Below are 121,932 nucleotides of genomic sequence, written 5' to 3'. Positions count from 1 at the left end.
AGTTCTGCTCTGTTCTGTGAGTTGGAATTGACTTGAAGGCAACAAGGCTTTTTTTATTCCTTGTCATTTTACCCTTTGTCAGAAGAATGCTCAGGTTTTTTTTTCTCTTTTCTTTCCTTCCTCCCTCCCTCCCTTTTTTCTTTGGCCTCAAACTACAGTTCTCAACCTGCTCTGCTTTTCGTTCTAACCTCAGTCACGATCCTGAGAAATGCCCAGGAGAAAGTTTAGTTTGCATTTGCTCACATCCACCAAACCAAACCAAATTCGTTGCCATCAAGTCCATCCTGGCTCATAGCAACCCTATAGGACAGGGTAGAACTGCCCCATAGAGTTCCCAAGGAGCACCTAGTGGATTTGATCTGCTGACCCTTTGGTTAGCAGAGTAGCTCTTAACCACTACACCACTAGGCACTTATTTATTGAAACACAGACTTACAAACAACTGGACTTATTTTCTGGTTATACCTAACATAGCTTGTGCTCAATAGACAATTTTTGCACTTGTAGGCTTTTTGGTTACAGTTATTTTCAAGAACCACTGAATTTCCTCTGATATATTTTGAGAGAGCGACCTGCTGGAGGCGAGTGAGTTGCACTTCTAGTTTGGAAAAAAGGAGGCAGCGTGTTGGGTTTAAAAACGGAGGAAGAGAAGAAAAATATTTGCTCTGCTGACAGAGAGTTTATGTGTCTTTCGAGTGTTAACACATGTGCCTAAAATATAGCCATTGGCTTTTCCTAATTCAAGTTCAAGGTGCCTGGACTTGTGGACTTTACTGAGAATATGAGAACCACGAGGGGAGATGCAGCATTTTGGAGTCTGCTTCTGAAAAGGGTGTTGTCCTAAGCAGAAAACACCAGGCATTAAGTTCACCTAGAACAGGAAGTAATACTTTAAACTATTTTCCCATCTGTTACCCCCTGAATCTCATTCTCCATATCAGATCCTGTGCCCCTCCTTCAGGCCTCCTATACCCACCTATGCCCTTCTCTGTGCCCTTACTTATGCTGTTTCTTCCACCTGGAAGGCCCTTAATCCAGTCCTCCTGAGAACATTCTACTCATTCCTCAAGGCTCATTCCAAATGCCACTTTTTCCCTGAAGTCTTCCCTGATACCATGTGTCAGTAAAAACTTAATCTCCTCTTCCTCTCTCCACGGGCAGCATTGCATATGCAGCTGTCCCAAGATGACACAATGTTGTGTGTGTCTATATCCCAAACAAGATTGTAAGTTTCTTGAAGACAAATGTCCCTTCAGCACCTCTTGCAGCTCATGGTACTCAGTGCTCAATAAACATGGGTCAAATTGTCTTGGTTTTGTACAGAAATTTGGAAAAGGGAAAATAATGTAACAATTCATTCCTGTAGAAGAGAAGTGAGGCCAGAAGAAAACTGATGGTTAAGGAGTGGGGGTGGAGCTCTAACCTAACCACTTCCGATAAAGATGTGCCTTATTTGAACTTTAAGCAGAAGGGCAGAAAACCGAGCAGCAGTGAACACCTAGCAAAGACAAGGGTCAAGAGACAGGAAAAGGCACCTGGCCAAGTCTGGCCCCAAGTTCCGGCACAGGGGTGTGGGAGTTCCTAGGAGGGGGAGACTGGTGGCTGGGCAGATTCCCAAGGTGTCCCCGAAACACAGCGGCTTCTCATCGGATGGAATCTACTTAAAGTGCCAAACACATAAGGCAGAAGATGCCCCTACAACTTAGAGGAGCCTTGGATAGGTGGAGGAGCTTGAATGCCTGACCTAGGTGGTTTCTACCACTGCTGGAATGGCAACTTGAGGTAGATCACAGAGAGACAAAGACAGTTACGTTTCTTGTAAAACAAAAGGCAAACGAACAAAAACCAGTGAAATGGCCTTGGCAGAGGGTAGCCACAAAATCTAAACATCTACAGATGCAGCAATGATTTTTATTTCTTCTTGTTAAATCTCAGGGGAATCTGTTTGTGAGACAAATTCCTAAGTGTAACACCGTCGGAAACACAAATACCTTCTCAATCTATTGCTCTGGCAAGCAGCAGCTGGAGGGAATAAGTGGTCTTTATAAGAGAGGGAGGATGTAACACCTTTAAACAAGTCGCAACACATTGCATTAAATGAGATGTAATGTGTTCATGGAGTCCTTGGGTGGCATAATGGTTTAACATGCTCAGCTGCTAACTCAGAGATTGGTGGTTCAAGTCCACTCAGAGCTGCTTCGGAAGAAAGCCCTGGAGATCTACTTCCAAAATACCACCCGTTGAAGACCCTGTGGAAGACAGGGGCTGCCATGAGTTGGAATCGGCTCAATGGCGACTGGTGGTTATTTTTTTTAAATGTGTGGATTTGAAGGGAAAAACAGAATAGTGGTGATTTTATGATTTTTGCTAGGATCCACAGGACGAAATCTGTTCTTATGATTAAGGTAGCTATCTAACACAGACAAGTGGACCCCCCCAAGCTGATGAGGCATGCTGGGAGAGCTACGGAAGGAGAGAAGCAAGACTATGAAACTACTTTCCAACTTTGCAATTCTTACATGTTAGAAAGCACGGTGGAGACAAAAGGCTAAAGGAGACAGATGAAGACATTTTATTCTGACATGTTACGGTTACAATGAGAACTTCCAAGTTCCAAAAGCTCAAATAAAAATAGATTTTTACAAATTAAAAAAAATACAATTTATATACACAGTGGAATTAGCTAACATTACTGTATAAACAAACAGTGCAAACAAAAGAGAAAGCTGCTGCTGTGAAATGGCCAAAGTCCACAGGAACTGGGGCAACACTGCCCGTCAATACCGCACAGGCCCTCAAGGAGGCGCTCTCCTCCGTCCACCGGGGCCGGGTCGCTGTGCGATTTTGCCTCAGGAATGTGATACGGTTGCCTGGGCCTAGCGAGCAACTTTCTGCTCCAGCTGGGAACCGTTAGTTATACAACGTCAGGATCAAATCATCCCTAGAGTGTGAAGGGCAGGACCAGACTCTTGTGCCCCTTCCGTCATCTCAACCACAGCACACCAAGCTGGAGATGCAGAAAGCACCTCCAGGCAGCCTCAGGCCCTGCCCCTGTGGGGGTCTGTTTTACTGAGGTGCCTTGTCACTGGGAGGTGATGGAAGTTCAGCTCTCTGGGGCTGGGGAATTGGGAAGATGTTAGAAGTGTTGGTCTGGTTTCTAACACAGAACTCAAAGGACGAGGCTTACAATTATTTTGTCGTAAGTGGAAAAATTGCTGTCTTTGGGCTTTTCTGAAAGGCAGACGCAGATGGGAGGTAAGGAAACAGTGCGCCTCTGCAGAGGACCTGGGCCCTGGATCCTCCTTGGCAGTCATCCAGTTGTTTCAGGAGGGGAGGGTGCCATTTGCATTCTCCTGTCTATCTCCAGGAACAAAATATCCGGTGACTCAAATATAATGTGATGTGCACGAGGGAAAAATTCCAGGAACGATCACCCCAGGGTGGCCTCAAGGCCGGGGGCAGGGGACCCGCCCTGCGGGGGGGGGGGGAACGACTCAGTGTCCGTGACAAGCTGTCACACCACTCTTCTGACTTGGTAATTCAGTTTCTTCTTAATAAAGGAAGGACATGGCCAAGCTCTGGACACCTCTGTAAAACAGAGCAGCAGCTAGTGGGGCATGGTCGTATTTGGACTGTTTACCTTTTTGATCTTGTGATTTCCTGAACTATTGATTGGGGGTCCAGATGCACGGAGGGAAGCTGAGAACTTCAGAAATGGATTTTGGTCAAGGAGATAATGGGGTTGAATGGAGGGGGCCACAGTCAATTGGAAAAGATCTAGAAGCAGCAACTCACTTACGTGGGATACTTCCCAGGAGTGCTGAGCTCAAGAGCTTAACTGGCCAAGCCAGGGCTGCCCCCACCCGCAGCCTGAGAGGCAGGCTTGGCAAACGCAGTTGGTGTGGCGATGTGGGTGAGACAACAGGCTGCCGTCCCGAGTCCCTCAGCACACCCGCCCCAGGGTTGCCTGTTGGGATGAAGGTGCTGATAAACGCCCAGGGTTGCCTGTTGGGATGAAGGTGCTGATAAACGCCCAGGGTTGCCTGTTGGGATGAAGGTGCTGATAAACGCGTAGGGAAGCGAGCAGAAGTAGGAGGAAACTAAGTGCCTGCCTGAGACCCAAAGGCTCGGTTTTGGTGCCTATTCAGGAAGGGGGGCTGATTTTAACCTGCCTGGAGAGAAACTAAGTTACTGAAAGAAACGAGGGGTTCCTGTGTTTCATGCTGACAGGGAACACCTCCCACTATAGCGTCGCAGGCCCTCTGGAAGTTTACATTTCTGAACTCCAATAAGTTGGGGATGCCTACCGGCCGAGGAGTGGGAGAAGTTTAAAAGGTGGATACCCTCTTCCTCGAATAAACCATCTGCTTTCACGTTAACACTCTGGCTTTTCAAGCTGCTTCTCTTACCTTTTAGTGGTCACTGGCTCAGGACTCTCCTTCCTTCCAACTTATAAAAAACTGTGCCACTCCTCCAAGTGAAGTTAGCAGTTTCACTGAGGGGTGCCCTGCTTTCAGTTAACTTTGGGGGTGGTGCCAAGATCCTGGCTGTGGTCACTTCACCAGGAAGACGTAACGAAAAGGTAAGGAAGGTTTAGGAATCTGTGGAGATGAAAAGGCCCAGGGCCAGATCAGAGAAGAAATGTGTTCCTAGGAGACCTTGAGGAATTTGCAAAATGCGGAGAAAGCTAAAGTGTTAAAAACGAGGGTGGGTGTACTTCTGTCCCTATTTGAAGATTTTCCATTCAAAGACTATTACTGGGGTTGTAATGCTTTGTGCTTCTGGAAGGTGTTGGCTGCAAAGAGTCAAACCACAGGGCAAGCCTAGAGGACCTGCTCACACCCCAGAAGCAGAACATTTCCCTCCAAATGAACTAGAGACGGTATCGAGAGTCCCAACAAATGAAGGCCTCCCTGCAGCCTAGATCATTTTCTCAGGGCCCAATTCCTAAATTGGTATTAACTGAATTTTTCAACTGGCATCCCCCTAGTGTTTGCCTTGGCCAAAGTCCCTCCCAGGTTTAAGGCAACAGCTGGGTTCTGTAGGAAAGCAGCACAGAGGGGCGGAACAACGGCTTTGTGGTCCCCTGGTGGCTGGGGCCTGACTTCCACCTCTGGTCTGGCTCCAGGGGGGCCTGGGGCCCGCCTGTGCCAACACTGGATGGTAGGAACATGGGGAGCAGGAAATGGGAAGATACTTGCTGAGAAAGTTCACAAGTCCCAACTCTGATGGTTCAAATACCCTCCCTAGGGGTCTCCGACCAGCCAAGTGTTCGACAGTTCCAGGCTTTCCAAACGAGTGGGGACTGGGAATCTTTCGTGCCCTGGAATGGCCCCAGCCAGCTGGACAGGCTGGAATGGGAGCGAGCCGGCTCCCTGGGCAGCTCCGGGGAGGCGGGGGGGACAGGCAGTGGCACAGGCAGGGTGAAGCCGAGCAGGCCGTCAGATGCTCTGGTAGTGCTGCCGCAGCCGGGCCTGCAGAAACTCATACGTCAGGTTGTGCCGTGTGATGATCCCGACGATCTAGGCAGGGAAAGAAAGACCCAGGTGACTGGCTGGAGAACCCTCGTTGGCAAGAACACGAGTGAAAAGTGCTCGCCCGGCTGCCGTGGTGAGCGAGGGAGCCAGATCAGGGGTCAGAACAGATGGCACACGAAGATGCTCACTGAATGCTTTCTAATGCTGACAAATGACCCAAAACCACAACTCAAACTCGCTGCTGTCAAGCTGATTCCAATGCATGGCGACCCCATGTGTTACAGAGGAGAACTGCTCCGTAGGGCTTTCTTGGCTACAGTCTTTCTGGAAGTAGTTTGTCAGATCTTGCTTCTGCAGAGCTGCTGTGTGGGATTGAACTGCCAACCTTTAGGTCAGCAGCTGATCGCAAACCACCTGAGCCACCCAGGGGTCGTGATAAATGATCAGGGATGCTCATTTCAAAGGTTTTCTAACGTCGAGGTGAGAAAAACATGTATAGCCAAGTAGGGGGTCATAACTGGAGACCCATGGGACAAATTAAACTCCACAAAGGTTTTAGCTGGGCCAGGTGAGATGCGAATTTGATGTCTGTTTGAACAGGACACACACTCTCTGTCTTTCTCAGTGCCACCACATCCAGCCTGCTGCATACATGCAAACAGCTGGTGGTGGTGGTCTGTACCATCAAGGCAATTCTGACTCGGAGCAATAGAGTCAACCTGCCCCACAGGGTTTCCTAGGCTGTAATCTTTATGGGAGCAGATCACCAGGTCTTTTCTTCCACAGAGCCACTGGTAGGTTCGAACCACTGATCTTTCAGTTTGCAGCCAAGTGCTTAACCACCACCCCGTCAGCGCTCCTTTGCAACAGGTGTGGCCCCTGCTAAAGCTCATCATTCCCACCTTTCAGAAAGACCCAGAAGAGTCTTTTTTCACAGTTCATCATAGTGGTTCAGTTTCTCACTGGCGCCAGGCACACCAAAGCCACGTGACAAACCATTAGAGCTGGTCTGTGTCAGCAGTCATGTCTTAAAGAACACAACTGGGTCTACTGAGACATTACCTGTGTGAGAACAAGCTGTGCTGTGCCAGGGTTCTGCTGTATGAGACTATTTGATTTTGAAGCGGTATGATCTCCTGAGTGGCAATTTGGCAGTATGCATCAAAAGCCTCAAAGATGTCTAATAATAGATGACTACTGAATACATGACTGTCCAGCTGTACAAGGGAATGCTGCAGAACCGCTAAAATATTAACGGCGAATGTCTTCTGCCGTGGGAAATCATTTCCTGCATAGCAAGTAAAAAATCAGGCTGGCTATTTAGACAGTATAAATAACGGTTCCATCTCCATTAAGCCTTGATAAAATAAAACCTCTGTTTCTAAATGTACAGAAAAAAGATTGAAACGATGTATTCTGAAAAGTTAACATGACCACCTCTGGATGGTAGAAGTAAGGGTCTGGTTCTTCTTAGTTTTGTTTATCTGTATTTTTTTATTTTTCTACAATGAAAAAACAGTTGTTTGTGTAATAAAAAAGCAATAAAGTTCTAAAAAAAAAATTAGAAAGTATGCAGCAATAACCACTAAACCCAAACCAAACCCAGTGCCGTCGAGTGGATTCTGACTCATAGCGACCCTACAGGACAGAGTAGAACTGCCCCATAGAGTTTCCAAGGAGCGCCTGGCGGATTCCAACTGCCGACCCTTTGGTTGGCAGCCGTAGCACTCAACCACCACGCTACCAGGGTTTCCCAATAACCACTAGATACTGCATATTTTCAAAGGAGTCCTGGTGGCGCCAACGGCTAAGTGCTCAGCTGCTAACCGAAAGGTTGGCAGTTCAAATGCAACCACCGGCTCTGTGGAAGTACAACCTGGCAATCTGCCCCCATAAAGATTAAAGCCTAGAAACCCTACGGGGCCGTTCTACTCTGTCACACGGAGTTGCTGAGCTGGAACCAACTCAAAGGCACCCAAAAACATTGCATATTTTAAAACAAAGTATTTTGCTTGGAATTCTCTCATCCAGTGTTACAAATTCCCGTTAGAGGCAGGTAACTGGGAAACACAAAGAACAGGTCTGCTCAGGGAGGAGCCAAGTCAAGGGTAAAGAGAAACATTTTAAAATAAAGGAGACTGTCCTGTTTCTGGTAAGCAGAAAGGCCAGTGTCACACGGGTGACATCTGCTGGCCAAACAGGAGACAGAGCATCATAAACCCAGGAGGGGCACAGCTGAACCCCAGGGAAAGGTTCTAGAAACTACAGGCATTCCCTGGACTACGAAGGAGACCTGTTTCGAAGTTTGTCTTTAAGCTGAACTTGTAGATAAGTCAGAACAGGTACACATGGTTCTTATTTAGTGTCAGTCAAATGTACTAAGTATTAGTATATAGTTTATATACATACTATATACTAATACTTAGTATATAGTATGTATCTTCACCTTTCTGTGCGTATAAAACATTTAAGAAACACATCCAAACCATGCAGGGCTATCATGAGCATTACGAAGTGGTGCTTGTGCTCCTTATTACGAACCATTGTAGTTATTTAACTCAAATGTTTAACATAATAGGCTTTATGGCAGTCTGTTCCTTAAATAAGAGTTGTCCGTTTAAGTCAGACTTTGGTGACCCAGGGACTGCCTGTACAGCCGTCAGTCAGCCACCCCCTCGCCCTGCCTGCCCACACTCTCCCACTCTTGGTGGGGAGCTGCCCAGGGGTTTCAGACTGAGACACTTCCCTCTGAGATCCCAATGCTTCCTCCTGGTTGAGCACCCCTGTTGTTGGAAGGTGGGTGGATGGAGGGCACACAGCCACCAACACACAGGCCTTCTCCAGCCAGAAGACCACTCACCTCTCCCACAGCGTTCACCACCGGCAAGTGCCGCAGGCCCATCGTTCTGAACAGATTGAAGACTTGGGAGACGTGGGTATTTGGTGAAACAGTAAAGGGTGAGGGGTTCATGTATGGGGTGACGTCCTGCAGAGAGGATGCAAGCACAGGTCACCTGTGACTGCCGCTTCTACCCCAGGATCAGACGCAAATGGTACAGACAGGCAGAGCTCAGCAGGAGCTGCAGCAGCGCCCCCTCCAGGTCAGTCCCAGGGCCAGTGACCTCCTTCCCAAAGGGACAGCCCTCCTCACCACGATCATCCGTGGGTTCAGCAGCGTCAGGTCCAGGTCGTGGATGTCAGGGTACCGTGGGTAATCCTCGGCCATCTCCGCATAAGAAAGGCGCGGCTGGCTGGCACTCTACAACCCAACCAAGACACTGTCCTTGCACCGAGCGGCAGTGACTGAGGAGGTCATGCTTCGGGCCTCCTCCCCCTTTAGGTGCGTATGCCCCAGCCGAGAGGGAGACACTGCAGGGCAGGGGCTTTGCAGTCTGACATTTAGACCCAAAGCCAGTTCTGGGCCGATTCCTAGCTGTGTGATCCTGGGCGTGTTTCCTAACCTCTCTGAACATCCCTTTCCTCGTCTAAAAAAATGAAAATGGGTTATTCTGAAATAATGCCCCACTTATCGCTACAAAAACAAAATGAAAGAGAAAAAAGAAAACTACAGTGAAGTTAACAGGAAAAACAGTATTTCTTTTGCTAACACATGTAAAAAAGTTCATTCAGACCAGAAATTAAAATACGTATGGAAAGGGTATTACAAGCCCCAATCCTGTCAGACTTCAGGAGGTCAGTACGGGGCGCTGAGAACACCCGGCCCAGAGACAACGTGAAGAGCTCTGGCTGGAAACACACCCTCCCCCTGCTTCTCGGCCCCTGGAGGAGACGAGACACTGACTTTGCTGACCTCGCAGAGGGAGCCGGAGGGCTACGCTCGCTGCTCAACAGCACCCTACTCACACAACTCCCAAAGAGCCGCCTCTCCTCTCCCTGAGGGACGTGGAATGTGTTCCTACCACCCCTGAGCCTTCCAGAATCCCAGTGCTAACAAGAAGCGAGACTTACTGACTGATTTTCAGAATAACAAACTCCTCGGACGAGCAGGGTGACCAGTTGCGACCGAAGGATCAGGCCATGGAAGGTCAGTGGGCGGAAGCGTTCCTCCATGGTCCAGTCTTCACTCGGGGACTGGTCAGGGTATAGGTTGGGGTAGGGAGTGTATCTGTTAGACAAAAATCAGACACAGCCTAGTACACCTTCAGCAGGATCACTTCTCATCCACATCCCCCAACCCACTCCCCAGTTCCCAGAGAGCCCAGGAACTGGGCAATGACTCCGGGTCCCCTGCGGGCCCCCATGTGACCTCTCTCACCTCCTGTCAAGCATCTGCTGCAGCAGGTCCTCCTTCTCTGCCGGCTCCTCGGAGGCGATGTGCTCGTCACACATGTTCCGCAGCTCGCTTGATGGGTAGGACTTCATGGACTGGCTCCGCTTGCGCTGCTCGCCGGCCCGCGTGAGGATGCTGGATTTCTGCGGACGGCAGGGTGAGGGCGGCTGAGGCTGTGGGCTGCTGCGCACCAGCACACCAGCTGGTTTAAGGATTTGGACGACAGTGAAGGTCAAGAGCATATAGTGATACAGGAATGGAAAGAAACGCTCACAGTGACTCAAGGTCTTGTCATTCAAATGAGCCTCTCAGAGTCCCAGCACTTGGCTGAAACCCTGTGATCTTTAGTGACCCAGTATTGCCACTCCTTTGATCTGGGACTGCCCTTCAATTGGAGAACAACCCTCATCCTATGTCATGTCTTGGTGGAAATGCCCCCCGGCCCCAGCCAGCAATGTCAAGGGGGAGGCATGTGACCCAAGTGAGGCAACTGGACTCTCTCCTCCTGGGTTTTGAATCTGGAGTGACCCAAAGACAGAGATTGGCCAGTGTCAATTCTTCCTGGTCCCTAAAGAGAGCCCCTGGCACCCTGGCACCTTTGTCCCCAGAGCATCTGATTCTGGTTCTTCAGCTTTCTGTCAGTCCCAGAGCTTCCAGAAATAGACAGGCCAGACTGCGTTTCTGTTGCTAGTGAGTCTAAAACCCTCCCAGATACAGTGCGCACACAGTATGTAAAGAACGAAGGCTGCTGATTAAAAATTCACGGCTTCTTAGGGCAAGAAGGAACGCCTGTGCAGATGACCTAAGAAAGTCCATGCTTGCTGCTGATGCTATCTATACTTGCTGTCGTGTGTAATGGAAATCGTATACCAACTTTTCATAAGGGCCGTCGTGTCCTCCCTTCCAGAGGTGTGGCGAGCACTAGGTCGGTGCGTCTCCTCTCGCCCACCTTTCCTCTCAGGCTGCTTTGGTTACCTTGAATTTGATGTTGTTACTGATGAGCTGGTTGCCCTTCATAAACTCCTTCTCGTTGCCCCGGTTCTCCGTGACCACCGGGAAGGCGTGGTGGACCGTGGTGCGCAGGATGCTGACCAGGGACTGGATGCGGGTGTGCGGGTAGACGTAGGTCAGGTTGGGCTCCATGACGTCGCTGGCTCTCAGTCTGTGGGAGAGGGGTGCAGAGGGAAGCATCCAGCCTCACCGTGGAGCACACAGCTCCAGGAGCTGACACGGCTGCCCTGGTCCTCCTGCACTAGCTGGACTACTGGAGCCTTCTTCTGGACCACCTCTAGATGGCTCCTCGAGCCCACTGAATTCCTTGTACCTCCGACCCCTCTATACATGCTATTCCCCAAGCCTCCAACCCTCTTCTCCTCTTTGTCAAATTGGTGCCCTTTTACTCATCCCTTAGAGCTTGATACGAATATCCCCTCACCATGAACCCCATCAGCTTGCCCAAGGGTTGGTCATCCTCTCCTGGTACTCCTATGGCACGTCCCACATACTGCTGCAGAGTTTCTAATTATGCTACTGGAACTGAAAAATACATATGTTTGGGTCTTCCTGTAGTTTAGGGGAAGGCGAACTACAGCCCACAGGCCAAACCTGGCCATGCTCATTCATTTACGTTGCAGCTTTTGGGCTGTAACAGCACAGTAGTTGGGACAAAGACCAAATAGCCACCAAAGCTGAAAATATTCACCGTCTAGCCCCTGACAGAAAAAGCATGCCGACCCCAGCATTAGACTGTAAAGGCCTTGCCTGATATCCAGACACAGGAGGCCCAAAGTGTGGACTGATGACTATTACGTGGTCGTGCCCAGAACCATCACTGGCAGAACGGCATTTCGCTAGGCACGTGGGGGGCAGGCAGTCCTCACTCCCAGGGCTTTGCACGCCCTTAGTTTAAAAATGGAATCACAGCCCTAACTTTACCCACAGACCTCTTCTGGGAGAGCAGCCACAGGAGCCAAACCAATCCAGTAGGCATGGTCCAGCCAACCTCGGATCCCATTGGGTCCCTCTCCCACCGGGGCCCTCTGTCCCTTGTGCCCCCAGCCACACTGTGCTGCCCAATGCGCCCCAACACACTCAGGGACAGACGGCTTGCTTTTTGAAGGGCCTTCCTGTGGTTATTTGCTGTTTCACCTTTTTCCAACCCAAGAACCATCTGTGACTGTTTCAAACGTTCCTGTTTCCCACCAGAATACAAACCTTCCTGAGGCCCTAGAGCTTATTTTACAGCCTGAAACTAGGACGTGAAAAGGAGTCATGGCCTCACTTGTCCATTTCCACCTCCGTCTCCCATTCCAGAAGTGGCACTCCTCGCAGGCCCACGTGGATATCGTAAATGCCCTTATTGAAAAAGTCCCCTGTCCATTTGGCTACCTGAAACACAAAGTGAAGGCCTGAAATAGGCCCTGTGGGGCGAACTTAGCCCTGGACCAGAAAGAGGCCGAGAAGGGATATACTCACCATCAATGTGATCATAATGGGGAGCCCGTAAGTGATCTCGTTGGTGGACTCAATCAGGATGACTGTGAGGCTGATGGTCATGCGGACAACCCCACCCAGGAAAGCTGCAGCACCGATCAGGGCAAAGGTGCCTGAATAGATGTGGCCCAATCCAATGTAGCTGGTGAAGGAAACCGAGAGCACGGCTTAGAATCATACTGGTAGGTGGGGGGGCCATAGCTGGCACACTAGCGCACATGTACACAAAGGCATGTGCACACGCCTGTGCGTGCATACACACATACACACACACCACACACACAGAGTACCTTTTTAGCACATTGGCAACTAAACGTCCAAAAGCAGCTCCACACAGCAGAGAAGGCACAAAAAGGCCACTTGGAACAGAAATGCCGTAAGTCCAACAGGCAAGCAAGAAATAGAGGACGAAGAATAAGGCCAAAGTGATGGGGCTGAAAGTACCTGCAAGGCAAGACCCGCCCTGAGTCCTACTGCAGATGCCAGCCCAGGCCCCAGGCCAGCGCAGCCCGCAGCAGGCCCTTCTAAGCCCCAGCCAGGTCCCCTGCCAACACCAGAGGCAGAGACCCTAATCTATGGTCTGGGTAGGTATCACAAAGGAAAAGTCCTGTTCTTGTTCAGCATTAAGGGAGAGCCCGGTTCTGTTTACAGGGCAATGGAAGGGGCAGAGGGGTAACAAACGTGTTCCCTGTAGAAGAAACCAGCCACCCAGTAATGGGTTGAAGCATTGAGACTCACCATCCTGGTGGAAGAGCTGAAGGATGGCTGACTCCTGGGGATTGAAGAAGAGGGTGGCCATGTCATTGTAGGTCTCATTGGGACAAAAAAAGGTCTTGATACTTGAATTCACATCTTCTGACATGACCTAAGAAGTACGAATCAACAAGTTAGCACGAGGGTGCCTAATCGGGACACTCCTGAGTCTTTTTGTAGAAAGGAGGTTTCCAGCAAGGTAGAGCAAGCCTGGCTTGAGAGCTTTACCAGTAAATTAAACAGGCAATAAAAAAAACATCTGTGGGGTAAGAAATTTAACTTTACCCAAAGTAATTTGATCTTCGCCCTTGTTTCCTGAAAGGTAACTCTAAACCCTTGGAATTTCCTGAGTAACTGAAATGCTTTTGTTATCTAAGGAGCCCTGGTGGTGCAGTGGTTAAGAGCTCAGCTGCTAACCAAAAGGTCGGCAGTTCGGATCTACCAGCCACTCCTTGGAAATCATATGGGGCAGTTCTACTCTGTCCCGTAAGGTCACTATGAGTTGGAATCCACTCTACGGCAACAGGTTTGGGTTTTCGGTTTTTGTTATCTAAGGCCTCCAGACTATACCTGAGCGTTTGTGCTAATGAGTGGCCTGATATCAGCAGACCTCAGGGAGGAGGGGCATGATTCAATCAAGCATGTCTATGCAATGAGGCCCAATAAAGGATCTGGACAGGGAACTTCCAAGGGCTTCCTGGTTGGTGAAAGACATCCACACACATGAACGGGTATTACTTTCCTTATGGGGATATGGGAGTTCCACACTTGGAAACCTCCCAAATCTCACCCTACACCTCCCTTTATTTATATCCCTTTTTTCCTACAGTAAAACTGTATTAGTAAACGTAACACTTTCTGTGAGTTCTGTCATTCCAGTGAATTATCAACCCTGACGGAGTAGTGGGAGCCAGCAGGTCAGAACTGAGAAGGGCTGGGAACCTCTGCACTTACAGTTGGTATCTTGAGGGGGTAATGGGAACCCTCGAATTTGTAACCAACAGGTCAGCAATGAGTGAAGCCCTGGGGGGTCCCGAGCTTGTGGCTGGCGTCTGAAGTCTTGGGCCAACTTGGCAGTCTGGAGGACTGTGTCCTTTAACCTGTGAGCTCTGCCCAAGCGCCAGGTGGCCAGGGGCACAGGAAGAAGTGCTGCCTGTGCAGCTGGTGTCAGAACTGAGCAGAGAAGTGAAAAGTGGGAAATCTGATTTATGTTGATTAATGTCCTTGTAGTTGGTATCAGAAAAAGGAGACGCTGAGATTTATTACCACAACATCCGACAGTAGTCAACTGTGATATTGTATTCTTTGCATTTTGAGAATCAAAGAGTCAGGATGGGGGCCATTGTTCTATACTTGTAATGAAAAAGTAAACTATGGCTCACCATGGATTCAGCTATGTTTCCCGTCCTAATAAGCAACATTGCTGGAAGCCCGGCCTGATAGCCCCCAGGACAATGGGAAGATGAGGCAGGTAGGAGTTGATAGGGGTCTGGAGAGGAGAGCCCAGGGCACTGCTTGACCTAAAGCCCCAACTTTGGCTTCAAATGGAAAAACCCTCCATGGTGAATTTGCTGCAAAAGAAAACCAGCCTCAGCACGAGGCCTGGATGACAACTCCAATCTCTGCCCCTGATGCTCTCTGGCTGAAGAGAACCAACACCGGGAAAAAAGGACATTATACATAAAGCAGATCTCCTGTTCTCTCCACCACTTGGTGTGGGAAGATGAGATGCTGCTATGGCCTGGCTTATCACAGGGTAAGGGTGTTTGGAGTACGACATCTGTTTCTGTTTTCTAATTGATGCTGTGCAATAGTAGAGGGGCTGTTCTTTACACCTATCACTGTGCATGCAAATAGGGAGTGTTGCTAAAAAGATTAATTATGGATATGGATTTTCTTCTGGATTCAATCCTATTGATGACACTGTAGGGATGCCCTTATCTGGACATCAGAGGCGATGGGTTTGTAAATCCTATCAGATGAACCTGGCTGGGCAATGGAGCTGCCTGAAGGCTGCCACAGGAAACAGGACAGCACCCCTTATTGTCAGAACCTGCAGGTAGCAGCTGGCAAAGCAGAAATGTGTAGAGAGTCTGGATCCAGCATCACAAAGTGGAGCAGGGAGGGAGGGTTTGGACCTGAGAGGATAGCTTAACAACCAACACATGCAGTGTCTCCCAAACTATGTCTGGAGGACCAGAAGGCAGTCTGGAAAGAACCCTACTGCCAAATGCACTGAGCAGTGTGGAGTTCTTCTTGGAAACCAGTGTATCTGCTAAAAGCAGAGCCCAGGCTCTACCATCAGACAGATTTCTGACTCTGCCCCTCACTAGTGACCTTGGGTAAGGTATTCTGTGAAGCTTTTTTCTTCATCTACAGAATACCTACCTTATGCTAAAAAAATTCATATCATGTTATATGTAGATCAAAAAGTACAGCATAGTGGTTAAAAGTCTGGACTTAGAACCATACTGCCTCACTCAAAACCCGGCTATGTCACCAGCTAAGTGAGCTTGGTCAAGACCATACTTTGCCACCCTGTCAGGAGCAAGAGAGAATGAAGACAACTAAAGACACAAGGGAAAGATGAGTCCAAAGGACTAACAGACCACAACTACCACAGCCTCTGCCAGACTCAGTCCAGCACAACTAGATAGTGCCTGGCTACCACCACTGACTGTTCTGACAGGGATCATAACAGAGGGTCCAGGACAGAGCTGGAGAAAAATGCAGAACAAAATTCTAACTCACAAAAAAAGGCCAGGCTTACTGGCCTGACAGAGACTGCAGAAACCCCGAGAGTATGGCCCCTGGACACCCTTTCAGCTCAGTAATGAAGTCACTCCTGAGGTTCACCCTTCAGCCACAGACACATCCATAAAACGAAACTAGACTAAAAGGGCACACTAGCCTAGAGGCAAGAACTAGAAGGCAGAAGGGGACAGAAAAGCTGACATTAGGGAACCTAGGGTTGAGACAGGAGAGTGCCGACATGTAGTAGGGTTGTAACCACTGTCACAAAATAATATGTGTACTGTTTAATAAGAAGCTAGCTTGTTCTATAAACCTTCATCTAAAGTTCAATAATTAAAAAAAAAAAGACTACTTTGTCGCAGTTTTCTCATCTCTAAAATGGGGATATTGCTACTAGCCAACGCGGTTGTAGTAAGACTTAAATGAAATCACATACATAACATGCTCAGTGGAATATCTGGCACATAACAAACATTCCACGTTGTCTAGTGGGACTATAATTATTATTCACCATTATTAATAAACTATTAAAGGTCCTAAGAAATCCTGTACTAAAGAAACTTAAGGCGCAAATAGTTAAGTGCTCGGCTGCTAAGCAAAAGGTTGGCGATTTGAACTTACCTGGCAGCTCCGCAGAAGAAAGGCCTGGGGATCTGCTTCCGTAAAGATTCCCAAATCCAAATCCGCTGCCGTTGAGTCGATTCTGACTCACAGCAATCCTATATGACGGAGTAAAATTGCCCTGTAGGGTTTCCAGGGAGTGGCTGGCTGGTGGATTGGAACTGCCGACCTTTTGGTTAAGAGCCAAGCTCTTAAGCACGACACCACCAGGGCTAAGATTACAGCCTAGAAAACCCTGTAGGGCAGTTCTACTCTGTTACATGGGGTTGCTGTGAGTCAAAACCAACTTGACAGCACCTAACAACAATCCATTTGAACAAAGGAAACTTTTGTGTTTATGAATCATAGATCACATTTTGGAAAATACTGGTCTGGTAATTATGGTCTTGGGGAATAACTAGTAATGATAAAGAAGGGTTGGCACACTTTCTGTAAAGAGTCAGATAGTAAATACTTCATATGTGTGGGTCACATAAGGTCTCTATCATATGTATTATTCTTTGCTTTTTTAAAAAAAATGCTTTAAGAATGTAAAAACAGTTTTTAGCTTGGGGGTCACAGAAAAACAAGCAACTGCTAAGGGCCAGATATGGCCCGTAGGTTGTAGTTTGCTGACCCCTGGTCTAGTACACTCTAGCTATTGTTGAACCGTTCCTGGGACACTGAAGAGGCCCATGGGGACTGAGAGACCCACAACGAAGGTCCCAAAGGGGCTCAGAAGATTCAAGTGGGTACTTGGAAGCAATGAAAAGGACTATAACAGCAAACTCAAGAGAAAACAGAAGCATTAAGAGAATAGTCACCAGGCTCCACCCTAGCAGGCCAGAGCCACAAATCTGTCTGACCACAGTCTAGCTCTTAGACTCACTGGGTTGAACCAAAAAACCTAGGGTACAGTAAGCTCCACCAGCTACCTCACTGACCCTGCTCTTTCAGGGAAAGGTTCTGGGAAATACCACATAACCCTAAGAAGAGAAAAGGAAAAACACAAGACAAATGCATGCTTAAAAGAAAAAAAATATACATATGTATACACACACACACACACACACACTGATAACTGTTGAACCTGGGTGATTAAAAAGAAAGATGCATAACTTAGTAAAGGCGATGACCCAGTAAGAGCTCTAAGATGCTTAAGAGTTAGGGTGGTCATTCACCCTGTGGCAGACATCCCCTTTCTCCCCGTCTTAGGGGTGACTCTGACAATTATAAAGCACCTTTCAGGCCTGGTGAGGTGGGAGGGTTAAAATAGGCCTCGGGAAAGAAGCGGACAGTCAGCGGTGGCCAGTGCTGTTTACAAATGTGGAGGAGACAGAGGCAATCTGGTGCACATACTGTTTTGGGCAAGAAGGTATTACATATTCCTGTATCTCTTAGGAATCAATGGGCATGAAACAATGGCCCCAATGGATCTACTAGCTCTAAACAGAGGCAAGCCATACATTCCTGAATTCTTCTTCTTTGCGGGTGTATGATAAAGGAAGCAGCTGTAGTGGGGTTTACCTGGGGCTGAAATGAGTCATTACCAATTTGACTCGAAGAAGACATCTGTCGGCATTCTCCTAGCACCATCGAGGCCATAAATACCACCACAGTGGTTACCAGAGACACCAATAGGCTCTCTAAGACCCTAGGAAACAGAGCACAGCTGTTATTACATGGAAACAAAGACACCCTGGTCTCAGGAACACATGACCCCCAACCCTCATGACCCCCAAGTGCACTCACGAGCAGCTCCTATTCACTCAACACATGTGAAGAATTTATCAGCAACTAGCTGTGTTCCCACAATTTGTACATAAAAACGCAGTCAGTAAAGTGGGCTGCTGTATCCACATCATCTCCCTCCGAGGAACGGAGTGGCGTTAAAGGTAAGCCTCGGGGCAACAGAGTCTTTGGACACGAGAGAGTGCCTGTAGCAGGGCCACACTGACCCTTTGGACTTTGTCACGTGTCTTAGCACAAGTCAAGGGAAGCTGGGATTCAACCAGGAACTGAGGTATAAATTAACCTCAGACTCAGCTTTTTGGCCTGACAGAGCAGATTTATAACCCTGTTTATATTCTCGGTCTTAGACGTGAAATCAGAGAGCAGGGTCTGCTCACACAATTGTCTTGGAGATGGCCCTGCTCACGCGAAGCTCAGGGAGCCCCAGCAAGCTGGCGGAGGCGACTGCACAGGTACCTGACAAGCTTAGGTTTCGGATGCACGTTTCGCATACGGTACTTTGCAAGCCTCTTGTTCAGACAGTTGAATGTGGCTCCCAGGAGGCCCCCAATGACCCCCATGACGACGAAGAAACCCAAATCCATAGCTGTCCAGAGATGACATTTTTTATCAGAGTCAGAGCACTGAGAGAAGGGGAAAGGGAGGAAGAAAGAAACCACAGAGCCCATGAGAACAGGGAAGGGCAGGAGAGGAGACAGAAACGAGAGCAGCACTACCTTCTCTCTCTGAGTCAGGGAGGGAACCTGCCCACACCGACCACCAGGAACGCACAGCAAAGAGACTACAGGGGCAGAGATAGCCCCATGTGAAGCGGAACCCGCCCTTCTGATCAATTCTCTTTGGGGCTTTACTGAAGAGGGTCCTGGGGGAAAGGACAAAGCATACCTTAAACTCGCCAAAGTTCAGCAATCCAGGGAGCTGGAAGGAACCCCAACTTCCAAACTGAATTCCAGAGCGAAAGAAGTTGAGGGTGAAGGTGGCAGACATGGAACAAAAGAGCTGGAGGACAGGGGACAAAAACAAGGAAACTCAATAGTGACAAGTCCTACTTCTCCCCTGACACTTGCTCTTAAAACCTAAAATTTTACACAGAAACCTGAAGACTCTAGGTTTGGATACAGGGATCTGGTAACTGCTACAGTAAATACTCCAAGTTGAGCAACTTAAATCAGGCTATGAAGAGTTTTCATTCAAATAGCCAATAAACACTTATTGAGAGCCTACTCTAGATCAGACCCTGCGCCAGAAAAGGACAGTAAACACAAAGGGCAGATCGCTCTACTCTGAGGCAGGAGACTCAAGTTCAAGGCCTGGCTCTACCACCTCCTGCCTCAGGACTGAGCCAGTTTCAGGTTTAATGCCAGATTGTTTGCCAACGAGAACAGCAGTTTGATTTGGGATTATTGTTTGGGTGATGGGAGTGTATTAATATGAAAAGTATTTTTCAAAAGTTTTTAAAATGTGCCACTAATCCTCACGTCAAGGAGTCCTGGTGGCACAATGGTTAAGCACTCAGCTGCTAACCAAAAAGTTCGTGGTTCGAGCCCACCCATTGGCTCTGCAGGGAAAGACCTGGCAATCTACTCCTGTAAAGGTTACAGTCTTGGAAACCCTACGGGCACAGCAGTTTTACTGTCATACAGGGTCACTATGAGCCAGAATAGACTTGACGGTACACAACAACAATCCTCACGTCTATAGTTCAGGGGTTACGTGTACCTATTATTGTTATTAGGCACTGTTACATCAATTCTGACTCACAGTGACCCTATAAGACAGAGTAGTACTGCCCCATAGGGTTTTCTAGGCTATAATTTTTATGGAAGCAAACTACCAGGTCTTTCTCCCACAGAATCGCTGGGTGGGTTTGAACCGCCAACGTTTTGGTTACTAGCCAAGCGCTTAACAGTTGTGCTGTCAGGGCTCCTTATGGGTATCTAGAACATAGGAGTTTCTGACAGAGCCAATCCTCCTAGTCTCATCAAAGATATTGTTAAATGTGTTGAGTGAGAGATGTCCAGTTTAATTTTGGGGTTTAATGAAGTTTCAAACAAGGTGCCCACTGAACGCCTCCTCACCACTTTCCATGTGAGCCCTTGGTTCCAAAAGGATGAGCCTTCCTCCAGACTGAACAAGGTGCCCCCAATTGGGGCTCCAAAAGCTGCAGCAACTCCGGCAGCCGCTCCAGCTGATACGAAGTCTCGCTTGTCTCTAAGGAGAGAAGGAAGGGACAGCATTTATCAGAGAAAGAGCCTTCTGGCCACGAAAGTCAGTTTTCTACTTGCTTACCCAAGCATATTATCTCATGACCTATGAGCACTTGGGTTTGAGAAGAGGCAGCTCTCTGTAAGGCGGCCTCGGCAGCAAATATAATTCCCCTATCAGCCAAACACCCTCCCCAGGCAGGTTCCTCCAGGTGGGGGCTCCTCTGCCTGGGGGACATCTCAAGCATCATCCTCCTCTGCGAACACGGAATCCAGATCACGTCTCAGCCGCTATTTCAGGAGGCAGGCCAGAGATTTCTATAGTCACTACTGACCCACATTCCTTCCAGAAAACCATAGCATCAGTGAAAATGTCCACGTGCTGGTTACACCCAGAGGGGCAGCTGTGCAATGACATGCTGAATAAAGACGAGAAGGTGGACTCTTACCTCTGAACCTGAGCGCCTGACTCCAACGGCCTTGCCAGGTGTGCAGGTTGAATAACACACACAAAGCCCACAGGGCTAGAAAAGTCTACTGAGAATAGCCAATTCCAACCTAGCAAGGCAGCTGAACCAATTAAATCGTTCTGGAATACAAAACACATTCCTAATAATATGCCCATGGACGTTCTTTGTTGTGTTTTCGATCTTGGCATCACTGTCTGAGATACTTCTAGGCCTCATGTCATGATAAAATACAAATCGTGATGCCAGCTTGGTCCTCTGACTTCTCATTTTCAGAAAAGTAACTCAAAGCCTCTTCTTTTCTAATGGTTGGGCTTCATACGGCCTGCCTATACCGGCCAGGCTGGAGAAAGTATCAAGTCTGACCCGCAGTAAATTAACACTTTGCTTTTTAATAAAACCCAATTCCTAACCCTTCCATACCTGTCACTTCGGAAATAGGGGAAGTTAAACTGGATCTTCTGGAAGGAGATGCTCTGGAACTAGAACAAGAGGAAATGAAGTCAGAGAGGGGCCTACAAGGCCCAGAGATGCAGGAGACCACAGCACCTGGAGTCCCCTCTGCTTGAGCACACCTGGGCAGGTGTCCTGCCAGGAGGAGGTCAGGATGGCAACCTGGAGAAAACAAGTTACCCCCTTGGGAGCAAATTCTTTGTCCTAACCGCAGATTTCTAGGATCTCCAGAAGCTGTTTCTTTTTTTTTTCAGAAGCTGCATTTTGCATGTAGTCAACAGGTCAGAAACAAAAGGGGATAATCGCAGAGCGGGAGGAACTAGGAGCTACTGTAGGAGATAAAGGTGGTCCTTCTAGAAGATGCTGGATAAGCGAGGAGGCCAAACAGTCATTTTTCAATCTGTTTAGCAAATTCTCATGCTGACACCGATTTGTGCTTGGCCTCCTTCCACCTCTCAGCTCACTTCTGGAAGACCTGGTAGTTGACGTAAAGGAGCTGAGGCAGCAGCAAGAGAGATGACCAAAACGTGGGCTCTGGAAGAAAGGATCTTTTCTGTTTTGCCTCAAGGAATCACAACCACAGCAACTCCTCCCTCCCTCAGAGCACGGGAGGTATGAGTGAACTGGGACTTGCAGGCATGCAGCCCAGGAATAATGGGAGCTTTGGAGTCCTGAGTCCTGAGAGAGTTCCTTAGCTTCTCTAAGCCTCAGATTCCGCATCTGAGAATGGGGTTGATGGTTAACAACAAAACACTTAGGGTGGCTATAAAAAAGGAGCTATGTGTCGCGTCTAACACAGAGTCTGGCACATAGCATTTCACAAGCAGTAGCTATTACCACCACTGTCCTACTTTACACAGAATCCACACAGAACCGTGCCTAAAACCAGCTTAGTCCACGCTCCCAGCCTCTTGAGATCTGGCGGCACTGAGCTGCTGTTACCAGGCCACCCTAACCGGAGGCACGTGCCAATGGCTGTGAGGATGCCACGTTGACTTTCATTTGAACTGACTTCCTCTATATCCCATTTTGGTGCTCCTAGTATTTGGCAGGGCATTGTTAAGACTCTGCAAACAAGTTGCCTGCTCGCCTGGGACACCGACCACATATTTTTCATACCAGTCCACACTGACATCAGGATTCTGTGGCTGTGGACAAGGGAGTGAGAACTTCAGCCCTTACCTGAGGTAGGCCAGCTCCCACCACTGCTCCACTGTGGATCATGGGACCTTCCTTCCCCACAAAGAGCCCTGGAACAGGGGAGAAGACCACCAGTCAGCCCAGGAAGGCCTCTGGGTCAGGAGACCTTTGCCATGTAAACCTTATTCTTTATTTTTTAATGTGCTTTTTTAGGTAAAAGTTTACAAATCAAGTCAGTCTCTCATACAAAAACTTGTATACAGCTTGCTATGTACTCCTAGCTGCGCTCCCCTTAATGAGACAGCACATTCCTCCTCTCCACCCCATGTCCATTCAACCAGCTCCTGTTTCCCTCTGCCTTCTCATCTCCCCTCCAGACAGGAGCTGCCCACATATGTCTCATGTGTCTCCTTGAGCCAAGAAACTCACTCCTCACCAGTATCATTGTCTATCTTATAGTCCAGGCTTATACCTGTCTGGTGAGTTGGCTTTGGGAATGGTTCCAATTTTGGACTAACAAAGGGTTCAGGGACCATGACTGTCAGGGTCCCTCAAGTCTCAGTAAGACCATTAAGCCCGGTCTTTTTACGAGAATTTGAGGTCTGCATCCCACTGTTCTCCTGCTCCATCAGGGATTCTCTGTTGTAAACCTTTCTCTTCAGAATACAAAATAGAATGTACAACTTTATAAGACAGTGACCCAAATTCCCACCAAACAAGCTCGTTTATATCTTGCTATAAGAGAAAACACTCTTTAAACCCTAAATCAGGGTCCGTACACTATAGCTCACAGGCCAAGTCTATTTCCATACAGCCCATGAGCTAGGAACAGTTTTTACATTCTTAAATGGATATGTTTTTAAATGGTATATACCATTGCCATCGAGTCAATTCCGACTCACTGCGATCCTATAGGACAGGGTAGAACTGCGCCATAATGTTCCCAAGGAGTGGCTAGTGGATTCAAACTGTCGACCTTTTGTTTAGCAGCTGACCTCTTAACCACCCAGCCACCAGAGCTCCTAAATAACATCTTTGATTTTGCCTCTTGGCTATTTACAGAAAAAGCTTGCTGACCCCTTCTCTAAATACACAAAAGTTGTTTTTCTAAAAAGCAAACTCCAATAAACCAACTAGACAGTCTACTTCAAAACAGAATGTGCTTGTCAAGAGATCTGTGAATAACATGTTCACAGAGTCTGTATTTGCAAAAAAAACTCATCAACAAAAATGTGTGGGGCCTTGCATCCAAATCTAATTAATTTATACATGTAATGCTTCTTGTCCTCTTATCCCTTGAATACCTAAAGGATAAAAATCAGAAAGCCCCTCCTTACCTCCAGCCACACTGAAGAACACTCCAAAGACTTTGCAGATCAAGGTCCGGAGACGGACAATTCCCGGCACCTTCACGCCATTCAGGTAGCATTTGATCTCAGGTATCCCCGAACCTGCTGCCACTGGCTGACGGGGAGAGCAGGCACACCCATAAGCGCAAAATCCATCAACTCTTCAGCTCACCCTCAACCATCTCAACAGCCAGAGGGGGAGCATTGATTTTCATGTTCTAGCAAAGTTTAGCAGTAACGGCATCTCCTCCTTGGGGGCTTGTTCAAACACTGACTACTCTCTAGACTTTCTGGAGCCGCGGAGGGTAGACAAACCCCTGAAACTATGGCCCCGAGAAAATCTTTAAACCTTAAACCAAAAAATCCCCTCTGAAGTCATCTTAAAACCAAACAATAGTTTAGCTTAACCAGTAAAAAAGGCCTGCCTTCAGCATCATGCTCTGTTAAGATCTATCTATATGGGATCAAATTGACAACAGCAACTCAAAAGATTAGACAGGAATCTTAGGGGCCACTGAGTTTACGTTAGTGAGCGAGGAACAACTCAGAAAAGGAGGGCGAGACTGGTTGCACAACTGGGAAAGTGTAATCAATGTCACTAAATTGTACATGTAGAAACTGTTGAATTGGTGTATGCTTTGCTGTGTATATTCTCAACAACAAACTAAATAAAATTTAGGAAAAAAAAAATCAAAACACTGACTACTGGGCCCCACCCTTAGAGTTTCTGATTTAGTAGGTTTGGAGGTGGAACCTAAAGATTTGCATTTCTAATCGGTTCCAGCATCACCTGGAAGCTTTCCAGCCATTAGTGCTGGCACCCGACTCCCAGAGATTCTAACTGGTCAGTATTTTTAATATTGATTTAAGGTTGAGAACCACCATCCTAACCGAGATTTTCCTTCCTCACTAATCTCACCAAAGGCTGAAAATTTTACTTTCAAAAACTTCTCTTAAGTCAACAGCAGGCCGCTTTGTACAGGAATCTATATTCTAAATCTCATTTGGCTTCCTGGCCTTCTGGAAATGGAGATGGAGACAAGAGTACAGCAATCTGAAGCCTCATAAGCAAACGAAGAAGCCTCACCTCAATTAGGACAAGAAGGCTCCCCAAGAAGACAAACATCAGGTTAAAACCCAAGAGTTCAAGGAGGGACAGGGCGAGGCAGCCCTTCTTGCTGCATTCTTCCACCGCTGCAGAGGCCAGGTTAAGGAAAACCTGTTCACCACCCAAAGGCGTTCGCCTGAAATGGTGCAGCTTCTCTTCTTCTACAGCGTGTTGGCTACTTCCTACACACCCGCCTGTCCTTCCTATATACGTATTTTAAAAACCGTCTGAGATGTCTTCTACTTTTTTGTAACTTTGAAACGTTACAAAAAGAAATATCCATGCCTCTACAACTAGACCTTTAACAAACCTCCACATCCTGCCATCTGTGTGTCAATTAAAAAAATAAAACATTAGATATTATAAAAAAACAAACAAAAAAAACTCCTTTGTTTCCCTTCCTCCCTTTCCTGAGAGAAACTACTAGCCTGAAATTACTGTGTCCTTCCCTGCATGTTTTCAGATGTATCCATATAGTTTCATGTTTTTATAATTAAAACAAATGGTATTGTACCTTACATACATTCTGTAACTTCGTTTTTTCTCTCTTTCAACATCAAGTTTTTCAGAATCAGTCATGTTGATACATCAGGTTTGGTTCATTCACTTAAACTTCCGTACAGAACTAGACTATGTGAACATACTATAATTTTTCCAATCTCCCCTTTAGTTTGATTCCAACTTTCTGCCACCACAAAGTAGCAGTGAACGCCTTCGTACACTTCTAGGGTACGTATGCAGAAGAGAAATTCGTGAGTCACAGGAACCCACACCTACCTATTTGTTTTCACTTGCTCTTCAGGATTAGCAGTGAGGTGGGCACTTCTCCAGGGAGTTACCGGACATTCAGTTTTCTTCTTCTGAGAATCGCCTGTTCACACCCTCGGCTCATTTTTCTATTGGGCTGTTTGGTTTTTTCCCTTACTGAGTTGCAGTTCTTTCTGTACTCTGGCTACTAATTACTGGCCTCTCATATGCACAGCAAATAATAAATCCAGGTTAGGGACTTATTTTTCACTTTGTTTAGGGTGTTTTATTGTTGTTGCTGTTGTTTAGGATTTTGTTTTGTTTTTATAATCAATATTCACTTTGATGTGGTCAGGTTTATCAACTGTTTTCTTTATAGTTTTACCTTGTGGAGCTTTAAGAAATGATTCCACAGTCTTGTCATCGTATCCCAAAACCCACCGCTGTCCAGTCGATTCCAACTCCTAGTGACCCTGAGGACAGAGTAAAACTGCCTCACAGGGTTTCCAAGGCTGCAATCTTTACAGAAGCAGACTGCCACATCTTCCTCCCCAAAAGTGGCTGGCGGGTTCGAACTACCAGCCTTTTGTTCAGCAGCCGAGCACTTTAACCACTGTGCCACCAAGGCTCCTTTGTCATCATACAGTCTCTTTAAAATTTCTTTTGTCCATTTACATCTTCAGTCCATCTGGAATTTATCTTTATTTACAGTACGAAGTAGGAATCTACTTTTCTATTTTTCCATACGGGTAAACAAATGTCCAGGCATCTTGTACTGACTAACCCGTCCCTTCCTCGCGGATTGATAACACTAGCTCTGTCATTCACCACATGTCTATGTCTGTCTGGGCCAGCCTCTGCTCCTCTGTTTCTCCACTGGGATAACTGGGTACTCCTGTTTCAGGTACTAGATCTTAAATTTTCTTAAGTCCTGACATCCAGTAGGGTAAGTCCACCTGCTTTTTGTTCCAAATTGTACTTTTGGCCCTTTACTCTTCCATACAAATTGGAAAGAGAATTTTCAAGCCCTATGATAAATCTATTGGGATTTTTATTATTATTATTATTGGAACTACATTGAATTTATAGGTTGACTGGGGAGAACAGGCTTCTTTATGGTATTTGTGCCTTGCTGACCATGAACATGAGCATATCTCTCTATATTAAGATCTTCCTTTTGTGTCTCCCAACGATAATTAGAAACCATAAAGCTGAATGGCTAATAAGAATAACCCTTCAAAGATCACGTTTACTGTGAAAACCATTTCTGGATAACAGAGCAATCTCGGCTGCCACTGATATTCGGGAACACCAGGCACCGTGAAAAGGATACATGTTTGTACCACTCCAAACTTGAGCTGGGTGAAGAGTCGCACAAAAAAATCCACAAAGAGACCCACCTGTGAAGAATAAGAGGTCCGTCAAACACGCTCAATCCTGGGGGCATGACAGGCACTTCTCCTGAAAGGATCTATGTCCCCACTGCAGTTACCATGGCTGGGAAGGGCACTGTGTTACCAGCCAGCAATGCATGAGTGAACTGCTAGTCACTCTGGCTTTCAAGGCACTCCCTGTTCCAGCCTGGTCCCTCCACCCTCCAAAGAACAAGGGAAGGGAGAGAGAGTAAAGTAAAACAAAGAGGGAAAAGGATGTAGAAAAAGATGTGAGATCAAGGAAGACTGCCCCAGGATCAAATAGGACTAATGCTGTGTTGTATGAGTAACTGCTAAACTCTTCCTGAAGGCAGTTTCGGAAAGAAAATTCCGTAATTGTTGTCAGTGATACTCAGTTGGATCGGCGTACAAAACAAAAACCAAACCCCCTGCTGTTGGGTCAATTTTGACTCACAGCAACCCTATAGGACAGACTAGAACTTCCCCAGAGGGTTTCCAAGGCTGTAAATCTTTAAGGAAACAGACTGCCACATCTTTCTCCCACAGAGTGGCCCATGGGTTCGAACCACTGACCTTTCAGGTGGCAGTCGAGTGCTTACTCACTGCACCACCAGGGCTCCTGAATATGCATATAGATCAGAAAATTACTTTGAAAGACAACATTTATTTAGGGGTACATGGTTTTCGCATGTTTGCTATTGCTATTTCATACATCCTACTTTGACTTACGCTGGCTAAGAAAAAACAACCAGAGTCCCACTATTCTACTCTCCTAAGTCCATCTCAGGGTTTCAAGAAGAACTAGAAAGACTTCTGACTTTGTGAACCCAGGATCAAAGGCTTCATGTCTTTAACTCTGACCTCTCAAGCCAATGCCCAGAGGTTCTTTAATACGGAAGCAACAAGTCATGACACATCAGAGGATAAAAGAGTCAGTAGCAAGAGGAACAGGTTGCTACATTATGAAGGTGGGTCTGCCTTGGTATCACATGAGAGTGTAAAGTTGCTAGTACTGATACATGGCAGCTCAAAGGAGTTTGATATGAAAGGAGCAGAATGACTAACAACCAGATGGCTAAAGACTATGCTTATTATAGGGAAAGCTACAACCAGAAACATATATAGCAAAACAAATACCCTGAGATTTCAATAAAACAAATCAACTCAAGTTCCTCCACAATGGTATCCATCAGAATGTTACTGAAGAAGCCTTCCAAATGCCATTAGTCTTATCTAGTAAGATGTCCCTCTACCTCTGGATCTACTACAGTAAAAACCTGACAAGTGCTATGAAAATAAAAACTGTGGTTGGCCCTTGTGGCTGTATTTTTTAAAATACATGTTCACATTTTACAGGTATATTGTCATGGATTATGTCCCCCCCCCCCCCCGCCAAAATGTGTGTATTATTAACTCAGTTAGGCCATGATTCCCAGTAGTCTGTGTTGTCCTCCATTTTGTGATTAAAATTTTATGTTAAGAGAATTAGGGTGGGATTATAACACCACCCTTACTCAGGTCACTTCCCTGATCCAATGTAAAGGGAGTTTCTCTGGGGTGTGGCCTGTACCACCTTTTCTCTCTGAAGAGATAAAAGGAAAGGGAAGTGAGCAGAGAGTTGGGGACCTCATACCACCACGAAGGCAGCACCAGGAGCAGACCACGTCCAGTGTCCATGTGCCTGAGAAGCTCCTGAACCAGGGGAAGATTGAGGACAAGGACCTTCCTCCAGAGCGGTCAGAGAGAGAAAACCTTCCCCTGGAGCCGACACCCTGAATTTGGACTTGTAACATACCAGACTGTGAGAACATAAATTTCTCTTGGTTAAAGCAATCCACTTGTGGTATTTGTGTTATTGAGACAGATAGGGTTAACTGTGCTGGCAGAACAAGACAGCTGTTAAACGATTACCATCTAGTTGGCATCTCCTGCCTGGAGGGGAGATGAGAGGGTAGAGCAGGTTAGAAGCTGGTGCAATGGACACGAAAAGAGAGAGTGGAGGGAGGGAACGGGCTGTCTCATTAGGGGGAGAGCAACTGGGAGTATGAAGCAAGGTGTATGTAAGTTTTTGTGTGAGAGACTGACTTGATTTGTAAACTTTCACTTAAAGCATAAAAAAAATTAAAAAAGAAAAAAAAAAGATTACCATCTAGAAGTTGGGTAAACAGGAACCACATCCTATTAACATGAGATAAAGCTGAAACAACACATGAATTACTCTCTTTCTTAGTGTTTTTCTAGTCCCTTCCCCCTTTACAGGCTCCTGCATACGCAGAAGAATAAAGTGTGACCACTCTTTAACTCTCCTTAGCCCTCTGAAGATGGTGATGTAGTGCCAAAGATCAGTGGCTTGTGCTACATCCCATAAGTGATGCCAAGGGCTGCCAAGAGGACTCCATCTTGAATGACAGCGGGTTCCATCTTGGATTCCAGATGCGAGCACAACCTAATTAACATGTACCACCATTCTGAGAAGTACCCGCCCCTTGAAAGAAGCCCACTAAATATTCATTATTCTATTGTCTCCGTAGAACCCATATAAGCCCTAGCCTTGCTTCCCTTTTTGAGTCAGTCTTTTGGAGACGCTTAGATCCCCACTGACTCCTTTTGCTTGACTCAAGCAAAATAAAACTTGCTGAAGATAAAGTTTGTCTTTTGTGTGTATTCTTACTCGGGAAAAGACAAGGACCCTTTGTGTCAGATCGGCAATTGGTACATTATGGCAGCAGTAGGTGCCCAAGATATATATCATGTACAGCGAGCGGAATATGGGATTTTTGGTCAAGTCTAGAGAAAGGTGATGTATAGGAATATTCAAGAATTTACATAACCCTCTATTCTAACAACGGAGCCCCTGGGTGATATAAATACTTCATGCACTCAGCTGCCGACTGAAAGGCTGGCAGTTTGAGTCTACCCAAAGGTACCTCGGTAGAGAGTCCTGGTGATCTACTTCTGAAAAATCGGCTATTGAAAATCCTGCAGAGCACAGCTCTACTCTGACACACAGGGGGCTGCCACGAGTCAGAGTTAGCCTGGCAGCAGTTGGCTGATTATTGTATTAATGGAAAATCAGATTTGACATTCCTCACTGTGACTGCCTGCTAAGTGTTCCAGCTTCTCTTCCTCAAAATTACCAATATTAAATCAGCAATAATGGTTCCAGAACTTTTTTAACATAATCTCTGGCAATGTTTCACTTTTTTTCCATCTGTGATTCATCTGTGAACTTGCTGCATCCAGGGGCGCCACCGTTCACTCTGCCTTCTAGACGAAATTAGCAGCGTGCAGGGAGGAAGCCCAGGACAGCACAATGAGTTCACTGAGACCCATGGCGTCCTGTCCTGCTTACTGGTACATTATGATACAGGAAAGTACGTGCTATTGAAAACTTTGTTCCCACTACTTTGCTTCTTCCCAGTAGAGTGACCTCAACATCCACTATGTACTCTGTTACCTATTCAGCAGGAATATAGTCACATCATAGGAGGTAAGTCTGGACCAAGCCTTTGAGGACTTAAAGAGCCCCATAGCTGCATGACTCACTTTCAATTCACAGTGCAAAGGCAACAGAAGTACGAAAAAACTGTCAGGATTACTAATATAGGGGGTCGGGAGAATAAAAGACAGTCTCTGTTATAATGACAAATGGCTTATTTGCCAGGCCGGGGCTTGCCCTTTTGACCCCACTCCCACCACTCTGGCCCCCACCTCACCACGGCCCATCTGCTCACCAGCCCAGTGCAGACTCCAATGGCAAACACCACCATCCACTTCACCGCCTCATACCTTCGACCTTTCTGTTCACAGAGGAAAAGAATGATTCAGTTTAGCAGGGTTCTGATGGCAGAGGAGGAGAAACACATCTTGACCAACTAGTTTTAGACTAAATTCCACATGGTTAGCAAGCATGGCGAAGATAAAGTATGGGTCATGGGTTCTTTACAAGGGGCCAGATCAGGTTCACTGACAGTTGGTACTCTGGTTGGCAGGATGAAGGTCTAGGGAATGAATGCTGATATCTCATGAAAGGTGTTAAAGGGCCAAGGGTAAAGATCTGTACCAGAGTTTTTGGAACAGAAAAAGAAGTTGATCTAAGATCTGTTCAGTCCTGACAGATCAAGAACTGTAGGACTCACCTTATTATCCATGCTCTCCAAAACTTCCAGGTAAGGGTCATTGATACAGCGATCATAATCCAAGCTCTGAAGGAGGGACATGCAAAAAATAAATAAATAAATAAAAGAAAAGAAAAATCACTGCAGGTAGGAGGACCTACCTGAGAAGGGACAAAACACTAAGTTCCTGCTACGTGAAGTGTGGATGGGCACCAGCCAGGAGGAGCTAACTGGAAATGCAGAATCCCAGGCCCCCTGGTCCTACAGCATTAGAACCTACACTTTAACAAGATCCCCAAATGACTCACGAGTACATGGAAGTCTGAGAAGCACTGTGTTAATACTTCATGCTTCAGAAGAAAGTTCTAAATTAGCAAATTTTTAACTTCCTGTATCTGCAAAACATTTAAAGACCTTCAGCTATCACCAGCCTTACCCAAGTTACTCCGCTAGATATGAACAAAAGCTTCAATTAATCAGGACTAAATTCATTTTAAGAGTAAATCAATTATAACTGCCTTGAGTAGTTAGCCTCTATGAACAAGAGGTTAGTCACAGGACAAAGTGATATGGAGGCTACTTTACAAAGCAACTTCCAGTTTATTCAGTAAGAAGCACAGACTCAGCCCAGTTCCTGTAACTTCTACATCTAAAGCCGTGTTCCTCCAGCCACGCGTCACAGAAGCATGTTCTGCGAACAATTTGCACGTGTGCCACATTTAGAGGAACAATTCAAATGAAACACCTTTATTTCTATGTCTTGTGCGAGAAGCAGCAGTCTGGCAGCAAAGGAAAATGGTCTACCATGCTGCTCTTTCCCATAACCTGCTCTTATCTACATGTCAGCTAATGAACAAGCTGGATACTGGCCTGGTGAACATGCTCTCAGGCAAGGGCTTGAGGTCAGGCCAGGTGTGACGTGTGATAACTGGATCCATTGCTATGACTATCCTAAGTCAAGTTCCCTTTTAAAAAAGGGTACTGGAGTTACCAACGGGGAACTGACTAAATCAATTATGACACATCCAAAAATGGAATACCATGTAGCAATGAAGTAATTACGGTAGATCTATGGACAGATGGAAACCCTGGTGGCGTAGTGGTTAACAGCTATGGCTGCTAACCAAAAGGCTGGCAGTTCAAATCCACCAGGCACTCCTTGGAAACCCTATGGTGCAGTTCTACTTCGTTCTATAGGGTTGATATGAGTTGGGATCGACATGATGGCAACGGGTTTGGTTTGTTGGTTTTATGGACAGATGTGGAAAATGTCCAAGTACAATAAAGTAAAATAGCAAGATGCAGAATAAAACACATATGATCCCACTGTGATTAAAGAAAACTAGTATCACATAGAGGCACTGGTGGTGCAGTGGTTAAGAGCTCAGCTGCTAACCAAAAGATTGGCAGTTCGAATCTACCAGCCGCTCTTTGGAAACCATATGGAGCAGCTCTACTGTGTCCTATAGGGTCACTAAGAGTCAGAATCGACTCGACAGCAGTAGGTTTTAGTATCACGTAAAAAAGATGTCAGCACACATATGGCACAAACATCTGGGAAGACTATTGACAGTTATCATCTCTGAGGTGGTTATTTTTCAGGAGGTGTGCACATCTGTGTATTGTTTGAACTTTTCACAGCAGACATGGTATACATTTATATTCTAAAAAATTATCTTTATTTTTTTCTGATTACAAAACAAAAAACTACAGTAAGAAATACTTTTGCTGGGAAGCTAGGCTGATCTATGAGTAATTAAACCAACATACAAGTTTCTAAATCAACAAAGTCACAACATATTCTAGAAACAGAGAAAGAGTATAATGCTGAAACACATGAATATCCTTCATACTAAATATATTTAGAAATGACTGGTCAATTAGTTATTTGCTTGGTGAGTTTTGTCCAATAATGTGATGTCTTCGTAAATACTTAAAAGGTATTTAAATGTCCAGGAGAGACAAACATATGGAGATAGAAAGTAGATTAGTGCTTGCCTATGGCTTGGGGGAGGGGGAGGCGGAGGGGGATGGGGAGTGACTGCTAATGGGTATGGGGATTCTTCTGGAGTGAAGAAAATGTTCCAATACTGACTGTGGTGATGGTCGCACAACCTTGTGAATATACTAAAAACCATTAAGTTGTATACTTTAAATAGATGAAGAGTAAGTTGTTATTAGGTGCCATGGAGTTGATTTTTAATTCATAGTGACCCCAAGTGACAGAGCAGTACTGCCCCATAGGGTTTTCTAGGCTGTAACCTATACAAGAGCAGATCGTGGGGTCTTTCTTCCGTAGAGCTGCTAGGTGGGTTCGAATTGCCAACCTTTTGGTTAGTAGCCAAGCATTTAACCACTGCGCCACCAGGGTTCCTTTGGTGAATTGTAGTGTATGTGAAAAAAGGGGGAGGGGATTAGAAACAACTGCAACTTTAGAACATGGATCTTTTTTTTCCTTAAATAGAGTTTGACACTATAAATAGATACCAATGGAATATGTAATCTGTTATTAAAATTAGATACTGTTGCTTCTCCTTTGCCATGACTAACTAAATTACTTCCCTTTACTGCTGCTGTATATGTTGTTCTTTGGTTCTGCAGACTAACAACTTATTTTTTAAATAAAATGCTTCCAAGTGTTCTGCAGGGCTGCTCCAGGTAGCTGGAAAGAATCTGGCCATGGGGGCAAGTAGGGTGGAAATGCAGCCCAAACTGAGCCTGGAAGAGGCAACTTGATCCTTACACAAAAAGCACCTGCAACTGGCCTGGAGCTGGAGGTGTTGCTGTGGGCCAAAGTGGGAAGAGGCACTTTCATTCTAATTCCTCTGCTCTTGGAGGGGTGCCTCTTTCTAATTCAAAAGAGCACTACAGGCTCTGTGATCTGCATGAAGTTAGGATCTGCTGTCTACCGTCCCATAAATAGAAAGTAACTAGTACTCAAATCATCCAGAAATCAGAAAACATATCATTGGATAAAGTGTTTTTTCAATCATTAAAATCAGTTCCCATAAAATAAATTATAAAAAGTGAAAAGAAAAAGAGTATCAAACTATACCATGATGGTACAATTGACAAAATCTAGACTGTAGAAAATTCCAGAGTCCTTATATGCCCTGGAAACCCTGGTGGTGTAGTGGTTAAGTGCTACAGCTGCTATCCAAAAGGTCAGCAGTTCGAATCTACCAGGCGCTCCTTGGAAACTCTATGGGGCAGTTCTACTCTGTCTTATAGGGTTGCTATGAGTCAGATTTGACTCAACGGCAAAGGGTTTGGTTTTTTAATATCCCCTGGTAGCACATTGGTTAAGCATTGGGCTGCTAACCAAAAAGTCAGCAGTTCTAATCCACCAGCTGCTCCATGGAAACCTTATGGGGCAGTTTTACTCTGTCTTATGGAGTAGCTATGAGTTGGAATTGACTTTACGGCAACAAGTATTTTGTTAATATGCCACCCAGGGCCCTTGCTCGGCTGCTAACCAAAAGGTTGATAGTTCAACCCCACCAGCGGCTCTGAGTAAGAAAGATGTGGCAATCTGCTTCCGTAAAGATTTACAGTCTCGGGAACCCTATGGGACATTTCTACTCTGTCCTGTAGGATCGCTGTGAATTGGAATTTGACTCAATGGCAACGGGTTTGGTTTTTTTGGTTTTAACATGTCATTATACAAATTACACAGACGAGGAACACAAGAAGCTGAGCTGCCACAGTCTCAAAAGGTATGGCCATGACCTCAGGGTTTCAAATGGTAGAGCCAGGACCTCTGGTGTTTCTAAGGGCGGAGCTGACACTCAGATGGAGTAGGAGAATGGTGCGCCTAAAGCCGAGGGAGCAGAATTGCTGTCCCGGTGGGCCTGGAAGGCGGAGCTGAAGCCCCAGGCTGAAGGGCCTCCGCTCAGAATCCACTCAGAGAGTGTGGCCAATACCTAGAGGCTGGAGAGCAGGGTTATTGTGTAAATTGTCTCAGAGAACAGAGGATTATTTTCAAAGCTTTGAGGGCTAATATAATGTGTTCTGCTGACTTGCTTGGTGCCTGTTATGCCTTCTTTCCTTTCAGTTTCTCCCATTTGTAATGGAAATGTCTAGCTTGTACCTGTTCTGCCACTGTACACTGGAAGCAGATAAAGCACATGCTAGATTTCACAGATGAAGAGGGATTTTTGGGTTTTGGACTTGGAGATAAGACTTTTGCTATGATATGACGGGGTGAATATGTATGTGATTTTTGGGGGGCCAAAGGGTGGAATGTCATGGATTGAATTGTGTCTCCAAAAAAAAGTGTGTAGCAAATTGGTTAGGCCACGATTCCCAGTATTGTGTGGTTGTCCTCCACTTTGTGACTGTAATTTTATGTCGGGAGGATGGGCGTGAGATTGTAACACCACCCTTACTCAGGTCACCTCCCTGATCCAATGTAAAGGGAGTTTCTCTGGGATGCGGCTTGCACCACCTTTTATCTCTCAAGAAATACAACGAAAGAGAAGCAAGCAGAGACAATTGGGGACCTCATACCACCAAGAAAGCAGTACCAGGAGCAGAGTGCACCTTTGGGCCCAGGGTCCCTGCGCCTTAGAAGCTCCTTGACCATGGGAAGATTGAGGACAAGGACCTTCCTCCAGAGCCAACAGACAGAGAAAGCCTTCCCCTGGAGCTGAAGCCCTGAATTTGGACTTGTAATCTACAAGACTGTGAGAAAATAAATGTCTCTTTGTTAAAGCGAAATTTAGCAAAATTTAGGAAATAAGTGAGATTCAAAGCCATCTATGGCAGCACTAGATGACTAAGACACATACTAAAAAAAAAAAAAAAAGATCAAAGATCATTAAATGAGATTTAAAAGACACACAAACAACTGGATTGTGAAGACCTTTGGAATCTGATTCAAACAAACTAAAAAGAACACATACGATAAATTCAACAACCAGAAAATTTACACACTGGATAGTTAATGATATCAAAGACTGTTAATTTTTTTTAGGTGTGATAATGGTATTGTTTTATGTTAAAAAAAATATTTTTATCCTTTAGAGATATACACGGAATTACTTATGTGGAAAATGATGTGATGTATAGAATTTCCTTCAAAATCAGAAAGAAGAAAGTTGGATGGGGCATAGATCAAACAAGATTGGGCATGAGTGGAACAGCTGTTGAGGTTGGGTGATAAGTTCAGGAGGCTTCGATACACTATTCTCCTTTTGCATATGTTTGAAATTATCCATAAAAATAAATAAATAAATAAGTGGCCCATGCTATACTACAAATCCTAACGTTGTTAACTGCCATTGAGTCAGTCCTAACTCAAGGCAACCTTATGTGTAACAGAACAAAATGGTGCCCAGTCCTATAGCATCTTCATGATCGTTAGTATGTTTCACTCCACCGCAAATCCTAATTAAAAAAAAAAAAAAAGACAAAAACCCGCTGCCGTCGAGTTGACTCCGACTCATAGCAACCCTACAGGACAGAGTAGAACTGCCCCATAGAGTTTCCAAGGAGCGCCTGGTAGATTTGAACTGTTGACCTTTTGGTTAGTAGACACAGGTCTTAACCACTATGCAACCAGGGTTTACAAATCCTAATAGTTACACTGATTTCTACAGCAAAAGTTAAGACAAAAAGTTCAAAAGAAAATTAATCTGGATATGTTTGGACAAAAACAGGTTAAAATAATAAATTCAATAAAATCTGACTTCTGTCACTTAAAAAAGCAGAAAAGCATATATGTAAACATGGAAGAAGACCTAGTATGACATTTAGTAAGGTTTTAATAATAGTCATCCTTTAATGAATGGGATTATAAACTTTTCACTAACTTCTTCTTTTTGTAAATAGTTCCTAAAAACTCTCTGCAATAACTATGGTTTGTTTTTCTCATTTCAGAAATCACAGAAAAAAATCATCATGAGTTGTTTAATAATAAAAAGTAACTCAATGTTAAGCTTTACTTTAGCAGCACTGGCCTTACTAAAAACACACACACTCTAATAAGAGTCCCATGCTTGAAACTGGGAGCTACAAACAAGACCATTTCAGAGAGAAGTTGCCAGGATAGGCAACAATCATTTGAAAACTAAGTGCTCTCAGAAGAGAAGCCAGGCTTCCTGGTCCCACACCTATTCTGAGCACCCACTGTTGGTTGCTTTGACCCTGGGTCTCTGAAAGTCATAAAACTCCAACAGTTGAATGGCAAATACACACTCTATCCAGGCTATGGTACCATAGATCTACGGAAGCATAAAGCTACTCAAACCTTGTTTTTGGGGCTTCTGCCCAGAGACAGGTCACCTGTTACCCCCTCACCCCCTGGAATAGCAGGTCACCAAAGAGCATCTCTGGTTGGAACCCTAATGCTTCGGTCTGAAGTGACCAGGCCACTCAGTACTTTAGTTACCCAAGAAAGCATCTAAGAATCTCACCTCATAGTCTTTCCTTGGAAGGATCTCATCCTCCTCCTCCTGTGTTTCTCCAAGAATGGTCTAGAAAAGCAGACCCACAGAGGGGAGACTCTTTTAATGATTAAAAGTGAAAAGAGGCAAAAGTATACATAAAAAACCAGTTGCTAGATTCTAAATCATCAGAAGCCATTATCATCAAATGGGAATAAGACCTCAAAATTAAAACACAAAACAAAAAAAACTTCGGGGGTAGACAGAGATGTGGATAAGAATTGACAGCCATTCAACTGAGTTCTTTCTTTCAACTGATACATTCTCCAAAATGCCACTCTTGTCTTCAAGACACTTCAAACATGTGCAAAGCCAGTTTTGGCGGGGGGGGGGGGGGGGGGGGGCGGGGATCAGGTTCCAACCTGACAATGTGGCGAATCTGAAATCAGTAGGGAGCTGTCAACCCTGGGGACACAGCTCAAGTTTTCCCAGTGTGCTCTGCAGTGGGGAAGCTGGATTGTCAGTGACCCAGAAAGGGTGAGGTATAGAGTTAGCTCTAAAGGGAAAAACTAAGCCAGTTGCATAAGTACAAAGTCCTGTGCAGAGGCTTAGTCTGAAAATGCTTGTTTCATTCAAAACTCCTTCCAAATACAAATAAAAGAAAATACGGGTGGGATTAACTGGAGTTGGCCTGGGATATTTCCCTTAGATTTCAGGGCGGGGTTAGGAGAAAAGACCCCACACTTGGGCACCAGCACGTGAAGCCGAGCAGATCCTTCGAGAGTCTAGGCTTGCGGTCCCCAGGCCCCACTCGCTGCCACCTGCAGGCCTAGCTCGGCCCGGCCCCACCCCCGGCAACGCCTCCCGCAGTCCCTGAGCAACCGCCCCCTCCCCAACCCTGCCCCGCCGGCTCCGTACCAGCTCCTCAGGAGTGCGGGTCTCACGCTCACCGCAGCAGCAGCACCACCTGCAGCAGCAGCACAGAGAACCCCTGCACCCCGCCATCTTCCTCCTTTACTGCCACGCCGGACCCTTTCGCCCCCTCCTCCCACCCAGACCCACGCCTCACGTGACTGGCCCTGGAAGGGTCACGTGGCCTTCTCGAGCTTGGGGACGGAGACAGGGAGTGGCTGCAGACGGGTGGGGCGAGGGGCTGCGTCACATGACGGTGGAGGGACGACTTCCAACCAGCCCCCTGGAGGCGGCCATGTTGGAGGCGGAGCCTCCGGGTCCCCTGCACCACTGGTTTCCACCCTCTGGCCCCGCCTCCCGCAGCCACCTGACATCTGCGCAAGGCTCCCCCGCGCGCCCCTTCCTCTCCGCAGGCACCCCAGCAGTGGCGACACTGCTGCGGCGGGTGCGCGCTCCGAGTCTTATGCGACAGGAGGGTGAGTGACGGCGGAGCAGGGGGTCGTTGGGGAGGAAAAGCCCCCGGAGCCGGGGAACACGCGCTCCGGAGCGGAGTTGTTTATGGGCGGAGAGCGACAGAGGTTCGCCCTCCTCCTACGTTGGGGGAACTTTGGCTCCCTCGGCGCATGGCCTATTTGGAACTATCGTAACCCCCCAGCGGCTGCCATTCCCCGGAAGCCCCCGTCCCTGAGGCGAAGAATCACTTTCGGCCCCCGGCCTGGGTGGCCGGGACCTCGGGGCTGAGGGTGTTTCCAGCCCTGCGGGCCTGGGCCCCTGTCCTGTGACCCAGTGATCCAGTGACTCCTTCTTGGCCATCGGGCCATCCGGCGCCGGAGGCGGCCTCTGGCTCCAGCCCCCTAAATCTGCCTGCCTGCCAAGCACCTGGAGGGGAAGAGGTGCGGGTTGCTGGTACTGCTGTTTCCGATGCCCACAGCGTCCAGCTGTGCACAGGTACCTACCGTGGCCCTTCTGGGAGTGGTGGGCTTGGTAGCCCCTGCCCCCCTGGTGCTTGGCACAGACTAAGTAAGTGCTCAGTAAATGGCAGAGAGTTATTTTGAGAATGGAGTGGCAGTCCCTAGCTCCTTGATGCTCAGTGAGTGCTGGCTGTTATTCCTACATGCTCCAGCAACTAACAATGACAAGAGCAGGCACTAGGATACCACAGGAAGGAGATCTGGTCCTGGTCCCGGGAACTGGAGGGAGGAAGGGGAGTCAAAGCTGTTAGCCCACAATTACAGCAGGATGATATGGGATCCCAGCTTCAAATGGTTGAGAGAATGAATAATAACTGGCATGTGCCCGGCACATACTAGGAACGTGGTGAATCTTTATTAAACAAATAAAAGAGCCGATAGTTTGCAAGCAGCTCAGCCTCCTCCCTCTCTTGGTTTTATTCCAGCAGTCAATTAATGAGGTGCTCCGTTGGATGTAGGAGGGAGGCTGGCCAAGCTGCTTTTGCCATTGCCCCCTTTCTCACTCCTGACCACCAACCTCACTGGAGTTTTAGGTCAGAATCAAAATGGGCGTCCCTAGGTGGAGAAAGTGGTGTACACCTGTGTATGTTATGTGCACTTGTGGGTATTTCAGGAGATTGGAGCAGTGGATTTCATCAAATTCTCAAAAGGGACCCCAAGATGGTTAAAGATACTGCCTTATCAGTGGATGTTCCCCCAAAGAAATGAACTTGGCCTGGTCATTCCTTTGTTGCCCCATGTTACCACACACCGAATTTTCACTACTGTGTGTTTGCTCATTGCTGTGCAAGAGCAGTGTTGTTTTAAGTGTTTCTTATTTTCCCTACCAGTCTGCCAACTGGCACCGCACCCTCTGCTGGCGTGCCTGTGGTTGCCATGGTTCAGAGCTTTGTACATGGTGGGTGTGCAGTCGTTATAATTACTCTAACTGACTTCAGGGTGTGCAGAAGGAGAACAGTGTGGAAGGCAGGCACGTGCGGGGCAGCCTTTGTTCTGAACTGGATGTAAATTGATGCCTTTGCTGAACTTGGATCTGGCTGCTGTTGGAACACACTTGAGAATTCTAACCTGTGACCTGGTCTTTGTGGAGTAGCATGAGCCCAGGAATCATCAGGCTGCATGGTCAAGCCCTCAACCTCTCCCATCATATACACAAACTGCTCCAAGTACCAGGAGGTATTCAGGCAGGGCCAGGCCAAGCTAGTCTTTCTTTGGAGAGTGATCCAGGGACTTTGAACCTCTGTTGGCCCCATCTCCACCAGCCCTGTTCCAAGTAACGGGAGGTGTTCCAGGCAGGGCCAGGCCGAGATAGGCCTTCATCGGAGAGTCATCCAATGTCCCTGAATCTGTTGGCCTCATCTCCAGCAGCCCTGGAGTCTGGCCCGCCTCCCCTCCTCCCACCTACCCCGCCTCCTTCCCTCCGCCTTGGGCTGGAGACTCAGCCCGCCCTCTGCCTGGAAGCCTCGCCTCCGCCCTCTTTCTTTGTCACAGCTCCTCCCATTCAGGCAGACCCGCTGAGGAAGGTTCTTCGGTTCCCACCCCACCCACTCTGGGTCTAAACTGGCAGACATGGACCATCTAAAAGCCAGGGCTCTCCCAGCCAGGCACTGCTGCCCCTCCCTGGGAACGCGGGCCTGGGTGAGCGGCAGCGGGAGGTTCTCTGTGCCACCCTCCACCAGGTAGCTGTCACCACAGCCCGTGGGCTGAAGGAGTATGTTTCTGTGCCGGGTGGGGCTGTTGTACATAGAGCCAGGCAGCTGGCCAAGGGCAAAGCTTTGAGTGAGACAGTCCTAGCGGAGGGGCGCGGAGCCCCTGGGTGGGAGCTGTGTCAGCCTTCCTCTCACCGACCTACTTCCTGTGCAGAAATGCAGCATCTCTTGCTGGAACTTGCCACTCAGGTGCCTGAGTGTGCCTGGGGCTTGGCTGCCTGGCCTCTGACGCCCCTGCTCCCACCCCACCCCATGCAGCAGGAGCCTGGCCATGGTGAACGAAGCCCGAGGAAATGGTGGCCCAGGGTCCCGCTCTGAGGGCAGCAGCAGTGGTAGTGAGAGCTCCAAGGACAGCTCAAGATGTTCCACACCCGGCCTGGACCCAGAGCGGCACGACAGGCTCGGGGAGAAGATGAGGCGGAGGATGGACTCTGGAGACAAGTGGTTCTCTCTGGAATTCTTCCCTCCCCGGACCATTCAGGGGGCTGTCAATCTCATCTCAAGGTGAGTTGGTAGAAAGTTGAAGAGTCAGGCCAGGTGGGGGTAAGGTGAGCTGTCAGCCCCTTTGGCAGGGCAGCACCTTGACCCGGCAGAAAAAGTCAGCCACGGGGGGCGGAAAAGAGCGAAGGCAGAACAGGACTTTTGACCTGCGGCTTCTCAAGTGTTCTTTACAGTGTCAGGAATTTTCAGGCACGCTTTTCTGAAAATCCGGTGGTTAAAACTGCTTATTCACTCAAACTACATTCTTTGGAGGAACTAGGGGCTGGAGCATGAGTACAGTTCAGGAAATCACAAAGCAGCTACTTGGAGAATGTTTGCAGTGAGTTAGGGATTTGGATTAGGCCTCTTGAGCTTGAAAAATGCCAGCTGGGTGACGTTAGCACTGTCTGCACTGCAGTTTCCTTCAGATGCCTTTTACTGCTCGCACGTCTCGTGTATCTCCCCAGGGTTTTGAGATTTAAAGGCACAAGGACATTTACAGATGCCATGTTTCAGTAACACATGTGTGCGTGTGTCCACAGGTTTTGAGTCTAGCTCAAAGACTGTAGCCTTGGTCCACATACTGTCCGCTGCTACCCTGGGCCAGGGAGGGAGCATGAAAGAGACTTGGGTCTGCGGTCCTCCTCTTCCCAGTTCCTGGAAAAAAAAAAAAAAAATCCCACTCAGAGATTTCTCCAGCTCTTGACCATTGAAATGTCTTAACGCACTCGTCTAAAGTGCTAAAGTGCTGCTTTCATACCAGTGGTGACGTTGTTGTACGCTGTTTCCATAGTAACAGTAATTGTCCTCATCATAGCAGCTTATACCTATTGAGTGCTCGCTATGTACCCGGCACTGTTCTAAGTGCTGCGGTGCCATCTGTCTTGCTGTTCCCAGGGTTACCATGAAGTTATTGTCGTTAGTTGCTGCAGAGTCCGTTCTGACTCACAGCAGCCCCACGTGTGCAGAGGAGAACTGCATGCCATAGGATTTTCAAGGCTGTGACCTTTCAGAAGCAGATTGGAAGGCCTTTCTTCCGAGGTGCTCTGGGTGGGTTTGAACTGCCAACCTTTCAGCTGGTAGTCGAGTGCTTAACTATTTGTGCTGTCCAGAGACTTCTAGGAACTGTTGTCTGCCACCTTTTATTGATGAGGAAGTGTAGGCTCAGAGGGGTGACAAATTCACCCAAGATCACACAGATCAAAAGTAGCAAAGCCAGGACAGGCCTGACTCCAATGTACATGTTATGCATCTCTAGCTCCCGGACGGTGGTGAAGGGTGGTGCTCTCCCAGGAGCCGCTCTTCAGAAAGACATTACCTACAGGTTTGACCGGATGGGGGCTGGTGGTCCCCTCTTCATCGATGTGACCTGGCACCCAGCCGGGGACCCGGGCTCTGACAAGGAGACCTCTTCCATGATGATCGCCAGCACTGCTGTGAACTACTGTGGCCTGGAAACCGTCTTGCACATGACCTGCTGCCATCAGAGCCCAGAGGAGATCACGGGCCATCTGCACAAGGCCAAGCGGCTGGGACTGAAGAACATCATGGCGTTGAGGGGAGGTGTGGCGCCAGCACCCTCCTCCCCGCTCTCTACGTTCTTCTTTCCTCATGGCCTATTTCATCACTGGGATGGTCCTTTAGTTTTCCCTGGGCCCCACACTCATCATGCTCAGGGCCCCATCATAGACCGGAGGATCAGTAGGCATTGCGGGTCATGAATCTGCTGTGGGCACCATGCAGATGGAGCCACCTCTGACCTCAATGCAGGAGTTCAGTCAGAAATGCAGCCAGTGCCTGATAACCCTCTGCCCCGGCCATACACAGCTCCATCAGTCTCTGGCTGTACCCAATTCTTTTTTTTTTTTTTTTAATTTTTTTATTGTGCTTTAGGTGAAAGTTTACAATTCAAGTCAGTTTCTCATACAAAAACCTATGCACACATTGTTACGTGACCCTAGTTGCTCTCCCTACAATGTGACAGCACACTCCTTTTCTCCAACTTGTATCTCCTGTGTCCATTCAGTCAGCTCCTGCCCCCTTCTGCCTTCTCATCTTGCTTCCAGACAGGAGCTGCCACATAGCCTCATGTGTCTACTTGAGCTAAGAAGCACACTCCTCACCAGTATCATTTTATGTCTCATAGTCCAGCCTAACCTTTGTCTGAGTTGGCTTCGGGAATGGTTTTAGTTTTGGGCTAACAGAGTCCAGGGGCCATGACCTCTGGGGTCCTTCCGGTCGCAGTCAGACCATTAAGTTTGGTCTTTTTACTAGAATTTGAGGTCTGCATTCCACTTCTCTCCTGCTCCATCAGGGATTATTTGTTGTGTTCCCTACGAGGGCAGTCATTGGTGGTAGCTGGGCACCATCTAGTTTTTCCAGTCTCAGGCTGATGGAGTCTCTGTTTGTGTGGTCCTTTCTCTCTCTTGGGCTCATATTTTCCTTTTGTCTTTGGTGTTCTTCATTCTCCTTTGCTCCAGGTGGGTTGAGACCAATTGATGTGTCTTAGGTTGCACCCAATTCTTGACCCAACCAGGGAGTGCAGCCCTGGCCTTTCTTCCAGGAGTGAGAAGCCAATTATGCTGTCATTCAGGGCACCCAAATGTGGGAAGAATGAGCCTGCTAGGTGGGATATTGTGGCCTCATGTTCCTTGTTAAAGGCCATTTCTCCTTGATTGAGCTGAATAGAACAGAAAATTCTCAATGGAGTTAAGAGCTCCAAGAGAGTGGGAGAGAGAAGAGTTGAGTAAGGGTGCCTAGACACACCCAAGTTGAAGTGGGAAAGGAATTTCAAGTCTTCCAGGCTAAATGGAGAGCAGCAGCTACCCCCCCCCCGTCACTACTAGCACAGTGCCCAGCTAGAGTCAGCACTCAGTAAATGTTTGGCAGGGGCGCTTTCTTCCCTTCCACTAGTTACCAAGTGCTGTGATAGAAGGAGATAAAACTTAAATTGTACGAGGTCTCTGCCTTCAAGGAGCTCACAGTGCTGGGTGGAGGAGTGGGTAGAAGGAACAAAAAGGCTGTCTGAAGTCAAAAAATGCCCAGAGAGGTTGGGCAAGATCCAGTGACCATGACCTTTACCCTGCAGACCCTGTAGGTGAGCGGTGGGAAGAGGAGGAAGGAGGCTTCAACTGTGCTCTAGACCTGGTGAAGCACATCCGAAGCGAGTTTGGTGACTACTTCGATGTCTGTGTAGCGGGTGAGTGTCTGGAGCCTCCGAGTGGGTGGGGACAGAGAGGGGAAGGGACAAGATGCCCAGCACTGAGCAGAGGCACAGAGAGCCACCAATTAGGACTGGCCCCATTCAATCAGGACAGGATTATCAAGTGCTCCAAGCACCTGAGTTTGTGTTAGATAACTCAGAAACCCAGTGATAAGGGAGGTGCAATGGTAAGTTAATGTCCTCACTCTCTTTCTATATTGTCCACTGCACTCCGAACGCCACTACCACCCCCTTAAGTGTTTGTGCTTTGCATTTTCATGCTCCTAGCCTACTTCCCAGCCCTATTCTTCTCTTTAGCAAAAAAAAATAAAAAAAGGATGTTTACTAAGAGGATTCCAAGGGACGGGGATCTTAGAAGCCACAGTCTGGAAATGGCACCAGACCTCACTAAGCCCTGGAACTAAGAGCCAGGAAGCAGTCAAATCAAGGCTGAACCTCATATTGTCAGGGCCACAAGTCACCCCCTCTGCCTCCCTCTGGACAAATGCCTCCTGCTTCATCCTATAGACCTGATGTATCCCCTTCTCTCCAGACCCAACTGCCAGCATGTCCTGAGTGTAGACGGTGTCAGTTTCAGCTGTAGGCCAGACCCATTGACAGGTCTCAATCTCGGTTTCAAATTCAGGGGAGAGAGAATCTGATTAGCCAAACTCTAGTTCCACTGGCTGTAGCCGGTAGGCCAGTTTCACCCAATAGAACATGGAGTGGTCTTCTCTCCTACCCTCACTGAGGTTAGGCCTTCAGCGTCTCAAATGGGGGCACAGGTACAGTGTGGTGGTATGTGTAGGGGGCACACAATAAGCCCATGATAAATTGACACCTCTTCTCGGAATGAACAAACGAGTTTCTGTCGAGTCGATTCTGACTCACAGCAACCCTATAGGACAGAGTAGAACTGCCCCGTAGGGTTTCCAAGGAGCAGCTGGTGGATTTGAACTGCTGACCTTTTGGTTTGCAGCCATACCTCTTGAACACCGTGCCACCAAGGCTCCCTTGGAATGACAGTTTTCTCAAATATTTTGGGGGAAAGTCGTATCATTTTTATATTAAAATAAACATAGCTAGATTGTGAAGTAGCATATTAAAATGTAGGCCTTTAAAAAACAAGCTATGTGGCTTCAAGGAAATTACTCACTTGTGGGTGAGTGACTTTTGGCTGTCTCCTCTATCCCCAAGTACATATTCAGTCAACAGGACGTTTGGATACGTTTGGGAAGCACTGAGAACAGGTGTTTCCTACTGTTCAAATGTTCATTGCTCATATTGGCCGTAATGCAGTCAGTTAATTGGGAAATGTGGACAGGTGCACCAGTCAGTGGTGGAGTTGACCATGGTTGGGAACTAGCAAAGCTGTGTTCTTACAGTGGCTGCATGGTGTTGTACTTGGTTTATCATCAAGTGGATGATAAAGGAGGTCAGGGGATAAGCACCACACAGCTGGTAGTGATAGCAAAAGAATATAGTAAATTGAGCAGAGTCCAAATGTAATCAAATGCTAGATTTGTTCAGTGACATTTAGGCTTTGTGGTGACATAGCTTCAGCTCTTAGGAGCCTTTTCCTTTCTGTAATTGAAAGTGAAAGTCTGGTGCTTGATTCTGCGCTCCACCCCCCCACCCCCACCCCCCATCGAAACAATTGTCTTTATATCCAGTTTTGATGACTTGGGGTTTCTTAAGAACATAACTTCCTTATCATGGCAAAGCAGCCTGTGCTTGGCTGCTGACAGCCCAGACCTCAGGCTTCCCCCTACCTAGCATGGGGTCCTGCCCTGGTTCAGGCTGAGGGAGCCAGGGCTCCTCCTCTGGTTTCATTAAGGCCTGCAGTCAGCCTTGCCCTACCCTGTCCATGCAGGGCCAAGAGTCAGTTCAGTCATTTAGGGAGGGACCACAGAGTTCATAGAGCTAGAAGGACCTTAGCAAACATCTGGTCCAAACTCCAGGCAGTTCCGGAACCCCGTCTTTGGTATCCTGGAAGATGACCCCCCAGCTGTCCCAGTATTTGCAGACTTAAGGAGCTCATTGTTTTGAGGGGCTGCTTGTTCCCTCGTTAGGCAGCTTTCTGGGACTAATCCTGGTTCCGCCATTAGGAGCAACACAGAATCCAGCTAATAAGGAATTTGACTAAGGTGAATCCTTTTTCCCCGTGACAGAAAGTAGTTGTTACCATGTTTTCTTGGTTCTTCAAGCAAAACATCTCCACTTTCTTCATTTCTTCCTTGTATAACATGGTTTCTAACTTTTCACTATCTTGGACCCCTGAGTAGTTTTAATTAAAAACAATATTTTAATCCTGTGCCTGGAGTCAAACACAGTACTTCAAGTGCTGAGCGCATCACAGTTCTTTTCCATCGTCACAAAGTGCAGTCCTGATTTGCCTGGCTGGCTGCAAGGGAGGTGAGACAGGACAGTGTGGGGAGTGGGGAGCCATCCACCCCCACGCCCTGGGAGAGGGGCTAGAAGCCAAGTCCCACGGAGATCCATCTCCAGGGGGAAGGAGCCCATCAGCGGTGAGCCCAGCCACCTAGGGCTTCAGCTCAGCCCGTGCTGAGTGTTGGGAGGTGTAATCCGGAACCCCGAGGCAGAGGACTCCTTGTTTCAGGCTCTCTGGTTTCTTCATCACTCACTTTGAGCAGGTGGAGGCCAGGCTCTCCCTACTGTCATCCCTGTTGGCAGGTTACCCCAAAGGCCACCCCGAAGCAAGGAGCTTCGAGGCAGACCTGAAGTACTTGAAGGAGAAGGTATCTGCAGGAGCCGACTTCATCATCACCCAGCTTTTCTTTGAGGCTGACACATTCTTCCGCTTTGTTAAGGCTTGCACCGAGATAGGCATTACCTGCCCTATCCTCCCCGGAATCTTTCCTATTCAGGTGAGGGTCCCAGGAGGGCTAATAGGCTCCATCGATCGCCCCTATGGCACACAGCCAGGGTTCTGGGGCCAAGTGCTGAGTTCACGCTGAAGTTCTTCTGTGATGCTTACTAGATCCTACCAGATAGTCAGATGTGCCAGACCTTGCAAAAAAGATGTCATCTTGCCACCCAATTGCATCTAATTTTCTCCCGAAATACCCAGCAGTGTGTTGGAGGGGATCATTCTACTTTGGCCTCCAGACGAGAAGTGTTACAAGAGATGATGGCTCTCATTTTGATCATGAGAGGGTTAAATCGGTGTTTCCCAAGCTTGGCTGATCATCAGTCATTTGATAAACTTGTTCAAAAAGTAGAGTTTCAGGCTCCACCCCTACAAGTTCTGATTTAGTAGATTTGAGGTATATTTTTACTTCCTAAGTTTTGCAGGTAATTCTGATGATTAGTGAAGCCTGGGAACCTCTGGGTTAGGTGACCAGCATGTTATCAGTGAGTACACCTAGGGGTTAAAGAACTGGCTCAGACTGATGGCCGAACTGCAGTTGCTGTACATAGCAAAAGGAGGGTCAAGCAGGACGAACGAACTCACAGAATACGGCCCAGCTCTCCTGGGTCATTCTGCATCGCACTACAGCTGGCCAGGAGACTCGGAGGGGGATGGAAAGGCGGTAAGAGATGGACTGGGAAATGGTACCCACCACCGCTTGTGTCCGGACAGGGCTACCACTCCCTTCGGCAGCTCGTGAAGCTGTCCAAGCTAGAAGTGCCACAGGCAATCAAGGACGTGATTGAGCCCATTAAAGACAACGATGCTGCCATCCGCAACTATGGCATCGAGCTGGCTGTGAACCTGTGCCAGGAGCTCCTGGCAGGTGGGCTGGTGCCAGGCCTCCACTTCTATACGCTCAACCGCGAGGTAGCCACCATCGAGGTGCTGAAGCGCCTGGGCATGTGGATCGAGGACCCCAGGTGAGGACAGTGATCCTGAGTTCAGACCAGGGGAGCCACAGAGGAAAGTCAGGCAGGGAAGTCAGAAGTGTTGGGTACAGCTGTGCCCTAGCAGTACTGGCTACCCAGGTGGTACCGAGGCGTGCTTTGCACCCTAGCTGGCTGGGCACACTTGGGGTTCTAATCTTGGCAAGAACTCCATGTGCAGCTTAAGATTTACTAGTCAGACCAAAGAACCCAGGTCCGTTGGGGCTTCCTTACTAACTGCTCCCTCTAACCCACTGAGACCAAACCTGTTGCCATTGAGTTGATTCCAACTCATAGTGCCCCTATAGGATGGAGTAGAACTGCCCCATAGGGTTCCCGAAGCTGTAACTCTTTAAAAAAACAGACTGCAACATCTTTTTCCCCTGGAATGGCTAGTGGGTTTGAAGCAGCAATCTTAACTATTTAATTGCCGAGCACTTAACCACTGCGCCACCAGAGCTCCCTTCTTGCTTCCTCTGGCCAGTCCCTTATCCTGTGGTCTCCCTTCTCACCCAGGCGTCCCCTGCCCTGGGCTCTCAGTGCCCACCCCAAGCGCCGGGAGGAAGATGTGCGTCCCATCTTCTGGGCCTCCAGACCAAAGAGTTATATCTACCGCACCCAGGAGTGGGATGAGTTCCCCAATGGCCGCTGGTGAGCTCTGCAGACACTCTACTGCAAAGGAACCCTGTTTCAAGAGGATTGACAGGAATGGGTCCCCTGGGCACGTGGGTGGTAACTGTTCTTCTTTCAGGAGCCCAAGGTCAGGAGTGTGCCTTGACCTCAGGCATCTCCTCCTCCAGGGGCAATTCCTCCTCTCCAGCCTTTGGGGAGCTGAAGGACTACTATCTCTTCTACCTGAAAAGCAAGTCCCCGAAGGAAGAGCTACTCAAGATGTGGGGGGAGGAGCTGACCAATGAAGAAAGTGTTTTTGAAGTCTTTGCACACTACCTCTCGGGAGAGCTGAATCGGAATGGCTGCAAGGTGCATGGTGCTGGGGCAGAAACTCTGCTACTTGCGTCGAGCTATCTCCAGCCTTGGGCACAACCTTGGGGCTGTAGCTTCCTTGCTCTGAGCCTCGTCCCCTCCATGTCGCAGACGTGGCATTTCGGCACAGGGAGAAGGGAGAGAGTTGGGAAATCTCTACCTGGGGATGCCTGCAAGGAGCTTCTGTGGGGTGTCAGCCGTAGAAGTCAGTGGGGACGCCTCCCAGTCATCCAGGGCTGACCGTGAGAGGGAGGGGCCAAGGGAGGCCAGATAGGACCGCTGCCCCAGCTGGCTCACCTTCTTGCCTAGGTGACTTGTCTGCCCTGGAATGATGAGCCCTTGGCGGCTGAGACCAGCCTGATGAAGGAGGAGCTGCTGCGGGTGAACCGGCAGGGCATCCTTACCATCAACTCCCAGCCCAACATCAACGGGAAGCCATCGTCCGACCCCATTGTGGGCTGGGGCCCCAGCGGGGGCTATGTCTTCCAGAAGGTGTGGCGGGGTGCACAACCAGCACCCAGGGGTTCTCCAGAGGGTGAGGGAGGGAGAAGCCTTTCTGTCCTGGGCACGTTGTTCTGAACAGCAGTGGGTCGCAGAAGACAAGAGCTCATGCTTAAAGTCAGAGAGACCTGGGTTCAGATCTGGGCTCTGCCGTTTACTAGCTGTATGATGTTGTACAGGCCACTTGAGTTCTCTGAGTCTCAGTTGTCTCATCTGTAAAATGGGGACACACCTCCTCCTGCCCTGGAGGTGAACTGTGATAAAGTGTGTAAAGTGCTCAGCACAGCAGGAACAGCACAGAGGGAATTCACTAAATGAGTTGACACTTGTCTCCTAGAGCTGCCAGAGCTAAAATTACATTCTAAACTAAAGCCCATGGGCTCTGGAGTCACAAAGATGTGGGTTTGAGTACCAGCTCTGCTGTTTACCATCGATGTGGCCAAGTTGCTCAACTTCTCTGAACTTAGTTTCCTCATCTGTAAAATGGGGGTAGGAGTGCCTACCCTGCAGTACTGTGAGCATCCCAGCAAATGAATGTGAATATTCCCAGCCTATCACCTGATTTAAAAACAAAAACAACAACGACAAAAAAACCCGTTGCCATCAAGTCAATTCTGAGTCATAGCGACCCTATAGGACAGAGTAGAACCACCCCCTTGGGTTTCCAAGGAGCACCTGGTGTATTCGAACTGCCGACCTTTTGGTTAGCAGGTGTAGCTCTCAACCACTATGCCACCAGGGTTTCCCATGATAGTTGGTGCTAAAGAAGCCCTCAGTGTCATTGTCGACATCCAGCGATGGCGAGGATGGAATGTCGTACCTCTCTCACATACCTTAACTTACCAAACCAGACCCTCTGCAGAGCCCCCCCGGAATGGCCTCTCCACAGAGCCTTCCCTGATGGAGGACAAGTTACAGGCATTCCTCAGGCCTGCCCAACCTAAGGATCTCACGTACCTCCTCCCCTCACCCTTTCCTGTGTATTTGCCAATCATAGCTCCTGATGTGTGGCCCCTGCTAGTCCCAATGGCCTAGGGGTCCTGTCATCTGTGTCTGCGGGGTCCCTCCCTGAGAGAGCTGGAGGCAGGCATTTGCTGCTGGCGTGGAGCACACAGCACACCAGGCAGGCCACAGAAGACATTGGGCACGCACTGGGGTTACTGTGATGAGCATCTGTCTTCCTCACAGGCCTATTTAGAGTTCTTCACTTCCCGTGAGACCGTGGAAGCGCTCCTGCAAGTGCTGAAGAGATATGAGCTCCGGGTCAATTACCACATAGTCGACGTGAAGGTAGGCCGGCTCTAGGGGCTCAGACAGGATGGGCCGAGGGCACCCACATCTGTTTCTTCATTTAGCAATCACCGACACCTAGCCCGGGCCAGGCATTGTGCTAGAGAGAGATAGAAAGCCAGTCCCTGCCCTCTGAGAGCTTCCAGCTAGAGGGGGAGACAGACAGACAGACAATTTCGAGTCAGTGCAAGTAGGAAAAGAAAGTTCAGTCTAGGATGCCATGGGATTGCAGAGGAGGGACATCTAACTTGGAGGTCAGCTTCTTGGAGGGGTCATGTGTGGTCTGAGTCCTTAAGGGTGGAGGGGAGTTGTCCAGAGGTTAGAGGGCATTCCGGGGAAAGGGCAAAGGATATGCCAAGGCATCAAGCTGCCTGGCCTATGAGGGAAACTGCTGCAGGTTGAGGAATGAGGCTAACGTGGGAAGCAGGAGCTAGGTCCTCAGAGGGCTTGAATGTCACTCAGTGGCAACAGGGAACATTGAGCGACTTGGTTCCATGTTTAATTTTAGGAAGATCACAGTGAGCTGCTGTATGGCTAACAGGCAGAGAAGATGGGAGCCAGGAAGGCTAGTTAGGAGGCTCTGAGTAATCCAAGTAGGAGACAGAGGCCTGGCAGTGGGCTGGACCACAGGGAACCAATTAGAGTAAGCGAATAGAACCAACTGGATGTGGAGGCTGATGGGGGCCTGAAGGAAGTGCCCAAGGGACCCCTGGGTTTTGGGCTCACATGGAGAAGGGATCGAGGAAGAGGGCAGGCTGTGGGGGAAGGTAGAGGATATTGAGCAGAGAAGGGGCCCCAGTGAGCTGGGGCTCTCCAGGCAATAAAAGGAATATAGTTGTCTTTGTCCCAGATTTGCTCTTACCCCTCACTCACCCCATCCCCAGGGTGAAAACATCACCAATGCCCCTGAGCTGCAGCCCAACGCAGTCACTTGGGGCATCTTCCCTGGGCGAGAGATCATCCAGCCCACAGTGGTGGACCCTGTGAGCTTCATGTTCTGGAAGGTAAAAGAGCTAGAAGCGAGCTGCCCTTCCCACCCTGGAACCTTGGGGTGACAGTATTGCTGAGTCCTTAATGTGTGGCTGGAGGCCACACCCCCAGGGTGGCCAACTTGGCCTTGGTGGCAGCAGCCCAACTCTGATTCAGCAGGGTTGTACTCACCATGTTTATTTCTGGGTGGTGGTAGGGGTGGGGTGGCCCTAGTAGCAGGCCTTGTTCTATTCCTGGAGACACCGTGTTGGGAGCAAGCAGAAGCCCTTGGGTGCTGAGTATGAATGGGGCCCTGACCTGTGGGCAGCCTATTAACCTGGCCTGTGTGCAGGACGAGGCCTTCGCCCTGTGGATTGAGCAGTGGGGCAAGCTGTACGACGAAGAATCCCCATCCCGCATGATCATCCAGTACATCCACGACAACTACTTCCTGGTCAACCTGGTGGACAACGACTTTCCGCTGGACAACTGCCTGTGGCAGGTGGTAGAGGACACATTTGAGCTGCTCAACAGGCCCGCTCCGAAATGAGAGCCAGACGGAGGCTCAGTCACCTGGCGTCCTGACATCCTTAGCCGGGGCCACTTGAGTCCCACCTGCCTCCGCCCACAAGCCTTGATTATCCTGGGAACCGTCTTCTTCCCTCCTTTCTCTCCAAGCCCTCTCCACGTGGCGATGGCAGCTAGACTGGTGTGAGGCTTCCAGGCTTTGGTTGGAGCTGAGTCGGCCCTGCATAGAGCCTGGTGTTCCCTGTGGGGGTCCCCCTGCATCCTGCAGAGAGCCATGTGGGGGGCACACCATCCTCTCTGAGGGGAGGAGGTTGGCTATTGAAGGCTAAGCCTTTGTACCAGTGCCGCCCCTCCGAGCCAGGCAGAGACTTCAGATGAACTTGCACCTGGGGCCCATGCAGGATGGGTGGAGTGAGTACACACCGGCACAGGCTGTCTGCAGAAGACACATGGCTCCAAGACCCCGGCAGCTGGGCACTGCCCACTTGTGATTGAAGGTACAAACCACCGCCTGCTTACCTCCTTGCCTGGCCAAGCTCCAGGCCCCCAGACAGGCCTGGGGCTGAAACCTGTCAAGGCAAGCATTTCTTGCCACCTTCTACCTGAGAGCTCAGCTGGGTTTTTACTTAAGCTGCTTTTTGAAACAGTCTGTATACTCTGGTGGCTCAACAGAGAAAGTGTCCCTGAAAGGTTAAAGGCAGTCTGCACCCTTGTGCTTTATGGAGCCCTTGCCCTTCCCTGACTTCCCCATCAAGGAATACACTACACCCATTCTTGTCAAGGGTTCACAGAAGTGGGTTGGGGGCTGAAGCAGCTGGAGTCATTTTTCACTTCCTCTCGGGCCAGCCTCTGGGCAGAGGGGCAGCCTGACGAGAGACGGAGCAGGAGAAGCCACTAGGACTCGGAGGGCATTTTATTGTCCCTCAGAGCCCCATCCCTAGGCCATGGCATGAGCACCCATGGCCTCAGCCCGCACTCCCCGAAGGGGCGGCCCATAGTTCCTTCCCATGGGAAGGCCAGCTCACTTCTGCTTTTGCCTTTATGGGAACAAGTCACAGCTGCAGCTGGGCCCCTGCTCCATCCTAAGTCTGCTGTGCCCAGGGGCGTGGGCATCTTCCGGCCCACTCCCAGGGCCCCTGGGGCCCAGCTTGCTTGGGGGTCTCAGGCTGCCGTTGGCTCCACTTCGGCCCCTGGCTGCCAGGCGCTGGTGCCACTTCGCCAAAGCCTGAAGTCGGGAAGGGAGGGAGCTGTATGCCTCTGTCTCGGGCTCCCCCCCCCCAGGTCCGTGATGTATGTAACAAAGTCACAGCTGTGCCCAGCCCCCCGCAGTCTCCCTGAGGGTGGCTGAGGCCCCTCTCCCTCCCCAGGCCAAATGCACAGGCTCAGAATAGATCTGACTTTGGCCTGAGAAAGTGTGTTCAGAGCAGGGGCAAAGAAGGGAGGGGCCCTCCGGGGACCGGCCCTACAAGAGTAAGCATGAGCGGCAGCTGTGGGCATAGGCTAGGCCTTGTTACCAAGCTGAGTGGCGGGGGTGGGACTGGATTGGGCACATGGCCCACGGCAAAATCAAGGGTTCAAAACTCTTTTCTGTGGCCAGACAGATATCTCTGGAAATGAAGGGGTCCCGGGATGTGATAAGGAGCCCTGGTGGCTCAGTGGTTAAGTGCTAGGCTGTTAACTGAAAGGTTCAGTGGTTTGAACCCACCAGCTGCTCCATGGAAGAAAGATATGGCAGTCTGCTTCCGTAAAGATTACAGCCTTGGAAGCCCTATGGGGCAGTTCTACTCTGTCCTGTAGGGTCACGATGAGTCAATTGACTTGATGCCAACAGGTTGGGGTGTGGCGAGCCTGGAGGGCCCCAGCTCAGAAATGTCCCCATGTGTCACTGGAATGGTTGACGGGGTGAAGTGGAGTGAGGGCTGCACCACCTGTTACCTGGGAAAGGATGCAGCTGTTTTCTTGTTGCAGGAATCGCTGAGCCACCCACAATTGCAGGACCCGCCGCCGCCATGTCCCCCAGGCCCATCTCAGGTGCCACTGTCTGAGCTACGAAGACAGTGAGCAGAGAAAGGCCAGGGCTGAGCGCACCACAGCCTCCCATACCTGGGCTCCCTGGCTGATCCCAGCCCTCTGTGGGTGGGGGGAGGAGACATCATCTAAAGAATATGTTAACAATGCAGATTCCTGGGCCTGACCCCCAGGTTTCAGACGTAGTAGGTCCACAGACCTGAATTTGAGAAACGCTCTTTTCTAGTTAGGGTTGAGAAGTGGCTGGAACAGGGAGATGAGCCCCTGGGCTCTGAGATCTCTTGGTTGGGGGGTACCTCACTCACCAGGGTCCGTGCCAGCTGCTCTGCCCCATGAGCATCTCCCCAGTGCTGCCATGCGGCTGCCAGGCGCCTGGCCTTCTGGGAGCCCTGGAACTGGTGAAGCAGTGCCTCAAGGTGCCAGTGCTGCAGGCTCATCCTGTGGGGAGAGGCCCCCGGGTGTGCCCTGAGCATCACGACCCCTCAAGAGCAGGGAAGAGCTGCAGAGCCACTGGCCTGGGCCTGCTTCAGCAGATTCTGTAGGAGTGAGCACTGGCCAGGGGGAGCCCAGCTCGGGCCCTGCTCAGGCGAGCCTGCGCACACCACCCCCATGCCCTGAACCTCCATACCTGCACACCTCTACCGCTGCCCCCCACGCCCGTGCACAGCTGCCCTCACCCAGACCCCCCACACCCACACACAACTACTCTCACCCAGACCCCCCATGCTCACCCACAGCTATCTTCCCCCAGCCCCGCTCCCCTCCCCAGTGCCTGTGCACAGCTGCCCTCACCCCAGCCTCCTCTGATAGGCCTCTCCAGTTCCTTTGAGGGTTCTGCTCTCAGGGCTACAGTCTCCACCTGGTCCTGTAGGGGGCCTGCTGGGTGTTGTCCAGAGAGGCAGGCCTTGGGCCCCGTGGCAGTGGACAGGCCACTGCAGCCAGAGCTGGAAAGCGTGGTGGAGGGGAGGCCAGCAGGGGGCAAGGGGCCACCTGAGGTTCTGCTCTCTGTCGCCTGGAAAGGGTAGTTAAGTCATAGAGGTTAACTCATCATTCAGGCTGGCAAATCCTCCCTTAGTATGAACACTCAGAAGGCAAGTGCCATGATGAGGGTCACCAACAAGCAGCTGCTTGGGACTGCTCCTGTGTGGAGTGGTAACCCAAAGAGATGACGGGCAGGGAAGGAGAAAACTTCTCAATCTGGCTGAAATAGCCAAGAGGAGGAAATGGGTGGGGAAGACACAGAACAAATATAAGACAGGTTCACCAAGGAGGCCCTTGGGGGCTGGGGACCACCTGCCCCCTGCACTTCAGACCTTGTCCCCAGGGGAATGGTTTTCTTACCCTGAGCCCGGGGCGTTCCTTGCTGCTCCCTGTGGCTACTGAGGTGGTGGTGCTGTGCTGTTCCAGGCAGTCCGAGCCCTGGGGCCTGTGTCCAGCAGCTGTGGGTCTGAGGGAACAGCCAGAGAGGAAAACTGGAACTGATGGGCTGGATTCCCTGAGCCAGGGTGACCTGGCGGAATTCCCTTCCTGGCCTTCCTCTGATTGCTAGCAGGACCTCCTCCTCCTGTGTGTAGAAATGGGGTGGTTCACATCGCATCACACTCTCCATGTACCCCAGGCTCCTCCAGACTGAGAAGGTGCCACAGAGCATGGCCGGCAGTACACACCTTGTCTCTTCCCATTCTCCCACAGGGCTCCCACTCCATAAGAGCTGGCTCTGTGCTAGGCACTGGGCTAAGCACTTTCCATGTGACCCTGTGAGGTGGGGATCACTGTCCCCACAGCGTGGAAGTGGTCCGACACCAGAGCCTGAGCGTCCACCTACGACTGGTCAGACCAGGCGTCTTTAAGGGGACTCCGTGTCATAAGATGGCATCACACCTCTGGGTGGCACCTGGCTGGGCATTTGCATTCAGATGGTACAAAGGAGGGGGCCCAGAATTAGGAACCCTAGTTACCATTTCCTGCATTTACTTTTATTCCCTATAAGCCTCACTTTCGCCATCAATAAAATGGGATCCCTGCCTTACTTTGCTTACAGGGATGGAATGAAAGAAATAATAAAAATCCTCTGAAAGTAAAACTGCCCTATAAACGTATCTAGAAGTAAAATACCCTGAGATCCCAGAATCTACTGTGGCCACAGCCCCACATGTGTGAATTCTGCAAATAACCAAAGCTAGTCTCTTTGGATACCATTAAAAAAAAATAACACTTTAAGACTGACAATTGGCCTCACCTCCGGAGGTGCATGGTGGGGGGACGGTGCTGGCAGCGGCCTGGAAACAGATGTCCCGGTCCTACTACCAGTACCTGCTCATGAGAACGCTCTACATGCAGGGGCCCTGGGAACGGGCTGTGTCCAGTTCTATGCCGGTTCCCATCGTGGGGACGGATGGCGCTGCACAGGGGTGTGTCTTCACGCCACAGCACATCATGGCTGTGTTGCCACGACTTTGAGATTGTGCAGCCACCAAAATGTGACCAGGATCCAGAGGTTCCTTAGGGAGGACTCACCCTCCAAAGTTGGAATGAGACTTCAGCAGCTGTCCTCAGAAAGTACTAGATGCCAACATAACCAACCTTATGAAACAACCTTAGAAAATTCATGAGTAGGAAAATAATCCTGACTCTTGTGTCGTGTTCTTTAATTTTAAAAGAGACTCTTGCAGTTTTTGTCTGTTTTAGCAGTGCAGTCACTCGTACTTTGATAGCAGTGTTTTCTTAACCTTTGTGACTGTTTCAGTATTACCTCGTGGAAGCTTTTATTAATGTAACTTTGAATACATTTTAATTGCTTTCTGTTTTTAAAATCCGAAGTCATTAATTGGCTTTACTGTTCTGGCTACTGTATGGTATACACCTCAGCCTGGATCTATTTCTACACTTGACCAAAGTTTTGTATGAAAAAATACAGGATTTGGGGTGAGGGGAGAGAGGAGAGAGGCTATTTTACTGCACACTACTGACAGAAGACCAGTCTGTAAGTTTGAACTCAGGAGTACAGTTTTACCTACGGAGGCTCCCCTCTATTTAACAGCTTTTGCTTTTAAACTATTAAAACATTTAACAGTGTGACAATGAAAAACAGATCCCACTAAAGTTAAAGGAACATTTCACCTTAAAAAAATATATATATATACTTTAATCTTTGTCCTTAAAATCTTTCTAAAATCTATTATACACTTCCTGGCATTCTCAAAGGAGTCCCGATGGTGCAGTGGTTAAGTGCTCGGCTGCTAATCCTAAAATCGGTGGTTCGAAACCACCAGCCACTCTGTGGGAGAAAGATGTGGCAGTCTGCTTCCGTAAAGATTACAGCCTTGGAAACCTCACGGGGGCAGTTCTACTCTGTCCTATAGGGTCGCTATGAGTTGGAATTGACTCAGTGGGTTTGGTTTTGGTTTTGGCGTTCTCAAACAGACTTCTTGGCGAGGCAGATCATCTTGGGAACATTTCTGTAGGAATGCTGCAGTGTGGGGTTGACCTACAGGGCTGCCAGTAACTGGGGCTCCGTGTCCCTCAATGACCTGTCCCCAAGCTGCCATGCAATGTCAGTTCTTGAGCCTGGTTTTCATTGTTGCTGCTGCTTCCCTCCTACTAGGCCATCAAGCTCCTATCGCTGTTTTTGCAGGTGTCAGAACTAACCGCCTCTCGTCTGGAAAGGAAATTGGCAGTTATCTTTCAGTAGATAAATTTATGGGAGAGAATTTTTTTTCTTTGTATTTTTTTATTTTTCTGTAACGAGTGTGTTTCATTTTTCCAACAAGAAAAAAAAAACTTAAAAACTTAAAAAAATTGCTACTGTCCGTGTGTCCCTATTTCAACCCTAAACGGCACTGTGATGTGTAAAGAGTTCAAGTGTCTGTCTCCTGTTAGACTGTGATCTGTCGCAATCATCTTTGCAGCCAGGCCCCGTGGCACACGGTGCTCAGTAAATGTTTGTGATGAATCACACCCTGGAGTTGGCTGGTGGCCAGTCTGGAGACTGCCCATAGGCCAGAGGTTGCTGTTTTACTGGAACCGGTAGGGACGGTGCCAACGAGGAACAAGCTGATTCTAAGGCCAGTGGCACACGTTCATTTTTGGACCTCCCACCCCACCTGCCATCAAGCACGGTATTTTCAATCACCTGATATGCATGCTAAAGTTGGACAGACGATGAAAAAGGAAGACAGAAAAATTGATATATTTGAATTGTGGTGTTGGAAAAGAATATCGAATATGGACTGTCAGAAGGATGAATAAATCTGACATGGAAGAAGTACAATCAGAATGCTCCTTAAAAGCGAGGAACCAACTTGACCACACCTAAAAACACCACCACCACCCCATCTGGACCCCACTTCACCTGTTTCCACCAGGCAGGGGAGTCCATCAGCAGTAGGAGCTGCCCTCTGCTGGCCAGCCTCAGGCAATGCGTGAGGTCAGCTCCGGGCCTGGGGTGGACAGTGCTGGTCTCCTCCACCTCAGCCAGTACTTCTTGCCGCACTCTGAGCAGCGCTGTCTGCCACTGGGCCCAGTGGGTCCGCAGGAGGAGCCCGAGCCCACCCTGCTGGAGCTGGGCAAAAGCAGCTCGCTGGACCCAGGACTGGGCTGCTGCCTGAGCCCAGGCCTCTAGGACCCTGGGGGGAGAGAGAGGAGCCAAACCTGAGACCATGAGAGCCACCCACGTATGAGCCCTGTCAGGAGCTCTCCACAGCCCTCACCAATGCCCTGGCATGACAGGGACCTGTGGGCAAAGTGTCAGGCCTGTGCCCCTCATCCCCTATCCTTCTTCTGGAGAAATCGGGTTAAAATGGACATGAAGACTAGCCTGCAAGGGTGGAATATCACACAACAGGGAAAAGCATCCTGTTTAAGGGATAGAGAGAGGGTTGTCCTGCCAACTATGTTTTGCCTCTGCTTCCATCACCAGAGCGCCTGTACTGAGCACTTGCTGTGCACCTGGCCCAGCTGAGTGATTTCATATGTAGTCTCTAGTCCCCCCAGGCACCCTACAAGGCAGGGCTGTTGTCTTCCTTTGACAGAGATTTGCCCAAGGAGGGTCACCCAGCTAGAAAGTGGTGGAGCTGGGATTTGACCCTAGGTCTAGGTGTAATGACCAGAATCACCTCTCCCTACCTCCCGGAGCCTCTGCCCTGCCTCTCAGCCAAGAACACCCTCCATCCCTGCTAAAAACAGAGCTCAAAGCCCAGTGGGGGCTGCCCAAGGCCCTGGGGCACTCACTGGGCACTCAGTTTTCGGGCAGCATGGGCTCTGCTGACCTGGCACAGGCGGGACTCACGAACCCACCATGTCCAGCACAGGGCCACCCCTGCCTGGGCCTGGGCCAGGGATCTCTCTTCTGCCTGCTGGTGGGCCTTATGGCACAGGCCCGGGGCCCAGCTCCATGCCTCCAAGGCCTGCTGGGCCTGGACCCGCCTCAGCTGCTTGCATGCCCGGCCCTGCTGAACGTCCCTGCTCCAGCAGGTGATGGCATCCCAGGCCACGTGCTGCTCCTGGGCCTGGGCTGCTGCCACTAGGGCTCCCTGCCATGCAGCAAATGCATTCTTCAGTGCCCTTCTCTTCCGGCCATCCTGGAAGGCTTGGCGCCGGGCCCAGAGCATTCCAGCCTCTCTCACAAGTCCATGCCAGGCCTGGAAGTGGCTGCAAAACAGGAGCGGGAGGAGGGTCCAGCTGGATCTTGGAGGTTAGGCAGACTCACAATTACCCACTTACACCCTTGAATCACCCACCAAGCACCATAGGTTATACACAGTTTTGCATACACAACCCTGGGCCTAAAATGTGCTGACCAATGGGTAACAGGTGAAGGCACTGGCTTTTGTTTAGGGGCCCAATGCACAGAGTCCCTGTCTTGGAACCCCGGGCTCAGGGGGCAGGTGTTGCCAATGTGAGGGGTGCAGGGACCCAGGTAGTGGTGGGTTCAAATCCCAGTTCTGCCAGGGGAGCAGCCGTGTCCTGCCTCCCCTCACATGGCCACTCTGAGGCAGGCGGTCAGTCCCTCACTCCCTGATGGCTCAATAAAATGCCCATGCAGTTCAGATGTGAGAACACAGGTGTCAGTCACTCTGTGGTCAGGGATCCCCTGCCCTAATGGGGTCACCGTGAACATGTGCAGATCTGTTGCTGAACTGTGTACAGACATAGTACGTGCCCTCTACGTTTAAAACATGCATTGATGAACTATATACATGCTTTGCTGGAGCATCTCTATTTAAATTAAGATTTCACACTTTTCCTTCAGCAACTGTGCTGACTGCACCAGCAACTACAATAACACGCGGCTTTGGAACACGTGCTACCGTGGATGCTGGAGGAGTTGGTGCAGCCCATCTTAATTGTACCCTCTGGAGTCCCTGGGTGGTACAAATGGCTAATGCACTCGGCTGCTAACCAAAAGGTTAGAGGTTCGAGTCCACCCAAAGCAACCTCGGAAGAAAGGCCTGATAATCTACTTCTGAAAAATCAGCCTTTGAAAACCCTATGGAGCACAGCTCTGCTCTGAGACACATGGGGTCCCCAGGAGTTGGAGTCAACTCAGTGGCAATTGGTCATTTTTTAAAATTCTATCTTCTGGAACCACAGGATTTACCTGGCCAGGAGGGGGAGTCCTGGGGCTGGTCGGGGCCATAGGTTGTGGTTGGGGGTTTGCCATCTCCCCCACAAAGCAGAGGTTGGTGGCCACGGCCCTGCGTCTCCAGGCTAAGGTCTCCTTTCATGCCTCCCCTTTCCCAGGTCCCAGACCTCCAGGCTGAACTACCTCCAGAGGTGCAGAGGTGACCCAGCTCCCCATTGTCCCTGGACTCTCTCCCTGCTTTTCCTGGTGGGGATGACCCTCACCTGGCTTGCCATTTCCCACCTTCCCACCCCCAGGCCCACCCACCTCTGCAGTAGGAGTTTCTCTGGCCTGGTCACCATGTGTCTCCGCCGAGCTGCTGCCTGCTGCCAGCCCCAGAACACGGCCCTCCGTAGGCCCTGGAGACGAACCTGGGCCCACACCCGGTACTTTTCCTGCAGGATTTGCTGCCCTGTGACCAGAGAGACACTGGAGTGCCACTGGGTACTCCACCCCGGCCCTTGTTGACCCATCCCTTTGGACTCTGTCCAAGTGGGAACAGAGGAGGCCACCCTAACTGTCCGAGGTAAGATGCTTCCGTTACAGGTGTATTACTGGTGACCAGGCCAATCCAGCTCATGTTAATGTTAGCTGTCATTGAGTTGATTCCAACTCAAGGTGACCACATGTGTGCAGAGTAGAACTGTTCCATAGGGTTTTTATGGCTGTAACCTTTTGGAAGCAGATTGCCAACCCTTTCTTCCGAGGTGCCACTGGCTGGGTTCAAACTGCCAACCTTTTGGCTCGTAGTCAAGTGCTTAACAATTTGCACCACCCAGGGACTCATATCTAGAATTTTTCTATTTGTTTAAATTTCTTGATGATGTTTAGGAATCAGGAGAATTCACATAAAAATCAGATTTACTAGCTTTTCTCTAAAGAAAGTTTTTAAAAACTAGAAGATTTGCCCACACTGGGCCAGCATTCCCCCTGGGCAACAATTGGGCTGGAGAAGCAGCTATACTGGTGGACAGGACAGGAGCTTTCTAGAACAACCAAGTCTTCACCTGCGGACCCACTGATACCATGTATTGGTGCAGCAGGCCGCTTCTAACACGGTCCCCAATGTCCCCCACATCCTGTGTCCATGCTCTTGTGTAATGCCCTCCCCTTGAGTAAGGGCTGAACTTTATTGACCTGTTTCTAACACAATATGGCAGAAGCGATGGGATGTCAGTTCTGAGATTACGATATAAAAAGACTGGCTCTAGCTTGGGTGCACTCCCTTGCTTTCTCTTGGATCCCTCCCCTGGGAGAAACCAGCTCCCAGGTCATGAGGAAGCGCTGTGGAGAGACTGACATGGCACAACAAGGTCTGCCAAGCTTGGAAGTGGATGTTCCCCTACCCCCACCTTGCTGAGCTTTCGGATGAGACTGCATCCCTGGTCATGGACTTGACTGCATCCTCATGGGATATCCTGAGACAGAGGCACCAAGCTAAGCCATACTTGGATTTCTGACCCACAGAAACTGTGAGATGATAAATGTTTGTGGTTTTAAGCCATCACATTTTGTGGTAATTTGTATGCAGTGATAGATAACTAATACAATTGGTCTGAGCGGTCCCTCAGATTGTTCCCCTGACTTAGCTGAATTCAAACTGAGGTGCAAAGAGAACAGCTTTCTTTTTGCTCTGAGGCTAGGACCCCCAAAGCAAGCTGTCTGGGAGCCAGCCCTCCTCTTTTCCTTGGTTATGTCTCTCTGGCCTGTCCAACAAGCTACTGCTCAGGTAGCTCAGCACACCTAGTCCTTCCCACCTCCCTACCCAGGCTGAAGCCATTCCCACTGCCTCAATTACCCTTTCCACTGCTCTGCCTACTGAGCTGTCCTCTTCACTTCCTCCTGGGGGACCTTCCCTGACAGTCTGCTGGGCTCTATGGGCTCCATGACACTGCCCACCCCTCCTTTCAGCTCGGAGCTCAGACCAGTGATTCCTGAGGGCCAGGCAAGGATGACGAGGATGAAGATGCTGCTGGTGGTGGTGATGATAACCTCCTAGAGCTGGATTCTGAGCCAAGCACTTTCCATGAATTGTCTTGTAGACCCCACAACCACTCTATACTACTACTATCCCCATTTTATAGATAAGTAAGTTGAAGAGAAGTTTTGAAAGGGCAGCTTGAGAAGACAAAGTAAAATATTATAATGAAACATGCAAAGACCTGGAGTTAGAAAACCAAAAAGGAAGAACATGCTTGGCATTTCTCAAGCTGAAAGAACTGAAGAAAAAATTCAAGCCCCAAGTTGCAATACTGAAGGATTCTATGAGCAAAATATTGAACAATGGAGGAAGCATCAAAAGCAGATGGAAGGAATACACAGAGTCAAGGTATCAAAAAGAATTGGTTGATAGCATATGATCTAGAACTGATGGTACTGAAGGAAGAAGTCCAAGCTGCACTGAAGACATTGGTGAAAAAAAGGCTCCAGGAATTGATGGAATATCAACTGAGATGTTTCAACAAACGGATGCAGCACTGGAGGTGCTCACTCATCTATGCCAAGAAATCTGGAAGACAGCACCCTGGCCAACCAACTGAAGAGATCCGTATCTGTGCCCATTCCAAAGAAAGTGACCCAACAGAATGTGGAAATTATCGAATAATATCATTAATATCACAGTCAAGTAAAATTTTGCTGAAGATCGTTCAAAAGCACTTGGCAACAGTACATCAACAGGGAGCTGCCAGAAATTCAAGCCAGATTCAGAAGAGGTCATGGATCAAGAGATATCACTGCTGATGTCAGATAGGTCTTGGCTGAAAGTAGAGAATACCAGAAAGATGTTTACCTGTGTTTTACTGACTATGCAAAGCATTCAACTGTCTGGATCATAACAAATTATGGATAACATTGTGAAGAATGGGAATTCCAGAACACTTAATTGTGCTCATGTAGAACCTGTACATAGACCAAGAGGCAGTCGTTTGAACACAGCAAGGGGATACTGTGTGATTTAAAATCAGGAAAGATGTACACTACGGCTGCATTCTTTCTCCATACTTATTCAATCTGCATGTTACGCAAATAATCCAAGAAGCTGGACTAGATGAAGAATGTGGCATCACGATTGGAGGAAGACTCATAAACAACCTGCGTTATGCAGATGACACAACCTTCCTTGCTTAAAGTGAAGAGGACTTGAACCACTTACTGATGAAGATCAAAGACCACACCCTTCAGTATGGACTACACCTCAACATAAAGAAAACAAAAATTTTCACAACTGGACCAATAAGCAACATCATGATAAATAGAGAAAACATTGAGGTTGTCAAGGATTTCATTTTACTTGGATCCACAATCAATACCCATGGAAGCAGCAGTCAAGAAATCAAAAGATACATTGCATTGGGCAAATCTGCTGCAAAAGACCTCTTTAAAGTGTTAAAAAGCAAAGATGTCACTTTGAGAACTCAGGGGCGTCTGAGTGAAGCCATGATATTTTCATTCTCCTGTGCATTCGAAAGCTGGACAATGAATTAGGAAGACTGAAGAAGAATTGACGCCTTTGAATTACAGTGGTGGCAAAGAATATTGAATAAACTGCCAGAAGAACGAAAAAGTGCTTCTTGGAAGAAGTGCTCTTTGGAAGCAAGGATGGCGAGACTTCGTCTCACGTATTTTGGACATGTTATCAGGAGGGACCAGTCCCTGGAGAAGGATATCATGCTTGGTAAAGTATAGGGTCAGTGAAAAAGAGGAAGACTCTCAACAAGATGGACTGACACAGTGGCTGCAACAATGGGCTCAAACATAAGAACAATTGTGAAGATGGTGCAGGAACGGGCACTGTTTCATTCTGTTGTACATGGGGTAGCTATGAGTTGGAACCGACTCAAAAGCACCTAACAACAAGCTGAGATGTGGAGGAGTGAAGTAGCTTGTTTAAGGTCCACATAGCCAGAGAGTGAAGAGCAAGGACAGTAGCCTATACCCCTAAGTCTGTCTGGCTCTGCCACCCATCCTGAGTGTGCCCCTGTGGGGGGTCCTATCAATGGACTCTGTGCTGGAGGAAATAGAACCCTGGGTCTCCCTGATGGACCCTGGCCCTTCCCTCACCAGTGGTAGCCTCGACCCAGTCCCTGACTCACTCTGCCAGCAGGAGTGCCAGCGGCGCAGGGCGTCTTGTGCCAGTCCCCGGCCCCGGTCCTGGGCCCACTGCTCCACTGCCCACCACTCTGCCAGCCGCTGCCGCCACAGGCTCAGTACCGCCCTGCAGCTCCGGGCCCAGGCCCAGTGGGCTGCCAGCTCTCTCCGAGCCCTTTGGGCCGTAGTCCAGTGGCTCCAGCTGAGGAGGACGCTGGGGAAGGTAGTGTCCACCCTGACGATGGTCACTGCCACCCTGGCAGCCCCAGCCCCACTTCCCCTTCCCAGCACTAGGAGAGGCTTGGGTGACTCTTCTCCCTGTTTCCATCATGGGGGAGAATGGTTGCTGGGGGCTAGAGGGATTGAATGCCTCTCTGAGGGTCACAGTGACAAGTGGTGGGGATAGGACGGGGTCCGGGTTCCCAGTGCTCAGCCACTGGTGGTAACTACTCTGGACTATTTGCCAGGCTCCGTGCTTGGGGATGCATGTGCCCCTACTTCAATAATGCTCCATTGGAGTGAATACTATCTCTACCCCATTTTACAGATGAGGCAATAGAGGCACAGAGAGGTTAAGCAACACCCAGTGTGAGCAAAGCTGGGATTAGAACCCAGGCAGAGCGACTCTTAAGCACTGTGCTATGAGTGAATAAATGAACAAACCACAGCTGGGAAATCTCCAAGAGAAGTGATTACCACACAAAGTATCCCCCCTCCCCCCACTTTGGTAGGCAGGGTAGGAGGGTGGATGGAATTCAGAGGAGCTGAGTCTGGGGGCTGAGCTTGGCTGGGCATGAGGGGGCCTCCTGGGATGCAGGGCATGAGGGGGCCTCCTGGGATGCAGGGCCCAAATGGATGCTGCTATGAAGGTCAAGGGCGGATGGAGAGAAGGGGCTGGGAAAGCCACAGTTAACCCACAGAGTGGCGGTCTGCGGGGCTGGCCCTTCCTGGGGAGAGGTCCCTACCGCCTCTGGAGGGTGCGCTGGTACCGATATGCTGTGCTCCGGGCCTGCTTGGCCCGCACCTGCCAGGGCAGGAGGCTCTGCTTCTGCTGCCACTGCCCAGCTGGCCGAAGAAAGGTCGCCCGGAGGATCTCCAGGAGGGCGGGGTCCCTGGGAGGCTGGGGAGGAGGGGTGGAGTCCTGGGACCCCCGTCCCTAACCCCATCTTCTCCACCTGCCTGCCCCTGCCTGCCCCAGCCCACCCCACCCCCGAGCCCCTCACCCTCTCTAGGGAACCACAGGGTGAGCTGCAGCCCAGTGAGGTCTTCCCTTCCGGGACACTGTCCAGTGACTCTGGGGCCGAGGTGGTCCTGGCGTTGCTGGATGGGGTACAGGGACCCCAAGCCTTCGAGCGCCATTGGTGCAGGATGTGCTGCAGGGTCCGCTGCCGCAGGCCCTGGAGGAAGAAGCTACAGGAAGGGGCAGGTGAGTGGGCCCCAGCCTCACCTCCGGATGGGTGTGAGGGCCACCAAGCAGGGCAACCCCCACACTGGCCCCTGTGAGAAGGCTGAGCTGAAAGGGTGCTCGCCATGTACACCCTCTGCCCCACTGACTCTCTAACTGGCTTCTCACTGGAATCACTGGGAACTTTGAGAAATACTGATGCCCACTGGGCCCCACCTCCAGGGATTCTGATTTGATGGGTGTGGCCTGGGCGTGGGGACCTTTCCAGAGCACCCCAGGCGACTCCAGTGAGCAGCCAAGGCAGATCCATCTTGCTACTCTCTGGGGTAGGAGTGGTGACCACATAGCGATGAGGGGGAGAACTAGGCCCCAGACCCAGGGATCCCCAACTCCAGAGCCCACACACATAACTACACCAGTAATTTTGCCTCTGCTCCGTTGTAAAGACAGGGAAACTGAGGCTTGGGGAGGGCCATTTCCTTAAACTCTCACGGTGACCCAGCAGCAGACCTGAGATCCAACCATTCATCTCAGGCTAGCAGGGTAGCCCGAGTGTGCCTGATGCCCCAAGGCCAGAGGATGGACTAGGGGCTTGCATTCTGAAGGCTCACAGAGAACTGAGTCCCCCTAGGGGCCCAGGGTGCACTGAGAGAGACCAAGGGTCCAAGTGGACCAAGTGGGTGTGGGGACTGTGGATGCCAGGTGTGTGGCTTTCAAGGACAGACTGCTGGCTTATGTTCCTCCTGGCATCCCATCAGGGAAGCGCCTTCCACCTTACCCACAACCACCAACCTGGGGTCGGGGTCTCAGCAATGGCCCTTTTGTGTAAAGGCAGCGCCATGATCTTCCTACAGGGCCCCTTCATGCTCCTGATTCACAGTGGGATTTACAGCAAGCTGCTCCACCCCTCTGAGCCTCAATTCCTCTAATATTTGTATAATGAGGCAGATAAAGGTACGAGCTCTGCCCATGGCTCCTTCACTCCTTCATTTGCAGTACCTATCCCAGGCCTGCAGCATGCCAGGCACCTGCTGGATGCTGGGGAGCCAATGGTGAGCAGACAGACAGGGCTCCTGCTACCAGGGAGCTCCGTCTAGAGGGGTTGATGGGCAGGGGCTGTTCCAGATACTGGGGAGGGGAGGCCTTCACGTCAGGTCCCAGTCCCCTTGGCAGAGCTCTGTGCCTGTGTCCCCACAGTCCCACAGCCCTCAATGGCTCTCTGCCCAGTCATCATCTGCAGGCCACCTCCCTAGGCCCTGTGCCTCTGCCGATCCTGTGCTAGGAACATGTGGAGGAGCAGGATGTGGCCCGTGCCCCCCGGGGCATTCCTCCCAGCGCTGAGCACTGCTCACGTCCCCACCCCATGCCGCAGGCCCAAGCCCAGGTCCCAAGCCCAGGACACCTACTCAGCCCGCTGGCGCTGGGAGAGCCGCATCCTCCAGAGCAGCAGCACCCGGTAGAGGGCCAGCCTCTGGCAGGCTTTCTGCAGGGAGCCCTGACCTCGCTCCAGGAGCAGCCCCTGGGCCTGGGCCACTGCCCGGGGGCTCTGGGCTGTGGCCACTCCAGGGGCTGGGCTGTGAAGGGCTGCAGTCCCTGAGAAGTAGGCAGAGATGAACCAGCCACACCCCTGCTGACCTCCCTCTGCCCAAAGCTGTTGGTAGCTACTGCCTCAGGCCCGCTCGTGACCTCTCGCCATCATGGGGATGATCCCATCTTCCCTCATCAGGTTGTACTTTTTTTTTTTTTGGTGAGAAGGGGCTGTTTCCCAGGAGCAGGGGCTGCTTCCCCTCCAACAAACTAGGAGCTTCCTGTGAGCAGGGACCAAATAAATCCCTTCCTGGGGGGTATGGGATAACCCAGCACTAAGCTGGGCCTCAGCAAGTCCTTGGTGGGAGGGGATGGAACCGTGTCGCTCTGGCCTAGAGGAGGTCACAATGGGGGTGAGGATGTGGCCTAGCACACCTAAGAGCTCCCTGCTCTACCACCTTCCATCACAGGAATCCATAAATCTAACAGGGCCAACTGAAGAAGGCACTTAGCTGCCACTTTCACTGGGGAGGGAGAGCCCTGGCAGGGAGGGAAAGGGGGCCCCATCTTGGTGTGGCTCCTCGGCCTGCCAGTTGCTCACCTGCCTTCTGCCGGCAGAGGAACAGCTGGGTCACCTTCACCTCATCCGAGGCCCGGAGCTGCTTCATCTGCACCCACTGTCGCAGGCACGTGTTCAGGGTCCCCACCCGGCGGTCAGCTAGGTGGTTCCGGCACCGGACTCCTCTTTGCAGAAACCGCTGCCAGGCCCCAAAGCACCTGGGAGAGCCAAGGGAAAGTGCTGGTACTAATCTTAATGACCACAGGGACAGCTGTCTGTTACGTACCAGACACTGCTGAGGGCTTGGGCAAGCCACTTTACCTCTCTGAGCCTCAGTCTCCTGATCTGTGAAATGGGGCTGCTGTAAGAACAGCATGGCATGGCCCGTCAGGCTAGGACACCATCATCTCTGGGTGCTGGGGTGGCTGCGGCAGCCTCCAACCTGGTTTCCCTGCACCCACTCTCGTCCCCCTCCAGTCAGCCTCCACTTGGTAGCCAGAGTGATTTTTCTTTCAAATCTCAATCCAAAATAATTTACTTTCCTGCTAAAATCCTCCAGGGGTAGCCCGCTTGCTCTGTGATAAAATTTCAACTGCTCCCGCAGCCTACCTGGCCATACATACCTTTCAAACCTAATCCTCAACCTCTCCCTGCCTACTAGCAAGTCTCCAACTTGACTCTTTGCTGTTCCCTGCATTTCCTGTGTTCCTCTGCCTCAGGGCCTTTGCACATGTTATTCCCTCTGACTGGCAGTCTTCTCCGGACTCCTTTCAATAGTCAACTGTCCACCCTTTAGCTCCCCGATAAGCCTATGCTCTAGGTCAGCTTTCTTTGTAATAAGTTCTCATTTTGGGAACAAAATCAGCAAAATGCAGCCGGCTGACAACGCTACCAGACAAGCCACCTGGTTTCTTCAACAAATAAAAAGCAAGGGGGAAAAAAATGGGGGAAACCCGTATGTTAAAGAGACTTCAGTGACATATCAGCCAATTACAGTGTAACGAGCTCTGACAAAATCTGTATTTGTGAAACAACTGGAATTCTAATGTTGTATGCAGCTGTCGAGTTGCCCCCGACTCATGGTGACCCCATGTGTTATGGAGTAGAGCTGCTCCATAAGGTTTTCTTGGCTGTACTGTAATCTTTATGGAAGCAGATTGCCAGGCCTTTCTCCCATGGTGCTGCAGGGTGGGTTCGAACTGCCCACCTTGAGGTTAATAGCCGATCACAACCACTTGCGCCACCCAGGCTCCTTGGAAACTTGAATACAGACCAGATATTTGTTGGTATTAAAGGATATTGTTCATTTTCTTAGGTGCAATAATAGGATTGTGATTACATTTTTTAACAATTCTTATCTTTTAGAGATACATACAGAAATATTTATGGGTGAAATGATATAATGTCTGGGATTTGTCTCAAAATAATGAGGGACGGGGATGTAGTTACGGTACAGATGAAACATTCCCAGGAGGTGATTTTGTTAAAGTTAGCGACAGGTACATGAGCGATTATTACCCTGCTCTCTCTACTTTTGTGTAAGATGAAAATGGCCCATAATAAAAAGTTAACGACAAGGAAAAAACAAACTCTTCTAGACCTGTGTCCATTTCTGTCACAACACGTAACTCGGGCCTTATGCACACACTCACTTTGTGACTGCTGGTTTTTTGTTTGCTCCCCTTCCTGGCCCGGGTTCCGTGGGTTCTGTGAGGGCCCAGGGATGGAACCAAGCTTTGCTTAACCAAGTCCCAGCCCCTAGGGTGGTGTCCAGCAAGTCTTGTGTGAGGTTGTTAGGGGCTTTTGAGTTGATTTTGATTCATAGTGACTCCATGTGACACAGTTAGAAATGCCCCACAGAGTTTTCTTGGCTGTGATCTTTCTGGAAGGAGGTTGCCAGGTCTTTCTCCCTGGGAGCAGCTGAGTGGGTTCCAACTGCCAACCTTCTGGTTAGCAGCTGAGCGCTTAACTGTGTGCACCACCAGGATGTCCAGGTGTTCAGTAAACAGCAGCTGTTTTCACCAGTTGCTTCTGTCCTTGTCTCTCAATACCAGGAGTCCTTGAGAGCTGACTTAAAGGGCACCTCCCTGCTGGGTCCTACATGGTGCCACAGGCAGGGGACCCCCAAGCCCCAGTACCACCCACACCCACTATGTTCCCCTACCTGCAGAGCCAGGCTCTCTGGCACTGGGTCTCCTGTGGGGCCACCCTGGCTGGGGCTGCATGCCAGGCCTGGTGAGGCCACTTCGCCCTCCGAGTCCTCGGCGGGGCCCAGGCAGCTTCTCCCTGAACTCCTGTCTCCTGCCTGGCCAGCCCCTTCTGATGGCACCACAGGAGGAAGACTGCAAGGGATGGGGGAGAGAGAGAAAACAGAGGGAGTGAGATGAGGGGAGGTTCAGGAGGGGCCACTGACACCTGGGACACCAAGTTGTGTGCTCCCTGTCTCTGGTCCTCAGTTTCCCCACGAGTGAGTGATTCCTAGTTCTAATGCTCAGATTTCTGCCTGGGCCTTTATCGTCCTCATGCTGTGTGTCCTTAAGCTGTTCACTTAAATTCTCTGTGCCTCAGTTCCCCATCAGTAAAATGGGCATGCTCCCTTGCCAAGGTCACCAGGAGGCTCAAGTGGGTTTGTATCTAGAAAGGCACCAGAATAAAGCTCAGTAAACACTGGTTCGCTCAGGACTCACTGCCCTCCCTGTTGGGGTCTCAGATCCTGTCCAGCCTGGCTCCATCTGCCCCCCAAACCCTATTTTCTCCACCATCTCACCAGCCAGCCATTGCAGTGCCTGCAGGATCTGGGCTCTCCCGTCTCTGCCATCTGGTCTCAGTCCAGGATGCGAAGGAATCGGCAGGCCTCCTTCCTCCTTCCTCAGGTTCCCTTTACTGTTAGTGAAGCTGCCATACCGAGGGAACCACACAGTCTCAACCTGCCCACCCCAGGCCGAGGCTGGTGCTGGGAGCGGGAGGTGCAGAGCCACCCTGCTCTCTTCCAGACACTTCATTTTATTCCTGATTATAAATGCCATGGTGGGAGGGGGAGAGGGTCTGCCTTTGCTTTAGTCTCTTCAATGCTATTTGAATTTTTTACAACAAACATGCAGTAAAATAACTGTTACTAAATAATTATTTTAAAATACGTTTGTTTAATTTAAAAACAAGAAAAAAATACCACATGGCTGTAGTGGAAAAACTGGGGAAATGAAAAAGAAAATAACAACCAACTTAAATCCCACTGCTCCAGAGATAAGCCCCATGCCCATTTTGGCTTTTTTTCCCCCAGGTCCATTGGTCCTTTTGCGACTCCACGGCAACTTTTTTTTTTTTTTTTGGTCCTTTGTCAATGCGCTGTTTTATGTGGTTGAAAAAAAAACTATTCTAGATACTATTTTTTATCCTCCTTTTTAAAATTTAACATTAGCAATGACCATTTTTTCTTGCCATTAAAAATTATGCAAATACCCATAAAAACACTCCCAGAAAAAGGGATACGTGTGGGGTAAAACTTCCAATTTAATTTATATACTTCCAACTCTTTTTAATTTTGTTTTCCAAACCAAGCATGTATTGTTATTGTGGTTGGCAGTAAAACCAATAAAGATATTGAAAAGAAAAAAAAAAAAAAAGAACGAGGAGGAATTTTTTAAAAGTCCTCATAAACATCATATTGAATGGCAGCCAAATGGTTCACCACATGGTCAAACTTTAATTTACCTACTCACTTTTGGGCATTTAGTTGGTTTCTGAGGTTTTAAAATGATAACGCCCTGACAGCCATCTTTTTGCATATCTCTGCCCACATCTGCTTCCCCATTCTAGTGTGGGGGGAGGGGGAGACAGTGAGGCAGGAATCATGGGAGGGAAGGCCACCAGCACTGCAGGCCACCCTGGATGCTCCAGCCCACCTGCTGGTCAGGGCGGGGTCTGCAGCTGCCTTCCTTCCTGAGCGGCCTTGGCCCCAGACTCCCCCAGAGGCCGGGGACTCTGGCATTGCCTGCGTGTGGGGCTCCTGCTTCTGCTGTGCGGCCAGCTGTCTCCACTGCGTCAGGAGAGAAGGGAGAGAAGGAGGTCAGCTGCAGCCTTAACATGGCCCTGGAGTATGCACAAGGAAGGGGCAAGAGCAGGACCTAAACATTTCTGCTGGACTCCAAACCCTGTGGGAATCCTGAGACTCTCCTGTCTCCTTGAGGATGAATGAATGAATGAATGGAGAGACGGAGCCTGAGAAGCAGGGCTTTCCTTGGTCACTATGGGTCGGAATCTACTTGGCAGTGGGTTGATACATACAATGGTTCGTAATAACAAAGGAATGATACTTTGCAACACACATCAAAACATTACTAACACTGTATTATTATGTTAAAGATGTTTTAGTGTATCTGGAAGTGTTTCTTTAATGTTTTTTATGCATAGAAAGGCACACTATATGCCATATACTAACATAAATATCTGACTAACTGACGTTAGGTACAAATCGTACCTAACTGTTTCAACTTACGTACAAATTCAACTAAAGATAGACCTAGGAATGGAACTCATTCGTAATCTCGGGACTGCCTGTAAAGGCAAATGCTTGTAAGGTAGGTAGGTGCTTGCTATGTTTTTTAGCCTTACAAGAACCCTATGGCATATATACCATTATTATCCCATTTTAGAGATAAGGAGATTGAGGCACAGACAGGCTGAGTAACTTGTCCAAGGTCACACAGCTAGGGAGTGGCAGGGGCAGGATGTGAACTCAGGGCAGAGCTGGTTCAGGCGTCTGAGCTCCTAACCATTGTGCAATATGGCCAGTCACTCATGAGGTGTAATCTGTGCCCTCTCAGGAGAAGGAGCCTTCTCCTCAGACACACCAGGGCTTCATCACCTCCCCTTGGCCCAACCTGGAGGCCACTGACCTCTCGGAAGCTCCGGGCCAGCAGGATCTTCATGTGCCACCCTGACACTGCCTCAAGCCACGCCTCCCGGAGGTACAGGGCCCACCGGAGTGCCCGCAGGCCCTTTCGCAACAGCTGTCGGCGGCACAGAGCCTCTGCTGCCACAACTGTCCGCCGCTTCTGCGCCGTGTGCTGCCAGGCTCTGAAACATCTGGGCAGCAGCTGCCAGCTGGGAACAATGAGTGTTCGTCAGGAGGCGGGCCTGGCCCCCTACCCCAGTGAGCAGCTTGGGGCACCACCCACATTGCCTTTCCAGCATCTACACAGTGATGCCCCCATGCTGCAGCAGGAAGGACTAGTTGCAGACTTGAAGAACTTCCCTCTTATTCATGGCTAGTCTTGGAAATTCCAGACAAGAAAGCCCTCGGACGCTGGAGGATGCCCCATTTGACCACCAAGAGCTCAGGGCAGCCCAAGAAGTTTACAATTCCCCATGTCCCACACCCAGGTGCAGTGGCCCCCATGTCTCTGTCCTTGGGGCCCAGGGGGCTCCCCTCATCCCAGCAGGGATAATGTGGAAGAAGGAAGCTCGGTTCCCTTCCCTTTACATCCTGCCAGGGATATACCATCAAGGCCTTAGGTCAGGCCTAGTCTCCAGGCCCCAGGCAAATGGGAGAGAAGCTGTCACTATCCCCCTGTTCCTGCAGCCCATGGCCTCACCAGTCTGTCTTGGTCTCCAGGGTCACAATGTTTGGGACCTTATTCTGGAAATGCAAGAAAACACAACACAGTTCTCAGGCCAGGGAACAGGTAGGACAGACACCCTCTGCCAAGCTTGCTTGCCCAAGGCCTCCCTACCTGGGCGGGGGAAAGGGAGGACAGGGTAGAGACAGTTATTTGGAGAATCCCTGGGAGGAGGCAGCCTGGTCAGGGAGCCACCCCTGCTCCCCCGCCGCCCAGGCTGTACCTGCAGGGTGCTCCTCGCTGAGATGGTGTCTGACAGACAGGAGAAAGCCATCCTTTCTTCTTCTCCGCTGACCTGCTCCCTCAGGGCCCCCTCCCTGCCTTCCTGCCCAGGCAGGACTCCCCAGGCTGCACTGGAGAAGGTGGAAGAACAGGGCCTGGTCTCCCGGTTGCCCGCCCCGTGAGGGAAACTAGGGCTCCCCCTCTGCCCTCCATCATATGCAGGCCCTGGGGAGCAGTTCCCTCTTCTGCTTAGGGTGTAGGCAGGAAGAACCCCTTTCTCAGGGTCAAGGGGGTCCTCCATCAGTATCCCAAAAGTAGTCTCCAGTGATGCTGGCTGGCTGTTTGCCTGAGAGTCTGGGAGACTGGCCCAGGCTCCTTGTGTCTTTTCCCTGGGATTTCTGAGGCATCTCTGCCTCTCATCCCAGCAAGCAAGAGCAGGCTGGCTGGGCTGGGGCTGGTCAAGGACTGCCTGGCCACTGCTGGCCCAAGGGTCCTGCTGCTCAGGGCCCAGGGGTTCCTGGGATCCCCAGTGCCTGAGTCGGGCTGCCTTGTGCTCCAGGTGTGGCATGGAGGACAGCAACTGATGGACACCAGCATGGGATGGGGCCTGAGCCTGGCTCTGGGCAGGGAGAGCAAGGTCCTCCAGGGTGAGGGGCTCACCCACGGGCCCGGAGGTCCATCGGCCCAGGGCACACCAGGATCTGGTGGTTGGCCAAGGACGCCCATCTCGAGGGATGAAGCCTGCAGGGGGCCTGAAGTCCAGGCGGGGAGTATCTGGGGCTGGTGGCTGGGACTGCCTCAGGCTGGGTGATGGGCAAGTCACCTGCCCGCTGCGGCAGAGTGGGGTTCTCCGTGGCAGAGTGTGGGAACTGAAGTTTTCCTGAGGTTCTGGCCAGAGGTGGGGGCTGGTTCGATTTCCACGCACGGCAAAGCTGGTCTTCCTTAGGCTCAGGTTGCTTTGCTGGATGGCAAAACTCTGGGCCCTCCCATGAGGCCTCCCAGCCCAGGGCTGCAGGTTGCTCTGCTGCAGGAAGGTTGAGTTGGCCCTTTGGCCAGTTGTGTCCTCCAGAGCAAGATGTGGGCTGGGGCCAGGGCTGGCCAGGTTTGTCTGGACGAGGCAGGGCTCCTGGCACAGCACTGTCCCTGGGGAGGGTGTGGCGGCAGACCCTCCCCTCCTGGCCCAATGCACGGGCACCTGCTGGCCATGCCCACTGCCCAGGCTGACACCCAGGCTCTTCAGAAATCTCCGGGGCTCTAAAGAGAGGAGAGACAGTCAGGCCCTGGGGGAGGACTCTAGAGGTCAGTGCTCAGTAGGACAGGTGAGCCTAGCCAGGTCACAGAACTGGGGCGGGAGCCAGGACTTTTGTCTCCCTGGGTGGACGAAAGGCAGCCCCCAGGGGTCCTGAGCAGAGGGGTGACATGGCTGCCTGGAGCATGGGCTGGGGGCAGGGGGCGTTTGTGCAAAGGGCAGAGGAAAGCAGAAGGCAGTCAGGAGGCTGTTGTAGGATTCCAGACGAGATAATGGTGGCCGGGACCAGGGTTGGCAGTGTGGATAGAGAGAAGGAGATAAATTCAGATTCTCTGTGGAGCACAGCCAACAGGCATGGAAGAAGGGGATGGAAACAAGAGGAGAATCAAGGATGACTCCTTGATTTCTGGCCTGAGCAACGGGGTGATGGGGAAAACAGGGGAGCAGCCAACTGGGATGAAAGCAAGACCCGCTACATGAGCAGCTGAAGGGGGCTGTTCTGGGTAAAGTGGGGGTGAGATCTAGAGCTCCTCTCTCCCTGCCGGTTCCCCCAGGCCACTCTGCAGCACGGCAGAGTCCTCGCAGGGACTGAAGGCGGCCTGGGAGGCTTAGAGCCCAGCAGGCAGAATGAGCAAGAAAAGTTGCCACCTTTGGGGAATATAGCATCTAAGGCTCAGAGAGGTTAAGCACCTTGCTCTGTGGTCACATAGCCAGAACAGAGAAACTGGTATGTGAATCAGGATCAGAATTGTTCTTGGGCTGCTCTCTTCCTGGGCTGGGCCAGCTCCAAGGCCTTCTTGTAGCCCAGAGTGGCTAAGCAGGAGGGTCTAGAAACTCCTGGCACAGACTGACCTGTGGGCCCCCTTCCCAGCCAAGGATCTCCACCAGGCCTACCCCTGGTCCCCTTTTCCTGACCTCACTCACCCGAGGCCATGTGACCTCCCTTGAGCCCAGGCTGGGGAAGACTTTGTCCTCAGCCCAGCTGACCCTGATTGGATTATCCCTGGAATTAGCACCCCCTGGGCTGCCCCGCCTGGGAGGGGGGCTCTGGGCTAATAACTTGAAGGCAAGGGTCCAATGCTCCTGCCACCACTCCCCCAGGTCTGCTAAGCCTCTTGCCTGGCCTCAGGGGGGCCGGGGGTCTGGGGGGCACATTCTCCTTGCAGCTGGCGTTCGACCTCAGCTCCATGTGCTCCGGGGCAGAGCCAGGGTGGTAGTGGTGGCCTTGGTACAAGGTGCTGGCCTTGGCAGAGGTCTGGCCTGTGTGATCAGATGGGGCTCTGAAGGATGAGGTCACACAGGCCAGGCCCGATCACCCCCATCCTTGGCAGCACCCCCAGCTGCCCCTCAGGCCCAGCCCCAGCTGCCCTGGCCTGGATCCCCACTGGTCAGGCCCCCCTGCAGTCTCCTCTCCCTGCCCCCCATACCTCTTCTTCGTAATTTCCTGGTATCCACCAGTGCCCACTCCATCTAGCACTGACTGCAGATCCCCAGCCCTCCCCTGTGGACCCTGCTTCCAGGCAGCCTTTCAAGGTGGGAACACCTTCTCTCCCAGCCCTTGGACCACTGGGCCCAGAGGATGGCAGGGCCTTCTCTGCTGCTGAGTTGATTTCGATTCATGGTGAGTCCATGTGTGTCAGAGTAGAACTGTACTGCATAGGATTTTCAGTGTTTGTGATCTTTTTGAAGTAGTTCTTCAGGCCTTTCTCCCAAGGTGCCTCTGGGTGGACTTGAACCTCTAGCCTTTTGGTTAGCAGCCGACTGTGTTAACCATTTGCACTACTCAGGGACACCACGAGCACATAAACCAAAAAAACCAAATCTGTTGCCGTCGAGTCGATTCCGACTCATAGCGACCCTATAGGATGAGCAGAACTGCCCCACAGGGTTTCCAAGGAGCGTCTGGTTGATTCAAACTGCTGACCTTTTGGTTAGCAGCCATAGCTCTTAACCACTATGCCACCAGGGCTTCCCATCAGCATATAAGTAGGTGCTTATTTCTCCCATCATTAGGAAATACACACAAAACAACACTCCCCCGCCCCGAACTTCCAGGTCCCTGCCGCTTTGTCACCTCTTATTACACCCAAATTCCAAATCCTTTTCCCACCTCTTTTGACCCTACTTCAATCAGGCTTCCCATCCCTACCCCCACCACCCTCCAGTGAGCCTCCCAGAGGCTGAGTCCCACAGACCCCGGTTTTTGTGAGGCATCGGCAGCCCTGGGCACAAGTGGTCACTCTGTCCTCCTGGAAACCCTTGCTTTCCCGATTTCAGGATGCCCCCTCTCTCATTTCTCTGCTTCCTCCCTGCCCACTCCTTCCCAGTCTCCTCTGCTGGCTCCTCTTCTCCCCGGTCAGGGCTCAGCCTTGGGTGCCCCTCTTTTCTGATACACTCACTCCAGGTGATCTCAGCCAGGCTTGCGGCTTCGGACATGTTTAATGCTGCCTTTTAATGGGTGTCTCAACATTAATATGGCCCAAACGGAACTCCGGCCTGTCCCCCCAAACCAGAGCTCTCTCATCTCGGCGTCCCCCCTTCTCCATGAATGGTAGCTCCATCCTTCTGGGGGTTCAGGTCAAAACTCTGGAGCACCCCCCCCGCCCCAACTCCTCTCTCTCACATCATATTCAAGCCATCAGCTGATCCCATTGACTCTACCTTCCAACCCATTGCCATCAAGTTGATTCTGATTCCTAGCGACCCTACAGGCAGAGTAGAACTGCCCCATAGGGTTTCCAAGGCTGTGATCTTTACAGAAGCCGACTGCCACATCTTTCTCCCACTGAGCGGCTGATGGTTTGAACTGTGACTTTTTGGTTAGCAGTGAAGCACTTAACCACTATACCACCAGGGCTCCTTCTACCTTCCAAAGGTATTCAGAATCCAACCTTTTTCCTTACCTCCATCCCACCTCCTAGGTCAGGTGACCCTCACTTCTTGCCTACATGTGGCAGTGGCCTCCTAACCGTCTTCCTGCTTCTGCACTTGCCCCACCTCTGACAGTCTGTTCTGCACACAGCAGCCGGAGTGACCCTGTGAATACTCAGAACATGCCCTGCCTCAGCTCAAAGTCCCCAAAGGCTCCCCACCCCATTCAGAGGCCCTACGAAGGCCTTCAAGGCCCTGCAACAGGGGTTGGCCAGTTATGGCTGGCCGGCAGCCTGTTCTGTAAATAAAGCTATACTAGAACACATCCACGCTCATTCACGTGTCATCTATGGCTGCTTCTGCACTACAAGAGCAGAGCTGAGTAATGGAGCAGACACCGGATGGCCCGCAAAGCCTAAAACACTCTGGCCTTTAAGAAAAAGTTTGCCAACCTCTGCCCTACGTTACCTGACCACTGGCCACCTCCCCAACCTCATCCCCTACTCCTTGTCCCCTTGCTCACTCTGCTCCAAACCAGGGCTTCAAACTGGTTCATCCTGGTTCAGTTAAGGCCAAGGAAGTGAAACTAGAACAGATCCAAATTTTTAAAATTTGGGTGAACTGAGAAGATAAATGAAACAGGAAAAATTACCCGTCAAAGCCCTGCTAGAAATCTAATTTCTGTCTTAGAAAACAAGGGCAGCATATGTGTCGGATAAGCACGAAATCTCTTGCCCGTCAGATTTTCAGCAGAGTCTGAAAAAATGGTGCCTCTCTCAAAGAGGGCAGCTGACTGTGCCACTCGGAATGTGTGTCCCTCTCCACGTTCCTGTCAATAATCCACATCTCATGCATGCCTCAGGCTCCTGAAAGGGTTCACTACACCTCTTTTGAGTCTCCCATTCCATAATTTTTCCCGTTTTGTTATTGTTCTGGATCACCCAAATTGTAAAACTCCAGGTCTATTCTGGTTTCACTTCGTCAGCCATGACTGAAACGGTCTGAAGCCTTGCTCCAAACACATCAGCCTCCTCACTGCTCCTCAGAAACACTACCCATGGTGCTACCTCGGGGCCTTTGCATGTGCTGTTCTCGCTGCCTGAATTCTTTTGCCCTTACTCCTTCAAGTCATGTCTTACATCACAGGGAGCCCTTCCTGAACATTCTCTTTCCAACTGCAGCACCCCTCACACACTCTTTCTCTTGGCCCTGCATTATTTTCCTCCATAGTACTTATCACCATCTAACATACTGAAAAACAAACTGAAAAACAAACACGCTGTTTGTTTTTCTCCCTCCAGTGGACTGAGAGCCACATGAGGGCAGGCCATTTTGTCTTTTTTTCCTGCTGTGCCTGCAGCACAATGAACAGTGTTTGACACATGGTAGGAGCTTACAAACGTGTGTTAAGTGAACAGCTGAACCACGATAACCACCATGCCGCCTTTAGGCTGCATCCTATCATTGAGTCCAGCCCTAAGAGTGAGCTTCCCTGTTCTAGATGAGGGAACCAGACCTTAGACAGGCTGTCTGCCCACCCCAAGGTTCTATAACTGGACTTCGGTTGCAGAGAGCCCAACCCAGGGCTGACTCCACTGCTCATGCTCCTAACCAGGGCCATGCCTGACTCACCTCTTTCCAAAGGAATGGAGGTAGCTCAAGCCACAGCATCCTTTGCCTAGCACCCCACCTCTCCACCCCCATTCCCCATCCCTTTGTTTTACCGGGTTCTGCCCTCCAGGCGGGAGCTGTCCATCTACTTGCTCCTCACCCCCCACCAGGAGTGGATTAATCCGTAAGCAAGGTATGCAACCAGTTTACAGTAAGCAAGGTATGTATGGGCTTAACTGCGTTTACTTACTATCTGTAGCACACAATTTCAAGGGTTTCGCCACATCTTTGATGTGGTGGAAAACAGGTGATACCGTACACTAAGTCAAGCCAAGCCCAGTGCCATCCAGTCGATTCCGACTCATAGCGACAAGTAAGCCTGTTCATACCTTGCTTATTGGGTAATTCCTCCCTGCTCCCCACCCTCTCTACCCGCCTCTATCCCCATCCCTGCACACTTAAGGACACTCAGAGCCTCCTTCCTCTCCTAACCAAAGATACTTGCGATCAGTTTTCCTGACCTCCTGGACCTGCCCTCAGGAGCGTCTGTCTTCTCCTCTTGGCGTTTGAACCTGGAGCCGATCTCAGGCAGGACGGTAACGACCCTGGCCGGTAGGGGGGGTGGGAGTAGCAGCGTGCGTCCGACTCGAAGGCGCGTGGCCGCCGGCGTCGGGGTGAGTGGGAAGGGCAGAGCGCGGGGCGTCAGGAGCAGAGCCTGCAGGTGCGCTGCTCGTGGGTCCCCCTCCTGGCGCCGTACAGCCGGTTGCAAATCACATGGCTCCGTGCAGACTTCTTGCACTTGCAAAAATTGGGCAATACTCTTCCCCCGCCTTCAGATCCCTCCGAAATCGGGTTGTAATCACTCCTCTCTGCTGTGCGCCTGACCCAATCACTCTTCCTCTGGACTCCAAACGTTCCTGCATTTTCTCTGCCAAGCCTTTGCCCTTGCTGTTCCTCACTGCGCATCTGCCCCTTCCTTTCTTCGCCCAGTTTCTTTTCTCCTTTCTAAACTCCCGCTGGGGGAGGAAAAAGCTCTGGGCCAGGAGTCAGAAGACCTGGGATCAGGATTGTGACCTTAGGAAAGTTCCTAACCTCTCTAAGCTCCGGTTCCTCTTCTGTAAAAGGGAGATGGTAACACTTATCCTACCTACCTCACCGGTTTGATGTGAGGGTCAGATATTTAACGAATACTCGTCAAAGAGGCATTTAAACTGTAAAGCAATTCTTGAAGAAGGGGGTGATTCTTACTTCCATTTTAAGTCTATGTGTCTAATCTCCTACACCTGGAGAATTGAGCCTAACCTTTGTAATTTAAGTTTAACCTAATAATACCTTTTACCTTAAAGTCAAGTTTGATATTAATTTAGCCATGTTGTTATATGCCATCGAGTCAATTCCGACTCATAGTGAGCCTATAGGACAGAGTAGAAGTGCCATGGGCTTTCCAGGGAGCACCTGGTGGATTCCAACAGCCGACCTTTTGGTTTGCAACCACAGCACTTAACAACTACACCACCAGGGTTTCCAGTGTACCACCAGGGCTCCTTAATTTAGCTATACCAGCTCTATTTTGGAGCCCTGGTGGCTTAGTAGTTAAGAGCTACAGCTGCTAACCAAAGTCAGCAGTTCAAATCCACCAGCCACTCCTTAGAAACGCTATAGGCCTATTCTACTCTCTTATAGGTTTACTATGAGTCAGAACTGACTCAACGATACATAACAACAGCAATTGTATTTTGGTCATTTGCCTAGTATAACCTTTTCCATCCTAACCTTTTCCTTTCAGTCCATGCAGTTCATGGATGTCTCTTGTAAATATGGTTGAAATTTTTAAAAATCTAGTCTGATAATCCTGTATCTTAACTCCAGAGTGTAATTCATTTACAAATGTATGATTATTACATATTAACTGTATTATCTTGTGCTAATGGTATTTCGTGCTAATGGTCACCATGTGTCGGAATTGACTTGACAGCAGCTGGGTTACATTTTGGTTTAATGGTCAAACTTTTTTTTTTCCTCTTTTGTAATTTTTTTCAAATTAAGTTTTTTTTTTCCTCAGCATTGGCTTGGAAATTACGCATTCTATTCTGTCCCTTCAGTAGTCATCCAATTGATTTAACAATGTCTAAAGTTAATTCAATATTTACCCTTCTTTTAGCCAAAAAAAGACTTTAGAACATTTTGTCTCTGGTCAGCCCTGTCTGATATACACGGTCTTGAAGACTGACCACATGCTTACCATTAACTCCTTGCATCTTAGATCTTCCTTCTGGAAAATTTTCCTTCTTCCACAAAAAGATTTAGATGTTTCTATATTAAAAGTTGGTTGTCAATAAAGTCTATTGTTTACTTGACTACATCTTTATTTTTCCTCATTCCTGAAAGATTCCTCAGTGGTATACAATTCTAGGTTGACAGTTTTTTTTTTGACTGTACGTTAGATAAAGGTTTACAGGACTACCTTCTCATTAAACAGTACGCACATTGTCTTATGACATTGATTAACAATGCCGTGACATGTCAACACTCTCCCTTCTCGACCTTGGGTTCCCTATTACCAGCTTTCCTGTCCCCTCCTGCCTTCTAGTCCCTACACCTGGGCTGGTGTGCCCCTTTAGTCTCATTTTGTTTTATGGGCCTGTCTAATCTTTGGCTGAAGGGTAAATGAACTTCAGTAGTGACTTCATTACTGAGCTAAAGGAGTGTCCAGGGGCCAAACTCTTGGGGTTTCTCCAGTCTCTGTCAGGACAGGAAGACAGGAATTGCCCACATAGTCTCATGTGTCTGTCTGAGTCTAGAAACTGACTCCTCACCAGTCTCATTCTCTGTCTTATAGTCCAGTCCAATTCCTGTCTGAAGAATTGGCTTCGGAAATGGTTCCAGTCTTGGGCTAAGAAAGGGTCCAGGGACCATGACCTCCAGGGTCATTCTAGTCTCAGTCAGACCATTGTCTGGTCTTTTCATGAGAACTTGAGGTCTGCATCCCACCGTTCTCCTGCTCCATCAGGGGTTCTCTATTGTGTTCCCTGTCAGGGCAGTCATCAGTGGTAGCTGGGCACCACCTAGTTCTTCTGGTCTCAGGCTGATGTAGTCTCTGGTTTACATGACCTTTTCTGTCTGTTGGGTTTGTCTTTACCTTATGCCTTTGGTGTTCTTCATTCTCCTTTGATCCAGGTGGGTCAAGACCAATTGATGCATCTTAGATGGCCGCTTGCTAGCAAACGTTTAAGACCCCAGAAGCCTCTCGCCAAAGTGGGATGCAGAACGTTTTAATATGTTTTGTTATGCCAATTGACCTAGATGTCCTCTGAAACCACGGTCCCCAAACCCCCGTCCCTGCTACTCTGGCCTTTGATGCATTCCGTTGTATTCAGGGAACTTCTTTGCTTTTGGTTTAGTCCAGTTGTGGTAACCTCTCCTGTATTGTGTGTTGTCTTTCCCTTCACCTAAAATAGTTCTTGTCTACTATCTAGTGAATAACCCTTTCCCTCCCTCCCTCCCCACCCTCATAACCATCAAAGATTATTTTCTTCTGTGTTTAAACTTTTAGAATGTAAGTCAGATCATGTCCAACTCTGTTCCTGGGGGCCAGGGACATTTTTTCCACTCTGATATCTCCAGCATCTAGAATACTCCTAGCTCACAGTAGGCTCTCAGTGTTTGCTGAATGAATGTCAGCAGCTCTCCTTTATGGGGCCTGCTCTGTGGAAAGGGGGCAGCCACCCTGGTGCCCTTCACTGTTTCTGTGCATTTCTGATGGCCCTCTCCCTGAACCCCTCCTTGGAGGATGGCCCTCGGGCTCCTGGGGCCACTTCACCTGCATGGTTTGGGAACCAGGGTGCTTGGGAATTTAAGTACTCCTTCCCCAGCTCCAGAACAGCCCTTGGCCAATGACTGAGAAAGCCCAGCTCTCTTGCTTGGCATCAAGCCACACGCTCTGAGGTGTCACTCACATACCAGAGTGCCCCCGTGGGACCAGGCTGAGGTGGTGCCTGTAGGACTTTGCCGGAAGTCACACCCTTGCTTGGCTTCTTCCCTTGCCCCACCCTGCTTCCCCACTCTACAACACAAGCACGTACAGAGCAAGCTGTCTGTGTGCCAGGCACTGGCATAAACGAGAAAGAAAGCATGCCATTTAGTCCCATTCTCCCCAGGCCAGGCCACCCCCAGACATCACAATAATGGATTTGGCATATGTCCACCCAGAGGCACCTTGGTAGAAAGGACTGGCAATCTAGTTCAGAAAAAAAAAAAATCAGCCATTGAAAACGGAGCAGAGTTCTACTCTGACACCACGCGGTTGTCACGAGTCAGAGCTGACTCAATGGCAACTGATTGGTCCAAGTTTTATATTCTCACCCCATGTACAGCCGGGGACAATGTATGGTTTAGTTTTAGGTTTAAAAAATCCACCCCAATTCTCTCATATTGCATGCCATCCTACGTGTCGTTCACACTGAGGGGAACCAATGTGGATATGGTTAGGTCTAGCTTATTCACTTGAATTCTGAACAGTATTCCACGGAACGAATGTAACGCATCTTACTTGTCCATCTCATTCTGACAGTTGAGGCTGTTTCGTTTTCCACAACTGCAGCCACTCAGCACCCCCTGGCCCCAGAGCACGACTCCCTTCCCCCAGAAGGCTCCCTCGCCTGCCAGGTGGCCAGTGTTCCCTTTTGGGGCTCTTGCCTCAGTCTGAAATCCTCTGATGAGAACCAGTTGCCCTCAAGTCGACCCCAACTTATGGCAACCCCATATGTGTCAGAGTAGAACTGTGCTCCCTAGGGTTTTCAATGGCTTAATTTTTGGAAGTAGATTGCCAGGCCTTTCTTCCAAGGCATCCTGGGTAGACTTGAGCCTTCAAACTTTCAGTTAGCAGCTGAGCATGTTCACTGTTCACACCACCCAGGGACTCCCCTCTGATGAGAAGAATCATTTAGTATCTCTTTCCCCACTAGCAGGCACCTGAGTTTACTGGTGTAGCCCGGGCCCTTGCCCAGCACACAGCAGGCACCCCGCTTTATCTGACTGACAGATGGATACAGGGGAATGGTGGGGGATGTGCTCCAGGCCTTGATCTCTCAGTGCCAGGGAGAAGCCAGGATAGCCTCGGAAAGCCCAGGCACCTGGGGCCCAGTGGCCACCTCTATGGGCCTCTGGAGAGGAGTGAACTGTGAATGCTCAGACCCAGAGTGGGGTAGGGCCAGAAAGTGCTGCTGCTGCCCCTCAACTCCTGTCCCAATATATCATCACAGGTTCAGTAAGTGACTCCACTCCTAGTCACTTGGCTGTCGTTTAGGAAGCCCTTCCAGGGGCCATGCACTTTACATGCGATTTGCAAAGTCATCCCCGTGGGCAGCATTGGCCCTTTCCCAGAGGAAGACTCTGAGGTCTGAAATGCTAAGTTTCCCAAGGTCACACAGCTAGTAAGTGGCAGAGCAGGGTTCAAACCAATTCCCAGTTCCTCTGATTTGCAGAAATGGACAGGCATTTGCCACACCACACAGCCAGGCCTGAGCTGGAGGCAGGGCAGGCCCCAGCTGGTGCCCTGAGCCCTGCTTCCTCCTGCCATGACCACCACCAGGCAGCCTGGCACCCTGTACAACGTTGGTGCTCAGACATCAGAGGGCAGGCTCTCCCCCACGGCACTGCTGACACAGGGCTGGATCACCGTCTGGGATGGGGCGTCCTGGGCACTGTAGGGTGTTGAGCAGCATTCCTGACCTCCACCCACTCGATGCCAGTAGCACCCTCCCCAGTCAAGACAACCACAAATGTCCCCACACATCACCCAATGTCCCCTGGGGGCAGAACCACCTCAGGTGAGAACCCCTGGGTTAGGGGATTCCGCTGACCCCCAAAACACTCTGCATCCCATAATCATCTGACCTGCTCACCTCCTAGGATGCTGCCCACATTTAAATCTACACACTGAGAAGGGAGGAGAGAGGAGGGAAATCACAGGAGCTGGAGGGTTCCCCTGGCTTCCACCGTCCATCCCACTGAGAATTTATCCTGTGTAAGCTGTGAGCAGGGACCAAAGCCACATTCTTTCCAAACAAGGAGCCCGGCTCTCTCCCCCGGCACTGCTGACATGGGAGGAACAACCTCAGTTGGAGGAAGGAAACCGGGAATTATTGCCTGAAGGGTACTGAGTGCGTTAAGGGCGATGAAAAAAAAAAAAAAAAAGGAAACAGATAGTAGGGAGGTTGTACCACACGGTGAATGCACTTAATGTCACTGAATCATACATGGGTGTTTATTTTTCTGAAGACATGCTGGTCAGTAACACGCACTCAGAATTCTGCGCTCACTGAAGGCTTCCTCCCAAAATGGCCAGCCAGCATCTTTGCAGCCATGACAGAAGTGGCAGCTAAACCTGGATTCTACCCAGGGATTCAGAATGAGAACTCTTTCAAGGAATGGCAAGCCCCAGGCCCCAGCCCAGCCAGGGGATTAAATATGGGTCAAAACACAGCCCAGCAACAGGATTCCCCAAATTTTAATGACAGGGCTCCAGGAAGGCAGCTGGCGGCTGGCTGTAGCAGTGTCTCTGGTACCATAGACACCCCTGCCTCCAGCCTGGGGGGTCCCCAGGCACCATGTGATCAGGCACTGGGACCTCATTCCCATGCTTCACTGTCCGTGGGCTGAGCTTGGCCCAAAGTTATCAGAGCTTTTACAGAGGGGCCCGATAAGTGGGGAGTGAGGAGTGGGCAAGGGCCTCACTGGCCCATAGGTACCTGACTCTGCCTGGCTCAGGGATGACTTGGTCTGAGGCCTGCACAGAGCAGCTAAGGGGCAGACAATTGGGACAGAGATTATGGTTCCCAGTCTGGGGACCAGTGGGATGATGGAGAGGAGGGAAGGCTTAGGGAATCTGGGGCAGATATGTGCATGGGGTGGGGGTGCATGGGGCTCCTGGCCTCTCCAGGCGCTTGCTGCAGGCAGCTCCTGAGATGGGGAACGAGAGGACACGTTCCATCCGAGGTCCGAGAAAGGGAGGTCATGGGCATCCCTAGAATGGCCTCTAAGGCACGAGGAAGGCGATACAGCCCAGGCGGGGTCAGAAGGGCGGGCCTGACTTCAGTACCCATGGCCCGGCTGACCCCTGCTCTCTGGGCCTGCAAAGGGGTCGTTGGATGCTTCTGGTGAGTCAATGGTCTGGTAGGCACTGCGCTCTGGCGAGGGTCCAAGAAAACCTGGGGCAGGGGGCAGGGAAAGAAAAAAATGAAGGTTGAGAACTCAGGAAATTCTGCTGAGTCCAAACCAAGATCCACCTAACCCCTGCTAGGAAGGCCAGAGCTGAGCACCCTGGCACCAAGGACAGTGACAGTGGCAGCAGCTGCAGGGCACCAAGCCTTTCACATGCATCATTCATTCAATCCTCTTGCAGCCTACAGAGCAGGAGTCCTATGAAAAGGGCACTGCTGTACTCCTCAGGGAGTCCCGTTAAACTTGATGGCTTCACCACAGCTGGAGTGGCGTGTTACGCCTGACAACCGTGAGAGATTTTCATACAGGAGCCAACGCAGCTGCTAAACCAAAGGATGGAGATATGAGTCTACCCGGGGTGCCTCAGAAGAAAAGCCTGGCAATCTACTTCTGAAAAATCAACCACTGAAAACCCTATGGAACAGTTCTACTCTGACACACGTGGGGTTGCCATGAGTTGGGATCAACTCGATGACAACTGGTTTGGGTTTTTCTGAGTGGAGTAACTTCCCTCAAGGTGTAAGAATATGCTGAGGAGAAAAGCTAAACTTTGTCAGCCACTTCGCACTGAGTTCAATTGGTAGAGAAGCCAGAATTCCAAAGTTGGTGGCAGGGCCCTGAGGCCAGGCCCACTGTTGAGGGGGACCAGGGTGGGCGTGGGCAGGCATGCACGCACGCGCAAGCGTACGCGCAAGCGTGCACACACACCCACACACACACCCACACACCCACTCTTATCCTTGCCCCAGCTGCTCCCTCAGGCAGGTCACAGGCCACTCTGGACCTCTCTTCTCAGGAGTAAAAGGTAGAAGACCACACCCTGGCCCTCCCCACTTCTCTCTCAGGGAGAGAAAGGAAATGAGAACATGTGTCAGAGAGTAGGAAAATGGCTCAGCCACCCTGAGAGGGACACAGGAGACCAGAGAGGCATGGGAGGGAGCAGATGGGGGGCTGGCTGGAGGCAAGAGAGCCGGTCAGCAGGTTAGTGCTGCCTTAGCAGGAGGCTCGGCACTGCCTCTGCCACAGGAGAGGGAAGACCCCACCTGACAGGAGGGGGCTTCCTGGGGAGGGACCAGGTGGGACCTGAAAGGAGAAGCTGACAGTGTAGATGTCTGCACATCTCAGAGTGACCCAAATCATACCCTGGAGGAGGGCCTGGCCACTGCCCCCAGCCCCATCTGCAGCCTGATGCTGGAGAGTGTGCAGCAGGCTGGGATAGCCGGGGTCACTGGAGCTCCTCAGCAGGGGTGTCCACACTTTCTAGCTCTGATGCCCATGCCACGCTCCCCCCTTTAGCCCTAGTCCCATGGGGCAAGGCCTGCTCATTGGCAGGGGCTGTGGGTCATCCAGGCAGACAGAGAGGGAGGCTGGGAGAGGGCACCTCGCCAGTAGAGGGCAGGTGGGGAGCTGGCAAGGGGAGGGCGGGCTCACCGACATGGAGCAGGAGTTCACCCCCACGCTCCCGGTACATGTGGTAGACGAAGCAGCAGGAGAACGGCTTCAGGATCAGGCTGAGGATGGCCATGCCGGCCCCAAAGCGGCCCGTGTCCGTGAGGTCCCCCCGCGGGTAGAAGACACTAATGTGGATGATGTCCAGGAAGATGGTGGCCACCAAGCCACCAAGAAACTGTAAGACATGTGGGGTTTGGAGCTGAGGGGGTGTACACATGACATTACAAGTTTGTGAACACATGGATACCCTGTAATACCCCTGTCCTCCCCGAGACTGGGAGCTCGTGAAGGCGGGCAACAGTCTGGACGGTTCCCTACTGTATTCTGAGGGATCAAAGTAGGCAGGACTTTGTGCGTGAGATGTCAGATGGAGTGTGGCGCTGGAAGACAGGGACACTGGGCCCCACCTGCCAGCTCCACTACAGAGCCTCCCACCCTCCCCCATCTCCTGAGGCCACGAACAGGCACAAACTTGGTTCCAGAACCTCTGAGTTTGAAGGTCTTCTGGGGTTCATCTAACCCAGTCTCCACCCACAAAGGAAATCCCTTCTCAATCATCCTGAAACGAGGCTCTCTGCCTTGATTTGAATAGCCTCCACGCCAGAGAGGTCACTGCCTCTCGGGACTCCCTGGGTGTTGGGAAGCTGTCCTGTTATAGCAGATATCAGTTGGGCTGTGCCAACTCATGACTTCATAAGAGTGGTAGTGCTCTCTCTTAGCCAGGTCTCCCAGCTGCACCCCTCCTCTGAAAAAGAGCCCTGGAGTCAGGTGATTGGGGGAAGTTCCACTGCCTGCATAGAGTGGCCAGTCTGGGGGCACTGGTGGGGTCCTACCTCATGTGCTTCCTGGGGAAGACAACAAGCAGACCCTGGGCTCTCTGAATCAGGTAGGCAGAGAAGCAGGCCAGGCTAGTGAGGACACATGTAGGCTGGTAGCCTGGTGGGCTTATTTACAAGGCTTTAGAAAATGCAAGGGGGGGCACAAGGAAGAGAGAGTAGATTGAGATGGGAGAGGGGAAGACAGCAGGGGCCACGGCTCACCCTGAAGCCACGTTCCCTGGCTGCTGCCCCCGTGCCCCGTCCTCCCCCGAGCTCACCATGCTTATGGCGTCGATGGAGTCCCTCTGAGCAACAGCCCACACGCCCAAGGCCAGGATGGTGAAGTTGGCCCAGGCATAGGGGCCCGAGAATACGATGGAACCCCTGAAGAAAGAGACACCCCTAGTTCAATCAGGCGGCTACCACCCCCGGGTACCCACCCCCAGCCCACCTCCCTCATGCTCCCAGGTTCCAAGGCCTTCCCTGAAAACAGGCCACAGTCTGGGAGGCCACAGGGTGCTCGCTCTTCTCTACCCAACTGTGCCTCAGAAATGCCAGTGGATCCCATTGGCTCTGTCTCCCAAACAGATCCCCGAATCTGGTCATTTCCCTCCAGGTCCCAGCTACCATTCTCTCCAGCCTTTCTGCTGGTCTCCCTACTTCCACTCCTGCCCCCTGCAGGCTATCCTCTAAATAGCAGCCAGTGATATAAGTCATAGAGCCCCTGGGTAGAGCAAAAGGTTAACGCGCCTGCCTGCTAAGGGAAAGGGAAAGGTTGATGGTTTGAGTTTACCCAGAGGCTTCCAGGAAGAAAGGCCTGGCAATTTATTTTGGAAAAACCAGCCACTGAAAACCCAATGGAAGACAGTTCTACTATGACACCCGTGGGGTTGCCGTGAGTCAGAGACTTCTTGACTGGCACTGTTTTTTCCTTGTTTCTTGTTTTTTTTAATGTAAGTCAGGTGATGTCACTTCTCTGCTAAAAATCCCTCCACTGGAAATAAAACACTGACTCCTCTCCACGGCCCACAAGGCCCTGTGAGGCCCGGCCCGGCCCCCAACATTGCCCTCCTCACCTTCCAACCCTCTGTAGACCTCCAGGTCCCTGGCTGGCCTTCTTTCTGCTCCTTGAATATGCCAAGTTCCCTCCAACTGTCCAGCCACTCTCCACGCTGTTCCCTTTGTCCAGAACACTCGGCCCCCTTTTGTCATTTTGGTCTCAGCTCAAATCTTAACTCCAAGTCCCTTCCCTGACTTCCCAATTTTACATGCCACCTAGTCACTTTCTGGAAACCCTGATGGCATAGTGGTTAAGAGCTACGACTGCTAACTAAGAGGTCAGCAGTTTGAATCTGCCAGGCGCTCCTTGGAAACTCTATGGGGCAGTTTTACTTTGTCCTATAGGGTCACTATGAGTCGGAATTGACTCGATGGCACTGGGTTTTGGTTAGTCACTTTCTAACACAATGCCTACTGTATTTTATTTTTTAGGGTATTGCTACTAACTGCTATTGTTTACTTACTTATTTGCTTGTCAACTTAATGAAAATAAAAGTTAACACTTCCTAATATCTGGATGGAGCCCTGATGGTGCAGTGGTTAAGGGCTTGGCTGGTAAACAAAAAGTCAGCAGTTTGAATTCACCGGCTGCTCCTTGGAATCCCTATGGGGCAGTTCTACTCTGTCCTACAGGGTTGCTGTGAGTCGGAATGAACTCGGCAGCAACAGGTTTTGGTTTTTGGTAATATCTGGCATAGTTCTAAGAAATTTATATTAACTAATTTATGTGCCTGTATGTTAATCTTTGGAGGGAAGAAGTATTAGTATTCTCATTTTACAGATGGGGAAAGGGAAGCACTGAGAGGCTGAGTAACTTGTCCAAGGTCACACGGCTATGGAGTGGTAGAGCTGGGATTTGAACCCAGGCAATCTGGTTCAAAGCCCATCCTCTTACACTCTATTGCACAGAATGTCCCTGAGGACAGGGATCTTGTCTACCTTATTTACCATTATATACTCTGGGCCTAAACTGCCCCTTCATGCAGGGGGTGCTCTGTAAATTTCAGTGATACCCACTGAAGTGTAACATACAGAAAACATGTAGGAAGCAGCACACGTGGAGTGCAACCAGGATCTATAAGTCTTTGAATAAATAACCTCATCCCTCGGTTTTAAGAAAGCAGGTACCCAGGCCCCAGTCCAGACTCCCCAAATCAGAATCCCAGTGAGTGTAACTGAGAAATCTGTATCTTCACCTTGCTCCCCATGGTCATTAGCTATGATTAGCACTGTTCACATTATTCATAAACATATACATGTACACTGCACTTAAAAGCTTCCAAAGTGCACACACGAGCTCCATGGTTTCTGATCTTTGTTTGGAAGAGAAGTCCTCTCTATAGAAGAAACCTCCCGGAAGCCCACTGGAGAAAAGAGAGAGTACCCAAGGAAACCCAGGCTCAGTCCTGAGTCTCCCTCTGTGCCAGGCCCTGGGGGTGTCAGACAAGCACCACACACTTCTCAGGGCTCCTACAGGGCGTGCATCCCTAGCCCCATTGTACAGATGGAAACCAAGTCCTAAGAGGTAGAGCTGCCTGTCTAAGGTGACCTGGCTGGAACATGGCACTGCCAGTACCTGACCAGACCCCTCTGAATCCCAAATCTGCCTTCTCTGGGCGGAGAGTATGGTGTGGAAGAATGAGGATCCACCCCTAAACAAACAACTCCAACCCCATGAGTCTCAGGTTCATTGTCTGTCAAGGTGCTGAGCTAATCCACAGAGGTGCCCGGCCCAGCAGCCGGCTCCTGGACGCCCCCAAAAATGTGAGCAATTATTGCAGTGTCTAAGGTAGTGTTTTCACCTGCCAATGACCTTACAAGATAAGCAGGAGGGTAATAGTCCCATTTTACAGATGAGAAAACAGGCTCAAGAGAGTTCATGGTCCGAGCTTGACCTAGGTTTATAGAAACACAGAGCTCTTTCCGGCTGCCCACCCACGGCTGCCTCGGGGGTTCATGTGGTATTTGAGACTGGTCACCGGCTTTAGCACCGTAGGCCTTCTGATGCAGAGGCCTTGGGAGAAGCCAGTCATCCAAGCTTCCAGGAGGCCTGAGTGGTGTCTGGAGGAGATCTGAGCTGTCAGCATTTCTGGGCCTGCACCTCTCCTAGGATGAGAGCTTGAAGCCCCTCAGAGGCAGTGGTGACAGAGGCCTCTGGGAACTGCCTGCTTTTCTGGCAATCTTGGGGTGGTAGGGGGCTTGCCAGTGATAAAGTTTTTATTTAGTCTTGGGACCAGTGGGAGATACAGACATGCACATAGACCCAACACCCATGGAGTCACTCACCAGGTCGTCAGTATCCAGTGAACCAGGAGGATTGCCTGTGACACAAAATTGTGGGGGGAGGGTTAGAATAGGTCTGTGAGTATGACTGCGACAGGGTGTGGGGGAGGGATGGCTTTTAGAGCCAGAAGACACAGGAGACACCTAAGAGGGTGTTATGCATTAAACTGTGTCCCTCCGAAAGTTATGTGACAGTCCCAACTCTGTCCCGGTAAATATGACCTGCTTGGAAACAGGGGGTTTCTTTTGTTATGTTAATGAGGTCATACAGAGTAGGGTGGGTCCTAAACCTAATCTCTCTGAGTGGTGTCGTATAAAAAGAGCAGAAGACACAGACACACACACGGGGAAGGCAGATACTAGGTGAAGACACATCTACAGGAATTTACCTAAGGAACGCCAAGAAATGCCTAGAGCTACAGAAACTGAAAGAGACAAAGGTCTTCCCCTAGAGCTCACAGAGAGAGAGACAGCCTAGCTCTGCCGACGCCCTGAATTCAGATTCCTAGCCTCCAAAACTATGAGACAATAAATTTCTGTTCTTTGAAGCTACTCACTTGTGATATTGTTTTGTTACAGTTGTTGTTTGCAGTCAAGTTGATTCTGACTCACAACAACCCTATATGACACAGTGGAACTGCCCCATAGGGTTTCCTAGGCTATACTTAAGGAACCATAGTGGCATGCACCGTGGTTAAGTGCTCGGCTGCTAACCGAAAGGTCAGCAGTTTGAACCCCTCAGCTGCTGCTCGGGAGACAGATGTGGCAGCCTGCTTCCATAAAGATTTACAGCCTTGGAAACCCTGTGGGGGCAGTTCTGTTCTGTTCCACAGGGTCGCTATGAGTTGGAACTGATTCGACAGCAGTGGGTTTTGGTTTTCTAAAAATCTTTGCCGGAGAAGGTTGCCAGGTTTTTTCTCCTATGGAGCTGCTGGTGGCCTCAAACCACCAACCTTTTGGTAGAAGCCAAGTGCTTAACCATTGTGCCGCCAGGGCTCCTTTTGTTACAGTAGCCCTAGTAAAGTAAGACAGAGGGTTTCCACGATGTCTGTGGAAGAGAAAACATCAGCAACAGAGAGTGGCCCAGGGGTAGAGAAGGAGAAGGGAGAACACAGGCCAGGCCAGGGGAGCCCCCACTTCCACCTTTCCCCACCCTGGGGGCAGTTGACACTGCACCCTTCCTGCTTCCACAGGCTGGTTGATGGCTCCTTCACGGAAGGCTGGGAGTCTGCCCTGAAATCAGAGGGAGGCATCGACAGGAAGCAGCCAGTTGGGACAGCAAGTACCTCCAAGGAATAGACAAGTGGCCAGTGTGGCTGCAGAGAAGTACAGGGAAGAGGGATGGGAGATGAGATGAGGTGGGTGGGCCTTGAGGGCCTGTAAGGAGCACGGGTTTTATTATAGGTGCAGTGAGGGAAGCCACTGGGGGTTTTTCTATAGGGCAATAACATAGTAAGATTCATGTGAAGAAAAAAATCCTTCCGACTACTGTTCCTGGATTTCTGTGACATCCCACCCTTTTTATTGCCTGATATATCCTTAAAATAACGGCCCCCTTTACTGAAACTGAGGTCCCTGGGTGGCAAAGATGGTTTGCGTTCGACTACTAACTGAAAGGTTGGCAGCTGGGACCCACCCAGCGGTGCTGCGGAAGAATGGCCTGGTCATCTGTTTCCATAAAGATCACAGCCAAGAAAATCCTATGGAGCAGTTCTACTCTGTAACACGTGAGGTCCGGTTTTACTGGAATTGGTGTCCCTGGATGGTGCAAATGGTTAAAGTACTTCGTTGTTAACTGAAAGGTTGCAGGTTGGAGCTCACCCAAAAGTGCCTCTGAAGAAAGACTTGGTGATCTGCTTCTGAAAAATCAGCTATTAAAATAACCCTATGGAGCACGGGTCTACTCTGGCACACTCGGGGCCACCACGAATAAGGCTGACTCGACGGCAGCCGGTTTTACTGGAACTGGTCTCTACTCCTGATAATCGAAAGGGCCTTGCCTGGAAAGGGGAAAGAGAAGGAAGGAGCAGGCATTATGGGGAGATGGGCCGGGACAAGGTGGCATCGGTGAGTACTTCCAGAGGGAAGACACACCGGAGCTGAGTGCTCAAGGATGAGAAGGAATTGCTGGGCAAAGCGGAGGGAAAGCAGAGTGACCTTTCAGGGAGGGGGCACATAGCAGCAAAGGCAGGGAGCAGGACCCAGGTGTGCATAGAGCCAGAAGCAGATGAACGGCGAGGCAATGGCCGAGGCCGTGGGTGATGCTGAGACTGCAGGAGGCCAGGGACCCCAAGCTAGGAGCTTCATGGAGCCTGGTGCCCGATGGGGGCCTTTGGAGGCATTTACTCAAGGGATAGAGGGGATCAGACTGGGAGGAAGATGCCAAGGTTGGGGCCGGACAGTATGCTGGGCCGAGAGAGCAGGGGCCAACCAAGGAATAAAAGGCCCAGGCTTTCGGTCTGGGTGAAAGGGCAGAAGGAGACACCCCACCTGTGATAAAGAACATGCCTGAAGAGGGAAAGGCACTTCTAGAAGAGCTACCGTTTATTGCACACCTGCGGCGTACCAGGCCCTGGGCCAAACACCTTGCATGACCTTGCCTGGGCCTCATGACAGCCTCTGGAACAGATACTATGATTATTCCCATTTTACAGTGGCAAAACGAAAATTAAATTTGAGTCTGATTCCAAAACCAGTGTTCTTAGCCCTTACACTGGAGGCACAGGACTTCAGCTGGGAGATCTTTGGACTGGGGACAAATTTGAGCATCCTCTATACATGGGGGGAGATGAAACCCAGAGCAGACATGGCTGGGATAGTTCACATGCACCTCCAGTACCCAGTGACAGAATGACCTCAAAGGGCTCTGGGCTCCGCAGCCCAAAACAAAGTCCTCTGCCAGCTACAGGAGACAAGGAAAATAACTCTGTAAGGACAATACGCCTAACTTTGCAGAGAATTTACATGGTCCTGAGACTCAAAAAGCTGAGTCTGTACATTACAGACCCTAAATGGTACAAGCAGTTGACATGCTCACAGCTAACAAAAAGGTTGGAAGTTTGAGTCCACCCAGAGGCACCTTGAAAGAAAGCCTAGCAATCTACTTCTGAAAAAATCAGCCATTGAAAACTCTATGGAGCACAGTTCTACTCTGACACACACGGAGTCTCCATGAGTCAGAGTCGACTCAATGGCAACTGGTTTGGTTTTTTCCTTTTTTAGCTCTAGAAGGAATCTTCAGGATCATCTACCGTTGTTTGTTATTGAGTACGCCCTACGTGCCAGGCACCAATTTAAGTGGTTTCTGTATACAAATGCATTTAATGATCATGATCCTCCAAGGTACTGTTATCCCATTTTACAGCTGAGAAAACTGGGGCTTAGAGGTAAGTAACTTGTCCAAGGTCACACAGCTGGTCAGGAGCAGAGCCAGGATTCAAACAGGCTGCCCGGTGCACAGTTGAGCTACTAACCCGGCATCACTGAGCTCCAGCTTTGCATCAGCCCTTGGGTCCCAATGGTGAGCAAACAGTTGTGGTGCCTGCCCTTCCCGAATTTACATCTCGTTAATCAGATAATCAGCTTTAGGAATGTGGGGTCAAATGAGACCCCATTTGAAAGGAAAGTCATAGCAAAGGAAAAGGGACCTCATTCTATTACAAGTAGAAAAAATTTAAGCTGAGATTGAAAGTGGCAAGTAGGGGGTTAACCAGGGGCAGAGAGGGGAGAATTGCATTTCAAGCAGAAGGGGCAGCACCTGCAAAGCCCCTGTGGCAGAAGTGGACAGATAAGGTTAACTGTGCTGGTGGAACAAAAGAGCTGTTAAAAGATTACCATCTAGAAGTTGGATAAACAGGAACCACACCCTGTCAACATGAGATAAGGCTGAAACAACCCGTGAATTACTACTATCTCCTTTTTAGTGTTTTTCTAGTCCCTTCCCCCATACAGCCTCCCTCATGCGCAGAAGAACAAAGTGTGACCGCTGTTTAACCTTCCTTAGCCCTCTGAAGATGGTGATGTAGTGCCAAAGATCAGTGCGCTTGCGCTATATCCCATAATAAGTGACCCCAAGGGCTGCCGAGAGAACTCCATCTTGAATATCAGTGGGTTCCATCTTGGATTCCGGATTCCAGATGTGCAGGCAACCTAAGTAACAGGAATTGCCATTCTGAGAAGTATCTGCCCCTTGAAAGAAGCCCACTAAATATTCATTACTCTGTTATCGCCACCGAACCCATATAAGCCCTAGCCTTGCTTCCCTTTTTGAGTCAGTCTTTTGGAGAGGCTTAGATCCCCACTGACTCCTTTTGCTTGACTCAAGCAAAATAAAGCTTGCCGAAGATAAAGGTTGTCTATTGCGTGTATTCTAACTTGGGAAAAGGCAAGGACCCTTTGTGTCAGATTGGCAATTGGTAACAAAATTTGGCAAACCAGCCAGAGACTAGGGGCTCAAATTAGCCCCTGGTTAGGGGACACAGACCAGGGGGACTGAGCCTCCAGAACAGGCCTCTACTCAGAGACAAGCTGCTGCCTGGACCTTTTTGTCTGGTGTCTCTTTGAAGTGGTAAGTTCGGGCGATTCTCCCCCTCAGTCCTCCTTCCCTCTTCAGCAACATTTACCATCCTCTTTTTTTTTTTTCTTCTCTGCATACCTTGTCTCCATTTCCTTTTTTTCTCTCTCTCTTCTTCTTTCCTCTTGCCACTGAATGGCTTGCGAGCCCCAAGAGGGGGGTTCACGGAGAGCATTCCAGTCATTTGGTTTTCGCAAAAGAGGGTTTGGGGACAAGGACTGAGTCCTTGTTAGGGGCTGATCACCCCATATCTCAAGGGTGAGTCACGGACTTTGGACAGAGCCGTGGAGAGCGCCCACCAAGTGAGTCACAAACCCCATCAGAGGGTTGTGGAGAGCACTCAGTAAACTGAGTGGGTTGCAAGCCTACGATAAGAGGAGGCCGTGGAGAACGCTCCAGAGAGGGTCATGTACCCCCAGTGGGAGGTTGCAGAGAGCACTCGGATTGTCTACTTTCTTGACCTTTTTTTTCTTTCTTCTTTCCTTTTGTTTTTAAACTATTCTTAGTCTTGGTGACTCTAGAGTTTTGGCAGGCGTATGAGTGTGTGGCGGCCATTGTTTTTGTCTAGATGTTATCTGTCTCTGGTTGGTACACCCTGCTTCTGGGGAATGGATGTAGAGGTCTCTGTTTAAATTGAGAGACTGAAGCCCCTCCATTTGGTATTAGAGATAAGCGGTATCTAGAAGATCGAGGTAGAAATTCAGATATTCCTAGTAATGTGTTAGACCTCACTAAGCCCTTTCTGACTTGTCTGGTCTGAGGGCTCTCTGTTTCTTTGATGTGTGACCGGGGCTGTCTGGGAAGGTTGAGACTGAGAGATTATCTCAGTCGCCTGTCTGTGTCTTATGTGTAATGTACATGTTGCATAGAAACTAACTGGTGAAGAGAAATTCACGTTGAATTGGAATATGCTTGTGGAGACTCCTGAAAATTTATTGAGCTGTTTACTGAACAACTGGTCATCTTTTGCTCTATAGATGGTTTAAAGGAAAAAGATAATTTTGTCTTAAAAGTAACAGTTCCAGAACAGCAAAAGAGAAAGAAATTGTTATCTTTTGCCTTTCAAAATGTCTAGAATTGGGATGACTCTCTCCAGCCTCCAGTTTCTCTAGCTAAGAATTGCATGATTTACAAAATTGCTAAAGGGCTTTGGTATTTACTGGGTAGATAGCCTTTCAAAATGCCTCTATGTAAATGAATCAGAATGGGTTAAAAGGAAGGTAAAAATAAAAAAAAACCTGTTGCCATCGAGTCAATTCCGACTCATAGCGACCCTATAGGACAGAGTAGAACTGCCCCATAGAGTTTCCAAGGAGCACCTGAGGATTCGAACTGCTGACCTTTTGGTTAGCAGCCATAGCACTTAACCACTATGCCACCAGGGTTTTCAAAAGGAAGGTAGGGTGGGGCAAAATCAGGCCTCCTTAGTCCCCAGGCCTCAGCTGCCAAGGTCAAATAGAAATCATAATGAAATGGCCTGGAGAAATGTTTAATTAGTCAGTTGAACAGAAACCTTGTGACTTTCAAAGCCAATTAGATTGGAAAAATATGAGAAATAGTAAAAGTCAAATGAAAATTTGGAATATTTAAAGAAACTTTATTTCAATTATGTTTTACGGTATACAGGCTTAAAATAATTTCTCAGATCTTTTAGGTAACTTACTGATGTTAAATTCAGTCTGCTTCAAAGACAAAGGTTCAGCCTGTCATTAGAATAAGATTCCTGAGTAGGAAACCAAGCCACATGGCTTAAAGGAAAAAAGCTGAAGTTTTTAAGATCTTTGAGGTAAATAACTATTGTTTCTTGGTGACTTACGATAATCTCCTGACAAGTTTGAAAGCCACGAAAATTTTTGTAAAGAAAAAGTGCTAAAAAGGTTTATTTAACATGTCATAAATTACATTAGGAAGTGTTGTTAAAACCATAAGTGCCTGATTCTTTCTCTTTGGGTTAAAATTTATATGTTAGTATTTCCTCTTGTGTTTTTGCCTAATATTAGACAACAAATGCATAATATTATGTCATCTTAATTGCTAACTCGGTTGCAAATGTATTTATTTATTTTTTGAACGTAGCATCATTAAAGCCAATAGTTTGATTGGAGAATCCACATCATTTACCTAGGAAGTTATTTTTCTTGCTGTTCAGGTATTTGGAGACTTGATGGTCTTGGTATATTCTTGATATAACCTGACTATGTGGTATTATGTCTCAAGATTATTATGTGTTACATCGGAAGTTCTTTAAAAATATGGTTCTAAAACTTTTTTTTAAACTGATTTTATTTGGCCTTTGCGGTGAGCTTGTAATTAATTTCTTTCTGGTCTTTCACCGTTAAGAATTATGTTTATAAATTAATCATGACCGTATTAAGTTTTGTCATCTACAGATAAGTTTTAACTTTCTGAAAATATCTGACCAGAATATCTAAACAAAAAAAATATGGATTATATTGGACTTATGAAGAGACTGTGACTAGACTCAATCACAATTTCCAAAATTCTTATGCAAATGCTGATGGGTTCTCAGACTGCGGTTGATCCAGTATGACATGGAATAGAAGTTAACTACATAAGGCTGAGTAAATGATATGATACTATGGGTTTTATGTGGGAATATTACTGATGTTTTAAGGTTTTTCTTTCTGGAAATAAGAAATGCTTTAAGGTCCTACTTTCTGGAGATAAGAAACCATATTCCTCTTTTCTCCTAAATTATCTAAATAGTGGGTTTAGATATTATAACTCTTGAATTAACAATCTTAGGTTTGGCAGAATATAGTTGTTGCTAATGCACATGGAAAGCAGTTACTGACGCTGCCTATGCATAGACAAGCACCTCATGAGATTTGTTTCCTTGGTTCAAAGATCTTAGGTCATGGTTTCATTGGTTATTTCACACAAATGGCCTAATGTTAGTGTTTCCATCCTACCTCCTAATTTGCTGTATGGTGCCTGAGATCTTAAAAACAAGTAGTAATTGAGCATTTTTGATTAAAGATTCTGTAAAAAGATCATGATCCAAAAGAGAAAACCATGAGAAAGTTGTATGTAATTCTCCCAGAATCCGTATTTCTGGCTTTCATAGAGGTGGGGCAACCCATACAGGCCATTGCCTTTGGGTGTCCTCTTGAACCTTGAGCTTTGAGAAAAAAAAAAAAACTAACTCCTGAAGCCACTTTGAGATAAACAATTGTCCAGATAAACTAACAAGACTATTTGTGCTCTGGGTGTTGTGCTTTTTTTTAAAGACTTCAGTCTGTTTTGAGAAACTGACTCCCAAGATCAGTAAATAGAGCTATGTTTAGGGTAAATCAGTAATCGGTTTAATCAGTCTTCAAGACAATGTTGTATAAAATACCTGTCTAATGTTTATAATCAAACTCTTGCCTTCTTGCTATACAGAAAATTATGTATCTTAAGAAAACCAAGCTCTCAGAGGAGATCGATCTCATGAGTCAAACTCCATTTTGTCTTAGATTCCTCTTTGCTTCTGAGAAAGTAACCCATGACTGTTAATAGGTAAACCAAGGAGGGGCAGCTTGCCCTCAGGGGGAACACTTAGTATGTTTTAGACAGACTAACTGGAGACCTCCAACAGAAGTCCATTCTGTATTACCTTGCTAATCATGAATTCTCTAATGAAAACTTAGTTGTCATATGTAAGTTCTTCTATATTTTCTGTTTTCTCTGGACAAATTTTGTGTGTTCCTTCTAGATATGTTTTTTTATGTGATATATTCACCTATACTAGTTTAGATGATCCCTTTCCAACTGATAGTAAAGTTATATAGACAATTTCTTGTTTAAATTCCTGATAAATGCATAGACAGTATACTCTGAGAACTTTAAGATTATCCTTAGATATCCATAGTAAATATTAGAAATGTAATCTTAAATTTGTTACCCATTGTAAAACAAGAATCAGAAAAAAAAAAAAAACGCCCATTGGTCCAACACTCAGGGTATGGTGGGTAATTTTAATTCCAATTTACAGTATATTTGAATTGGAGAAATCTTTAAGAAATTTATCAACCACTATGGGACAAATAACAGACAAAGTTGCTAGTGGGATGGAAACACAACAGTGATCTCTGGCCTCATTAAGCCAAGGTGACATGAAATAACAGAATAGCCTTAGATTTTTATTTATTGATCCAAGAAAAGTATAGTCTGTGCTGTAACAAATACCTCTTGTTAAATAACACAAGAAAAGTAGAACACATAGAATTGGACAACAAGCTACTTGGTTACACACTGTAATACCCTTATAAACACCAGATTTACTGGGTTGGTTACTAGCAAAAATAAGTACATGAGCTAGGTCACTACTGCAAGGGATAGTCCTGATAGTATTAGACACAATAAAATTTATCCTCTATTGTTTTACATACTTAAAAGGTAAAAGAAAAGCCTCAGACTAAAATGTTGATGTACATTGAGTTTGCAGTTGATGAGAACTTTGCTCTTACTTAAGATCCTAGTGAAGAACCAGATGATATCCGGTGGAAAGCCAGCACCGTGAGTTTAAAGAGTCTGCAGTGGCCACCACCTAGGAGCTCAACTAAGTCCAGGTATTGATCACTGATGTGTTCCTGTCCTCGAGCATAGAGAATGTAACCCAGCTGGAGCTGGGCTCACAAGGACTCACAAAGACACTTCAATTGAGCCCTGAGATAAAGACAATAGATGAGACAATCCTAAAAATTATCTTTTAGAGAACTTTTCACATAAAGCCAATCAAACAGAACACAAAAGACTTTCCACTCTTATCTTTTTTCTATTAGCATTTAGTAAATAGAAAATTTGTTAGACCAATAAAACCCCCAAAATCCTGACAAATTGCCAGCCAATAATGCAGTCCCTAGAATTGATCCAGAGTGGGACTAGTATTCAAAGGAGGACATGAGTAGGCTGAGGCATTATAGAAAGTGCTTACTAAAAGGCCTTCAAAGTGGGGTACAAAAACAGAAAAACCTCTTAAAAATTTACGAAGTAATTCAGGGACCTAAAGAAAGCCCCTCTGAGTTTCTTGAAAGAATTTTTCAGGCCTTCCAGAGACACACTGACATAGATCCTGATGTTACTGAAAATCAACGAATGGTTAATATCATCTTCATAGGACAAAGCTCTATAGATATCCTAAAAAACTCCAGAAATTAGACAGAGGACCAGACTGCAGCTGGTGAGATAGTCACGCACCTCAAGTCACAGAGATGGGCAGTAAACAAACAAAAATACAGGGGCCTGGCTTGTCTGTCAAGTACTTGAGTGTTATCTGGTCAGGTAAGACGGGAATGATGCTTGAAGCGGTGATAAGGTCTAAGCCGACCCCCGCCCAGAAACTGTGAAACAACCACAGGCATTTGTCAGGCTCCTAAGATATTGGTGCCCCTTCATACCCCATGTAGCCCACAGCCTATGGCCCCTATACAGGTTAGTGAAGAAAAAGTGAGACTAAAGTAAACAAAAAGACTGGATCAGAAAGTGATACAGGGAGATAGAGAAGAGAATGAGTGAGAGAGACAAAAAAGAGACAAAGATTAGAGAGGGCTAGAACGTGAGACTGGAGAGAGTTCTAGAAAGTGAGGGCATGAGAAGGAGAGAGCCCATAAGAAAAGAGACAGAGACATACAGAATGTAAAGAAAAGAACAGTGTGAGATTGAAAAACAAAAGAGGGGGAGGCCAAGATATTTGGTGGACAGTGTGGGAGGCATTTCCCTCTATTACTTGGTTTCACACCCTTTTTAGGCCCCTTTTTTTTTTAGTTGCTATACTTCTGATTTTTGGGCCTTGTCTCCTCAAGCTTCTCATTTGTGTCCTCTAGGTTACAACAATTCCAAGATGATGCAGGGTTTCCAGCCCATTACTGAAAGTGAGACCTTACAAAACTTTAGACCAGATAGGGAGAGATTTCTACTCTGCTAGGCAGGCCAACAACCCGGTGTCAGCTTGAAGAAGTTACAGAAGAAGAGACCTCCACCCCTCCACCCTCATAAAGCATCATGAGTATGAAATCTCTTAGGGGGGAGTGAGACAGATAGTGTTAACTGTGCTGGTAGAACAAAAGAGCTGCTAAAAGATTACCATCTAGAAGTTGGATAAACAGGAACTACACCCTGTCAACATGAGATAAGGCTGAAACAACCCGTGAATTACTACTATCTCCTTCTTAGTGTTTTTCTAGTCTTTTCCCCCTTTACAGGCTCCCGTGTGTGCAAAAGAACAAAGCGTGACCGCTGTTTAACCTTCCTTAGCCCTCTGAAGATGGTGATATAGTGCCAAAGATCAGTGTGCTTGTGCTATATCCCATAATAAGTGATGCCAAGGGCTGCTGAGAGGACTCCATCTTCAATATAAGCAGGTACCATCTTTGATTCCAGATGTACAGTGCAACCTAATTAACATGAACTGCCATTCTGAGAAGTGCCCACCCCTTGAAAGAAGCCCACTAAATATTCATTACTCTATTGTCTCCATCGAACCAATATAAGCACTGGGTTGGGTGGGTTATTGTCTCCATCGAACCAATATAAGCCCTAGCCTTGCTTCCCTTCTCAAGTCAGTCTTTTGGAGAGGCTCAGATCCCTGCTGACTCCTTTTGCTTGACTCAAGCAAAATAAAGCTTGCTGAAGATAAAGTTTGTCTTTTGCATGTATTCTTACTCGGGAAAAGGCAAGGACCCTTTGTGTCAGATTGGCAATTGGTAACAGAAGGGAAAATGGCACATTCTGGGAAGGGAAAAGAAGCCAGTATGGCTAGTGTGGAAGGCAAGAGGAGACTGGAGCGGGGACAAGAGGCTGGGAGGTAGGCAGAGTGAGTTCTGGGGCAGGGGATGAAATCTGATCTTTACCTTAAGAGCTAACCTCTGCCCCCTCCATCTCACAGGAAAACCTAGGCCACAGAGGGGACGGGACCCACCAAAGGCCACACGGCCAGCCAGGGCAGTCCTGATGCCCCAACTTTTAGCCTAAGAGAGGACAACATGGAAGAAGGCAGAGAGAAGGTAACTCACATCACCACTTTTCTCAACAAAACAAAAAAACAGTTGCCATCAAGTCAATTGAGACTCATGGCGACCCCACGTGTGTCAGAGTAGAACTGTGCTCTATGGGGTTTTCAATGGCTGACTTTTTGGAAGTAGATCACCAGGCCTTTCTTCCAAGGTACCTCTGATGGACTCAAACCTCAAAGCTTTTGGTTAGCAGCCAAGTGTGTTAATGTTAACCGTTTGCACCACCCAGGGATTCCTTCCTCAAGAAAATCAGTGTCTGATCTCTCCCACTGTTGACTTTTAATTGCAGAAATAATCTTCACTTCCAAGTGATCTCATGGTGGCTCTGGTTCCTGCATCTAGACTGTGCATGCACAGGTCTCTAGTACTGGATGTTTCCTGGCTCTGCAGAGCCTGTTTATTAGGGAGCAAATGACATATAGATGGAAGGCTGAGACACAGGCGGGTGACTGGCCTGGGGGGAACCTTGCGGGTCTGTAGCACCTCTACAATACAGATTGCTCCTAGAGCTAGAAAAGCCTGTAATACGGAATGCACACCTGGCTAAAACCAAAATCATGCCATTTCTCAGGGAAGAAGAGTATTACCTGGACAAACAGCGGATCCTCAAAGACATGCAATTCCCTCTGCATGACACTGCCGCTTTTACTTTATAAATATTTAAGAAACTTAGCACCATTTGATCACTTCTCTTAAGCCCCTGGAAAAAGAAACCCACATAAGACTAAACCTCTTTGGTTTCCCCATGTTTGTAGTGGGGAGGACACACTCACCCAGCCCTAGAGAGGCCTAATGTCAGAAAAGCTCCAGCAGAGCCTGGCCTAGCCTGGCCCTTCCCTTCCCAGCAGGCCCCAGGAGGAGGGGCCATGACTCATGGTCAGCACAAAAGGCTTGTCTGAGGGCTCTGGGGGAGGTTTCTGATGACCACGGACAGGCTAGGATTTTCAGGTATTGCTCAGGAGAGGAAGAAAAGCTGGGAGCATGGGAGGGGCCTGAGTGAAACAGAGGAGGGAGGGGCCAGAATCTAGAATTGCCTGGGCAGTGTGACCTTCCCTAGCTGGGCAAGAGGCAAGGAGCTAAGCCCTTGTTGTTAGTTGCTGTTGAGTCCATTCTGACTCGTGGCAACCCCACATGTACAGAGTAGACCTGCTCCATAGAGTTTTCAAGACTGTGACCTTCTGGAACCACATCTCCAGGCCTGTCTTCTGAGGTGCCTCTGGGTGTGTTCGAACTGCCAACCTTTTAGCTAGTAGTCAAGTGCTTAACTGTTTTCACCAGCCAGGGACCTTCTGAGCCCCTAGACTCTTGATATAGTGCTCTAGCCCAAGGGAGCTGCCCTGCTCTTCCCAAAGAGCATTTGATGTGTCAGACAGAGGCCAGGGGATAGCGAAGGCCCAGGCAGCAGGGGACTGCAGGACACTGAACTGGGAGTAGGAGACCTGGATTCTGGTTCAGGAATTACACCCGTTCATATATTTGAACCTCAGTCTCCTTATCTGTGAAATGGAGGCAGTACATGTCACCCATCTGTCCCATGGGGCGCCCCCTAGACCTTAGCCAACAGCATTGGGTTCCCAAAGTTGGGCTGCAAAACCCAGCCTCCTATGCGCTCTAGAGAACACAGACACGCCTTCCACCCAGGCTCTCAGGGGCAGCCATCAGCCACCTACCTTTCTTAGCATATAACCCCCTACAGCAGCCAGATACCTGGGCCTACTCCAATCACCCCTATGTAGCCCTGCCCATCCAGGACTGTAGGTGAGAGCCTGCACCACACACTCAGTGACCAACAACCTGAACACCTGAGCTGAATCCATACAAGAAAAGTAGATGGACTCCTGGGCTCACATACCTAGTCCTAACTCTAACCACCTGGTGACAAGATGTGAGAGCTTCAAAGATGCGAATAATCAAAGTAGCTCACATGACCAGCCTATTTTGGCATATAATACAAAACAAGAAGCTAGGACACAGTAAATAAACATAAAATAAATATATTTATGTATATCAAACCACATAAACAGGCAAACCATGAAGGCTTCAACAAGTGATCAAAACAAAGAACCAACAAACCTCATGGAGGAAAAGGTCTTGGAATTACCAGAGGCAGAATTCAAAAGATTAATATACAGAGCTCTTCGTGAGATAAGGAAAGAGATCAGGCAAAATGCAGACCAAGCCAAGGAACACACAGACAAAGCAACAGAGGAACTTAGGAAGGTTACACAAGAGCATAATGACAAATTTAACAGACTGCAAGAATCTATAGAGAGACAGCAAACAGCAATCCAAAAGATTAACAATAAAATTTCAGAATTAGACAACTCAATAGAAAGCCACAGGAACAGAATTGAGGCAATGGAAGTCAGAATTAGTGAAATTGAAGACAAAGCACTTGACACCAATTTATTTGAGGAAAAATCAGACAAAAGAATTTCGAAAAATGAAGAAACCCTAAGAATTATGTGGGACTCTACCAAGAGGAATAACCTACAAGTGACTGGAGTGCCAGAACGGGGGGGATAACAGAAAATACAGAGAGAATTGTTGAAGATTTGTTGGCAGAAAACTTCCCTGATATGAAAGATGAGAAGATATCTATCCAAGAGGCTCACTGAACCCCACGCAGGGTAGATCCCAAAAGAAAGTCACCAAGACATATTATAATCAAACTTGCCAAAACCAAAGACAAATAGAGAATTTTAAGAGCAGCTATGCCTGGTGGCGTAGTGGTTAAGAGCTATGGCTGCTAACCAAAAGGTTGACAGTTCAAATCCACTGGGTGCTCCTTGGAAACCCTATGGGGCAGTTCTACTCTGTCCTATAGGGTTGCTATGAGTTGGAATTGACTCAACGGCAACAGTTTTTTGTTTTTGTTTTAGGAATAAACGAAAAGTCATCTACAAAGGAGAGTCAATAAAACTTAATTCTGACTACTCAGCAGAAACCATGCAGGCAAGAAGGCAATGGGATGACATATATAAAGCCTTGGAGGAAAAAAACTGCCAGCCAAGAATTATATATCCAGCAAAACTGTCTCTCAAATATGACAGTGAAATAAGGGCATTTCTAGATAAAGAGAAGCTTAGGAAATTGGTAAAAACCAAACCCAAATTACAAGAAACACTAAAGGAGTTCTCCGGTTAGAAAATCAATACATCATATAACAACCCAAGACTAGAACACAGGACAGAACAACCAGATATCAACCCAGATAGGGAAGTCACAAAAATAAATCAAAGCTAAAACACTAGAAATAGGGAAACAGAGACATCAATATGTAAAAGACGACATTAAAACAAAAAAGAGGGACTAAAAAATGTAGTCACAGAACTTTCATTTGAAGAGGAAGTCAAGGCGATATCAAGAAATATAAGACTGATTTAAACATAGAAAAATAGAGGTAAAAAAAAAATAAGGAAATGAACAATCCTACACATCAAAATAAAAAACAAGAAAAACATAAAGACTCAGCAAATACAAAATCAAAAACAATGAAAATACATAAAGAAGAATGACTCAGCACAGAAAATTAAGTGAAACAAAGAAACTGTTAACAACACACACAAAAAATACATCAAAATGGCAGCACTAAACCCATACCTATCAATAATTATGCTGAATGTAAACTGACTAAATGCACCAATAAAGAGGCAGAGAGTGGAAGAATGAATTAAAACAGCATGATCAGTCTATAGACTTATATGCTGCCTACAAAAGACACACCTAAAAGACACAAACTAAAACTCAAAGGATGGAAAAAATATATTAAGCAAACAACAATCAAAAAAGAGCAGGAGTGGCAATATTAATCTCTGACAAAATAGAATTTAAAGCAAAATCCACCACAAAGGATAAAGAAGGATACTATGTAATGATTAAAGAGTCAATACACCAGGAGGACATAACTGCAATAAATATTTATGCACCCAATGACAGGGCTCCGAAATGCGTAAAACAAACTCTAACAGCACTGAAAAGAGAATTAGCTCCACAATAATAGTAGGATACTTTAACACACCACTTTTGGTGGAGGACAGAACACTCAGAAAGAGGCTCAATAAAGACACGGAAGAACTAAACACCTAAATCAACCAACTTGACCTCATAGACATATACAGAACACTCCATCCAACAGCAGCCAAGTATACTTTCTTTTCCAATGCACATGGAACATTCTCCAGAATAAACCACATATTAGGCCATAAAGTAAGCCTTAACAGAATGCAAAACACTGAAATATTACAAAGGATCTTTTCTGAACATAAAGCCATAAAAATAGAAATCAATAACAGAAAAAACAAGGAAAAAAAAAATCAAGTGGATGGAAATTGAACAACACCTTGCTCAAAAACTACTGGGTTATAGAAGAAATTAAGGATGGAATAAAGAAATTCACAGACTCAAATAAGAATGAAAACACATCCTGCCAGAACCTTGGGAGCACAGCAAAAGCAGTGCTCAGAGGTCAATTTATAGCAATAAATGCACACATCCAAAAAGAAGGGCCCAAATCAAAGCTTTAATCCTGTAAGTCAAACAAACAGAAAGCAGCAAAAGAAGCCCACAGGCACCAGAAGAAAGGAAATAATAAAAATTAGAACAGAAATAAATGAAATAGAGAATAGAAAAACAATTGAAAGATTAACAAGACCAAAAGCTGGTTCTTTGAAAAGATCAACAAAATTGATAAGCCATTGGCCAAGCTGACAAAAAAAAAAAAAAACAGGTGAGGAAGCAAATAATCCGAATAAGAAATGAGATGGATGGTATCACAACACATGCAACTGAAATTAAAAGAATCATAACAGAATACTATGAAAAATTATACTCCAACAAATTTGAAAACCTAGAGGAAATGGACAAATTTCTAGAAACACACTACCTATCTAAACTAACAAACAGAACTAGAACTAAATAACCTACAATAAAAGAAGAGATTAAAGAGGTAATTAAAAAACTCCCAACAACAACAAAAAAAACCCTGGCAGCTTTACTGGAGAAGTCTACCAAATATTTCAGAGCATAGAAAAGGATGGAATACTCTCGAAACTCATTCTATGAAGCCAGTATAACCCTGATACTAAAACCATGTAAAGACACCACAAAAAAAGAAAGTTACAGACCAATACTCCTCATGAACATAAATGCAAAAATGCTCAACAAAATTCTAGCCAATAGAAATTAACAACATATCAAAAAAATAATTCACCATGACCAAGTGGGATTCATACCAGGTATGCAGGGATAGTTCAACATTAGAAAAACAATCAATGTGTAATCCATCATATAAATAAAACAAAAGATAAGAACCACATGATCCTATCAATTGATGCAGAAAAGGCCTTTGACAAAGTCCAATACCCATTCATAACAAAAACCCTCAGCAAAATAGGAATAGAATGGAAATTCCTCAACGTAATAAAGGGCTTTTATACAAAGCCAACAGCCAACATCATCCTAAATGGAGAGGGTCTGAAAGCATTCCCCTTGAGAATGGGAACCAGACAAGGATGCCCTTTATCACCACTCTTATTCAACACTGTGCTGGAGGTCCTAGCCAGAACAATAAAGGCAAGAAAAAGAAATAAAGGGCATCCAAATTGGTAAGGAAGAAGTAAAAGTATCCCTATTTGAAGATGATACGATCTTATACACAGAAAACCCCAAAGAATTTACAGGAAACCTACTGGAACTAATAGAAAATTTCAGCAAAGTATCAGGATACAAGATAAACATACAAAAATCAGTTGGATTCCTCTACACCAACAAAAAAGAACTTTGAAGAGGAAATCACCAAATCAATGCCATTTACAACAGCCCCCAAGAAGATAAAATAGTTAGGAATAAATCTAATCAAAGACGTAAAAGACCTATACAAAGAAAACTAAAAGACACTACTGGAAGAAACCAAAAGAGACCTACATAAGTGGAAAAACATACCTTGCCCATGGATAGGAAGACTCAACACTGTGAAAATGTCAATTCTACCCAAAGCGATCTACAGATACAATGCAATCCCAATCCAAATTCCAATGACATTTTTTAATGAGCTGGAGAAACAAAACACCATCTTCATATGGGAAGGGAAGAGGCCCCAGATAAGTAAAGCATTACTGAAGAAGAAGAACAAAGTGGGAGGCCTCACTGGGAGGCCTTACACTACTGAATGTTAGAACCTATTATATTGCCACAGTAGTCAGAACAGCTTGGTGCTCATACAACAACAGATACAAAGACCAATGGAACAGAATTGAGAATCCAGACTTAAATTCATCCATCTGTGAGCAGCTGATATTTGACAAAGGCCCAAAGTCCGTTAAGTGGGGAAAACACGGTCTCTTCAACAAATGGTGCAGGCATAACTGGATATCCACGTGCAAAAAAATGATACAAAACCCATACCTCACACCACGTATAAAAACTAACTCAAAGTGTATCAAAGACCTAAATACAAAATCTAAAATGAGAAAGATCATGGAAGAAAAAAATAGGGACAATGCTAGGAGCCCTAATACATGGCATAAACAGAAAACAAACCATAACTAACAATGCACAAACACCAGAAGAGAAACTAGATAACTGGGAGCTCCTAAAAAATGAAACACTTCTGCTCATCAAAAGACTTCACCAAAAGAGTAATAAGACAACCTACAGACGGGGAAAAAAATTTTGGCTACAACATATCCGGTCAGGTTCTAATCTCTAAAACCTACAAGATACTGCAAAACCTCAACAACAAAAAGACAACTAAACCAATTAAAAAACCGGCACTTCTACAAAGAAGACATTCAGGCAGCTAACAGACACATGAGGAAATGCTCACAATCATTAGCCATTAGAGAAATGCAAATCAAAACTACAATTAGTTACCATCTCACCCCAACAAGGCTAGCATTAATCCAAAAAACACAAAATAATAAATGTTGGAGAGGTTGTGGAGAGACTAGAACACTTATACACTGCTGGTGGGAATGTAAAGTGGTACAGCCACTTTGGAAATAGATTTGGCACTTCCTTAAAAAGCTAGAAATAGAAGTACCATATGACCCAGCAATCCCACTCCTTGGAATATATCCCAGAGAAATAAGAGCCATCACATGAGTAGATATATGCACACTCATGTTCATTGCTGCACTGTTCACAATAACAAAAAGATAGAAACAACCTAGGTGTCCATCAACAGACAAATAAATAAATTATGGTACATTCACAAAACAGACTACTACGCAACAATAAAGAACAATGATGAATTCACGAAACATCTCACAACACGGATGAATCTGGAAGGCCTCACGCTGAGTGAACTTAGTCGCAAAAGGACAAATATTGTATCGAGACCACTATCATAAGAACTCAAAAAAAGGTTTCAACACAGAAGAAAACATTCTTTGATGGTTACGAGGGTGGGGAGGGAAGGAGATGGGTATTCACTAACTAGATAGTAGACAAGAATGATCTCAGGTGAAGGAAAGGAAAAACACACCACACAGGGGAAGTTAGCACAACTGGACTAAGCCAAAAGCTAAGAAGTTTCCTGAATACAACCAAACACTTCGAGGGACCAAGTAGCAGGGGCTGGGGTCTGGGGACAATGGTTTCGGGGGACATCTAGGTCACTGGGCATAACAAAGTTTATTAACAAAATGTTCTGCATCCCACTGCAGAGGGTGGCTTCTGGGGTCAAGTTACTTACCCTCTCTGAGCCAAAGTTTGCTCATCTGTCAAAAGTTTGCTCGGGAGGTTGTTGTGATTAAATAATTAATCCCGGCACACCACAGATACTCCATAAATGAGAGCTCTCTTCTTTCTTTTCAGTTCCTGCAGCACTGTCCCTCACCCGATTCTCCCATTTTTAGCAATTAGTTTGTGCAAATCTCTAATCAGAGGAAAGGCAGTCAGCAGGTGTATACCTTCTACATTAAACCCAACCCACCTGGAATAGCATAGGTGCTCAAAAGACTTGGGTACTGATACCAACAAACCTCAGATGGCCTCATGTGAATTTCTTCCCAGCTAAACTTTAAACCCAAGTCCGACCCCTTGTTCCAGGGATCTCTCCTCCCATCTGCTGATTGAAAAGAAAATCTGCACCCAGGTGAAATCACAGCACAGGCATGTCTAATCGAAACATAGATTATGAGTCGTTTTGGAATCAGCCACCCCTGGGTTCTTCTTGCACCAGGCACCACACCACGGGGTGCTAAATGGTTTGTCACTCCTGAGTAAAAGGGCATTCCTGGATATGGTCCCAAAGGAGGCTGCACCAAGACCTTAAATGGGCGGGTTTGGTCCAAGGTTCAGCCTTCCAGACCAAAGCTAAGGGCCCAGCCCCTCTGTCTGCAGGCAGAACCTAGACGAAGGCTGGAGGTGGGCGGGGAGAAAAAGAAGAACAGCCGCTGGCATCGTGACAACGCCGAAGACACAGGACAGGAAATGAAGACATCCCAGGAAGCCCCACAGTGTCTTCCAAAGTGCACAATGTGGGGTTTTTCTGCTCGCTTGAAATAAGAAAGCTAGACTTAATAATTCTGAAAACCACTTTCTGGCAACATCTGATTTTCTTAAATCTCCAAAACGAAAACCAAACCTGTTGCCTTCCAGTTGATTCTGACTCATGGCGGGCGACCCCATGTGTTACAGAGTAGAACTGCTCCATAAGGTTTTCTTGGCTGCAATCTTTACAGAAGTAGATCGCCAGGCCCTTCTTTTGCGGTGCTGCTGGTAATCCAGTTTAAGCCGCCCACCTTTAGGTTCACAGTCAGGGCAAACCATTTGCTCCACCCAGGGGCCTTTTCTTAACCTCACTGAGTGAATAAAGGAGGCTAGCAGGACCCAACTGGGGGCCCAAGTGAAAAGTGTGGTCTCAGCGTCTCCTTGGGGGAGATGTGGCCCAACCTCAAGCCCCTGCCGCAGGCGCTCAGTGGGCCCCTCCCCCCGCGCCTGCCTCCCTCCCCACAGGAATTCTGAGCGTGTAGGCCCTGCAATCCTCCGGGGCGGAGCTCCCAGCTGGAGGAGGCCGGCTCCGGGACCAGGCGGCCCTTCCGACCCTGGTCAGCCTCCAGTCCCCCCTCTGGATCCTCCCTGCTCGCTTTTTTCTGGATCCCTCCTCCCCGCTGAGGCCTACCTTCCCCACCTCCTTCTCACCTGGGGTGGTGTCCGTTCCCTCCTCCCCTTTCTCCCTGCCAAACTCTCCGTCCTCCCGCCTTTAAAATCCTTTATAGAAAGCAAACACCCAACACACTCCCAGATACCCGCCGCCCCGCCTGCCCGCGGCGTGGCCACCTCCGCCCCGTCCCGCCCGTCGTACCTTCAGGTTCACGGCGGGCAGCTCCATCCTGACCCAGGCCCAGTGCACCTGCGTTGCAGCGGTAGGAGCTCTTCGGCTCCGAAGTCTGGAAACAAACTTGCCCGGCCCCGCCCCGCCCGTTGTAGCAACTCCAACCCTATCCGCGCTCCCGGACCACGTGAGCGCGGCCCGGTTGCTAGGAGACGGCGTCGGTCTGTTCCGGTTGTCTTGTAGCCTCCTGGCTCCTGGACTGCCCAGGCAGTTCCTGGGGGCCCGCAGGCAGAATATCGGGGTTTCTTGAGCAAAGGGAGCGATGTCCTGCCTGGCTAATATGCCAGCAGGTGGTGACACCTGGGCTGATGAGACCACCTGCAGTCACGAGAACCTGGGGGGACTTCCAAGTGCAAACTGTGGATGTAGCGACAGCTGGTGTCTCAGTCCCTGGGGCACCCTCTCAACTTCCTCTTTCCCGGTGTTAAAATGGAGACATTTACAATACCTGCTAGCTTTGAGGAGCCCTGGTGGTGCGGTGGTTAAGAGCTCGGTTGCCAACCAAAAGGCCTCAGTTCAAATCCACCAACAGCTCCTTGGAAACCTTATGGGGCAGTTCTACTCTGTCCTGTAGGGTCGCTATGAGTCGGAATCGACCCAAAGGCAGTGGGTTTGGTTTTTGGTGTGAGTGCCAATGTAAAGTGCCCAGAAGAGTGCCTGGCACTTAGTAAATGGGCAGTACACACAGCTCCCTGGGTGGTGCAAATAGTTAAGCACCGAGCTACTAACCGAAAGGTCAGCTGTTCAAATCCACCCAGAGGCACCTCGGACGACAGGCCTGGTGATCTACTTTTAAAAACTCTATGCGATACAGTTCTAATGACACACATGTTTAATCTGAGCCTGTTAGTGTGTAATAAGACCGTGAGCAATGATCATCTCATAAGGAGAGAATGCAAAACAAACAATTTATGTGATTAGAGCTGACATTTATTAAGTACTTATTTTGTTGTAAAAAAAAAAAAACCTTCTGACTCATAGAGACCCTACAGGACAGGGTAGAACTGCCCCAGAGGGTTTCCAAGGAGCAGCTGGTGGATTCAAGCTGCTGACCTTCTGGTTAGCAGCCAAGCTCTTAACCAGGGCTGTGAAAAGCACTTCATAGTAAATGCTTGCAACAACCTCATGGTGTAGGTACTATTCTTATTTACAGTTAGGAAATTGGAGTTAAGAGATATTATGTGGCTTGCCAAAAGTCACTTCACTGGCTAGTACTACAAGTGGGTTGGGAACCCCGGAGGTCTGGCTTCAGAACCTGCACGTTTAACCTTGAGCTACACTGCTTGCATTGTCACAAAGACACAGACCAGGCTGAGTTGAAAAGGATGGAGCACAGTGAGGAGGGGAGGACAGGTTGGAGAGGGATGAAGGACAAGGCCGGGTCTGTGGCGGGTCCCTGCAGCTCACACACTGATACTGTATTCATTCCACTAGCTGAGGCCAGAAGCATGAGAGGCAGAGGGAGGGCCAGAGCGAGACCCAGCTGGCCAGAGCACTGAGGAAGAACAAAGGAGAATGAAACTCTCTGTATCCTCAAAGGATCCAGAGGTCCTGCCCTGCCCTGCTCCTGACTAGGAAGAACAAATGGATCCCCACAAAGGACATTCCACAAGGCTTCAGGTCATATTTTTAGTGAGCATACTTTGGAAAATTCAAGTTTAAATTTTTCATGTCCTTCACCAATCCTGTCTCAGCTCAAAAAGAAAAAAGGCACCTTGCACGCTCGACAAAGAACCAGACATATAATAGATTCATTCATTCATTCAATCATTCATTCAGTGCATAGTTATTAAACACCTACTAGGGTAAATTGCCCTGATGGCACAGTGGTTAAAAGCTTGGCTGCTAACCAAAAGATCAGCAGTTCAAATCTACCAGCCGCTCCTTGAAAAACCCGTAGGGCAATACTACACTGCCCTACAGGGTCACTATGAGTTGGAATCGACTTGACAGCAATGGGTTTGGTTTTTGTTTTGGGAGGGTAAATACCTAGGAGTGCTATGGCTGTATCATATGGCAGCCAAACTTTTTAAGAAACTGGCAAACTGTTTTCCAAGGTGGTTGTATTGCCTTATTTTATTCTCTTCTTAGCACTTATCAATATCTGAAGGATTGCCCTGTTAAATTATTTGTTTACTATTTATTGCCTGTCCCCCGACCTAGACTATAAGCTAGGAGGATGTTGCCTCCTCAGACCTTAGCCCAGTGGCTGGCATATAGTAGGTGCTCAGTGAATGAACAAATATACACCAACTCATAGACACTGTCATGGATTGAATTGTGTCCCACCAGAAATATCTGTCAACTTGGTTAGGCCATAATTCCCAGTATTGTACAGTTGTCCTCCATTTTGTGATTGTAATTTTATGTTAAGAGGATTAGGGTAGGATTGTAACACCACCCTTACTCAGGTCACCTCCCTGATCCAAAGGGAATTTCCCTGGGGTGTGGCCTGCACCACCTTTTATCTTTCAAGAGATAAAACGAAAGGGAAGCAAGCAGAGAGTTGGGGACCTCATACCACTAAGAAAGAAGCACTAGGAGCAGAGAGCATCCTTTGGACACGGGGTCCCTGCACCTGAGAAGCTCCTCGACCAGGGGAAGATTGAGGACAAGGACCTTCCTTCAGAGCCAACAGAGAGAGAGCCTTCCCCTGGAGCTGACATCCTGAATTTGGACTTGGAACCTACTAGACTGTGAGAAAATAAATTTCTCTTTGTTAAAACCATCCACTTGTGGTATTTCTGTTACGGCAGCACTAGATGACTAAGACAGACACCATATTTGTGTTATGGATTGAACTGGGTCCCCCAAAATGATATATTTAAGTTTTAACCCCTGGTACCTTCAAACTTGGCCTGGTTTGGAAATAGGGTCTTTGGAGATATTGTCTGTTAGGTTAACATGAAGTCATACTAGAGTAGAAAACTAAAACCAAACTCGTTGCTGTCGACTCGATTCTGACTCATAGCGAACCTATAGGACAGACTGTAACTGCCCCATGGGGCTTCCAGAGTGGCTGGTGGATTTGAACTGCCGACTTTTTGGTTAGCAGCCAAACAATTAACCACTGCACCACCACAGAACCATACTAGAATAGAGTGAGTCCTAATCCAATCTGACTGATGGCCCTGTGAAAGAGAGACAGAAAGAGGAAGGCTGGCCATGTGAAGATGTATCTGCAAGCCAAGGAATGCCGGCAGCTACTACGAGAAGCTGGGAGAGACAAGAAAGAGTCTTGCCCTGGAGCCTTCTGAGAGAACCCAGACCCAGTGCCATCGAGTCGATTCAGGGCCCTGTAAACAGCCTGAATTCAGACTCCTAGCCTCCAGAACTGTGAGACAATACATTTCTGTTGTGATACTTTGTTACAGCAGCCCTTGGAAGCTGATGCAGCAGGTCTTGTGAGGACAAGTCCAGGATAAATGCCTGTTGAATTGAAGAGGCAGGGGAAGGCCCACGTGTTGGGCAAAGTGGTGAGAAGACACCTGCATTACTTTTCTACAGGTGCTATAACAAATCACAAACTCCAAACCAAACCAAGCCTGTTGCTGTTCTGTCAATTCCGACTCATAGTGAACCCACAGGACAGAGTAGAATTGCCCCATAAGGTTTCCAAGACTGTAATTTTTATGGAAGCAGACTGCCACATCTTTCTCCTGCAGAACGGCTGGTGGGTTCAAACTGCCGACCTTTTGGTTAGCAGCTGAGGGCTTGACCACTTTACCATCAGGGCTTGTTCACCACAAACTGGGTGGCTTAAAACAACAGGAATTATTCCCTCACAGTTCCAGAGGCTCACAGTACAAAATCAAGGTGTCGGCAGGGTGGTGCCCCCTCTGAAGTCTTCTTCCAGCTTCTGGTAGATCCAGGCATTCCTTGGCTTGTGGCAGCGTCATTCTAATCTCTGCCTTTGTCTTTATGTGGCCTTTCCTGTGTCTGTGTCTCAAATTTCTCCCTGTCTTTCTCTTATAAAAACACTGTCACTGGATTTGGGGTCACTGTGGAGCCCTGGTAGCGCAGTGGTTAAGAGCTGGGCTGCTAACCAACGGGTCGGCAGTTTGAGTGCACCAGGCGCTCCTTGGAAACCATATGTGGCAGTTCTACCCTGTCCCATAGAGTCGCTATGAGTCAGAATCAACTCGATGGCAACAGTTTGGTTTTTGGTAGTTCAGTGCTAGAATTCTCACCTTCCATGCAGAATACCGGGTTCGATTCCCTAACCAATACACCTCATGCGCTCCCACCTATCAGTGGAGGCTTGTGTGTTGGTATGATGCTGAATAGGTTTTAAGGAAGCTTCCAGACTAAACCAGACTAGGAAAAAAGGCCTGGCTATATACTTCCAAAATCAGCCCATAAAAACCCTGTGGGTCACAGCGGGTTGGTCTGCAACCTATCATAGGGATGGGACAGGACCAGACAGTGCTTTGTTTCACTGCGCATGAGATTGCCACGTGTCAGGGGCTAACTCAATGGCAGCTAACAAAAACATTGGATTTAGGGCCCACCCTAAATCCAGGATGATCTCATCTCAAAATCCTTAACTTAATTATATCCCCAAAGATCTTTTTTCCAAATAAGTTCCCATTCATAGCTCCCAGTGGTTAGGACTTGGATGTATCTTTTAGGAGGGCTCTATTCAACCTATTACAACAGCCATATCCCATTTCCTACTAGCAGAGCCTGGGAGATCAGCCTCGGCATTCCAGCACACTGCGGAGGAATAGTGTTGCCCTAGGAATTTTAAGGCCTGGATTCTTGCCCTCCTCCCCATCCTCTCCTCCCTAGCTAGCTCTCCAGCATTTTATCTTCATGACCTTGGATGAATCACCCAATCTCTTTGAATTTGTTTCTGCATCTAGTAAAAAGGGACAGTAATATCAGCTCCTTCAGGGTGTGTGAGGCTTACAGAAGGCACCAAATATGACACGACTTTTGTTGTGGTGATGGTGAAATTATATACAACAAAACACACACTAATTCAATGATTTCTGCAAGTGTAATTCAGTGACGCTGATTACATTCTTCAGGTTGTGCAACCATTCTCGCCATCCTTTTCCAAATTATTCTGCCACTATTAACAGAAACTCACTGCCCTCTGGGCAAATCCCCCTTCCCCTCCTTCCCACTCTTGGTAACCACTAATAATCTTTGGTTTCTATATATTTGCTTATTTCACATAAGTGAGGTCATTCGGTATTTGTTCTTTTGCGACTGACTTGTTTTGCTCAGCATGACGTTTACCAGGTTCATCCATGTCGTGACATGCGTCAGGACTTCATTTCTCTTTATGGCCAAAAGGTTTTGAAATGATTTCCAAGTGTCCCTTGATTCACGGGCACTAACAACGCTGATGTGGGTCCCAGCCATAACCTTTCCCAAGTGGGTAAACCAAACTGCAGGTCAAAGAGCAGAGCGAATAACCAAAGTGCAGTCTGAAAGGCACTGTGAGAAGGTGGCCATTCACAGGAAGTACTTGGGAGGAGAAGGGTCTGGAAGGTGAAGCTGTGGCCGTTACTGGCACAGGGATTGTTGCTGGGTTTCAATCTAGAAACTTTTTCTCTGATGTTTCCCTTCCACTCATGACAAGCTGCAGGCCATGCTTCTTGGTCAAAGGTCTGCCAGGGCAAAGGAAGGCCTGCTCTTCTTATTAGTCTGTGTGGCTTTTTGTGTGTGTGGTTGTGATTTTTTCACTCCTGCCTGGAGGACCAGCTTCAGGAAGCAGTAAGCCAGTGGGAGATGGGGCCAGAGGAAATGAAGGAACTGATGGAATGCCTCGGAGCAGGATCTGGGTTGCTTGGGGCTCTCTTGTCCTGTCTCTGGTTGATGCCAAGATTCTGAAACTATCAAATAGTGTTGTGACTTGTCAGTAAAACCAGCCGTGTGCAGGGCACTCTTCACACAAAGCCAGGAAGGGGACAGGGTCGGGGGAAAACGTTCTTGGCAGTAGTCAGGCAGTCAGCTCACCTACTTCCATCTCCCTGTGTTTTCTGGAATAGTCTGGAGATCGCTGGGAAATGTGAGAGCCCTTCTCTCCAGGGGAGATGTTTGTTTTGTGGCTAGTCAAAACTAAGCGGGAAATATTCTATGATTCCACTTTATGAAATACGTAAAACAGGCAAATGTTTAGAGACCAAAGTTTATTAGTGGTGACCAGGGGCAGAGGCGGGGGTGGGGGCCATTGTTTTGTTAAGGGTGACAGGAAAATTTGAAAACGAATCCTGGTGATGGTTGTACAACACGATGATTGTAACTAATGTCACTGAACTATAAATGTAAAAAATGTTGAAATGGCAAATGTTTTGTTATATACATATTTTACCACAACAATAACAATACTAACAAAAATCTAAAGTGGGGGAGCTGATTTTGGAATATTTGCCCCACTGGCATAGAATTCAAACTCACAGCAGTATCCATCACTGAGTGTTATAGGCCTCAGCCAGGCTCCATGAAGGCTCCTCCTTGATCCTTAAAATGCAGGAAATACTCATATGTCCCTGTTGCTTCCCTACCTCCTCAGGGTCCTATGAGAATGACTCTTTTGTGAGCCTTACCAGGGCTGGCCTCTCTAAGTACTCAGTGATACTGCCCTGCCCTGCCCCTCTAGAGTCCTACATGCTCCATCCAGGCTCCAAAGAACCCCTCAAAGTGCCCCATGGAACCCTTGCTGATCGTAGAGAAGACAGAAAAGGAAATTGCCTATGCCATGGTTGGGCTAGAAACCCACTGTAAAGAAAGCGGATGTGAGAGGCTGTTGCCCAAGACGAAGGACAAGCTGCTCAGCCAACTGCTCCCTAAGACCCTGCCCCTATGGTGTTTTCTTCATACTTCTTATCTGTATCCTGTTTATTTCATCTCTTGTGTATGCGTGTCCATGCACACCCACTTGTGTTTGTGCACGTTTGTGCCTGTGTGTATGTGCAAGCGTGCATGTGTATGTGTGCTCTCTCCCCTGACATCTTGTTCAGAGCTGACCCCCAGCCCATGACCAGGGTGTGGCACCAAGGAGACTCTCACTAAATGTCACTGATTCCTTCCCACTTCCTGATGCCAGTCCTGGTTCTGTCCTGTGTTCAGGCTACCACCTCCTTCCCCCTGTCAGGCCTTCCATCTCACCACATGGATGGTGCTGGAACTTCAGGGAAGGCACTGGAAGCTCTGGCTGCACCTTGGTGATGGTGCTGATATACAAACAGCCCGTAGACTCAGGACGCCTGTCTGCCGGGTTTATCTCAGCACTGGCTTTCATCACTGCCTGCTTTGCCAACTCGCTGCCGGTGGCTTTCATGTTTGGCTCTGCAGCAGGTCCTGTGAGTCTCGCCTTCCTTGCTGGAGGGGGGAGTAAGTGGAGCCTGCACCCATAAAGAGGGAGAGATAAGAGAAGATGAAATGGGTGCGGAGATGGGCAGGGCGCCTCCACTGGCTCCGATAGTTCAAAGTCCCTGGGAGGAATTCTGATCCCTTTCTCCC

General features: G+C 48.6%; 4 protein-coding genes across 8 annotated transcripts; 1 reads left to right on the top strand and 3 right to left on the bottom strand.

Moving 5' to 3' along the window:
• Positions 1–2,579: 2,579 nt before the first annotated feature.
• CLCN6 (chloride voltage-gated channel 6) lies at positions 2,580–38,694 on the bottom strand. Of its 2 annotated transcripts, XM_049877935.1 has the most exons (23): positions 38,405–38,694; positions 37,517–37,576; positions 31,122–31,187; positions 30,717–30,782; positions 26,922–26,988; positions 24,821–24,927; positions 23,722–23,848; positions 22,427–22,494; positions 21,215–21,273; positions 20,199–20,331; positions 19,006–19,119; positions 18,577–18,743; positions 17,896–18,022; positions 13,000–13,126; positions 12,552–12,705; positions 12,244–12,403; positions 12,050–12,156; positions 10,744–10,930; positions 9,754–9,911; positions 9,447–9,603; positions 8,629–8,736; positions 8,338–8,463; positions 2,580–5,522 (listed from the first exon to the last, which is right to left on the bottom strand). In XM_049877935.1, exons 1-23 carry the CDS (start codon positions 38,489–38,491, stop codon positions 5,442–5,444), a joined length of 2,613 nt encoding a protein of 870 aa, XP_049733892.1. In that variant the 5' UTR covers positions 38,492–38,694; the 3' UTR covers positions 2,580–5,441. The 2 variants fall into 2 exon arrangements, with proteins under 2 accessions (XP_049733892.1, XP_049733891.1); XM_049877934.1 differs by having other exon boundaries at positions 2,580–8,463.
• A 45-nt stretch (positions 38,695–38,739) lies between these two features.
• On the top strand, positions 38,740–61,086 carry MTHFR (methylenetetrahydrofolate reductase). 4 transcript variants are annotated; one of them, XM_049877937.1, is made up of 12 exons: positions 38,740–38,874; positions 41,337–41,582; positions 42,883–43,121; positions 44,647–44,757; positions 47,455–47,648; positions 48,365–48,615; positions 49,138–49,272; positions 49,422–49,602; positions 49,915–50,097; positions 51,295–51,396; positions 52,281–52,400; positions 52,718–61,086. In XM_049877937.1, the coding sequence occupies exons 2-12, from the start codon at positions 41,350–41,352 to the stop codon at positions 52,913–52,915; spliced, it is 1,947 nt and encodes a 648-aa protein (XP_049733894.1). In that variant the 5' UTR covers positions 38,740–38,874; positions 41,337–41,349; the 3' UTR covers positions 52,916–61,086. The 4 variants fall into 4 exon arrangements, with proteins under 4 accessions (XP_049733894.1, XP_049733895.1, XP_049733893.1 ...); XM_049877938.1 differs by lacking the exon at positions 38,740–38,874 and adding an exon at positions 38,881–39,346; XM_049877936.1 differs by lacking the exon at positions 38,740–38,874 and adding an exon at positions 39,360–41,048.
• On the bottom strand, positions 53,933–77,441 carry C3H1orf167 (chromosome 3 C1orf167 homolog). The gene is given in 23 exon segments (XM_049875506.1): positions 53,933–54,118; positions 54,829–54,939; positions 54,997–55,049; positions 55,227–55,413; positions 55,416–55,457; positions 56,263–56,368; positions 57,161–57,234; positions 59,273–59,546; positions 60,151–60,570; positions 61,811–61,983; positions 65,606–65,950; positions 66,356–66,419; positions 66,598–66,752; positions 66,856–67,042; positions 68,444–68,630; positions 69,166–69,341; positions 71,288–71,465; positions 71,891–72,018; positions 73,026–73,159; positions 74,019–74,226; positions 74,718–74,761; positions 74,965–76,217; positions 77,332–77,441. Coding segments are annotated over 23 exon segments (4,755 nt in total). The 5' UTR covers positions 77,402–77,441.
• Positions 77,442–86,935: 9,494 nt separating this feature from the next.
• Positions 86,936–114,528, bottom strand: AGTRAP (angiotensin II receptor associated protein). Its single transcript, XM_049877933.1, has 5 exons — positions 114,427–114,528; positions 93,531–93,565; positions 90,464–90,569; positions 89,347–89,542; positions 86,936–87,902 (listed from the first exon to the last, which is right to left on the bottom strand). The coding sequence occupies exons 1-5, from the start codon at positions 114,451–114,453 to the stop codon at positions 87,787–87,789; spliced, it is 480 nt and encodes a 159-aa protein (XP_049733890.1). The 5' UTR covers positions 114,454–114,528; the 3' UTR covers positions 86,936–87,786.
• Between the last annotated feature and the right edge of the window lie 7,404 nt (positions 114,529–121,932).

This window comes from Elephas maximus, chromosome 3, assembly GCF_024166365.1.
Source record: "Elephas maximus indicus isolate mEleMax1 chromosome 3, mEleMax1 primary haplotype, whole genome shotgun sequence".
Lineage (NCBI taxonomy): Eukaryota > Metazoa > Chordata > Mammalia > Proboscidea > Elephantidae > Elephas > Elephas maximus.
The sequence above is the reverse complement of the archived record's forward strand: the minus strand, read 5'-3'. Positions and strand labels throughout refer to the sequence as shown.

Coding starts and splice junctions, on each gene's coding strand:
- AGTRAP (XM_049877933.1), bottom strand. CDS start 114,453: ATGGAGCTGCCCGCCGTGAACCTGAAG. Junction 90,570..93,530: donor CACTGGATACTGACGACCTG/GTGAGTGACTCC, acceptor CTCTTTCTTCAG/GGGTTCCATCGTATTCTCGG. Junction 87,903..89,346: donor TGAACTCCTGCTCCATGTCG/GTGAGCCCGCCC, acceptor CCCCTGCCCCAG/GTTTTCTTGGACCCTCGCCA.
- MTHFR (XM_049877936.1), top strand. CDS start 40,939: ATGGACCATCTAAAAGCCAGGGCTCTCCCAGCCAGGCACTGCTGCCCC. Junction 43,122..44,646: donor CATCATGGCGTTGAGGGGAG/GTGTGGCGCCAG, acceptor TTTACCCTGCAG/ACCCTGTAGGTGAGCGGTGG. Junction 51,397..52,280: donor ACCACATAGTCGACGTGAAG/GTAGGCCGGCTC, acceptor CCCCATCCCCAG/GGTGAAAACATCACCAATGC.
- CLCN6 (XM_049877934.1), bottom strand. CDS start 38,491: ATGGCGGGGTGCAGGGGTTCTCTGTGCTGCTGCTGCAGGTGGTGCTGC. Junction 12,157..12,243: donor CCATTATGATCACATTGATG/GTGAGTATATCC, acceptor TTTGTGTTTCAG/GTAGCCAAATGGACAGGGGA. Junction 9,912..10,743: donor GTAACAACATCAAATTCAAG/GTAACCAAAGCA, acceptor TGCCGTCCGCAG/AAATCCAGCATCCTCACGCG.